Source organism: Mesoplodon bidens, assembly GCF_964165515.1.
Source record: "Mesoplodon bidens genome assembly, chromosome: 1".
Classification (NCBI taxonomy): domain Eukaryota; kingdom Metazoa; phylum Chordata; class Mammalia; order Artiodactyla; family Ziphiidae; genus Mesoplodon; species Mesoplodon bidens.
Genome location: NC_138176.1, coordinates 36,724,113 through 36,868,291, shown reverse-complemented (window position 1 = coordinate 36,868,291; position 144,179 = coordinate 36,724,113). Strand labels below are relative to the sequence as shown.

Below are 144,179 nucleotides of genomic sequence, written 5' to 3'. Positions count from 1 at the left end.
GCAGGCAGTAGATAACTATCAAAGGTAGTTTGAGTGGGGGAATTAAAGCTATGCTTTAAGAAGATTAATCTGTATTGGGGGAGTCATGGATAATCCCACTTTGAAAGCTATTAAAATAGTTCCTGGGAGAGAAGCAGTGAGAACCTAAATTAGAGTGGGGGCAGTTGGGTGGGTGAGACCCTGTAGAAATAGTAAATGCCGCAGGACTTGTTGGCTAACTGGATGAGGGAATTGAGGGAGAAGTCAGAGACTGAAGCTGAGTGACTTTGGATGGTGATGGCAGAAATCGAAATAGTTGGAAAGGCCACTAGTAAAGCACATGTAAGTAGTATGCAATCAGTAAATATTTGTTTAGTTAATGGAAGTTTGGATTTGGATATGTTCATTTCTTTGTGCCTATGAAGCTATCCAAATGGATGGCAGCCATTAAAAACAGAGATGGATTTGAGGGCATCCTTATGAGGGGGGATGGTGAAGCTGTGAGAAGGGTTCAGAGTATGGGTGAGAAGAGTAAAAGACCAGGGCGGAGTGGGAAAAACCATGTTTGTGGGCTTGGAGGGAGACAGAAAGAGGCTGACAGGATGGCGAGAGGAAAGAAGCTGGAAGAGAACAAGGAAAAGGTAGGGTGAAGAAAGGTGAGGAAAGAGAATTTAGACGGGACCAATAGCGTCGAGGCACTGAGACTGAAGACTGAGAAAACGTCATTAGATTTGTCAATGAGACCATTGTCAGTAGCCTTTGAGGATCAGGGGCAGTTGGGCAGTGGAGATGGAAGTCAGCCAGGTACCTGAGAGGTGCCTGAGCAGGAAGGAAGCGGAGAGAGTAAGTATAAATGAGGATTGGTCTGGGAAAATTGGAGAGGACTGTAACTTGAGGTGATGGGAGGGCCAGTGAGCCCGTCTTAAAACCAAACCGTGAGAAAGGCCCGAGAGTGTTGTGGGGCGAGTGGTTGTCAGTGGAGAGGAAGAGGCTGAGGATCGGGAGAGGGAGTGGGAGGGTGGTTAGTGCACCAGGTGAGTGCTCCTCAAGTAGGAGGGACGGGAGCTGGATAAGGTGGCCACACGTCCGATTGCCCAGGACAGTCTCCGTTCACACCTCTTACCCCAGTTCAGTTATAGGATAACAAATAGCGCCTGTTTTTATTCTAAAACAAAGTCCCTTTTCGAATACTAAATCATTTGATCATGACAAAGATAGTTATTCATGGAAAAACAGATGTGACATGGAGGGAAGAAGATTAAATGAAGGCAAAAAGAAACAGATTTAGAGAGGAAAGTTGGAAGCTGGGAGGGAGTGTGACTGCATTTTAAATGGGTTTGTTCCCCTTTTTAAAAAGGAAAGAAAAACGGAGGAGGCCAGTTCTCTTTGCTGAGAGTACGTTGAGAGTGAGAGGCAAAGCTGGGAGGTGGAGGAGAGGGGGAAAGGTTTGGAGTGGCTGTGGGTATGAGCGTGACGAGAGCCAAAGGTGATGAGGGCCTGACAGGTCGCAAAGATGCCTTAGCCTTGTGATAGAACGAGCCATGCCTGTATTTATGACTTTCTCCAGCAATACTGAGAAAATTGGAAGTGGAGATGGTGTGAGTATCGTTGAAACTGCCAACTCCATATGGGTCCCGGGTTGAGTAGGAAGGCAAGTGAAACTAGTGTTGATGGGCTGGGAGAATGAGCAGGGGATGTGAGATTAGACCGTGTAGTGGCTGGTTGGGCAAGAACGAAGGAAAGGGAGTAATGGGAGTGTGGAGGGGAGTCCTGGGGCTGGTGGCCAAGAGCCTGAGGGACTTCTTGAGCAGCTTATCATGATGGAGGGATCAGTAATGTGCAATGATGTGAATTCAAAGTCTGGCTGAACCTGGGAATGGTGAAATGACATCAGCACGAGGTAGAAGCTCATTGATCTTCAGGAACTATGAGGCCAGGGTGTCAAATGATTATATTATGTATATCAATGTCAGTAGCTGTTGTAAAAATTCTGGAATACATTTATTAAAGCCTTTCTGAGCTTTTAGTCCATAGAGTTGGAGAGTACCCTAAAAGAGGGAAGTTATTCCTTCATTTAAAAGATGAGGAAGCTAAAGTCTTTTAAAGGCTTTCTAGGAAAATTGAGACCTGCCCCAGACTGCAGATGTATGTGGCAGAGCTGTCTCTGGAAAGAACCACAGCCCCTGAATTTCAGTTCAGTATTGCCCTCCAGGACAGAAGAAGTAATTAAAGTATCCACTGAACAAAGTTTTACAATGCTTCCTCCCCACACGGCCTGCCTACTGCTTGTAGCGCACCAGTGTTTGCGGGCGCAGAAAGCCACTGTGGAGAGCTGTGGAGTCGTGTCCACGTGCTCTGACTTCTAACCGAAAGGCAGGTGATGGCGTCTTTGAGGAGGACACATGGAAAGCACCCCTTCTCCCCCACTGATTAAAAAATAGATAAGAAGCAGCAGGTTGTCAAAAAATTAACTTCGTTATCGATGCAGCCTAGGCTGGAAGACACAGCTTGGTGTGAAGCCCACATTGGTCTTGTGCACCTTCTATACCCTAGGCTAGACTTTGAAACAGCCTACTGGATGGAAAGTTTGAGGCTGCAGAGCAGAAATACCCAGGTTTCTGCCTTTCACTGTTCAGACAGAGAAAGAGAAAAGAGGCCAAATCTCTCGTGCCAAATATCTTTGATAGAAAAACTCCATCCATTTGTAAACTGAGAAACAGACCCACGGCTGTCACACACCAAGCAAATAAATTGCTCCTCCTCTGTGGGGAGAGTATGGTGCAGGGCAAGAAGACAGGCGTGGATAGGGAATATCCCCCCTTTGGCAACCCTGTGAGTGGCAGAGAGGCACTTGTTCCCCTTGAAACAGGTTATAGACCACTCATAACTTCTGTGTTTGAGTTAAACTGACTTCTGAGGCAGCAGGTGCATGTTTATGTTAACGTAGGAGTGAGTGAAGTGACTCAGAAGGTTTGAGCACTGTCCTTAGTTCATCGATTTCATAGAAATGCCTCGTTGTTTTCTCATTCCTCTCTGGGGAGTCTCAGGAAGCTCACAGATCTCATCGCAGAGACCACCAGCTTTGATATCCTGTTTCTGAATCCAGAACCTTAGAAAAGTGGAAAGTTCTTTCTCCTCATAAAATGTTTAAGGAGGCTTTCATTGGCCATACGGCACTTGGAATTTGTCCTGATTCTGTCACTGTTAGTGACCTTACTAATTAACTATTACATGCCTCAGTTTCCTCATCTGCAGCATGGGAGAACATAATGCCTTTTCTGTTTCGCAGGTATTTGATGTGAAAGCTCTTTGCAAATAAATAGTGTCATGCAAATGTAAGGTATCAATATTACCATATGGCATACAAGGTAAATTTTGAAGTTTAAGAACTTTTAAAAAATAGAATGTTTCAAATAAAACAACTAAGATGACTATTGAACTTTGATGGGACCCTGGTTTAGGCACTGAAGGTAAATCATGATACCTTTTCTCCCTTTATCCATGTCAGTGTGTATAACAATTCTGGCCAAGTGTGATTAAAGCACTGTGTTTCATGACAAATGAAAAATTTGCCTTTTTATCTGTTTCTCTTTTAACTGTTGAAAAGGTCTTTTTTTTTTTTACTGTAAAATATAACACATATATAACTTTTGAAATGTAAATGTATAGTTAAATGAATTATTAAAAAGTGAACATCCATGAAACTACCTCCCAGCTCAAGAAATAGGACAATTTCATCCCCCACCCCTACCCACCATAGGAGTCTTTTTTCTTTGTTAGATGCTTGCTTTTCTTTTCAGGGAAGTTTTGAGTAGTAGCAGGAGGCAATTATAAATATTGACAGGTCCAGAATATGTGCTTCTTTGAGTGGAATTAGATCAAAGGTGTAATATTAGTGTTTTACTCTGTAGTTATTTCTTAGAACTATGAATTTATTGTTTCGGACAAGTCCTGGGTTTTCAGCCTTAAAGATAAAAATCTTCAGGCTTAGAGCCTTCAGATTTGAATGGGAGTGAAAAAGTTGTGATCCTTTGAGAATGTGAGAAAACTTCTCATGCCTAATTATTTGTTCTGATCATCCCTCCTTTGCCTGTTTTTAGAAGCAAAATAACTAAGACTACAGTGTTGATGATGGCTTTGTACAGTAGTCAAAGGTCTTCTTGGAAATACTTGAACATTATCAAGGCAGATACCTTTCAGCTCAGGCCACCATAGGCTAGATTTGAAGTCGCAAGAAGGAGTCAATGAAAATGGCTTTATTGCATGAAAACAACCTGTATTTTCTTCAATTATAATCTAGTGTTCTAAATTCTACCATCTTTTAAGGCTTAATTAATGAGTCAATAAATCAGAAGTATTTTGTGGTATCCAGAAAAGGATTCTGTTTTGTTTTCTATGCTTTTATGATTAAGATAGAAAATGATGGTAAACATTAAAAGAATTGGGAAAGTATCTTAGCTAATCAGATGCATCTATAAAAACAGAAAAGGTGTAAGTGTTTCAAAAATTGATAAGGAAAAAAATTGATAAGGAAAGGATCATCTTTTGGGGGCAGTTTCTGTGGTTGTAAGATTGAGTTATTGGGATCCAGAAATTTGGTGGACTGAACCTGTGTTTACTGTCTGTCCCTCCTGAAGCACCACTATAGTGATGGTAAACAAGAGATGGGAGACACCAACACATTTTTGGAGGATGAAAAGCAGACAGACCTGTGGCAACTGACTTAGTGTAGTGGGAAAAGTTGATACCTAAGTGCCCTTAAAGGAGGTTGGGAATAGATACTGGGAAGAAACAGCCAATTTATCCCTCAGAATCCCAGAAGGGCTCTGGAATTAGAGGCTCTGGAATAGGGCATGGGGCTGAAAATAAGGGATTGATTAAGAGTTCATAAAAGGAACTAAACTCTAAGTTCACTTTCCCCATCCCATATAGCAAGAGGAAGTCCTGGACATTTTTTCTCTGGAGAAATGGAAATATATTAACAGTTCTGGATTTAGGGATAGCAGGCAAAAAAAAAAGCATAAGGGTGAAATGCTGAACTGAAAACAGAGGAATTTAATGAAATTATGCATATCAAACAGTGAGACCTGGTGTGTTCTTTTTAACCCACCCCCAATCCTAGGATAGCCAGGTAATCACCAACCCAGGCAGCATATTGAGGAACTCTTTTCTGGGCAAAGTGAACAGCCCTAGAGAAAAGACCTACAGATACTGATATATGAAGTCCCACAATGGGAAAACTGACTTACTACCCATTCTTCCTACGGTGAACCCTCAGCAACAACCCAACTCCCCCTATTCTGTGAACATGGAACTTGCAACCAGTTTTTTAGGACCTTACTCTGAAATACAAATAGTCAGTGAATATGAGACACTTGAAGAAAGCATTCAACAAGAAAAAAGGCAGAAACCAGAACAAATGAGAAAAAAATCATGGAGGAAACAGAAATGCAAAAAGAAGAAGAAAAATGGAAATAATCAAAATCAATCCTCCTAGGATTAATAAAATAAGAACTGGGCTGTAAAAAAGTAATAATAGAGAATTAGAAATAGGTCTTGGAAACTAAAAATAAGATGGCAAAAAAAGTCATTGGAAGGACAGAAGATAAAGTAGAAACAAAAGCAAAAAGAAAAAGAGGGAAAAAGTAGAATTAGAGGGTCAGTTGATCAGGTATTATATCATATTAATAAGAGTTCCAGGCAGAGACTACAAAAATAAAATAAAAATAAATAAATAAATCAAACAAAAATTTACAAAACAGAAAGAAAAAAAAGATTACAGGGAAAAGTAAAGGAGAGGAAATTACCACAGACATAATACAAGATATTTTCCCAGGACTGGAAGACAAACAATTGTAGATTAAAAGAGTTCACAAAATAGCCACATGAATGAATGAAAAAAGATCCACACAATCAGTGTATAAGACATATCATTGTAAAATTTTGAATACTAAGGAAAATGGGAATAAGCTAAATTCTGTGGAGGAAAAAACAGATCACATACAAAAAGATTGGGAATTGTAATGGCACCTAAAGAACAATGGATTAATTCTTTCAGAATTCTGAGGAAAATTATTCTTAATCTAGAATTTCAAACAAACTGTCAAGTGGGAGATACAATAAAGACATTTTGAAGGTGTGAAAGTTCTCAAAAGTTTACTCTCTGTGCATCTTTTTACAGGAAGCTACTGGATAACATCAAAATGTAGGCATAAATGTGCTGAAACATACAGACTATTAACCCTGACCATACATGACTGCAAAAGAGGCTGGGAAAAAATGTTGACATAACTATATCTTAGGAGTCTGGGAGAGGATAAGCTAGTACATAATAGGACATCACTAATTTTATTAATTACTAAATTAAAGTCAAAAGTAAATCAAGAAATATTAGTATATGCATATTGTTTAGGAAATAAAATTAAATATCAAGAGAGAAATAGCTAACTATTTTTAAAAGTAGATTGCCTTTGGGAAGTGGGTTTGGGGGTGAGTGGAGACATGAGAGGTTACTGCTGTGTTTTCATTTTAAGCCTGATAGTACTATTTGTCTAAGTAATTTGCATGAGTTGTATTGGTAAAAATAAAATTAGTAGGAAAAAAAAAGTAATGCAGTTCTAATAAGTGAATTAGAGAATGATTTACATGGATCCAGAACTTTAAAATATATACATTTAAAGTTAAGAAATATTGTTTCGAAGTTAGAATCCTCCCTCACAACTGATTCCAGCCCTCTGGAATCACCCTGTCTCAGAAGCATTTGAGGGAGCTTTAAAAAAATTCAAATTCTCCCTCCATCCCCCAATTCACTGGACTTATTTGGCTTTGGCTGGGCCCCAGGGAATCCTTAAGTTTTAGAAGAACCCCAGCTGCTTCTGAGGTATATCTAGGGCTGACTCCTAGCCAAGTAGTTTAAATACCCTTGCTTCTGCTGCTTAAATGTTTCCTGTATTCTTCCTATCCTCTCTCACTGCTTCTGCTTCAGGTCTGGTCTTCTCTGTCTCTCAGTTCTGAACCAATACGGGCTATTTGGGGTTGGAAGAGTAGGAGGAGAGAAAGAAGAGACATGGGAGAGGTCACTTGGATGACTAAATAGTGAGAATGGCTGTACAGAGAGCCGATATTTGTTTCCTTTTGTTTTGCAGAAACTACATAAATTTATGGCCTTATCTTGAATTTCTGATGGAGTAATTTTAGAGTTCAAGTTCAAGTAAATTTGAACTTTATGACATTATGTTATTTCTTTACCTTTAGTGTTGCCTTCTGGGGCTAAATCTGTTGCACCCTTAGGTTGCCCTCAAGCTTTTTTTAATCTCCCCTAGGTTTTGCTCCCAACTCTCCCAGCTGTGGTCTGTCAGATGTTTGCCAATAGCATTTCCATTTTGCACCTGGGATCACCAGCAGTTTTCATAGCTCTCTAGTTTTCTGTGAGGGAATTCTTAAAAAGGAGATTAACAAGCAAGAGATGAAGGAATATAAGAATTATGTAATTTCGCAAGGTTAGAGGGCTTGTTGAATTAGGCTTTGACTACAGAGATTTTGTATGCCTTTTTTTTTAATATAAATTTATTTATTTATTTTTGGCTGCACTGGGTCTTCGGTACGGTGCGCGGGCTTCTCATTGCGGTGGCTTCTTTTGTTGTGGGAGCACGGGCTCTAGGCGCGCGGGCTTCAGTAGTTGTGGCTCGCAGGCTCTAGAGCGCAGGCTCAGTAGTTGTGGCACACGGGCTTAGTTGCTGCGCAGCATGTGGGATCTTGCCGGACCAGGGCTCGAACCCGTGTCCCCTGCATTGGCAGGTGGATTCTTAACCACTGCGCCACCGGGGAAGTCCCGGATTTTGTATACCTTAAAGGAGAAATGTTTGTTGTGTGGATAAGAGAAACAATTGAGACCTAAGGGAAGAACTTCTCTTAAAAAAAAAAAAAAAACCTAACTTTAGATTTTTTTAAATATCAATAATTGTAGACATAGTTTCTCTTGTACCTTTTCCCAGTCCCATTTCTGCCTCCCTAGATTGAACTGCTCTTGTGAATCAGGCATCAGTGATCTGCTTGTAACTGTTTCACATCGGGCCGATGCCCTGCGCCATACAGTGAGAGGACTTAGCTTTAGCATTCTGTCCAGTATATAAAGAGCTGTCCTGGCTGGTTTCTGAGGGGTTACTTTACATTTAATACATTTATGCAGCGGGGCCAAAGTGTGATCTTTATCACACTTTGATAAATCCCATCAATAAGTCTTATTCAGAGCTTGCCCACTTAGTGCAAGTCTCTTCTAGGTCAGTGTGTCTCACACTTCAATGTGCACGCAAATCACTTGGGATGGCGTTACACTGCAGATTCTAGTTCAGTTGCTCTCAGGGGAGGCCTGAAATTCTGCATTTCGAGTAAGCTTCCAGGGGATGCTGCTGGTCCTCAGACCACACTTAGAGGAACAAGGTTCTGGCTAGTGGTTCTCAACTCTGGTTGCTCTGTAGAATTATCTGGGGGCTTCTAGGACCTATCCCTGGTGATTCCCATACAGTTGGTCTAGAGTGAGGCCAAGATGTGATATATGTGTGTACATATATGTGTGTACACATGTGTGTGCATATATGTATTGTGTGCACACGTGTGTGTACATGTGTGTGTACATATGTGTGTGTACACATATATATTATCTAACTCCCCAAGTAACACTGGTGTGCAAATAGGTTTGGGAACCACTCTTACAAGCTCTGCACACTTTAGCTGTGACTCACAGGTAAAGATCTTCATGTGTGGACTTTGTAGCAGTCTGGGAAGTATCCATAGCCTTTACCTATGGATACACCTGCTTTATGGATAGTCCATGGAGAAGGGATTCCTCTTGGATTGCTTGGTTCCTAGAGAGCAGATAGAGGTGGCTATCAGAGGGAGCATACCTAAGAAGAAAAAAAAGGCCTTTTCGTTAAAACCACATGTCACTTGATATAGGAAAGATATTTAAAGTGACAAATAAATACAAAGTTGGTATCTCTTTTTTCAGGGGATCCTTCTGTCTTCTACATCCTCTCAGTAAGAGATCATGGGAAAATCATGTTATAAACTTTGATGCTTTATGTTTTCTCCAGAGAAGGCTATACATTTACTTACTATGTATATGTTTACCTATAAGTATATGTACTTGCAAAGTTTCGGCATAGCTAGAATTCTAGTACTTTTCCTTTGCCAAATACTTAGAAAAATTTAGATTATCTCCTATACGTTTACTTTTAGGTCTTAACTTGTCCTAAAAATTGAGTGACTTACCATCCTGGTGAAGGAACAGTTGTTATTCTCAGGATCTTCCAATGCTGATGGCAATTGATGACTCGATTTGCTCAAAAATCATAGGCCTTAGCTCAGTTCAAATGTTAATTGTTTTGTTATTATTACAAAGATGAACCTAGAAGCAGATGATACAATTTTCTGTATATTAAAATTATGTTAACTACAATTTCTTGGAAACAATAAGCATTAAAACCAGTGGATTAAAATTAAATATAATTGTGCTGCTAAGAAATTGCAATCCTCTCCTCCACGTCCCCACCATTCAGTCATAAAATAGGACTTTGATTTTATTTCCTTAACATTAACTTGTCTACTTCATGGCCTCTGACTTCGGTCATATTCTCATTACTTCTCATTCATGTTAATTTTCTTACTGGACCTCCCTCCGTTCTTGTTCCTTACAGCCGTTCTGCCCGAGTCCTCTATTGTGGAGGTAAATCTATGGCTTTCCCTTGTCTGAGGATAAAGTCCGAATCTCCAGAGTATCATGTAGAGCTCTCTCACCTGGCCCTACCTTTTCTCTACCCTCATCACCTGTCACTTCCCTAGACAGCAGTTTATTCATTCCTTAGCTGAGATTGAAGGTAGGGGAGAAAATACTGGAGGCGTGAAAGAAGGTAACGGTATGGAAGAGTGGTTTAGGAGAGGCGGGGAGTAGAACGCACTAGGGACATGAACTGTGATTGCTGGGCAGCAGTGACGGTCTCCTGAGGTAGGTGATGACGGATGTAGAGTGAGACCGGCTGGCATTGGCTGCAGGGGCACAGGTGTGGGGAATGTGAAACCTTGCATCCTGCCAGTTGCCCGCCTACGCCATCCCACTTCTTGTCTCTACTCTTGCACATGTTGGGTCTCCATCTAAAACACTTGCCTTGTCTTTGCCTGGAAAAAAGTCTCTTAAGAAACCCCCTTGGTGGCCTTCCCTGGTGGCTCAGTGGTTGAGAGTCCACCTGCCGAGCAGGGGACACGGGTTCGTGCTCCGGTCCAGGAAGATCCCACATGCCGCGGAGCGGCTGGGCCTGTGAGCCACGGCCGCTGAGCCTGCACGTCCGGAGTCTGTGCTCCGCAACGGGAGAGGCCACAACAGTGAGAGGCCCGCGTACCGTAAAAAAAAAAAAAGAAAGAAACCCCCTTGGTAATTTCCTCCCCTTTCCAGACATTCTCCCTTGATCCCCATGATATCTGGTCATCTCCCTCCATCCTGTCCCCACTGTTCCATTAGCCAGCCGCTGTTACTGCACTACCACGCCATGGCAAGTATCTGTTCATACTTGTCTCTACTGGACTGTGGACTTAACAAGGGCAGGGGTGCGATCTTTTGATGTCCAGTTCATATCACAGTACCTGGCATGAAGTAGACATATATAATAAATGCTGGATGAATCAACACAAGATTTCTCTGTGAAGTGTTGAGAATCTGTTCTTGCTGGATTGGAGGTCACTTTAAAAGTGAATTCCACTTAGTAGTAAACAACACGAAAAATTGTGTTGCTTTAAGTTTTAGTCTGATCTACCCCTACCAAATATCCAGGTTAACAAGATCTTTCCAAATGTACACACATATGTGCATGTGTGTATACACACATAGTTATCTACATGAAAATGGAGGAAAATATAAATAAATATTAATTGTCCGGGATAATAGATGTCACAGAGGCCTGCGCACTGCACATGGTTTATCTGTTCTCTTTCAGATGGGCCTCCTTGGCTAGTAGGAAACAGGTTAAAACCTTAAGGAACATGTGAGCCAGTATTAAACACATGTGTTTTCAAGTTGTATTGAAGTTATGAGTATAAAAATTTAGTTTTGAAAAGGTTTTTCCCAATTGTGTAGAAACATATGGAGATCTTAACTGCCAAAACAGTTTCATGGCGTTTACAAATGAATAAATCCTGGAGAGAAATTAAGGGATACTTTTTTTTCGGAGGTAACAATTTCACATTTTTCCTTAGGAGTGAGGGGACTTGAGTTCTGTCGTGATGTATCATTAAAGGGCTGTGGTGTCAGACAGTCTCCCCACCTCCCTAAGCTTTAGTTTCCCCATGTATAAAATATGAGATTTGGTCTAAATTATTACCAAGGTCATTTTGAATCTTCTGTGATTCTGGAAACTTATGAAACATGTCCTGTAACCATGGAGAGGAAAGTTGATTGGTGACTCCAAAAATAGACTTATTTTCTCCTCCTGCAAATGTTGATGCACCCCCATTGAGGAAGTCACTCTGTGTATATTGCCTTAACCAATTTCTTGACTTTTTTTTTCTTATTGCCAAGAGCTCAAAAGTGAATGAAAGATTGTCTTTAAAAACACCAAACAAATAGCTCTTGTCTCTTGTTTTAAATATAGAACTGAATTATTGTGCTCTTTTGCATTCCTGTTGTAGGTATTCAGAAAGCAGAAGGTGGTGATTTGGTAAATTTAGAAACTATTTCGCGTCAGTTCCTGCTGTCTTTTGTGTTTGTGTGAGAACCCCATTCAAAATATGTCTTATTTATTCTTCCCTTAAAATATACTTTCCTTCATTTTTGCCTTTCTGCTGGCAACAAGTCCATGTCTATAAATACTTCCAGATTTTGTCAAGATCCTTAGGTAACAGTTACTTTCCTCTGTTAACATATAGGTAATCTAGTGAGGTATCGTTATGTTTTATCCCTAAGCCCTTTGATTTCTTAGTGTGTTGCAGCATCAGCCTGTCCTTAGTGCAGTGATGTCCTGAGGGGGTCTCCTCCAATCACTCTGAGGTTGCAAGGTCTGTGTCCATGCCAATACCTCAGGGACTGTCCCCTGTCTGGAGCACTCCATCTGGAATGAGACGTCTTGACCTAGTTGGGCCAAGTACAGTGCTGGTAGGCAGAGTCTTCCTGTCTGTCAGCATCTGTGATGGATCCAACCCTTTGAAGCAGAGAATCAGCTCATTAAATGAACATTTAAAATACCTAGAGAGGTTACAGAAACTTAATTTTCACTGTCTCTAGTCTGTAAGAATGTATATCCAAAGCATCACATCACTGACTAGCTGTGTGAGATTAGACAAGTCACTTACCCTCTCTGAGCCTCAGTTTCCTCCTCTGTGAAGTTTGGATTTGATCTCTAAAATGACTTCGGCTTCAAAAAAATTTTTTTCTTGCTTTCTTGCTTTGTCATACTCCCTCTGACCCTAAACTGACTGATGGCAACCAGTAGTCTTAAACTTCAGCAAGTATCAATTCTTTCTCTTGGTTCTTCCTCAAACCAGTATGGTTCATTTTCCCACCGCACAGGCATTTATGGAGATTTTTAAAAAGCATTTACGATGAATTTAGTCATTTATTTTTCTGTACATTTTGAGACCAGATGAACTCAACAACTCAACTTGTTTTGCCTGTGTGCCTGGATAATAGCATAAAACTAAAGCATTCTTATTTTTGTAGCAATAACAAACATTTTTTTCTAGCAAACATTGCTGTCTTTATAAATGAGAACTGAGCTAGTTAGATACTATTGACCTCAGCTATGGAGCAATGTTAAGAGAGCAGTCCTTTGATATTTATCCATATTCCTCATCACCAGTCAAGACCTTTGTTCTAATAAGTGGTTTCAAACTATTGAAATTAAAAACAATCTGGGGAAAAAAAATCTGTGGAAATAGGGTTAGAGAATGTTCTAGGACAGGACAAGTTTATTTATTCATTCAAGAAATAATCACTGAGTGCCTTTGAGCTCGTCTTTGGATTATCAGTGAACGAAACAAAGATTCTTGACCCAAAGGAGTTTATTTTCTAGCAGGGGAAGACATATGATAATCAGTAAGCATAATAAATATTTGTTATATGGTTTGTTATAAGGTGGTCAGAGCTATGGAGAAATGAAAAAATTGAGCAAGAAAGGGAGATGAAAGGTGATGGGGGGTGGAGAGCTGGGTTGCAGTATAAATGCCATGGTCAGGAAAGGAGGTGTGGTGGGCAGAAAGGCTCCCAGAATGTCCATGCTCTAATCCCTGGAACCTGTAAATAGGTTAAGTTCCGTGGCAAAGGGACTTTGCAGCTTTAATTAAAGTTACAGGCCTTAAAATATGGAGATCATCCTCGATAATCTGGGTGGCCCTTAAAAGTGGAGTAAGTGGTTTGAGTCAGAGAGATGTGGCTGAATTTGGAGCAGATCAAATGTAAGGGAGACTCAACCCGCCAGTGCTGGAGAGGGGCCACGTGGAAAGCGTGAGAAGAAAGGAGGGCAGCCTTGAGGAGCAAAGACCATCAAGGAAACGGGACCTCAGTCCTGCTGCTGCAAGAACCTGAGTCTGGCCAACAACCTGAATGAGCCTGGAAGCATACTAATCCCCAGAACCTCCAAAAAGGAATGCAGCCCTGCTGACACCTTGATTTTGGCCTTGTGAGACCCTGAGCAGTGGACCAGCAGAGCCTGGCTATACCCAGACTCCTGACCTACAAAACTAGGAGGTTATAAATGGATGTTGTTTTAAGCCACTGATTCTGTGGTAATTGCTCATGGCAGCAGTGGAAAACTAGTACAGTGGCCGAGGACACCTAGCCAAGGGAAAGAGTATTCCAGCAGAGAGCACAAGGAGAGCCAAGTTCTAGAGTGAAGTCCACCTGGAGGCTTAGAGGGATAGTGAGTGGCCAGCGTGGCTGGAGTGGAGGCAGCAAGGGACGAGTAGGAGAAGTAAGTGAGAAAGGCAACTGGGGAGGAGGGTGGGGACCCTGGGGGGCTTCGGCTTTTATTCCCAGTGACCCAGCGGGTCCTTGCAGCATTTCGATCAGAAAAACAATGTGATTCAACTTAATTTTTAAAAAGGTCATGCTGGCTGCTCTGAAAATGGACTGTAGGGGAGAAGCCAGAGACCAATTAGGAAGTGACAGCAGAAATCCTGATGCGAGATGGTGGTGGCTTCGACCAGTGGTAGTGGAGATGATGAGACGTGTGGCCGGATGATAGATATGTTTCTGAAGATAAAGCCTACTTGTTTGCGACGTAGATGTGGGGTATGAGAGAGAGAGAGAGAGGGGAGCCAAAGATGATTCTATAGTTTGGGGCCTGAACAACTGGAAAGATGCACTTGCCATCAACGAAGATGTGGAAAGCTGTGGGTGGAGGAGATCTGTGATGGGGGAGAATTGGAGTTCAGTTTGGACGTAGCGAGTATGATGTCTGTTAGATATCCATCTGGATCTCTGCGTGTGGTAGGCAGAATAATGGCCCCCAAAGATGTCCAGATCCTGTATATGCCACCTTAGGTACCAAGAGGGAGTTTGCAAATGTGATTAAGTTAAGGACCTTGAGGTGGAGCGATTATCCTGGTTTATCTGTGTGGGCTCAGCCTAATCACATGAGTCCTTAAAAGTGGAGAACCTTTCCTTTGGTGGTCAGAGGGAGATGCAACTCCAGAAGAATGGTCAGAGAGATGCCATGATGTTGGCTTTGAAGACAGAGGAAGGGGGCAATGGGCCAAGGAATGTAGGTGGCTTCTAGAAGCTGGAAGTGGCAAAGAAACTAATCTTCCCCAAGAGTCTTGAGAAAGGAACCCAGCCCTGCCAACATCTGATTCCAGTGAAACTCATATCTGACCTGCAGAACCATAAGGTAATAAATTTGTGTTGTTTTAAGGCACTACATTTGTGGTAATTTGATACAACAGCCGTAGAAAACTAATACACAGAGTAAGCAGTTGGACCTGAGTTTGGAGGGGAGGGAGAGAGGTCTGAAAGCATAGAGATGGTATTTAAAGTCCCCGGGGGCTGAAGAAGATCACCAGTAGAATGAGTAGAGAGAGAAGAGAAGAGGACGAAGCACTGAACCGTTGGCACTCAACATCAAGAGGTCAGGGGTAAAGAAGGAAATAGCAAAGCACACCGAGAATGATCAGCCAAGGGGATAGGGGGCAGACAAAGACAGGGTGCTGTCCTGGAAGGCAAGTGAAGGAAGCATAATCCATCTAATTTGAAAAGCTTCTATCATTTACTAATTTCTTATATCTGCACCTGAGTATGTCTGAGCGTTCTATTTTGTTCAACTGAGCTATTTTTGCTGCCAGTGGCATTTTTTAAATGATTATTATTGCTTCATAATATGTTTAAATAACTTGAAATTCAAATTGCCCTCATTATTTTAAACTCTTACTCTCGTATATTTTTTCTCCAAGAATTTTGGAATCATTTTGAAAATTTAGAAATGTTTTCATCTCATTGGGGTTTCAGTTAGAATTGTCTTACGTCTGTAAACCAATTGGGGAAGAATTGACAGCTTTATAGCATTGAGTTGCCCCATCCTAGAATATGGTATGTCTCCCTACATACTGAAATCTTATTTTCTGGAATTCTGAAGGTTTTTTTAATAAGAATAAAGATTGTGCACGTTTCTTATTAAAAAAAGAAGAAAGCATATCAAGGAAGAGGGAGTGATTGCTTGTGAGAGGTGCTGCTGATGGGTTCAGACGAAGAGTGAGGCAATGCTAATGAAAAGATTTGCTGTGAAGGGGAGCAAAGAAAAGGGGTGGCAACTGTCAGGAAGAGTGGTGTGAATAGAACTTTGTTTTTATTTGTTAAAGGTAGTGTTCAGGGCATGTTTGTATGCCGATGGAAGCTATTCACTAGAGAGCAAGAGTTGACGATAACAGAAGAAGGGAGAATTGCGGGGAAATGTCCTCAGGTAGGCAGTAAGGATGGTATGTTTGTAGGGCATGAGTTGGTATCTGCTTTTGGTAGGAGAATGGTGAGTTCATCTGATGCTTCCATCTTCTTAGTGGAATAGGAAGCAGATGAGAATGAGAATGGAGAAGGTGGTTTGGGGGATTAAACAAATTAGCGACATGTGGTAGGATCACCTGGCAGCATTAACAGCCCATTAGGAATCTGTGATCATGAATTTAAAGGACTAAATGCCACCACACACCTTAGAGAAAAGTGCCTCCTAATATTAGATATCGCCTCCCTCAAAAAAAAAAAAAAGCCAAATACTAAAGGAAAATGTGAAGTGCAGTTATGCAAGGAAAACCCAGTATTTCCTTATTTTCTTATCATTTCTATCACTGCCTACATTCCTTGAGGATAACTTGCCTTAAAGGGTAATTAATATTCCTAAATTGTTGAATATAAATCGTATTTTACTAAATCAAATTTAAATGCTGTCCTAGCCTGGGTTCCTCTGAGTAACAAAACCTGGACAAGGCTTTATGGACAGTTAGTTTATTTTGAGGAGTAATCCCAAAGAACAGGATTGGCCCCTGGGAAGAGTTAACAGGGAAGGAAGGAAACTCAATCCAAGGTTTGTTCAGCAACTTGGTCACCACTGTGGGTAGCTGGGACTTGATCCCAGAGGAGACCCTCCAGGAATGTGCCTGAGAATTGTCTGATGGAGAGACAGGCTGGGGGAGGGGGTAATTCATTTTTCATTCACTTGCTCCCATCCCTTGCTGGTCACGGGTTGTACCATGGGGTGTTAAGTCCATCACAGGACTGTGCATGTGTCAGAATACTCAGTGGTTCCTGCAGGTGACATGAGGGTGCAGCTAAAGTTCCATGAGGGTAGCTTGACGACAGGATCCCCAGCACCACGTGGAAGGAGCTAAGTCTATACTTGTTGAATACATGGTTTTCATAATTCATCTTCTTGTTCATTTTTTTCCATGCCGTGTGGCTCATCTCGCCCAGCAAAGCCACTTCCTAAGTGAGGAACTCTGAGGCCTTGGGGATTCACGGGTGGATAAGACACAGTCCCTCCCTCGAGTCTCCCAGTCTGCTGTGGAGCTTCCTGGTTCTTTTCATCCTCTGCATGACGTGGAGCTCCATTGGAGTCCTTTTTAAACAGAAGAATAACATGATATGGTTTCTAAATTAGAAGCAGACAGGGAGTCATTAATGGCAATGCATAGGGTGACAGACCCACCGCAAAACTTGTCTCTCATGGTTTCCGTGGGTCAGGAATTTAGAATCTGGTTGCCTATGTGGCCTGTCTCCATAGGCTCAAAGGCTGGGAGCAGCGGCGTCTTCGGGCTTGCTCACTTAGCTGATGCCTGGTCTGAGACAGTTGGGCTCCTCGGACATGTCCGTCTCTCTGTGTGACCTCTGCATGTGGTTTGTCCAGCATGGAGGCATCAATGGACCCAGACTTGTTACATGGCGCCTTGATGCTCCCAAGGAGCATGTCCCAAGAGAGAAAGATCCAGAGGAAAGCTATGTCGTCTTTTATGATCAACCTTGGAAGTCACATAGAGTTACTTCTGCCTGGTCACAGGCCTGCCCAGATTCAAGAGGAGGGCTCACAGACACAGCTCTTGAGGGAGGAGTGTCTGCACCACGCTGTAAGGAGCCACGTGGGATGGAAGGTACATGTTGGTGTGGCCATCTTTGGAAAATAAAATCTCACGGACAGTAATATCATCGCAGTGACTGCTGGCATTTACTGAGGGCTTACTGTGATCCAGGCATAGTGTTAAGTGCTGGATGTGTTAATATTATTTACCCCCCAGCAGGTGCGATTTGTAAGGTAGCTCCCTTTTTACAGTGAAACAGGGAGACCCAGCTAGGTTAAGTGACTGGTGTAAGCTCACAGAGGATTTCTGAATTCAGTGATGAAATGGCTAAAGTTGGTGAGGAGGAGGCGGGAGCTCACTTCCAGAGGGAAACGGAACCTCGGGTGCCTCTCTGACTCCTTCTTCAGGCAACTCCTGACAGGCTCCCCCGACCCCCATCCCTTCCCTCTTCTTCCCTCCAGTATGAATATATTTCCATTTTGTTCAACTAAATTTCAGTGATGTTTTCCTATACCATTTTCCCCTACTGTGCACATAGATCATTTCAGTTATGTTTTGAGTCTGTGAATTGATAGGGAAACATAAGTATTATGAAAAGACACCTAAACTGATTTTTAAAAACTTTCTACATCATAAACTGTTGGTATGTTTGAAACTTTATATACAAAAGGGACACACTTCCTTATACTGGTGCATCTCAAACTTTTTTTTTGCACCCAAAAGGCACCCCTGAGAATCACCTAGGTCAGTGATTTTCAAAGGGGATTCTCTATCCTGATAGGGAGGGAACTGGTGTCGTTTGTCAACACTCTTCCCCCTTCCCCTACTTGCCTCCAGCCCTGAGAACGGCCAGCCTGTTGCATCCAGAAAGCCAGTCACTCTGAATCCTGTTCATTTTAAACCTCATTATTGAGCATCTCACAGACACTGTCACTCAATATGTGTTTAATGAATGATTTCCATACATGTAAAACCTCCCAAACTGCTGATGCATCTGTGGTTTTCCCCGCATTTAAGCATCCAGTTTCTAGAAATTAGAAACATGTTTTTAATCGTGGGCACCTAGGTGCCTAAAAGAACAAGTAGATAATTTGTTGTTTTGGCCTCACAGCACTGATTTAAACAGCTTCAGAGGAAGTAGAAACGTTTTTCTCTTTGTCTGAATTCATCTTGCCATTTAGAAGACTTCTTCAGGTTCTTCTCAGGATGACCCATTCGTTCATTCATTCAATAAATGTTGATTATCTACTAAGTGCCAGACACTGGGGGAATCTACAGCAGTGAACAGAACAGACAAAAATCATCTGCCCTCATGGAGCTTACATTTTAATGAGTTGAGACAGTCAGATAAATATATAACCTGTATACTTTGTCAGATGGTGAGAAATGCTGCGGAGAAAAATCAATCCAGAGAAGGGAAATAGAAGGGTCAGATTATGTCACTCTACCCAGTTGTGTTCCCGGGCCTTCCCATCTTCTCCAAGTAGAAGCCACAGTCCTTACCATGGCCCAGAAGGCCCTGCATGACTTCGCCCCTCATCTCCCTGACCTCAGGCCCTCTCAGGTCTCGGCCACACTGGCCTCCCTTCTGTTCCTCGGGCATCAGCGTCGTTCCTGCTCATGGCACTTACATGTCTCTCTGCGTAGCCACTCTTCCTTCTGGTAATCATAAGACTAAGTCCTCATCTCTTTTTGGTCTTTGCTCAGATGTCATATTCTCAGTGGTGCCTTTGCAACTTAACATCTTATTTTAAATTTCAGTCTCCCTCCTTACCCACCCCTGGCATCCCTTCTTCTCCCAGAGGCCATAGCCCAGCAGAGGAGATGACTGGATGCCACCAGTTGGGCACAGCCATTGGCAGAGCAGCATCACTGGCTTTCTCTCCAGGGAGCAGCTCTGCCTGTGGTTGGAGAGCCAGCTGTGTCACTCAGTATTGTTGGGAAAGTCTCAGGAAAGGCCCTGCCACACGATGGGACTCTCCCCAGCCTGTTCAGGAGCATGATCTAACCCTGAGCTTCGTTAGTGGGAACTCCCGGAATGGCATTTGCCTTGGTCATACCGGGGGAGAGTACCTCTTATGCGTTGGATGTAGTCTCCTGAAGTTGAGGGCCCTCTTTCAGATGGATTATTTCTACCCCATGATTTTTTTTTTTTTTTTTTTTTTGCGGTACGCAGGCCTCTCACTGCCATGGCCTCTCCCGTTGTGGAGCGCAGGCCCTGGATGCGCAGGCTCAGTGGCCATGACTCATGGGCCCAGCCGCTCCACAGCACGTGGGATCTTCCTGGACCGGGGCACGAACCTGTGCCCCCTGCATCGGCAGGCGGACTCGCAACCACTGCGCCACCAGGGAAGCCCTACCCCATGATTTTTGACTTGGTGTGTATGGTATGTTTTAGTCTGTTTCTTCTCCTTGGCAAGGACATTCTTGTTTTCCTTCTCTGGGAGAGATTTCTCTCTTTCATCACCCTCTGTGACTGCTTCATCTGAGTTCTCAGCATTCAGTTTCACTGACTATGCTGACCTTTTATGTATTTCTTGTTTTTGTTCAGAAACCGAAACTGCATCTCATACCATACATAGCTTGTCTGTATCTGCCTCATTCCCATTTTATTAAAAACTTTGCTTTATTTCCCCCTTGTCTCTACCACTTCCTGGTCTTACAGCATTAAAAGGAACCTCCCTGCTTCCCCAGGCAGAGTTCCAGAGTCTGTGATTTTCATGACATCATAAATAAAATTTAAAATGAAATTGTCACAGGTGGGGTCCCCTGGGAAGCAGACTGTGAAGTGGAGTTGAGCGCTCAGGATGTTTGTCAGCCCTTCGAAGGGTGGGAAGGAAGCAAGGGGGCCAGCCCAGCGGCAACCTCGGCGGCCTCTTGGGGAGCTCTGGGGCTAGAGCGGCCTGTCAGAGTTGGCTTGACTTGGGCTGAGATGACCAGGCCTTTCCATGCGGGCATCCCTCAGTCAGTGCGTGATGGCGACCTTGGGAGTGTGTGACCTTGGGTGAGAGGATCTCTGCACTGGAGGCCATCCCCACAGCAGCCACCGCAGCCCTGCGAGCACGGCCAGAAGGACCTCGCTGACGGGCATTCGGGCTGTGCCGCCCGCTCCCTCCGCATTCACGGAGCTGTGGCTTCAAGGTGGGGTATAGTGTCTCGTTTAAGAAGTAACCTCCATCGTCAGTTTTAGTTCGATGTTGCAATGTGCTTTACTTCATTGAAAGCAAAAGATGTTAGAGCCTAAAGAGGCCCTAGAGATCCTCTGTCCAGTGCTGGTGTTTATCAGATGGAGAAATGGAGTCACAAAGGAGAGCAGATCTCAGTTTGGCTTCCCCAGAAAGAGACCCCAAGACAAGGATTTGAGAGTAAGCGGTTTATGTGAGAGGTTATCCCAGGACTGTCAGCAGGGAAGTGGGCAAGTGGGACAGGGCAGAGGAGGAAGCCTTAAATCAAGGTGCATTTTCAAGAGAATTACTGCTGTGGGTACCTGGAGCACAGTCCCTCGATGGAACTGGGGGAAACAGTCCACACACTTGAGAGTTATCCTCCCCAAAGGGCAAGGGAGTGAGGATATTTGCCCTTGACTGAGGGCTGTTTCCTGGAGGCATTAGCTGCCCTGCATTCCCAGCTCACTCTCTGAGCCGGCCCAGCCTGCGCCCAGAGCCACAGTCTAAGCACAGGGCTCACAGAAGGCTGCCTGCAGCATGGAGAGGGGAGGCTTGAAGACTAGGAGGGGTGGGGGACAACAACGGCATCTTCTACAGGGCATTGCCCCAGTTGGGACTAGAACTCAGGGGTCCCGACCACGGCCAGGACTCTTGACACTGAGGGTTGGACATCTTCCGACACTGTGCCCAAACCCATTCTAGGTGATCTAGTGAGGAGAGTGAGGATGTAGAAAGCACAGGGGAGATAGTCCCTTGTTTTGAGAAACAGCCTAATTGGAGGGCCAAACACACGTGCGTGTCTGAAAGAACACACAACGTGATTTCATGAGTGTGGGCATCAGCGTGTGTGGATGATATTGTACCGAGAGCTGAGCATTGAGTGTGTGAGGTGCTACTGTGAAGGGCTGCTCCAGAAGGAAAGGAGCTTTGGGTTCTGTTTTGTTTTGGTTTTGAGAGGTTGAGTCTGGAACAGTGTCTCAGGGAAATTTTGAACAGGGATCTCCTGACTGAGAGGCAGGATAGCGTACCGGTTAAGAGTTGGGGGCCCTTCGGGTGGGCCGTCTAGGTTTTCATCCTACTTCCATCACTCCGTGGCCATTGGACAGTGAGCTCCTCTATAAAGTAGGGCCGTAGTAGAACCTAATTCACGGGGGTGTTGAGCACAGTCAGTGAAGGAGTTATGTGAAAACATTTAACCGAGAACCTGCCGTGTAGAAGGAGTTTGGTAAACGTGAGCAGTGGTGGTGATGCTTGTTGGCAGAGGAGGACGGAAAGGTGAGGCCGTGTGGGAGAGTGCTTAGGGCACGAGGTTCGAGAGGGAAGAGGAGAAATGCTGCGAAGTATTAATACACCTTCTGGGATGCTGGGGAAGTGATGGGGAAAGCTTTCTGAAGTTGAGAAGGGCTGCCCACTCAGACTGAGTTCTCACGGGAGCCTAGGTCCCATCAAAGCAAAAGTTTATGGGGAAATCCAATATGTAAAAAATATAAACAGAACTGCTTGCTTGAAGGTGGAGTGGGGAACTGGGGTCCTATCTCTTCCCCTTCCCCATCTACCCACAGCCCCTGAGGGAATTCTGAGAAACCCCAAGCTACAAGAACAAAAACAATTTCTACAGAATGGTTTTAAAAAGCTACTGTAACACCTCATTTGTTCTGTATTGAGTTTGTTTTCCAGAAAAATGTTTTTTTAGAAATTCATCTTGGATGAAATTTTGCTTAAGTGTGTTACTTCTTTGCCTTCTTAGCAAGGCTGAATGAAAACCTTTTAACCTGTTCTTGATGACTTTTTTTTTTTTTTTTTTTTTTTTGCGGTACGCTGGCCTCTCACTGTTGTGGCCTCTCCCGTTGCGGAGCACAGGCTCCGGACGCACAGGCTCAGCGGCCATGGCTCACGGGCCCAGCCCCTCCGCGGCATGTGGGATCTTCCCGGACCGGGGCACGAACCCGTGTCCCCTGCATCGGCAGGTGGACTCTCAACCACTGCGCCACCAGGGAAGCCCTCGATGACTTTTGATTATAGTAATGAACATTTCGTTATGGGTCTGTGCTTTAATGTGGTTATTTCCAACCTCAGAGGTTCTAAAGAGTTACGACTGTTTACTTGTGTTATGCTTTTCAAATTGTTACAAGAAGCAGCATGGCATCAGGGGAAGGTCCTGGACTTGGAAGCCAGGCTGTCCAGGTTTGCGTCTCAGCCTTGCATCTTCTTAGCATTGTAACCTTGGGCAAGTATACTTAACCTCTCTTTGCCTCAATTTCTTCTTCTGTAAATTGGAAATAATAATCATACCCCAGAGCGTTATTGTGAGAAATAAATAAGTTCTGTATGTTCATTGCTTAGAATAGTGCCTACATATAAAAAGTGTCATACAAGTGTTATTGTTGTTATTGTTAATGTATCTGTTTTTATAATTCTGTCTTTTCCATTGATGTAGCATAGTGGTTTAACCGGAGGGCTCTGAAGCTGAATAACCTGGATATGAATCCCACCACCATTGTGATCTTGGGAAAGTTAATTTAATTCTCTGTGACTCAGTTTCTTCATCTGAAAAATGGGGCTGATAATATAAACTAGTTCACAGGATTGTTGTGAGGATTAAATAGGATGAAATTTGGAAAGCCCTTAGCACAGTATCTGGCACATTGTAGCATAGCCATCATTACTCTAAATTATTAAGGCTCTAAATGAGGGATACTGTAACTGTAATATAATATAGAGCCAGAACTTTTTACTATATTGACCCCTTAGGAAGAAGCCTTTAGAAAGTTCCTTCTTAATTCTTTTTCAGTTAGTAGAATTAAGTTATTGATCTAAAATAACAAATATTTCATTATGTTTTTTTAATATTAGTATAAGGGGTGGATGGGTAGAAGGATTAACCATTTATGCTATAGAATGTGATGCTTATTATCAAACTCTGACTCAAACTTTTAGATGTATTTATGTTGAAAGAGTTAGATTTTTTTTTTTTTTTGGTTAAAAGGTTGACATGATTAGTATTCATACAAAGGGATATTTTCAAAGGAAAATAAACAGTAAAGAAATGTGTTGGTGGAAATGACTAGAAGCAACACAAGGTAGGCAGCAAATTTTCTGAGATAGAAGAAGAGAGGCCAAGTGTGATAAAAGCAGGCAAGCAAATAAAGAGTGATTTTGCAGCCTTGGCGGGGGGCGGGGGGTGTTCATCTACCAGCCACCAGTGTATGCCTTGGTACTAGCATTTTAAGGGCTAATTTAGGTCTCTGGATCATGCCATTATCAAGACTAATCATACATGAGGGTTTTGTATAGTCAAGGTTTTACTGCATATTAAAGTGTTAAGAAAAATCATCCAACACTTGGGAATGAGGCACAAGGGTGATGGCATGTCCTTTCAGTGATACGCTGAAGCATTGACAGACATACCCAGTCACGGATCACATAATTTGCTAGGAAACTGTACGCCTGTTTAACTTAGTATTTACTATTGATAAGGACCCAGATTCTGTGAAGTTTGATGTTCATTGTAGATTGATAACTTGCAAATAATTTTTGTCTGATAGAGAAGATAACCCTCAAAGTTATAGTTTTATTGACCTATAGCATATTAACCAGTTTTATATATGTATTAGCAATCTTATTTCAGTATTCTGTCTTTCATTGACTATATATACTTCAGGCTTTCCTATACTCCACTGAGCCGGATGTATCATCCTGCTGGTTTCATCATTAATGAGTTAAATAAATTTTTGACACATGCTCAATTTATATTTGTATGAGACTTAACGTTTTTAACTCCTTGACAGTGTATCCTAACAAACTATCTATCTGTTAATGGGAATTTCCTTTCTTACTGTTTCCTGCTTTCTCTAACATTTTTCTTTATTTTACATTGTAATTTCAAAATTGAAATATATTTTATAGCTCTTTCATTCTTTTGATGTAGGCATTCTGTGAAGAGCAAAAGCAAGTGTAGGTACTCAAAAGCTTTAAACCTGATTTTTTTTAGGCTGTTTAGTTGTGAACCTAATGATTTCAGTAAGATCCACATTTCTAAAATGAGTGTTATGTTAATATAAGCTAGTGTGACACTTTTATAACAGTTTTCATAATGTGATTTTGCAACTAGTTACTGTTTATTGAAGGAGTTTCAGTTTATGGAGCATGACATAAAAAAATTGTAAAAGTGTTCCATTTAGTGTAACCAGAACTACAAATGAGGTAGTGATAAAATTTAAAGAACATGTTTTTAAACATGTCTAGTTATTAGCTTTTATAAAGAAATTTTTTGAAATTATGAATATAGTGTTTAATTTGTATACATTTCTATTCTTTACTCCTTATAAAATATTCTGACAAACCTTGCAATAGAGAAAAGGGCTATTTGTTAGGGATGTCTTAGGATCCCAGAATTGGATAATACAATACATTGAACTTACAACCTTTAAGGTCATTTGAATCATTGAAGTTATGTGATCCTGGGGTTTTCATGAAAAACTTTTTATATTAGTCCCTTCTGCTTTTGTTAGAAGTTTGCTCTCAGCTGTTTTAGATCCTCTTAACTAATATGTACTTAGTAGATATTCGTTTAATTAATATTCAGTTCCTCTGGAATGTAAGCTCCATGAAGACGGAGCCATGTCTACCTAATTCACCTGTGTATTCCAGGCACCTGGCCCAGTGCCTGGTACAGGGTAGGCCTGCAGCAAAGTGTTTGTGGGGTGACTGAATAACTACATACTCACTTTCACTCCATTACAAAATAAGGACCGTGTTTAGACCTTGATAATAGATGATTTCAAATGCTGCAAACGCTGACTGCATTTCATCCAGGTCCTTACCAAGCTAGGAGAACCATAGAGCCATATAGCATAATCCTTTACATTCTCTTCAGTCATCTGTATCAAACTCTGATTTTCTGCAGTGTTTTTGTTTTTGTTTGTTTTTAACTAGGCTGTTTGGAAATTACTAAAATGGAGAATAAATTGATATGAAATGGTGGAGCCATTTCTATCCAGGCAAACCTTTGCCTCTCAGGAGTTTTGGAAAGTGACACACATAAGAACCCAGAAAATGCTAAGAGGGATAGCTCAGAGAATAAAACTTTTTGTACATAGCAAAAGTCCCCCCACTCCCAATTCATTGTTCCTGTGTCCTTTTTCTCTCTCTTCCTTAAACCCCATTCCCCTTTGACTGCCTCAGTTTCTTTTTCTGAAAATGAGTACTTTTGGTATTGATTTGGTACTGACTAGATCACCAAGTTCAAGAAAGGTAATAAACTGCCTTTATCTGGGCACAATGTTGAAGGTTTGGTGTTCAGATTTTAGCTTCTTTTTCATAAAATGCAAAAAAAAGATTTTCTTAAAATTCAGAGTGTGTAGCTATATTTAAATTGAGTATATATCTAAATTATCTAGTAAGTTTGTAATTTTTATCTATATAAACAACTTTTTAAAATTTTATGGGTGTAAATCAAATCGTATGTAAAACCGGTTTAGGACCCTAGTCCTTCCAAGTCCAGTGAGATCAGATCTGTAAATATAACTGTTTTTAAAGCATCTAATATATTTCTGTCTCTCATTAGAGTTACTAAGTTGGGCAAAATCTTTATTTCTTTGATTCCCCATGTCATCCATCCTTGAGCACAGTTGCTCCCAAATAGTTTGAAAGGATACTACTATTAAATCAATCTCTTTTCTTTCTGAGTTTCCAAATTACTACAAAAATTTAATCTCTAGGGGCTTCCCTGGTGGTGCAGTGGTTGTGGGCCCACCTGCCAATGCAGGGGACACGGGTTTGTGCCCCGGTCCGGGAAGATCCCACATGCCGCGGAACAGCTGGGCCCGTGAGCCATGGCCGCTGAGCCCGCGCGTCCGGAGCCTGTGCTCCGCAGCAGGAGAGGCCGCGACGGTGAGAGGCCTGCGTACCACACACAAAAAAATTTAATCTCTGTACACTTGGCTTCATTCAGCTAACAGGGAGCAGATATCTGCCACTCCTCCCCAAATCAGTCATGGTACTCTAAATCCCTCATGAATAGTCTGCGAGTGAAAACATACCTGCCGTCCCAGATATCCATTTTACAAGTGACAAGGTGGTATTCTGAAGTTCATTTATGAACTAATGATTATGAACCAAGCTCAAGGTACATTTTTTCCTCTGGAAACAATGTTATAAATATTATAAATGATGGCTTTCACAGGTCAGCCCACACAGCTCCTATCTGATGTGTGGTCGGTTATCAAGTTGACCATCCCTCCATCGATTGAATACCTAGTAAGTTCCTACTGTGTGCCGAGCACCACGTCCTGCATCAGACTGCATCTGAATCAGTTACAATATATTTACAGTTAATAGAGATGAAAGGTACAATGTATTAACATTTCGGCAACCTCCATCAGCTTAATTAATAAGATGTTGGCTTTTTAATCTTTTTCCCATAAAATACCGTCCCACAAATATTTATTGATGAACTTACTATATGCCAGGTCCCTCGCTTGTCACTAGGAATAAAAGAGTGACCATGATGACCCCTGCTTTCAAGTTGCTTAACAGCAGAACTTGAAGAAAAGCAGGTTTGATTAAAGGAGAATGGAGAGGTAGGTGCCAGTGTTTTCTGAAGCACTTTCTGGGCATTTTCGAAGACTTTTTTTTATGCTAATGGCGCTAATGCTTTGTTGTGACTCAGCCCCCTTCAGAACTTAACATCTGGGAAGGGATAATGACTTCTGTGAGAACCAGCACTGGATGTTATAAATATGGCTCTTAGGTTGATCAGCTATGATGGGGCTCTTTTTTTTTTTTTTAAACCTCTCAACCCAAAGAGAACCTTTTGGAGACCTTTGCATGAGGATTAAATGGGAGTGGAAGGAGAAAGGAATTAGGCAGAGTGTTTTTGAGTAAGGAGCCTGAGGAAGAAACAACCTGAGATGTCTGGCAAAAAGGGGAAGCGTGCTTGAGCCTCATGCTGAGCAAGCACACTTGGCTGCTTCCCCACGGCAGTCCCTTCATTAGAGGGCTGGGTAGTTGGCTGTCCAGAGTAAGATGGACAGGTGGGAGGCACCAGTCAGCGTATCAGAGTAAACAAGAAAGTCTTGATGATGGTCTGGGAGGGACTCCATGACCTCACCACCTCCAGTCTCCCCCTTACTCTCTGCACCAGCTTGAGCACCATCCTGCCTTAGTGCCTTTGCACGTGCTGTGCCCTCTGCCTGGTATACACTCCCCCCAGCCACCCGTACAGTTTAATCCCTCACCTCATTCAGGTCTCTGCTCAATGTCACCTGGCTAGAGTCCTTCTCCAGCCATCTGTTTTGTTTTTTCTTTTTGCGGTATGCGAGCCTCTCACTGTTCCGGCCTCTCCCATTACGGAGCACAGGCTCCGGACGCGCAGGCTCAGCGGCCATGGCTCACGGGCCCAGCCGCTCCACGGCATGTGGGATCTTCCCGGACCGGGGCACGAACCCATGTCCCCTGCATTGGCAGGCGGACTCTCAACCACTGCGCCACCAGGGAAGCCCCAACCATCTGTTTTAAATAGCACTCCGTCTCTGTCCCTCTCAGCTTTATTTTGCTTCATAGCACTTAACCACTGCCTGACATTGTTTGTTTATTGTCTGTTTCCTTCTACCAGAATGTAAGCTCCATGAGAACAGGCCCTTTGCCTGCTTCACTGCTCTATTTCCTGTGTCAAGAACACCCCCTGCACATTGTAGAAGGAATTAGGAGCTGCACTTCCAAAGAAGAGGCTTATAGCCTAGAAAATGCTTTTTCCTAAAACTCTTATAAAGAGGAGTTTTATTCAGCCTGGCACTTGTATTCAATTTCAAGACCACTCTAGGTGGGGGAGGGTACAGTCGGTAGTGGCATTCTAACTCTTTTAGAGGTTGTAGGATGAGGGCCATTTTTAATTGCATTACTTTTTGATCTTTTGCACTTTTTTTTTCTATTTCCGACTTTTTATTTCTACAAATTCAAAATCTACAGAAATGTTGCCAGAATAGTTCAGTGAACACCCATGTACGTTTCACTTAGATGAGCCGTTTGTTAACATTTTGCCACATTTGCTTTATCTCTCACTATATATATATATATATATATACATATTATTACAGATCTCACTGAACTATTTAAGAATAAGTTGCAGATATGACCCTTCACCTCTAAATACTTCAGTTTGTATCACCTAAAAAGGAGATATAGTTACCTTATTCTGGAAATGTAACATTGATACAGTGTCATTAGCTAATGTGCAGACCTGTCTCAATGATGAACTCTTTAACAGTAATATCCATGTAACAACAAGAAGGAAGTCTCAATCCAGGAAGAAGCCTGGGATCACACATTCCATTTAGTTATCAAGCCTCTTTAATCTTTTTCAGTTTTTCTTTGTCTTTCATAACATTAACTTTTTTTTTTTTTTTTTTTTTTTTTTTTTTGCGTTACGCGGGCCTCTCACTGTTGTGGCCTCTCCCGTTGCGGAGCACAGGCTCCGGACGTGCACGGGCCCAGCCACTCCGTGCCATGTGGGATCCTCCCAGACCGGGGCACGAACCCGTGTCCCCTGCATCGGCAGGCAGACTCTCAACCACTGCGCCACCAGGGAAGCCCCACATAACATTAACATTTTTGAAAAGTACAGTTGCTTTGTAAAGTGTCCCTCGGTATGGGCTTATTTATGTTTCCTCATGATTAGAGTCAGGTTTTACATTTAGGGGCAGAAATACTACATAAGTGCTCTTGTATCCTCCTAAATGCATCAGCTCAGCAGGTACATATGTCAGGTGGTCCCGTTCCTAGTGATGTTAAATTTGATCACTTGGTTTAGGTAGTGTCCAATAGATTTCTCCACTGTAAAGTTGCCTTTATCCTTTTGTAATTCATAAATAGTATGTGGAGAGATACTGCAAAACTGTGTAAATATCCTAGTCCCCTAACAAACGTTCACCTAACGGCTTTAGGATCCCTGGAGATTCTTGCCTGAACCATTATAATGATGGTAGTTGCAAAATGGTGATTTTTCTAACTCTTTCATCACTTATATAGTTATAAGTTGGCCTTCCATTGTAAAGAAGAGCTTCCACTGACCCCATTCATTCATTTGTTATAAATATGGACTCATGGCTTCTTTTCTTTAAATTCAGTGTGTTATAATCCCTTACTATCATTCATTTTGATGCTCGGATCGTCCTAGACTTGGCCTAACTGCACTGACCCCTAGCATGTGGGGAGAAATACCTAATCCCAGGAGTAAGAAATATTTTTAGTGCATTCACAGTGCTTCTGAAATTTACTTTCATACGAATCACCTGGGGCCCCAGATTCTGCATTCCTAACAAGCTCCCTGATGGTGCTAATGCTGGCGGTCTGTGGACCGCAGTTGAAGGAGCAAAGGTGTAGGGGTTTGTAGGCTGATCTGGAAGACTTAAAACTGTCTTGCTCTCCCTGTATTACCATGAAAAATTCCCCTCATTAACATGGAAGACACTGATTTTTTTTTTTTTTACAATTTAGTGACTTTTTTTCTTTTTCAATTTTTATTGGAGTATAGTTGATTTACAATGTTGTGTTAGTTTCTGCTGTACAGCAAAGTGAATCAGTTATACATATACATATATCTACTATTTTTTAGATTCTTTTCCCATATAGGTCATTACAGAGTATTGAGTAGAGTTTCCTGTGCTGTACAGTAGCTTCTTATTAGTTATCTATTTTATATATAGTGGTGTGTATATGTCAATCATCAAAAAACCTACAAACAATAAATGCTGGAGAGGGTGTGGAGAAAAGGGAACCTTCTTGCACTGTTGGTGGGAATGTAAATTGATACAGCCACTATGGAGAGCAGTATGGAGTTTCCTTAAAAAACTAAAAATAGAACTACCATATGACCCAGCAATCCCATTCCTGGGCATATATCCAGAGAAACCCATAATTCGAAAAGACACATGCACCCCAATGTTCATTGCAGCACTCTTTACAATAGCCAGAACATGGAAGCAACCTAAATGTCCATCAACAGAGGAATGGATAAAGAAGATATGGTGCATACATACAATGGAATATTACTCAGCCATACAAAGAACGAAATAATGCCATTTGCAACAACATAGATGAACTTAGAGATTATCATACTGAGTGAAGTAAGTCAGAGAAAGGCAAGTATCGTTTGATATCACTTACATGTGGAATCTAAAAAAATGGTATAAATGAACCTCTTTATGAAACAGAAATAGGGTCACAGTTGTAAAGCCTGATCTTTTGAAGAGTGTATGAGCTCTGGTAGGCATTGGGGAGAGAAGAGCCATGCCCCTGCTACTTGATTCCCAGAAATCATGATGATGAGGAAAGCTGTATTCCTCTCACTCATCTTATTTTTGCATTTCTCTAGAAATCCTGACCTTCCAGGGAGCTGACTTCAGCTGATTCCTGGGATCAGGAGAAATAGTGACAACCTTAGTGGAGGGTGTCTCTACTGGTATTCTCCATTAGTCAGATGGAACTTTATTAATACCAAGGGGAGATAGTTTCAACTCTCCTCATCAAAAAATAAATGTTCATTCCCCCCCCTTTTTTTTTCTCTGTTGGAGTTATGAGCTTCTTGTCATTGGTAGATTTCAGTGGCCTTTAGTCAAATAATTTCCTTTTTCCCATTAAAAGCTATTTCTAGACAGATGGTTGTTGGCACCTTGGCCATCTGCAGTTTGTGACCAGTACATTCATAAAAATTCCAAATGTATGTGGTATTTTGTACTGCTTAGTCATCTTGTATAATCTATTTACATTTTTATCAGTAATCTTTTTTTTCTAACATCTGGCCTCTAACTTTCTTATTTCCCCCACTTTATCCTATTAAAAATTGATGGTGTCTTCCTTATAGAAGCAAACTTTACAAGTGTGGGAATCCCTCTATGGTGGTCTTAGGGGACGCATGACAAATCAGAGGACACCTAATCTTATCGGGTGAATGTTTGTGTCCTCCAACATTCCGGTGGTGAAATCATGTCTCCCCACCCCCAATATGATGGTGTTAAAAGGTGGGCCTTTGGGAGAGAATTAAGATTAGATTAAGTCCTAAGGGTGGATCCCTCATGAGTGGATTAGTGCCTTTATAAGAAGCATGAGAGATGGGACTTCCCTGGTGGTCCAGTGGTTAGGGCTCTGGGCTTCCACTGCAGGGGACATGGGTTCAAACCCTGATCGAGGAACCAAGATCCCACATGCCTTGCAGTGCAGCCAAAGAATCATGAGAGAGCTTGCTTCCTCTACTCTGCTCTTCGCATGTGTGAGGATACAACCGTGGTCGGCCACCTGCAAACCAGAAGAGGACTCTCACCAGCACCCAACCACGGTGCCACCCTGATCTCAGACTTCCAGCCTCCAGAACTGTGAGAAATGTTTCTGTTGTTTATAAGCCATTCCAGTTTATGGTACTTTGTTCTAGCAGCCTGAACTAAGACACCTGCTGTTATCAAGTTATAGTCATCCTCATTTAGCAGATACTGATCAGGCTTGGGGAGTGAGTGAGTGTGGAACCAGTGTGCACATGCCAACTCATTTAACAGAGTTCAGAAGATTTACAAACTGAGTGTTTGTTTTTGTTTGTTTGAATCTCTACCATTTGTATTTTCGGCGGTTTCTCACATTTAGGGAGACAGGTGATAATAGTAGTAGACTTCAGAAAAGCTTGGGCACTTTCTCACTTATGAATGGTTTACAACTTCGTACATCCCAGGGCTCTCCCTTAGCTTCCCCATCTTTCCAGGAGGCTGGCCCCCACCTCCCTGCTGAGGGGTGCTAGGCCCTCTTCCCCTTATTGCAAGGAATCTACTTGCTATCAGAGCCCCCTTCTCTGCCAGAAAGTGCCATTGCTCTTTTGGTTCCTCTCATGGTCACAGCACATATTTGTGCGCTCCTTGAACTGTGCGGAGTTAGTAGGGATTTTATTCTCCCTCTTTGGGTAATGTATGTATTACAGAAGGGTATTTAATATAGCCACACTATGAAAACATAACATCTAAAAGCTAACCTGGCAATCTCCTAGTAAGATATATCAACAAGTAGATACCCTTTAAGTGTTCTTTGTTAGAGTATGCCACCTGAAGGTTTCTAATATCAAGCTGTATAATTGGCTTAGCCCAGTGAGAGATGATTGTCCCACAGAGGTTCAGTGGTTGCCATAGAAGCATGGGGCCAGCAGAACCTGCAGTCTGTGCGGTCCACTGTTAGGGTGCTCAGGGGCTTGGCCGTGGCTGGGTGCCAAGGCCCTGTGGGAAGCAGAAAGGCTATGCTGGTGCCTTGTGCTAGACACCTGGTACCGATTAGACCACACCTGCTTTCTGCTGTTTGCTCCCACTCTTTCCCTCTCCTGTGAGTTACTCTTTAAAAAAATCACGGAAAATCAGAAATGCTTCAGATTCTGACCCATATCTCTGTGTATCTTTGTAACTTCTCAAAACTGTGTTTGAATTCTGATGATATTCAGAGTGCAAGTTTCACCTCGTTCAAATGTAAAAGCATAAATAGCTCATCCTGACACTGAAAAATTCTCAGGTGAGCTGCTTCACCACAACCTCTGTGGGACTGCGACAGCATCCTTCACAGTGGCCCAAACAGTGTTTAATGTGGAGGTACTGGGAAGAGTTTGTTAAATAAATGATCCAGAGCAAAAAAGAACGGCAACTGGGTGCGTTTTATTTTCATTTTCCGTCTTATCAGCCTTTTCAAAACATCATTTTGATTCCAACAAACTGGGATCCCTCATTCTCTTTCCAGTGCTGTGTTTGAACACAGCTCGAGTGTCAGACCCTGGCTGTTTACACTCTCACATATGCATACACTGGTGCTATCTAAACACAGAAATGCCTTCTTAGTTGGCATGATCAGCTGGGGAAATCGGTTGTTCAGTTGAACAATACTCTGGAAGTTATGTGCACCTTTACTTGGGCCCCAAAAGTCTTGAGATGATTTCCCAGGTGTTTCATGACAGTGTGCTGCATTCATTTTACTTAGTGTTTGCCGTGAGGTTGTTATAAAATCAGCAGCATGTATTGAGCATCTGCTCAGTTCACGAACCTATGCTGGGTCCTGTCTGTCCCTGCCTCCAGGGTGTTTTCCCACCTGACCTGGCAGACCACGTAAACACCAAACATCAGTACTCCTCCTAGACTCGTTAACCATCAGGTGCACGGGTCTCTAGCAGTTCTCAGAAAAGAGAGACTCAAATGAGGTGGGAAGGCTTGAAGAAGGAACAATTTGAGAAGATGTAGAATTGTAGTTGGCCTTCCTGGATGGTGAGGAGGAGAAACTAGAGCATCCCATTTGGTGGGGAGCGGTGTAAATAAGCCAAGGTTAGAGGCTGGTGTTCACGTTGTGTCTGCGGGACAGTGAGAAGCTCGCTCCAGCTGTGGAGAGGAGGTGCTGTGTTGGAGAGAGTGGAGCTAGGGTGATGAAGGTTGTCTGGTTCCAGGCTCCAGAGGTGCTGTGCTTATGCAGAGCAAAGTGGTCTGGAAGGTGGTCCAGCAGCACCAGAGCAGTCCTGGAACTGCCCTGCTGGGTTCCACGCCTCCTCCATCCATGGTGAGCTGTATGGTCCTAGTTGTCATGCAGACTCTCTGTGCCATGGTTTCATTTGTTAGGTGAGGACATTGCTGGGTACTTGGTAGAGCTCACTACATTATTTGTGGTTGACCAAGGGAGAGAAGCAGTGGCTTTAGAAAGCTGACTCTGACCTGCAGGATAGGTTGAGTGAAGCTTGAGGAGGGTTCGTGGGGCTGCCTTTTGCCTAGATGGCATCTGAGATAGGATTTTAAAGAATTCCAGCCTTTATGTACAAGAAGCAACAGGAAAGCATAGAGGATGACGTGTTGCGTGAGGCCATTCCGTTCCCACCACATCTCCATTTCACGGATCTTTAGGAATGATCATGCTTGACAGTCATTCAGGAACGATTTGGTCAGAGTAACTGGCAGTACCCCTTAACGGCCACAGGGAACTCTTACGCTGGTTGGTTAGAGGAAATGAATTATTGGGCCAGAAGTAACTGGAGGTTTGTTTGCTTTTTTTTTTTGTCCCCACTTGGTTAATATTTTGTACTGTGTACCTAGAGGCTGCTGTGCTGACAGGGATGAGATAGAGAACTGAATCTGAACAACTCAAAGTGGAAAATCACTGTGAATATCCTTACAGGGATTGTAGTGTCTAACTGCGGTTAACTCATGCATGCTACTTCTTTCTGTCTGTTGTCTTTACACTTTGGGTGGGTAAGAAAATGGGAGGCAGCTCCTTATATAAAAACAAGAATTCGGGCTTCCCTGGTGGCGCAGTGGTTGAGAGACCGCCTGCCGATGCAGGGGACATGGGTTCGTGCCCCGGTCCGGGAAGATCCCACATTCCGCGGAGTGGCTGGGCCCGTGAGCCATGGCTGCTGAGCCTGCGCGTCCGGATCCTGTGCTCCACAATGGGAGAGGCCACAACAGTGAGAGACCCGTGTACCACCAAAAAGAAAGGAAAAAAATAATGTCAACTTTTAACAGTTAGATTCTATTTATTCAGTTTTATTAATGACTAGTGTTTATTGTTGGATACTTCTAAAGTGAATTAACTTATATGACATAAAGGCTTCATACAAGCATTCATGCCAATGCTAATAAATTCAGTTTCTAACTACAGAAATTCTTTCCTTTTCCAGTAGAAATGAGTACTTCACCTAAAATTCAGGCTTCATTGGTAAAGAGGGTTAAAGAACAAATTGTTCAGGAAATACTGTAAAGGAAATGGTGGTCTACTAATTTATAATCATCAAATTCCAGTTATCTTCCCTGTCAGTATTTGTGATAAGTATCATCCTTCTTAAATTTTAAGAAGTGAAATATCATTGTAAGTTGTTCAAATCAAGAACAATTCTTTTTTTTAATATATATTATTTTTTTTATTAGTTTCTGCTTTATAACAAAGTGAATCAGTCATACATATACATCTGTTCCCACATCCCTTCCCTCATGCATCTCCCTCCCTCCCACCCTCCCCATCCCACCCCTCCAGGCGGTCACAAAGCACCGAGCTGATCTCCCTGTGCTCTGCGGCTGCTTCCCACTATCTATCTACCTTACGTTTGGTACTGTATATATGTCCATGCCTCTCTTTCGCTTTGTCACAGCTTACCCTTCCCCCTCCCCATATCCTCAAGTCCATTCTCAAGTAGGTCTGTGTCTTTATTCCCGTTTTACCCCTAGGTTCTTCATGACATTTTTTTTTTAATTCCGCATATATGTGTTAGCATACGGTATTTGTCTTTCTCTTTCTGAGTTACTTCACTCTGTATGACAGACTGAAGGTCTATCCACCTCATTACAAATAGCTCAGTTTCGTTTCTTTTTATGGCTGAGTAATATTCCATTGTATATATGTGCCACATCTTCTTTATCCATTCATCCGATGATGGACACTTAGGTTGTTTCCAGCTCCGGGCTATTGTGAATAGAGCTGCAATGAACATTTTGGTATATGTCTCTTTTTGAATTATGGTTTTCTCAGGGTATATGCCTAGTAGTGGGATTGCTGGGTCATATGGTAGTTCTATTTGTAGTTTTTTAAGGAACCTCCATACTGTTCTCCATAGTGGCTGTACCAGTTCACATTCCCACCAGCAGTGCAAGAGTGTTCCCTTTTCTCCACACCCTCTCCAGCATTTATTGTTTCTAGATTTCTTGATGATGGCCATTCTGACTGGTGTGAGATGATATCTCATTGTAGTTTTGATTTGCATTTCTCTAATGATTAATGATGTTGAGCATTCTTTCATGTGTTTGTTGGTAGTCTGTATATCTTCTTTGGAGAAATGCCTATTTAAGTCTTCTGCCCATTTTTGGATTGGGTTGTTTGTTTTTTTGCTATTGAGCTGCATGAGCTGCTTATAAATTTTGGAGATTAATCCTTTGTCAGTTGCTTCATTTGCAAATATTTTCTCCCATTCTGAGGGTTGTCTTTTGGTCTTGTTTATGGTTTCGTTTGCTGTGCAAAAGCTTTGAAGTTTCATTAGGTCCCATTTGTTTATCTTTGTTTTTATTTCCATTTCTCTAGGAGGTGGGTCCAAAAGGATCTTGCTGTGATTTATGTCATAGAGTGTTCTGCCTATGTTTTCCTCTAAGAGTTTGATAGTTTCTGGCCTTACATTTAGGTCTTTAATCCATTTTGATCTTATTTTTGTGTATGGTGTTAGGGAATGATCTAATCTCATACTTTTACATGTCCCTGTCCAGTTTTCCCAGCACCACTTATTGAAGAGGCTGTCCTTGATCCACTGTACATTCCTGCCTCCTTTATCAAAGATAAGGTGACCATATGTGCGTGGGTTTATCTCTGGGCTTTCTATCCTATCTTTCTGCTTTTGTGCCAGTACCACACTGTCTTGATTACTGTAGCTTTGTACTACAGTCTGAAGTCAGGGAGCCTGATTCCTCCAGCTCCGTTTTTCGTTCTCAAGATTGCTTTGGCTATGCGGGGTCTTTTGTTTCTCCAAACAAATTTTGAAATTTTTTGTCCTAGTTCTGTGAAAAATGCCAGTGGTAGTTTGATAGGGATTGCATTGAATCTGTAGATTGCTTTGGGTAGTAGAGTCATTTTCACAATATTGATTCTTCCAATCCAGGAGCATGGTATATCTCTCCATCTATTTGTATCATCTTTAATTTCTTTCATCAGTGTCTTATAATTTTCTGCATACAGGTCTTTTGTCTCCTTAGGTAGGTTTATTCCTAGATATTTTATTCTTTTTGTTGCGATGGTAAATGGGAGTGTTTTCTTGATTTCATTTTCAGATTTTTCATCATTAGTGTACAGGAATGCCAGAGATTTCTGTACATTAATTTTGTATCCTGCTACTTTACCAAATTCATTGATTAGCTCTAGTAGTTTTTCGGTAGCATCTTTAGGATTCTCTATGTATAGTATCATGTCATCTGCAAACAGTGACAGCTTTACTTCTTCTTTTCCAATTTGGATTCCTTTTATTTCCTTTTCTTCTCTGATTGCTGTGGCTAAAACTTCCAAAACTATGTTGAATAAGAGTGGTGAGAGTGGGCAGCCTTGTCTTGTTCCTGATCTTAGTGGAAATGGTTTCAGTTTTTCACCATTGAGGACAATGTTGGCTGTGGGTTTGTCATATATGGCCTTTATTATGTTGAGGAAAGTTCCCTCTATGCCTACTTTCTGCAGGGTTTTTATCATAAATGGGTGTTGAATTTTGTCGAAAGCTTTCTCTGCATCTATTGAGATGATCATATGGTTTTTCTCCTTCAACTTGTTAATATGGTGTATTACATTGATTGTTTTGCGTATATTGAAGAATCCTTGCATTTCTGGGATAAACCCCACTTGATCATGGTGTATGATCCTTTTAATGTGCTGTTGGATTCTGTTTGCTAGTATTTTGTTGAGGATTTTTGCATCTATGTTCATCAGTGATATTGGCCTGTAGTTTTCTTTCTTTGTGACATCCTTGCCTGGTTTTGGTATCAAGGTGATGGTGGCCTCGTAGAATGAGTTTGGGAGTGTTCCTCCTTCTGCTATATTTTGGAAGAGTTTGAGAAGGATAGGTGTTAGCTCTTCTCTAAATGTTTGATAGAATTCGCCTGTGAAGCCATCTGGTCCTGGACTTTTGTTTGTTGGAAGATTTTTAATCACAGTTTCAATTTCAGTGCTTGTGATTGGTCTATTCATATTTTCTATTTCTTCCTGATTCAGTCTTGGCAGGTTGTGCATTTCTAAGAATTTGTCCATTTCTTCCAGGTTGTCCATTTTATTGGCATAGAGTTTCTTGTAGTAATCTCTCATGATCTTTTGTATTTCTGCCGTGTCAGTTGTTACTTCTCCTTTTTCATTTCTAATTCTATTGATTGAGTCTTCTCCCTTTTTTTCTTGATGAGTCTGGCTAATGGTTTGTCAATTTTGTTTATCTTCGCAAAGAACCAGCTTTTAGTTTTATTGATCTTTGCTATCGTTTCCTTCATTTCTTTTTCATTTATTTCTGATCTGATCTTTATGATTTCTTTCCTTCTGCTAACTTTGGGGGTTTTTTGTTCTTCTTTCTCTAATTGCTTTAGGTGCAGGGTCAGGTTGTTTACTCGAGATGTTTCCTGTTTCTTAAGGTGGGATTGTATTGCTATAAACTTCCCCCTTAGAACTGCTTTTGCTGGGTCGTCGTGTCTCCATTGTCATTTGTTTCTAGGTATTTTTTAATTTCCTCTTTGATTTCTTCAGTGATCACTTCGTTATTGAGTGTATTGTTTAGCCTCCAAGTGTTTGTATTTTTCCCAGCTCTTTTCCTGTAATTGATGTCTAGTCTCATAGCATTGTGGTCGGAAAAGATACTTGATACAATTTCAATTTTGTTAAATTTACCAAGGCTTGATTTGTGACCCAAGATATGATCTATCCTGGAGAATGTTCCATGAGCACTTGAGAAAAATGTGTATTCTGTTGTGTTTGGATGGAATGTCCTATAAATACCAATTAAGTCCATGTTGTTTAATGTATCATTTAAAGCTTGTGTTTCCTTATTTATTTTCATTTTGGATGATTTGTCCATTGGTGAAAGTGGGGTGTTAAAGTCCCCTACTATGATTGTGTTACTGTCGACTTCCCCTTTTATGGCTGTTAGTATTTGCCTTATGTATTGAGGTGCTCCTATGTTGGGTGCATAAATATTTACAATTGTTATATCTTCTTGGATCGATCCCTTTATCATTATGTAGTGTCCTTCTTTGTCTCTTCTAATAGTCTTTATTTTAAAGTCTATTTTGTCTGATATAAGAATTGCTACTCCAGCTTTCTTTTGATTTCCATTTGCATGTAATATCTTTTTCCATCCCCTTACTTTCAATCTGTATGTGTCTCTAGGTCTGAAGTGGGTCTCTTGTAGACAGCATATATATGGGTCTTGTTTTTGTATCCATTCAGCCAATCTGTGTCTTTTGGTGGGAGTATTTAGTCCATTTACATTTAAGGTAATTATTGATATGTATGTTCCTATTCCCATTTCCTTAATTGCTTTGGGTTCGTTATTGTAGGTATATTCCTTCTGTTGTGTTTCTTGCCTAGAGAAGTTCCTTTAGCATTTGTTGTAAAGCTGGTTTGGTGGTGCTGAACTCTCTCAGCTTTTGCTTGTCTGTAAAGGTTTTAATTTCTCCATCCAATCTGAATGAGATCCTTGCTGGGTAGAGTCATCTTGGTTGCAGGTTTCTCTCCTTCATCACTTTAATTATGTCCTGCCACTCCCTTCTGGCTTGTAGAGTTTCTGCTGAGAGATCAGCTGTTAACCTGATGGGGATTCCCTTGTGTGTTATTTGTTGTTTTTCCCTTGCTGCTTTTAATATGATTTCTTTGTGTTTAATTTTTTGACAGTTTGATTATTATGTGTCTTGGCGTATTTCTCCTTGGATTTATTCTGTATGGGACTCTCTGTGCCTCCTGGACTTGATTAACTATTTCCTTTCCCATATTAGGGAAGTTTTCAACTATAATCTCTTCAAATATTTTCTCAGTCCCTTTCTTTTTCTCTTCTTCTTCTGGAACCCCTATAATTCGAATGTTGGTGCGTTTAGTGTTGTCCCAGAGGTCTCTGAGACTGTCCTCTGTTCTTTTCATTCTTTTTTCTTTATTTTGCTCTGCGTCAGTTATTTCCACTATTTTATCTTCCACCTCACTTATCCGTTCTTCTGCCTCAGTTATTCTGCTATTGATCCCATCTAGAGTATTTTTCATTTCATTTATTGTGTTTTTAATCGATGCTTGATTCATCTTTAGTTCTTCTAGGTCCTTGTTAACTGTTTCTTGCATTTTGTCTATTCTATTTCCAAGATTTTGGATCTTGGAAATAGAATCTTGGATCATCTTTACTATCATTATCCTGAATTCTTTTTCAGGTAGACTGCCTATTACCTCTTCATTTGTTAGGTCTGGTAGGTTTTTATCTTGCTCCTTCACCTGCTGTGTGTTTTTCTGTCTTCTCATTTTGCTTATCTTCCTGTGTTTGGGGTCTCCTTTTTGCAGGCTGCAGATTCGTAGTTCCCGTTGTTTTTGGTGTCTGTCCCAAGTGGCTAAGGTTGTTTCAGTAGGTTGTGTAGGCTTCCTGGTGGAGGGGACTAGTGCCTGTGTTCTGGTGGTTGAGGCTCGATCTTTCTGGTGGACAGGTCCACGTCTGGTGGTGTGTTTGGGGGTGCCTGTGGCCTTATTATGTTTTTAGGCAGCCTCTCTGCTAATGGGTGGGGTTGTGTTCCTGCCTTGCTAGTTGCTTGGCATAGGGTGACCAGCACTGTAGCTTGCTGGTCGTTGACTGAAGCTGGGTGCTGGTGTTGAGATGGAGATCTCTGGGAGATTTTCGCCACTTGATATTATGTGGAGCTGGGAGGTCTCTTGTGGACCAGTGTCCTGAAGTTGGCTCTCCCACTTCAGAGGCACAGCACTGACTCCTGGCTGCAGCACCAAGAGCCTTTCATCTACCCGGCTCAGAATAAAAGGGAGAAAAAGTAGAAAGAAAGAATTAGTAGAAAAAGGAAAGAGAGAGAGAAAGAAAGGAAGAAGGAAAGAGAGGAAGGAAGGAAGGAAGGAAGAAAGGAAGAAAGGAGGGAGGGAGGAAGGAAGGATGGAAAGAAAGAAAGAAAGGAGGGAGGGAGGAAGGAAAGAAAAAGGAAGAGTGAATGGAAGAAGGGAGGGAGGGAGGAAGGAAAGAAAGAAAGAAAGAAAGAGAGGAGGGAGGGAGGGAGGAAGGAAAGAAAAAAAGTGAAAGGAAGAAGGGAGGGAGGGAGGGAGGAAGGAAAGAAAGAGAGAAAGAAGGAAAGGAGGGGCGGAGGGAGGGAGGGAGGAAGGGAAGGTAGGAAAAAAAGAAAGAGCAGGTAAAGTATAATAGAATAAAGTATAAAATATAGTAGCGTTATTAAAAAGTAATTATTAAAAAAAAAACGGACAGATAGAACCCTGGGACATATATGGTGGAAGCAAAGCTATACAGAGAAAATCTCACACAGAAGCATACACATACACATTCACAAAAATAGAGCAGGGGGGAAAAATCGAAAATCTTGCTCTCCAAGTCCACCTCCTTAATTTGGGATAATTCGTTGTAAAAAGAGGAAAAGGGGGAAAAGTCTGAAATCTTGTCCTCAAAGTCCACTTCCTCAATTTGGGATGATTCGCTGTCCATTCATGCACTCCACAGACGCAGGGCACATCAAGTGGACCGTGGAGCTTTAATCCGCTGCCTCCGAGGCTGCATAGAGAGATTTCCCTGTCTCTTCTCTGCTCTCACAGCTCCCGGGTCTCAGCCTTGGACCTGGCCCCGCCTCTGCGCGTAGGTCGCCGGAGGGCGTCCGTTCTTCGCTCAGACAGGACGGGTTTAAAGGAGCCGCTGATTCGGGGGCTCTGGCTCACTCAGGCAGAGGGGAGGGAGGGGCGCGCAGTGTGGGAGGGTGGGGCGCGCAGTGTGGGGCGGGCCTGCGGCGGCAGAGGCCGGCGTGACGTTGCACCAGCCCGAGGCGCTCCGTGCGCTTTCCCGGGAAAGCCGTCCCTGGGTCCCGGGACCCCGGCAGTGGCGGGGTGCACAGGCTCCCCGGAAGGGAGACAGTGACCTGCGCTCACACACAGGCCTTGTGGCAGTGGCAGCAGCAGCCCCAGCGTCCCACGCCCGTCTCCGGGGTCCGTGCCTTTAGCCGCGGCTCGCGCCTGTCTCCGGCGCTTCCCCAAGCAGCCCTCTTAATGCCCTCTCCTCGCGCACCAGGAAACAAAAGGGAAGAAAAAGTCTCTTCCCTCTAGCCGTGGTGCACTAACCCCTTCAGGCTCTCTTCCTGCCAGCCCCAGTCCTGTCCCTGCGCTCCGACTGAAACCCGATACCCGAGCCTCAGCTCCCAGCCCCGCCCGCCCCGGCGGCCGAGCAGACAAGCCTCTCGGGCTGGTATGTGCCTGAGGGCACCGATCCTCTGTGCCGGAATCTCTCCGCTTTGCCCTCCACACCCCTGTTGCTGTGCTCTCCTCCACTACTCCGAAGCTTTCCCCCTCCGCCACCTGCAGTCTCCGCCCGCGAAGAGGCTTGTAGTGTGTGGAAACCTTTCCTCCTTCACGGCTCCCTCCCACTGGTGCAGGTCCCGTCCCTATCCTTTTGTCTCTGTTTATTCTTTTTTCTTTTGTCCTACCCAGGTATGTGGGGAGTTTCTTGCCTTTTGGGGGGTCTGAGGTCTTCTGTCACCGTTCAGTAGGTGTTCTGTAGGAGTTGTTCCACGTGTAGATGAATTTCTGATGTATCTGTGGGGAGGAAGGTGATCTCCGCGTCTTACTCTTCCGCCATCCAAGAACAATTCCTGACGAAACTTACCTTTTAAAAGCATAAATGAATACATGTATTACCTCTCTTCCTTGGACTTTTCTGCAGTGTTCTTAATATAGTAAATTAAAAATGCCAGCATTTACATGATCTAATGTCAAAGCCTCTCCTTTTGTAATTCAACAATATAGTAGTGAATGGTCCTCAGTCTTGATGACTTGAGTGAAAAGTACTTTGAAACTCTTTTCCTCTGTTCACAGATCCTTCTTGATTTACATGTAACAGTCATCCAAAAAGCTAGAAGGGGCAAATATCATTAGTACTTGGGCTGTGTAAATTTCTTTGTTTAGCATCTGTAGAAATGGAAGCATCCCTCCTTGTCCCTAGGCTATGAGGCCAGATCTAGTTCCCAGAGACTCAGTATTCTTATTTCAAATGTGCTCTCTCTTGTTGTAGCTGTTGTCCTTCAAAGGGCAAAGGAGATGGGAAGGTGAACGCTCACCTCCCTGTCCTTCAGGGCTTCTTCTGAGACCAGGGTCCAGGCCGCAGTGAGGCTGAAGATGACATGTACACGCACTCCAGCATGGCTTCCCCGGGTCAGGCCAGCTTGCAGCCCCACTGTCCATCAGTATGTAAGCAGAAAGCTTACCCCTCGAAGCCCTGTGTTTTCTCTCAGATCAGCACTCTAGAATCCCAGGTAGAATGGGGAAGTAGTTCTTTAAATGCCACTAGGACGATTTGGTGTTTTGAAGTCAGAGGTGGGAGACTAAGCCTGCTCTTTGGCAAACAGGAGAGAATGTTTTTGTTTAATATTCCTTTTCCTTTTGTTGGTAAACTTTCTGCATCCTGACTTAGGAGAAATATCAGATCATGCAAACCTTTACAAAGAGGAATAAAAGACTGTTTCTAACTCTCCTAGCTGTTTGATGATGATGATAGTGATGAGGATGACCCCCTTCTCATAGTTAAGCCACTATGTCCTACTCATTGTCTGGAAAATAGAAATCTTAAAGTTAGTTTAAAATGTTGCACTAAAAACATTTTGGTTTGAGACTGTCATCAGAAGCTTATTGCCACTATAGAAGTTTTCAACCCTGGGATACAGGGAAGTTTTTAATTGCTGTCATCTATGCATGTTCACAGAGATATTCTCTAGGTCAGGAGCTGGCAAAATACAGCCCAAGGGCCAAATCTTGCTCACTGCCTGTTTCTTAAATCAGGAGCTGGCAAAATACAGCCCAAGGGCCAAATCTTGCTCACTGCCTGTTTCTTAAATAAAGTTTTATTGGAAAATAGCTAGCTACATCCATTTGTTTACATACTGTCTTTGGCAGCCTTTGCCCTATATGGTCAGAGTTGCATGGTTGAGACAGATATCATATGGCCCACAAGGCCTAAAATGTTCCCACCTGACTCATTACAGATGCAGTTCGCTCTAGGTAATGCTCCCAAATTGTACAACCATATAATTGAAGATTTTCAAGGCCCATTAGAGATGACGTATCCCAAGTCTAAAGCGTTTTTATAGATGGGCAGATCAGGGCTCGTGAAGTGACTTGCCAGGGGTCTTACTGTTTGCTGGTGATTTCTTTTTCCTTTTTTAAAAAAGGAAGATCTTTTTTCCCAGAACTTTTTAAAAATTGTGATAAAATAAACATAACACAAAGTTTACCATTTAACCATTTTTAAGTGTACAGTTCTGTGGCATTAAGTACATTCATGTTGTTGTACTGCCATCACCACCATCGAGCTCCAGAACTTTTTCATCTTCCCAAACAGAAACTCTGTACCCATTAAACAATAACTTTTGGTTCCCATCGCTCCCCCCCGCCAGCCCCAAGCCCCTGGCAACTCCCATTCTATTTTCTGTCTCTATGAATTTGACTACTCTAAGTACCTCATATAAGTGGAAAAATATGATATTCATCCTTTGTGACTAGCTTATCCATAACTTTTTAATTGAAGGAACTATGCTTTACAGAAACAGGAAAATCCTAGCCTTCTCCCTGACTGACTCACCACTTGTCTTGGACCAGGGTAAGCTGATCAACTTTTCTTAATATCCAAGACTATACCCAGGTCACTCAGTTGAAGTTTTAAATGTTCATAAAACTCTACACTGCTGTGTACATCCTATTTCTTGATTTCATCTTGATGAGTAATTTAAGCCATGATATTCATATTTTACACACTTACCACTTAGTAATCTTTTAAAATTCTTAGAGGAGGAAGAAGGGCACCTGGCAGGAAAGTTAGGTGACTGTTACCTCCATGTACATCCTAAAAGCAGATAAATTGTATGAAGGCATTTGTTCTAAGTATTTGTTTCTCATCAGGCCTTAAGTTATGTCCTGTGTTTTCATTGTTTTGTCTAGATATGAAATTCTTAAAATTAACTCAGCAAGCATTTGTTAGCTTACTGTGTACTAAGTGCATTATTTATAGTATCTCATATAATCCTCATAAAAATTCCTCCGAGGTATGTACTTTTATTATATCCATTTAAGCAGTGAGAAAACTGAGGCAGAAAACAGTTCTTTGCCCTAGAACACAGAGTAGTACGAGATTGTACCAGGATTTGAACACGGGCAGTTGGCTGCGAAGTCAGAATTCGTTTATTTGCTTATACATTCCTTCATTCAACACATATTTAATGAGAGCCTATTATGTTTTAGACTTTTTTTGGCCGTGCCGTGTGGCCTGTGGGATCTTAACTCCGACCAGGGATCGAACCCATGCCCCCTGCAGTGGAAGTGCAGACCACCAGGGAGGTCCCATATTATGTTCTAGACTTGATTCAAGGGATACAGCAGTAATGATAAAGTCCTGGCCCTCATGGGGTTTATGCTCTGTTAACTGTTTTCTATACAGCCATCTTGTATTCTCATTCATCATCTAATCAAAGACGCTTTGATACTGGTGCTTTTTTCACCTTCTCTTCAAGAAGGTATCAAAAGAAGGTTTGATAACTGGCAGTTTTTCCAGTCATCCGGGAGAACCCCTTTCAACAGACAGAAATGAAGGAACCGTAGAGGACAAATACTGTTTCTCTCTTCTTGAACCATCAAGAAGCTTCTGAGACTATTATAGGGTTTGTCATCCTGCAGGTCAAGAATTAAGAATGCCTATCTAATACTATAGCTAATCCCTCCCTCCCTGCCACTGCTTTAATTTAAGCCAGTTTTCTCTTAGCTTTTCTGCAAACCTGGACAAAACTTGTTCAGTATCTTAGTCATTAAGTCTTTGAATAGTTGAAGACAGTGTGAAGACACTAACTCGCCTTTTGTTTTCAAAAGGTCCTTTTTTGTTTTTGTTTTTAGTCCAAGATAGAACTGTGAAGCACAAGAGAGAAGATTGTCTTTGGTGGTTTGGCATCCTCCTCTTTTCAGGTCTGCTTTCCTTCCTCCTGATGGCTCCCCAGCCTCCCAGCCAACAAAGTGTTACAGTTAATACCCTGCTAAGGTGTTAACTCATAACTAGAGCCTCATGTCCTTCCTGTCTGTTCTCCCTGCCTATGGACTAAGACTCCTACTAATTCTCATTAGCTGAGAACAGATAGCTGGAGATGGCTCATAAGGGCTTAATTATGACCCTGCCTGGAGAATTTGCATTTTAATGGAAAACATTTTTGCTACCCCTTCATTCAAGGGGAGTGAACAAAGATTTAACATACCACTTCTACAGTGTTGAACTAACCCAAATTATTAAGCATTTTTGTGGAACTAGTTTTCTTTGTACAACTCTGAATTGCTCAGTGAATTATTTAGGTTTCCCCATCTTTTTTGTAAAATCGAGTGTGATGAGCATTGAGCTCAGAGGAGGGAGTGCTTTCTGACCATTGCATGCCTTACTTTATGCTGTGTCCTGGTTCCACTGCCCTGCCAGGAGTGTCTCACTCATTCTACAAACATTCTTGGGTATATCTTACTATCAGGGCCTCTGTTGGGTGGGACAGGATTACTAGGTACTATTCAACTGCTGGTGGTCCACAGAATTCCTTCTTATACTTTATATTTTTGCAGTCCTTTATCATTTACAACTTAGAAAAAAATTTCTCACTTATCTCATGTGATCTTATATATGCTCATTATAACAATGCACAAGTATAAAAGAAAATCTTCCCTGTAGGCCAGTGATTAAGGTAATATTAGTCTCAATTTTCGTAGGAAGAAAATGAAGCCAAGGGAAGTTAAGGGACTTGCTCTTACTAAAAACAAGGTTCGGGCTTCCCTGGTGGCGCAGTGGTTGAGAGTCCGCCTGCCGATGCAGGGGACACGGGTTCGTGCCCCGGTCCGGGAAGATCCCACATGCCGCGGAGCGGCTGGGCCCGTGAACCATGGCCGCTGAGCCTGCGTGTCCAGAGCCTGTGCTCCACAACGGGAGAGGCCACAACAGTGAGAGGCCCGCGTACCACAAAAACAAAAACAAAACGAGGTTCTCTTGATTCTGGGTACAAACCACAGCTACCTGTAAAGTTAGGACTTGTTCAATTCGTGTGCCTGCTTTTCTCTGATATTTGAATGTCGATATCACTAAGTTTTATATTGCATTTGCCCCAATTGAATTTCATATCTTTTTTTTTTGATAGAACATTTTTTTTCCTAATTTTTCTATAGTCACTTCTAACTTAGAATCATCTACACTCAGATTTGATGGAATATTCTAAGTTTCTGCATTTAAGTCATTTGTGCATTTATGATCTTCAGGGATTTAATCTGACCTCTCAAAATAACAGTTGTGGTTCTGTACTGATGTTTTGAACTATGGTAGCCCTGATGGAGTAAATCCAGTTTTTCCTTATAGTCTGTGCCTATTTTAGTTCCATTCTCTGTTCTTCCAGTATAAGTGGAACTTGCCCCAGCCAACTGTTGACATCACAGTGAGGAAAATACAGCTAGTTTTTCCTGCCTCTCAAGGGAGAAAAGAAAATTTGGTTGGTTTGTCCCTTTAGCGTAATGTATCTAAAGCACTTTAAAATACTTATTAATAATAATACTTAATACTTAATACTTATTAAGTTGCACAGTCTTTAGCAGACTAATCTTGTCTCTATTCCTAATGCTATTTATCTGTTCTCACTTTTAGTATTTTGACTTCTCATTTTTTCTCTGGCTTTCTCATTTACTTTTCATATCCATAGCTTCTGGTATTTTGCCTTGCTGTCTTTGTAACTGGCAGAATCGTAAGCATGCAGGGCTAGTTTCTTGACCACCCATAGTACTTCTTTCAACTGGAGTTTTTGTCATTTGATTCTCTTTCATTTGACACTTTTTTAATAAATTTGGTGGACTGCTCCATAATTGTTTCTTGTGGATAAGTCTCTACTCCCTGGTGTGATTTTAATTAGTAGTCCTGGAGGGCAGGGATTAACGTATCCTTTGTAAGGATCCCTCCAAGAAGAAATCCCCCCCAAAATACACAGAATGTCTTAGAGTGTGTGCAGTTATTCAGGTTTTCAGTCAATATTTATTTGAATGATTACTGTTTGCCATCCACTCTGCTAGGCATGCACAGTCAAGTGATGGATTCACTGGGCTTATGTGCTAGCAGTTGGTTCAGACAAGTTAACCAGGTAATACAAGACAGTGTAATGTGGGACTTGAGAGAATAAGGATGAGTTGCTCTCTCTCTCTCTATACACACACACACACACACACACACACACACACACGGCACTATATGTGTGTGTGTGTGTGTGTGTATAGTGTATGTATATCAAGGAGGCGCCTCAGCTACTTTGAGGTTTCTGAGAATGTGGCCTTTGAGATCATTGGATACCCAAAGAATAAATAAGGGTTGGGCAGATTTAGCAAGGGTGGGGAGGGGATTGGGATGGGATTGGGACAGGATGCTCATTTGAAAGAACAGCCATCTCTAGCGCTAGAGGGTAAAAAGGTTCATTATGACTGCAGCATGGAGTTCAATGGAGAGGCTGTAGAAGTGACAGGGATATGGGGTGGGCTTATTAGATATTTGGGCTTTATCTTAAGAACAAGGGTTTTTTTAAGTCAGGGAGCAGCATGATCAAATTTTCAGTTAGAAAGGGTCCTCTCTCTGGCTGTGCTGTGGAGAGTGGTTTGGCAGAGAAGAGCTGTAGGGAGACAGTCTAAGAGTTCATTGAAGTAATGGGGGTGGGTGGGTAGAAATGATGGTGATCTGAACCAGGGTAGGTTAAGTTAAAGGATTCAAGAGACATTTAGCAGAGAGAGTCCTTGAGAATTATTGATTACAAGGGAGGGTTATGTTAAGAGAAAAAGACACATGGTCAAGGGTGATTGGAAGTCCTTCAGTTCTCTGTTCCCTCCCAATCCTCCATCACTGATTTTAGGCAGTCATAGATTTTGAGCTGTAATATCCATGGCTATAAAATAAATACATTTAGGCCCAGTAGGACACTTTAAATTTTAATATTTTCTAAAATCTCTGTAGGATGACTTTTAGATTACAGAGGGTAGTTTTATGTTAGAGATAGTCTATGTTAAAAGCTTAAATAGCATACTTAGGTATATAAAATAATTGACAATCATGGAAAAGTCATTTAATATTTCAGGGAAATGTAAAGACATAACTCTTTTAAAATGTTATGCTATTAAACATCTGTTCATCGATGATGTATTTATTAGGCAAGGAAGGAATGTGAACTTTTCAGTACAGAATTACCCATCCATGGCCCAGCCTTAACTGAAATAAAACTCTAGACATAAAGTATAAAGTAATGAAAACATTTGTTAGATACACAGATAGCTTCAAGTAGTTCCAAGGGTTGTCAAGAGCCAATTGTGGTTTCCTGGAAGAATCTGGATCAATGATCAAATGAAACAAGTTATCACTGTGGGATTTTGCTGCTTTGATGGGAAATCACCACTGGCCAGTTCACTGCTAAGTACTCTGTAGTCGCTATTTCCCTCCCTCCCTTCATTTATTCTTCCCTCCCTTTGTTCCTTTATTTCCTTGTAAGTTAATCTTTTTCTTACCTAACCCCTCTTAACTTTTTGGGTTTGAGAAGTTCTCTTAAGACATGTAAATAATATGGAACTGGTACCTTTGTTTTGGTCTTGGCTTTACCAAAATGAGCTCTGTGATTATGAATTTGCCACTTCTCAGGATCTTGGTTTCTACATCTGTAAAATGAGACAGCTCAAGTAGATTAGTGATAAGGGGACTCTCAGCTATGATCTTTTATCTGCCTTTTCTCTTTCCTGGTCCTGTATATCTAGTTGCTCCCAGGCCTTTGTTTTCTTGAGGGTCCCACTGGTTTTTGAGATTTGTCATCAAAGCCACCCCTTCATACAGAGGCTTCTATGGTTTGTTCCAGTCCCCACAGTCAGAACCAAGGGACTAAGGGGTGAGTTACTGGAAAGTGGAAAGCAGTCGCAAGGGAGGAGATGCTGCACAGCAGCTAAAAGTCCTATGTTTAAATCCTCAGAACTTACACATGAGTCAGGAAACTTGCCCCCCTTCTTAACATTCCCTCTTGCCATTTTTTTTTTTTGTTATTTTTTAAACCAGACACATGTTTGAGGTTTTGTTTTTCCTTTTTTGGGTGTGTGCATTTTTTTTCTTGGAATGAACAAGGTGGGATGGTAGCTGAAGAGGGGAAAGGAGAAACTACTGAACACTTTACTACAAACCATGCTACCTAGGGACACGAAGCAGATTTTCTTACAAAGGCTGTCATTCTCTCTCCGCTTCCGAGTCCACCATTTGCAGTTTCATTATGGCAACCCCACTTCCATGTCTATCTTCAGGTACTGCTCTGTAGCATATTTGTGACCCCTCCCTCCATTACTAATGTAAGTCCTCCTAATATCCATCTCAAGCTCATCTCCTCAGCGAATACTGATTAACCCCACTTAGTGTTGATCACCAATAACACTTAAGCTCCCTGGACTTCATTAAGTGTTATTCTTTAAAAATACATTTAAAATAGCTTCAGATGCAAATTAGGAAAATAAGTCAATGTATATGTTGTAGTTTATACAGTGAAATCTTCCATTACATATTTTATTTTTTTTAATATTTATTTTATTTATTTATTTGGTTGTGCCGGGTCTTAGATGCAACAGGTGGGTTTCTTGCATGCGGCATGCATGTGGGATCTAGTTCCCTGACCAGGGATCGAACCCAGACCCCCTGCATTGGGATTGCGGAGTCTTAACCACTGCGCCACCAGGGAAGTCCCCCATTACATATTTTAAATATACTAGAAATAGGGTGACTTTTCACATATTGATGTGTTTAGTTAGTTTCCAAGATGAAAGATCTGGAGAGGAATCCTGCAACTATAGTCATTTTATCGGACTTGTTTTCTTTGCTCATTGTGATTGCCGGGACTTGCTGAAGTTGATCCCAGCTTGGAAATTGGCATGTATACTTCTGCAAAATTGTTCTTATAAGGACTATGAAAATGTGGTCATTGAAAACTGTTTCAGAAAATGTATTGCTCCTGCTATGATGTTAAAAATGGTAATTTTTAAAGGCTATATCCGCTCTACCTAAGTTTAATTATAAATTGGATGATTTTTAAAGCTGTCTTGTCTACTTCTTGGCGTATTTTAAATTTGAAATGGATCTTTGAACACTTGCACCCTGCTAGACCAGTGGTCACTGGGTTCCTTGCTTTGCCACTAGAGCCATCTCCACTCTGGTAGTAAGTAAGGTGACTGATGTCGTTTGGAGGTAAGGCAAATACTTTGCACTAATTTCCCCCCATCCCTTCTCCATTACTGTCAGCTCCCTAGCCATCACTGCCCTCACTTCTCCAGAGGCAAAGATGATGTAATTGCAGCACCTTTTCCTCTTTCTAACACACAAGGTTGAAAGTTGCCCTTGGCAGATACCCTTTGGGATGTTCTTTTGAACTTTTGTTTACTGGTGGACACCATGCTGATTTGCCTGCTATTTTAGGATTACTGGATTGCAGTCTTCTAGGCTGCAAAAGAACCAAGTCTAATTTATGTTTAGCAAAATACTGGTTGTAGTAGAAATTTGTACGTTTGTGGAATGCAGTATATTAGGATTGAATGACTTTGAGGAATCCTTTAATGTATGCTTTTGAATAAATTTTTTGCTCTTGTAGTTCTTAAAGTCCACTAGAAAGAGAACTGGGGTTGGTTGGTTGGTTGGTTTTGAACCTTGCAAGCAGTAACAACTCTTCATCTTTCCACGAACACCCCCCACCCCCATCGTTCTCCCTTGCTTCCAGTTGTCGTTGATCCTGATCTCCAGACCCCCCGCCCAGTAACAAGTTCCTTAGTGGTTCTTAAATAGGGTGCAAATCAAGCGGTCTTCGTCCCCACCGCGGCCCACGTGGGGCTGGTTTGGGGAAGACGCAGCTGAGTAGACAGTTTCGCAGGGTGATTCATTCTCAGCACCGACCATCGCTTGTAAACCCGCCAGGGAAAATATGCCAGACATTGTTATGATGAAAACAACTGGGAGGGGTCGGTGGTGAGGAGAAGGACTGAGATAAAATTTGGTCAAATCTACCGTCGCCCTGGAACCCAGGAGGCGGGGCGGCTGGGGCGGCTGGGGTACCTGCGAGGAGCTCGGGCGGTTGGGCGTGGCCTGCGGGCGTGGCGGCGGGGGGCGTGGAGGGGGCGGGACCGCCCGGCGGCGCCGGCGGTTGGAAGGGGGTGGAGTTGCCCTTGGAGGCGGCACCGGCCCTGGGCCCGAGGCCCGCCGCGCCCTATCGGGCCCGAGTCGAGTGGCCCCGCGGAGCCGGCGCGCTCCCGCCTGCAGGGGGAGGGCGGACGGGGCGCGGGGACCGGCCAGGCCGCGGCAGGCGCTGTTTCTCTTTCACTTTCCTTCCCTCTGAGGCCGGCGCGCTGGCGGCGAGGAGCGGCGGTGGCGGCAGCCGCGGGGTAGGTACCCGGCTGGCTGGAGAGCGGCCGAAGGGCCGGAACTCGGCCGCCCCTGCGCTCCCCGCCCAAGTTTGCGCCGGGAGCCGGAGCGGCACCTCCAAGCACCTGCCGCGGCAGGCCCCGCCTGGAGCCGGGAGAGCTCTTTGGGGGCGGGGACGGGGGTGGCCTGCCGGTGTCTGGGGGCTTCGAGGTCGCGCCTGGCGCTCGGGGGCGGAGAGGGCGGCGGGCGCACGGCCCTGGGAGAGGCGGCGCGTCCTCCCAGGCGCAGCCCCGGCCCGGCCCGGCCCGAGCGGCGCGTCCGCCGGGCCCTGGCCCGCGCACCTGCCAGGCGGGCGGGGAGGCTTGTGCTGGGACCGCCTAGGGCAGTGCTACCGGGTCCTGCCGGAGGACGAGGAAAAGTTCCCTCCTGCCCCCGCCCCGTCACTGCAAGTACTTGCTTCCTTTAACCTTCTTGGTGACAGGGCTCTAAGGCTTAAGATCATAATCCCACCCTGGGTCGGGACTGTGCATGTCCGCTTTCAGAGGACTTTGTCTGACTTTGGAGCTTCGTAGCAAACCTGTGAGAAAGGCAGGGCCGTTAATCCCAGTATATAGAGGAGGAGGCCGAGATCCAGGCACGGATAATAAGTGCCTTGCTGCAGGTCGTACAGGGGGCTCAGGACCAGAACCTAGACCCACTGTCTGATAATTACGCTCTCTTTCTGTTACACCCTCGACACGATTTCCTGAGCGGATAGGATGATTACTTGCAGAACCTATTCCGTGCATATTCTCAGTGGCGATGTGTCTGTCGATGGAAGATGGAACGATGCCTTTTACCTCTCCGGTTGCTTTATATTTAACATATGAGTTAATAGCTGAGATAGAAAAGTTTTTGTTTATAGAATTAACTTGGGAAGTCCACACCTTTTTTTCATGTTGTGTCCTCTAAGAGGACACGTTTGTTGTAAGAAACCTTTAAAACTTTTTAAAGTAACCATATGGACAAGCCATGCTAGACGTTTCTGGAAAAAAAAAAGTTAAAAGTTAAAAAAAATTAATGACATTAAGTTTTTACAGTGTGCTAGCTATATGTATGTTGTCTTATTTAATCGTCACAACTGTAGGAGGCTGGCATTCTTGTTTTCATTTTACAGTTTAAAAAACATAAGATTTAGAGACGATAAATAACATTGCCCAGGTTATACATTTACTAAATGGGACTGGTGTCTGTTTAAGATTTTGCAGTCTTAATAGAGGAGATTAAGAATGAATGTAACTGTAAATAAAAATAGAAGGAAAACGTAAGAGGAGAGAAATACGGGTAAAAAAAAAAACGGGGAGATTACACTGAGGATAGCTTTGGAAGAGGGTTTGCAGAATAGGTAGGCTCTAGATAGGGGAGCAGAAGAGCTCTTTGGATGGCGGGCATAGGATCTGCAGAATGGACTATGGAAAGAGCCATCTTTTCAGCTTTCCTGAGCTTTGAATGGTATGTTAAGGTCAGCCTGTGGAGGGTCCTATATGACAAGCTGAGAAATTTAAAGGTTTCTCTGTTACAGAGTAAAGAGGAGACACTGACATTCTTTGAGAAGAGGATCCAAGTGTGATAGAATAAAATAAACTTGGTAGAACATAAGTTGGACTGCAGGTGGAGAGGTAATATTTGAGTAGGATGGCTGTGGATGGAATGGAAAAGGACATCCATTTGATTTGATTATCGACTAGGTGTGGAGTACAGAATGGAAATAGGGAGCATTTTGATAGGGAGGATAATGACTTCAATTTTGAATCTTTTAGCTTGTGTTGGCAGGAACTCCTAATAGAGCAGTCAAGCAGATAGTTAAAATGCATTACTCAAGAGCTAAAGATATCAAAACCGGAGTTAATAGCCTCAGGTGTCATTTGTATAGAGGTGATAGTTGAGGCCTCAGGATTGGATGAATTTGTCATTATTCTGACTTAATCATAGCAGGTTTACAAATTAATGTTACAGTGAGGGAAATGTTCTATTCACCTGTTCACCCAGTTTGGAACATGTAATACTTGCTGCTAATACATTGGTGTTAATACAGTACGGGGAATTTGACACCTTTTTCTCTCGTCTTTTTAAAATTACGGTGGAAGAAGATATGGGAAAGCAGAACCACCAAAAGGAGTGATGACCAGCGATCTCATGAGAAGTCTGGATGTTAGTTCTCATGCCTCAGGACCTCCAGTTGGGAACTCCACACCAGCTCCTGGGATCAGACTTTCATCCACTTAATACCCCTGTTTGCCTGAACTACTAGAGCCAGTCCTAGCTAACCACGAATGGCTACCCAGAGGAAACACTTGGTGAAAGATTTCAATCCTTACATCACTTGCTATATCTGTAAAGGGTATCTGATCAAGCCAACTACAGTGACGGAATGCCTCCATACCTGTAAGTATTCTTTATTTTGTCATCTACCTATCAGAAGTTTTGGGTTACACTTCTTCTTTTAAAACTACCACATTTTGGGTTTTTTTTTCCTCTAGATTTTAACTTTTAAAACAATGAGTATTCTAAGAATTAACTTTCAATTTATTTTCAGAATTGAATTTCTCACTGGGATACCAGTGGTATGAATTTTTTCTTGTTTCTTTTTTAAATTGTTATAGTTGACTTTTATCTGATTTTAAAATGTTCTGAAAATCATAAGCAGTTATTGGTTATAGTTTTTTTTTACGTGAACTATTTCAGGTTTTCGCTTTTTAAAAATTTTACTGAAAGAATTAATATGCTCAGAGATTTTTTTAGGACATGCATACTTTAATTCATTGTGGGTTTTTTAAAATCACTTTATTGAGGTATGGTTGACATAAAAAAGCTGTACGTGTTTAATGTGTATAACTTGATGAGTTTAGAGATAAGTATATACACATGAAACCATCACCACATCAATGCCATAAACCTTATCCATCACCTCCAAAAGTTTTCTCTCATCCTCTTGTTTATTATTATTATTATTGTGATAAGAACACAATGTAAAATCTACCCTCCTAGCAAATTTTTAAGTGTACAACACAGTATTGTTAACCGTGGGCACTATGCTGCACAGTAGGTCTCTAGGACTTATTCATCTTGTGTAACTGAAACTGTACCCTTTGACCAATAACCAACAGCCTCAGCATCCCCTGGGAACTTGTTAGGAGTGCAGATTATCAGGCCTCCCACCAGAATTACAGAAACGCTCTGGGAGTAGGCCCAGACATCTGTGTTTAACAATCCCTCCAGGTGATTCTGAAGCACGCACAAGTTTGAGAATCACTGTTCTAATGAATGATCATATCTGTGGAACTCCTGACAAGTTTCTTTTTCACCTGTCCTATCAATAGAGAGAGAGACATTTTTATAACCACTTAGGCCAGTATTTCACCTGTTTTTTGTGTTTTTGCCAATATGAATTTATTTTCCTATTTCAATGAAGGTAATTCCAGTAAGTTCTAGTTTAATGCTTGTTATGTGCACCAAAGTAGATACTTTATATACTTGATTTCATTTTAGCTTTACAGTAACCTTGAAGCAGTTTGCAGGGGAAGTGGGGAGACAGAGAGAGTATAGAGATTATCTTCACTTGTGGGTGTGGAAGCTTAAGAGCTAAGTCACTTGCCCAGTCTCGCAGCTTATGAGTAGTAGACCTGTATTCAGCTCCAAAGCCCATGCCCTTTCTAAGATAACCTGGGACATTTTTTTAATCCCCCCTTCAGCTATTCTGCCTCTGCTTAACTTACACACTATTATACCAGTAGTTTTAAACAGGGTTGCAAAAAGAGAATCACCTGTTGTTAAAATGGCAGATTTTATAAATATTTTACCACACAAAAAAAAGTCACCTAGGATGCTGTTTAAACATAAACTTTTTCACACCTCCACCTGGAGAGATTGGTGGGTGTTGTGATGAGGTCTGGACATGTGTATTTTGGAAAACCTCTCCAAGTGATGTTGTTGTATACTTTTTGGAGGTATTACTGGGCCCATGCTGTTCAATTACCAGTTAACTGTGAACTGTCTTGAAATGCTCATTTACTGTTGCACTGTATCATTATCTAACTTGAACAGTTATCAGTTAAACATCATCAAACAGATACTTATTGAATACCTACCGTGTGCCAGGCACCATTCTAGGCACAGAGGATAACAGCAGTGAACAAGGTAGTCAAAAATCTCTGCTCTCAAGAAAGGGGAAAACCAATAATAAACATATGCCACGTTAGATTGTGTTAAATGCTATGAAGAACAAAGAAGGATTGTAGATAGGAGAGTTGGGGTTATTTTATATAGTGTGTCAGGGTTGGCCTCTTTGATATGATGACATTTGGATAGAAACCTGAAGGGATTGAACTCTGGATATATGGGAAGAGCATTCCAGGCAGAGGGAAAAGCAAGTACACGGCCTTGAGGTGGGAATGCCCTTGGCAAGTTTAAGGAACAGCTAATCAGTGAGAAGGCTATTGCTGCAGGTCAGCTGAAAGATTATGGGGCCCTTCAGCCAGGGTAATGAGGTGTGAGATGGAGGCAGGGAAGAATGATTGACTATGGATGTATTTTGGAGGAAGAACCAGTAGGATGTGGCTACTCTAGAGGAGGGACTTTGTCGTATACTTTCCTGTTTCCTACTACACGAAGCATGGCACCTGGACATGGTCCACAGTCTGTTTTGTTTTGCTTCTTCTGACATTAGTGCATTGTTTTTATATTTGGATTTCTCCAGCAAAACCTGCCAGTTCTGTTTGGCAGATGAGAAGAAAGCACAAATTCTCCAGTTTTTATCTATATAATACAGATTTTATATCTGTTCTTCTGAAAGAAAATTTTCTTTGGGACATAATGAAGTCCCAGTTTAAATGTTATTTTTTAATATAAATTTATTTACTTTATTTATTTACTTATTTTGGCTGCGTTGGGTCTTCATTGCTGCGCGTGGGCTTTCTCTAGATGCGGAGAGCAGGGGCTACTCTTCATTGCGGTGCGCGGGCTTCTCATTGCGGTGGCTTCCTATGTTGCGGAGCACGGGCTCTAGGCACGTGGGCTTCAGTAGTTGTGGCACGCAGGCTCGGTAGTTGTGGCTCGCAGACTCCAGAGTGCAGGCTCAGCAGTTGGTGGCGCACGGGCTTAGTTGCTCCGCGGCATGTGGGATCTTCCCGGACCAGGGCTTGAACACGTGTCCCCTGCATTGGCAGGTGGATTCTCAACCACTGCGCCACCACGGAATTTCCTAAATGTTACTTTTTTGAAGGAAAAACAAAAGATTCTAGAAGTACAAACAATAAGTTTATAAGCAAGGGTTATGTTTATGTTTGCAACAGCAATTTAAGGTCTAAAGGGTTAGGTGACCGTTTAACAGCTCGTGTCATTCTGGCCTGAAAAGTCCCTTGGCAGTCAGCAAGCCCCTTTACTGAGAGAGAATGAACATGGCAGGATTCTGATTAAAAGACACAAATATGGCCTCTTTCATCCACAGAGAAAACAGAACATAATTCAAAAAGAGTCATGTACCAAAATGTTCATTGCAGCTCTATTTACAATAGCCCGGAGATAGAAACAACCTAAGTGTCCATCATCGGATGAATGGATAAAGAAGATGTGGCACATATATACAATGGACTATTACTCAGCCATAAAAAGAAACGAAATTGAGCTATTTGTAATGAGGTGGATAGACCTAGAGCCTGTCATACAGAGTGAAGTAAGTCAGAAAGAGAAAGACAAATACCGTATGCTAGCACATATATATGGAATTTAAGAATAAGAAAATGTCATGAAGAACCTAGGGGTAAGACAGGAATAAAGACACCGACCTACTAGAGAATGGACTTGAGGATATGGGGAGGGGGAAGGGTAAGCTGTGACAAAGCGAGAGAGAGGCATGGACATATATACACTACCAAACGTAAGGTAGATAGCTAGTGGGAAGCAGCCGCATAGCACAGGGAGATCAGCTCTGTGCTTTGTGACCGCCTGGAGGGGTGGGATAGGGAGGGTGGGAGGGAGGGAGACGCAAGAGGGAAGAGATATGGGAACATATGTGTATGTATAACTGATTCACTTTGTTATAAAGCAGAAACTAACACACCATTGTAAAGCAATTATACTCCAATAAAGATGTAAAAACAAAAAAATAAAAATAATAAATTAAAAAGAAAACAAAACAGTAGAGTAAATGAGTCAGGCACTCAACCCAGTGTCTTAGGAGACCTGAGGATTCTGTAGTGCTAAGCTTTATGCACTTTCTGGTCCTTGGATTTCTATATATTTCTTGGTTCGTATTCATACTGGGGCTTATAGGCAAAAACTATCCCACTTGCAAAATATCCCCCTATTTGTATGGATAAAATAAATAGTACTGTAAAGCATGTTCCTTAATCATTGGTTGGCTCTTTGATGCTACCTGGTTTTCTTAGGTATAAGGTGGGACAGATATATGTGGTACAATGATTTGGGATCAGTATACAATAGAGAAGATGGCCAAATGGGACAGGAGGAAAGTGAGAAGTGTTAAGTGACATTGAGGTACCCCCTAATAGTTTCCATCTTGACTTTGGCATATAAAAAATATCTTATTAAAATAACTTTGTACATAAACTATAATTTTATGATACTGTAAGTAAAGAATGGGTAAACAATAGTTCTTATTATGGAAACTCATAATAAAAGAGAAGGATTTTGTTCTTCCTATTCGAGTTTGAAATGTGTAAATGGAGCTTTATTATTGGTGAGCAAAATCAGACTTTAGGACCAGTCCCTTCAGAACTCTGGTCAAGTGAAGGAATGGTAATCAAGTTAGGGAATGTATAAAATATCAATAAATTTGGATGCTGGTAAGTGCAGTGAAAATGAGGAAACAGAATGATGTAATAGCAGATATATGTCAGGATGTTGCTGCAGAATGAACGCCAGAGAAGGAACCAAAAAGAGTGTTTTCTGAAATTCCTAAAGCCATGGGCCCAAGGCCTTCTCAGGCAGGGACATAAACGCTTGGGTCTGGCTGCAGTGGAGGTGCTTTGGGGTGGGAGGTGTAGGCATCATGAGTGGCTCTCCCTGCTTTGATATGGATAAACGGAGTTACTTTACTCTTTCAGATTACTCTGCACATGCATCTCGACTCTTTCTCTCTCCTCAAATCAGTTTGTTGATCCCCTGTTCTCCCATTAAGAAATTCTGGAGCTAACACTGCCTGGCTTCCCTGTAGATGTAGAAACAAGGGCCAAAATGACAGCAGACTGTCTGACTGCAGCAGCCCTTAGTGTTCTTAGCATTCAGCTCTGTGGAAGACAGAGAAAGGGGCAAGCCAGTTAGAAGGAAGGGGGAGGCAGAGATGGCAGTGCAGAATGTCCCACGCTTCTGACAAGGAATTGCAAAAAAAAAGGGGGGGGGGGCTTGTAAAAGCCCCATCTTAAAGTAGGCTCATACCTCAACTACTAATACCAGCTCCCTTCAGCAGACCAAGGACGTTTGATAAAAAGATAATAAAACTCTAAAATGAGGTAAACTTTTAAAATACAGATGAGTTTTCCCTTTAAATGATCACTTAATGCCAGAGGAACTAAATCCACATGTCTATGAGGTAATTTTAACAACCTAACAAACGTGTGGTTTGTTAGGTTACATGTGGTTACACGTCTATGAGGTAATTTTTACAACCTAACAAACCTAAGGAAATAAACTTGTTCACACAAATAATTATTGAATTCTCTAAAATAAAGAATTAGGTGTCAGGCACTTTGCTAGCCCGTGGAGTAGCGTGGTACATAAGATAAATTTGGAAGTTAAACTCTGCTAAGCAAAACTCATAAGCCAAGAAGAAATTTCTACAGGTGTATTTGGATCTATTTTTTTCTTTTCTATGTGAACTCACCTCCTCTGAGACTTCAACTACCTATGCTGATGTCTCCCAAATATTTATTCTGAGCGTCAGAATCCCACTGGATGTCCACTTAGATGTCCTGAAGCCTCCTGGAACTTAACATTACCTAAAAGTGAATGAACGGGATGCCAGCATTCAGTTACCCAAGCCAGAAGTATGCTCCATGCTTGACTCTCTCTACCCTCACTAACAAAACAGGGGCAACGTTCTCTCTGATCTCTCTGTACTCTCTCCTGAATCTGTCCCTTCACTCTCATCCCCTGTGGCCTTTCTCGCTCAGGCCCTCATTCCTTCTCACCGAAGTCCCTGCAGCCCACTCCTAAGCTGTGTCAGTGGTGATCATTTACAAGGGCTTACTGTCGTCATCGCTCATGCTTCAGCCAACCCAAAATTTCCTGTAGGTACTCTACTGCCCTCAGGATAAATTAAAGCTACACAGCTGTGACTGATTTCTGCCCTCTCCCCCCCACACACCTGACACATACTGCACACACATGGTTCAGCTGCTTGCTCTGCTTGGAGCGTCTCCTGTATGCCTGGCTAGCAGCTGCCCATCCCCATCTACTCCAACATATGCCACCTGTCTACTCCCATAGGCCGATTTAGCTTAAGTGTATCCTTAGTACCTGGTACTTGAGTGCTCAGTAAAAGCTTAAATGAATAAATAAATGGTCAATCAGTTGATTAGTTTATCGTGTGTTTTTCCTTTCCAAGATTCAAATGCAGTGAAAGGTAGCTTGAAAGGCATGTAGATAGTGTGGGTTAGGAATTACTGATTTTGAAAAACTGTCTTCTGAAATATAGGTGGGAGCTTTGTGGGTCATGGGTAGGGAGAGGGAGGGACGCAGGACTGGGGAGTAGAGATCGGTGGTTCTAAATTAAGGGATGCTCTATCTCTGGCACCAGGGTCCTGAGAAAATTTTGAGGTTGCTTCGAGTGTATTTGCTGGTGGTTGTATAGGTTGTTGACTTAAAATGAAAGACTTTTCACTTAAACTAAGAACAAAGGAGCTTTGTTCCAGCAGCTAAAATGTGCAGAACACAGTGCACTGGTTCTTAACTCTTTTGTGGCTAGAGGCCTCTTTAAGAATCTGATGATTCTTTCCTCAGAAAAAAAGAGAAGGTTATAGACATGGAATTCTGTGGTACAGGAAAAGAAAGCTTTCTTCTTTCTTCTTCTTTTCAGAAATTATGGTGGTAGTCCCTTACCTAAGATGAATTCTCTGGGAAAACGTTGTTGTATTTAGTTTTCAGTTTATGTAAAGAAGCAGGGTTAAGTGATAAGGAACTATCATGGATGGGACAGTTAAGGGACTTGGTAATTTACCGTGTGTAAGAACGAAGGGATAAGTGAATCGTAAGATGCTAGAATTCAAGTTCTCCCATCACTTATTGTTTTTTGAACAAGTATCATAAATACACAAGTATTTAACTAAGGTACAGAGAACTCTCGATATGTTGATACTCAGTGTTTAAAAATCTTAAGCCACATATCCTTGCTATTCAAAGTGCCGTCTCCAGACCAGCAGCATCATCACCTGGGAGCTTGTTAGAAGTGCCCATTCTCAGGCCTCACCATAGACCTCCTGAATCCGGATATCTGGGGAGAGGGCCTGAAACTGGTGTGATAGCAAGACCTGCAGGTGATTTTGTAATTCACTAAAGTCTGAGAAGCACGCTCTGGACCAGCACCTCTAGAAGTAGGCAGTTTGTACTTTTAATCATACAGTAATTGAAGTAAATGCTAATAAAATGAAGATAATGGCTGTTATTTATTGAATGTTATATTGGGGTCTTGGGCTTTACACGCATTGCCTTATTTAATCTTCCCAAGAACCCTTCTAGTTAGGTGGTGTTACTAAATCAGTGAGCAAATGTTTATTAGCACCTACCTTGTGCCAGTCATTACTCTAGGCAGTGGGAAGACAGCAATAAGCAATACAGATATAGTCTGTCCTCCTAAATTTATATTTCAATAGAACAGACAGACAAAAAGCAAGTGAATGATATAATTTTAGATTCTATGTATAACACATGCTATGAAGAAAAACAAGACAGAATAAAGTCTTGCTTGGAAGTTAACCATCTGAGCAGAGAGTGTAAATAATAGGAAGGAGCAAGCTATGAAAAGTTTGAGGGAAGAGTATTTCAGATTCTCATGCTGGTGTTTTTCACAGAGGCAAAACTCAGAAAGGTTAAGTAACACAGCTAGTAACTGCTATAAAGCTAGGTTCCTATTCCTGTCTGACTCAGGTACCTCTTCATAATAAATTGGGATGTTTGCTAATTTTATTTTTTCTTCTTTCTGCTAGTCTACATTTTCTAAAATTTCTGTAAGCAGCATGTGAATTTTCAAAATATATATAGTTAGCCTCTTCTAACTATGTTTTCATGACTGTATACCTGTCATTATGTACCCAATCACGATCTGAATTTATTAATAATTCTGAGTGATAGCCATTATAGTGAAGAAGAGATATAAATTGAACTTTCCAAGAATGTATTCTTTATAAAATTTGATTTTTAGAGTCAAGACTTACTTGTTTTTAGAGTAATAATCAAAGGCCTAAATAGGAACCATACTTAAACCATACTTAAAACTAAATAGAAACCATACTGGAAACCGTACTTTCAGTAGGTGCAAGTATAATGTTCTAGGGTTGTGGTAGAAATGGGGTCACTGGTATAACTGATGTTACATATTTCAAACAATATTTTGGCAGAAACTAGTCATTCATGAAGATGATTATAGTGTTCATTTTGATGATTCTTTTTAAATAGGAAAGAATAATTATAGGCCTTAAACAATCTTGGTGTCATCGATTATTGGTAATAATGTTAAGAAGAATTATATCAGATGTATGGTTCTTTTAGCTTTTGAAAGTATGCATTAGATAGTAAAGAATGTTTGAACAGCTGAGCAAAGATTCATAGTGGACACTAAAAGACAAAGCTAGGGGATAACAAATAAGTTGTCTTCTGTATTGCTTTCTGAGAATAAATTATATCTAGGTCAGGATGAGTTGGAACTGATACCAGTGATGGATTGAGAGAAAAATATGTAACCTAAAAACCAAGTGTATTCAGAGTTAGAAATCGTGGTCAGTGTACAGGTATGTTTAGGAGTCTAGCACAAAGGTTGAGTGTAAACATTATGAACAAGTAGAGTCCAACCAGTGTAGAGGAGGCAAAAGATAATTTCTACTTAGGTACTTTGAAGATGTATCATATCTACTGGTGTTTTATAACATACTGGCTTTTGCCAGACTTGTGTGTATATATATATCAGAAATTCAGAAACCAGTGAACAAAGCTATATTCTCTCAGAATGCTCCACCGCTGACATTACTCGGTTAATAGAAAATGATCATTTTGTTTTAGAAAATTATGTAGCTTATATTGAATTAACTCATTTTAATTGTCAAGAAAATTACTAGTGAATTCAGAATCTCTTCCCTTGCCTTAGTTGAAAATCTAGGCTGATTTCTGACTTGACTACAGTAGTACACCTGTAAGTCCTAAAATCGTGGCTCCCTCTGCTATTCCTAACCCCTGTGTCTTCATTCCACAAATATTTACTGAGCACCTCCTCCTCCAGGTACTATTCTGGGCACCTGGGACACATCAGGCAACATAGTAGGCGGTAAATCAGAGTGTATAAATGATGGTACGCTCTGGTGATAAATGCTGCAGAAAAAGGGAAGGTCAAGCTAGGTACAGGGAATTGGGCAGTCAGTGAGAGGGTATGACCACTTAAAGTAAGCCTGTGCTCAGGATAGGCCTCATCAGGAAGGTGGCAGTTGAACAGATTTAAGAAGGTAAAGGAGTTGGCTGATCAGAGATACCTGATCCCAGCCAGTTGGGAGTTGGACATATGAGTCTGGAGATGATCAGCATTTAGATCATATTTAATAAGTGAGAGCGCCAAGGGAGTGAGCATAGATGGAGAAGGGGTGATGGCCAAGGCTGAGCCCTGGGCGCTGAGGGGGAGGAGGCAGTGAGGTAGGAGGAAAACAGAGTGGATCCTGGGAGGCAAAGTGAACACATAGTGTCTAGGAGGAGGGACCGGCCGAGTCAGTTGTGTTGAGTAAGATGGGACTGAGGAAGGCCCAGGCTGAGCAGCGCAGGCACCATGGATAATCTCGCTGAGCACTTTCAGTGGAGTGGTAAGGAGTGGAAGTCTGGGTGGGTGTGAGAGGATGGAAATGTTTTAATTTCATTGTTTTGATAATTGTACAATGATTATGTAAGTCTTTCACCTTAATGAAGGTAAAGAAGGGGTGAAAAAAGAATGGGAAGAGAGGTATTAGAGAGTACAGGTAGCTCTGAAATGGAGTGCTAGCTGACAAGGGAAGTAGGGTCAACAGAAGTTTGATTCTTTTTTTTAAAGATGGGGAAATAATATGTTTGAATGTTGATGGGAATCTTCAGCAGATAGCAGAAGACTGACACAGGCGAGAGAGAGAGAGAAGCAATGGAGCAATGTTCTCGGGTCGTTGGAAGGGGGTCTAGTGAACAGAGCAGAGATTGACACATGAAAGTTCTAGAAACAGGCAAGACCACAAAGTTTAGATGTTAGTGAGTGAGTAGGTATGGTGGTATAAATTCTGTTTCCTTTTTTTTTTCTTCTTCTTTTGTTTTCAGTAGAACAGGAAGTGAGGTCATCAGTGGAGAGTGGAGATGGGGGAGGATAAGTGAGGGCTTGAGGAGAGAGGAGAAAAGGTATGAAGTATTGGTGAAGAGCATATGGAATGAGGGCATTGAGGGTGACTGCCTGGCAGATGAAGGACCCATTTTTGAGGGTCAAGGTCGTGAATTTAAGGTGAGAGACCAATCAGCATGATGCATGTTTTTCTCCCACAATGTTCAGCTGTAATCTTGCAGAGCAGAGTATGCAGAGAGTTAGATTTAGCCAGGGTTAATAGTTTAACTGAGTAAGTATGACAAAAGAAGAGAAGGGAAGAAGAGTTGATGTAGAGCAAAGCTATGTAGAGTGTGTGTGAGGAAGTGATTATTCTGATTGGTCATGGAATTTATGTTGATAAGGAGGGGAATGAGATCATTATTGCACTCACTGACCTACTGGAGTCTGCCCTCACCCTGGAGTCCCACTTGACTCCATAAGCCTGTCTGTGGAAGGCCCTCCTGGACTTTGTGCTCTCCTGACCTGCTTGGTCTTAGATTCCCCTACTGTGCTGAAGCCCCAAGACTGTGTCCTGACCCTGTCCAGCAGGCTCTGCCTTGCTGCCTGTCCCTCTGTCCTGGCAAAAACAAGAATAAAGCATTCTCCTCAGTAGAAAGTAATGCTGTCCTTAGTGTTCTCCATGAAATTGCAACTCATGTAGGCCTTTGAAAGAACTGTGCCATGTATAATATAACACAAGATGTTCATTAGTTCCTTATATGAGTAAAACCAGGAGATACTGTCTCATGGAAGCAAATTACAGCTATTCTGGAAAACTTTAAAAATAAATAATGTCAGTTTCACATGTAAATATGTATCAAAAGCAGCAAACTGATGCCTCTTCTCTTTGCAGATGACCACAGTTTACTTATAAACTGTTAGTAGATAACAGGCAAATTTTTCAAAGGCGAACTGTATCAAATGAGTGTTATTACGAAGGGCACATAAAGATAGTGATGTGCTTAAGGAAGGAGGAAAAAATATGCTTCTATGTTGACAGATAAAACCAACACACTCAGGTGATTTTAACGAAGTCCGCCTTTGATCACTTTTAATAAACAGAGCATTACTAATGAATGACATGACCAAGGACATGAGAGAAAAGACTGTTATTGTTTTATTATCAGTGATAGCAGAATTGGTGCTCAAGAAGAGAAATTTCCGTAGATCACTGTGTCATTAAAAGCTGGGAAGTTAGCTTTCTATGAGAGATGTCGGCGGACCATACATCCAAGATAGCAGCAACAGATGGGCTTTGTACCTGTTGTGAAGAGCCTGCTCCCCTCAAGAACTTGAAAATAAAAAAATAGGAGAGCCTTTTAATAGTTAAACTGTGGAATCAATATAAAATGGTGCTTCAGAGCAGGTTTTATGCACAGTGATCCAGAAGAGACACAACAGGGTTTCTCCTAGACCAGTGGGACCGTGCTAGAATTTTATTAAACATGTAAAGTTAAGGAAGGAGCGTATAATGTGAAGGTGTTGGTCAATCTTGGACCCTCAACCCCAGAAAAAGAAGTATCATACATGCAAAGATAGGCAGTTCCCATTCAGGTGAAGCAGTGTGCCATAAATATCATACTTGAGTTGCAAGAATATCTCTAGGGTGAACATGGCTGCAGAGGGTTAATACCAGTACATGATAGACATTTCAAGTTCCATTAGCAAGGTCATCTGTTATTTAAGATAGATGTGTCAAACTAATCATGGTCTGATGCCATTCAGTATTTGATTACTGGTTCTTTTTATTATGATTTTATGCTCATCCAGCAATCTAACTTACAGTGATAGCTCATTTATTAAATATAAGTTACCACTCATTTACACATTTTACGTATATTACCTCATTTAATCCTCCTAAGAACCCTGTGAGATAGATACCCTTGTTATCTCCCTGTACAGAGAAGCACAAAGTAATTTCCCTAATGGCAGAACCTGGGATTCATATCCAGCTGTCTGCCTCAAGATTATCTTTTATCTAGAACAACTGTGCCATACTGCCTGGGCTTCTCATGTAAGTCTGCATTATAGAGAGAGAACACATTAATTGCATATTCTTTTGATTATGTTTTGTCCTGTGTCGGTGATTTCCTAATGGTGAATGATAAAGCGGCTTCTGGTTAGGATTTGGCAGAGGGCCATATCCTGGAATGGGGCAGCCTCACTGAGGTACTAGCCAGTAAGGATTTTGTGGCTGGGTTTTCCCAGTTGTCTTCTGGCTGCTTCAGTGAGAGCTTTGCACAGTTAGAGTTCTGGTGCTAATCTCCCAGAGATTTTGATTTAATTGGTCTGGGATGGGGACCATGAATCCGTTCTTTTAAAAAATCTCATTGGTGATTGTGCCCATCTAAATTTGAAAACCACTGCTTTAGATGACACAATGACTCTTTCCCTGCTAATTTGTATAACAACCTAGTTCAAATCTAAGACATGGTAAAAGGAACAATTTCACTTAGTAAGCTTTGGGCAGGAGGTTAATGATGGTTGTGATGAGCTAAATGTAAAGATCAGTTAATATGAAATCCTGGTGCTCGGGACCAAATGGTATTGATTTTAAGATGTGTTGCGTGGTGGTTTGGATTTTAGGCCTTGAGCTGCACATCCAGCCTGGGGTTGGGTGCCATGTCTGCTACACAGCTGGGCAGATGTGGGCAGCCTGCTCAGCCTCTCCGGTATTGCATTCCTCCTTTGCCAGAGGAGGATGATAGCAGTCCGTACAGTAAGCCATACAAAGCCCTGAGCCTGATATTTGGTTAATGCTCAATACATGTTGGCACTTGTTACCATTTAAGTGTTTTTCCAACTGGGGATATCTTTGGTGAGCCTAACTCCCTTTCTGACCAGGTGTTTCTGCTGGCTCCAGCAATCTCTCTGTAGAGTGGCTGGTGAGGATGAAGTCTCTCCTTGGTCTCCATACACAGTCTTAACCACACACTGGGACCTTTTTAAACATCATTCTTGGACCAGTTGAGTTAACCAGTACAGCAGTTGAGCAGTTAGACAGCTTAGTGTTAAATCTTTAAGATATTTTTTTTTTTTTTTTTTTTTTTTTTTTTTTTTTGCGGTACGCGGGCCTCTCACTGCTGTGGCCTCCCCCGCTGCAGAGCACAGGCCCCGGACGCGCAGGCCCAGCGGCCATGGCTCACGGGCCCAGCAGCTCCGCGGCACGTGGGATCCTCCCAGACCGGGGCACGAACCCGTATCCCCTGCATCGGCAGGCGGACTCCCAACCACTGCGCCACCAGGGAGGCCCTAAGATATTTTTAAAATGTGTTTTTCAGCTCGTATAAACCAAATTATAAACTAAGAATCAAAGGTCAGTTTTGTAGTGATGAGTTTTTTTTTAAGCGTCTAAGGGAAAGCAAATTCTCATTTTACTTTTTTTTTTTCAGTTTCAGTGAACTTGTGGCCTGTATTTCCTCAGGTTCTAATTTATATAAGTTTGTGCTTTATTTAACAGCTTTTAAAAACATGGGGGAGATGTATTTTCTAGAATTTTTTTTAAGGACTATATAAGCTACCTAAAAGGGCTATTTTGTGCAAAATATTCAGTTTAAAAGGAGTTCTAATTCTACAAGTGGACATATTTAAGGCTCCCAAATTAAGGGATAAGGCATTCTTTTTCTGTATACCTTAGATGTATAGATATAAAATTAGAAGACAGTGTAGCATATAGGTATGCATTGGGTAAGAAAATGGGCTCTTGATTCAAATCATGGCTTTCGCCACTTACTGGCTCCATGATTTTTGGCAAACTGCTGAAGTTCTCTATTCAGTTTCTTCTCTGTAAGAGGCCTAATAATATTACCTAATTAATGGGGTTTTAATGAATATTAAATTATGAAATTGTGTCGAATTAAATATATTTTGAAGTGTTTGGGTGGTACCTGTTACATAAACCTTTTTTTTTCCCGGACCGGGGCACGAACCCGTGTCCCCTGCATCGGCAGGCGGACTCTCAACCACTGCGCCACCAGGGAAGCCCACGTAAACCTTTTAATTGTTAGTGATTATGATGAAAATGATGACATCCACCACCAAATCATCTGAACAAAAAAGAAAACTAGAGTAAAAATATTATATTTCAACATCTTAAATTTTTCTCTTAAACTATTTGAAAAAAATTTAAAGACAATTATGGGCCTTAGCCTCTGTAAAAAAATTTTTTTAATTCTTTTAATGTAATATTTTATGTAGTAAGGTTAATTCCTATGCCCTATGGGATGGCTTATCTGTCATGTTTACTTGGTGGTCAGATTTAGCAGAGGTGCTAAAGATGTTTTGGGGGGATGGTATTTCTACATTACATTCCTTTCCTTTGTAAAGTTAAAAACATTTTTTTAATCTGCAAAATTTGACTTCATATCAGAAAACCTGGATACAAGTCTCTGTGCTGCCATTCATCAGAGAAGGCAGGTTACCTAGCTTATAAAAACCTCTTCTCCTTCATCTGCAAAAGTAGAATAAGATACAGTGTCTCAAATGTTGATGTGAAAAATAAATCCACCTCCTGATGGGGCTTTCTATCTCCCTCTGTTCAGCACTGTTCAGTAGAAATAAAATGTGAGCCACCTGTGTAATTTAAAATTTTCTAGTAGCCACTTAAGAAAAACAAATGAAATTAGTTGTAATATATTTTATTTAATCCAGTGTCTAAAATATTATCAATTCCACATGTAATTAATATAACATTAATGAGATTTTTTTCATTCTAAAAATCTGGCATGTGTTTTACACTTACAGCACATCTCAACTTGAAGTAGCAACATTTCAAGTGCCTGGGAGCCACATGCCGCTAGTGGCTATCATGTTGGACAGTCCAGATCTAGAATATAGATTAATATTCCCCATCAGCATCCTTGAGCACTGGGGCTGCCTTGGCCTTAAGCAGCCTTATTCTTGAAACTTTGTGCACCTCTGGACAAATGAGCCTCACATTTCTTTCTTGAACAACCTAGATTAGTATCTTTGCCCCTGGGAGGATAGGCTCCTGCCCTTAGCCTTTTGGCTGACCCAGATGAAGACTTGCTCTGGGCATGTCATGTGCCTCTCTCTGTTTGGCCAAGGCCGGTAGACAACCAGGAATTCCTGAATACCTTGAGCATGATAAACCTTTTGAATGACGGAGCCCCAGGGCAGGGTCAGAGATTCAGGACAAGATCAGGCTTCATAATACCCCTTCATTCGTGCCTCTTATCTGTACTATTTGCCTTCTTTCCCAAATTTCAGAGATTTATCTAGTGTCCCTGGGAAAAGAGCAAATACCAGCAATCTGCAAAAGAATTCAGCTTTTTTTCCTTCTACCTCAGTATGGCTTAGCAAGGCAGCCCTCCCTCCCAAACATTAACTTTTTAAAAGACGTTTAGAATGTTTTGGAGGCCAAGAAATTTGGAGGACAGATATATTCATATCTAAGCTTTTTCTGTTTTAAGGTTTTCTAATACTGTCTTCATCCAAATTTTGTGAGAATTATAGTAAAGGGTTGTTACCCTAATAGCTGTATCGTCATGGTAAAAAGAGGTAGAGAATAGGGGACTCGGGTGTACTCTTACAACAAAAAAATCTGCTCAGATGTTACCTTCTTAGGAAGTCCTACCCTGATCACTCTTACCTAACAAAGCTACCAGCCGCAGGCAGGGCACGTGTGCGCTCTCTCCCTCTGCCTCCCTCTCTCTTCCCCTCCTCCCTCCCTCCCCCTCCTCCCTCCCTCCCCCTCTCTCTCTCCTCCTCCCTCTCTCTCCCCCTCCCTCCCTCTCTCTCTCCCCCCTCCCTCTCCTCCCTCCCTCTCTCTCTCTCTCTCTCTGCACACACACCCACTCTATCATTTTTCTCTTTGTTTTGTAAATATCACTTATTACTAACTAAAATTCTTTCACTTCCCAAATAGAACATAAGCTCCATAAGGGTGTGGACTTTGTTTTGTTTACCCCTGCACCCCCAACTTCTAGTATAATGCTTGGCTATTGAATCGATGAATAAATACGTGAAAGGAAATACCAAGATACTATTCTCTGTATGTACTGATAATTTTAAAATTAGTTACTGAGAATTCTTCCTCAACCATTGTTGCTCTGACCAGTATGTGTGATGTGTTTGAATTTTCAGACCTAATCTCAGTGGTAGGAATCCTAGTGTTTACTCTTGATCAATTGTTTACATAAACTTTTACTTGTTTTAGATAGTGTGGGGCTTAAGGAGGGGGGAAAGTAGTTTGTAATGGAGTTGTAAAAGGGGGAGCTGATCCAGTACCAGGTGAAAATTTAAGATTACACAGGGTAATAAAATGGAGAAGGGGGTATTGGAATAGGGAATTGGACTGAAAAATTCTTATAGTTCAGATGCTGTAAATATGTCAGAGGTTTTTGATCAAGACAGTTGATAGGTAAGAAGCTTAGGGAAAAGGGGGGAGAGATTCATAACCAGAAGCATTAGTATTATTTGGAGGAGTGGCAGGCTGTATAGGCCTGTGGCCAAAAAGCCACAAATCATATTTCTGTTGTCTTTGTTTATAATCTTTATTTAAAATCTTAATTATCCCTTTCAGTTTCTCAGTCATTCTTTCGGTTTACCTCTCGTGCTTTTGTACCAGCTTGATGTCACTACCCATACTTCGTGCCCCTTGGAATTATGGTATCTGTGAGCACAGACTCATCATACTCTGCACAGGCCAGAAGTTCCATTGTAACTCCTGGCTTGTCCCAGGAGCACCCTGCCAGTAAAAAGTAATCCAGACATACTGAAAACTCTCAAGTATTATTAAGAACTATTTATGTTGCATTCAAATAAACTTTTAGTAAAAGAAATAAATGCAGACTTACCAGCTTTTTTTTAATAATATGTATATTTTTATTTTGCCATCCATCAATTTTGCTAATTTATCCAAGATCCCCGTGGATACCAAAATCTTCTGAGGCTCAAGTCCCTTACAGTCGACCCTCCATATCCGCGAGTTCCACATCTGCAGATACCATCAGTCTTCTAACTAGAGCTACATAGAAAATCCATGGTTTCATAATGAATAATTTCACACACACATAAATATTTGAATTTGAGATTCTATATGTTCAAAGCCTACATTTATGAGTACTTTCTAGCCCTATTTAATTTTGAGATAATTTTAACAGAAGACTATTTTTTTCATATTTCCAGTTTGGGGGTAAATTTCTAAAATCTCTAAAGATAACATACTAGATTTTCAGGTTTTTACAACATTGCATAGAAAGTGAATCTTTAATTTACACAGATTTTGTGCTTCAGATTTGATTTTTATTTGGAGAAGAAAGGATGGGCCTGACTTACCAGCTTTTACCTTTCCTTGTTCTACTTCTTTAAATGAAAATGCTATCATTTTATGTAAACGCATCAGCTTTTTTTAGAGTGCTATGAATAAATTGTTTGGTTTGTGAATATATTTAAGAAAAACAATAAGCAAAATAGTCTATACTTTTTATATTGTGGCAGTAGGCTTTATTTCAGTTGGTTTTTTTATAGTGTTATAATTTTAAGGTTTTATTGATTAAAGAATGGTATTTTACATGTAATAGATAACTTTTAAGGACTATTTCTAATCACATTAAGTTCAAATGATGCATTTTAACCTAACATCTTTTTTCTTCTCAGTCTGTAAGACTTGTATTGTCCAGCACTTTGAAGACAGCAATGATTGTCCAAGGTGTGGCAACCAGGTTCACGAGACAAACCCGTTAGAAATGTTGAGGTACGTAAATGTATTTTTAGTTCAACTAACTTAAATAAATTATATAAACTCTTAATTTTTATTATGCATCATATTTGTTAGGACTTTGACTCAGTTAATGTAGGTTTTATGATTTTCATTTTAAAGCATTTTATTTCAATTCAAAGTATTTTATTAAGAGGACATGAAAAACAAGGCTGTGCATATTAAATATTTAAGAAACACATTTCCAAGAATTATAACTTTATCTCAGGCTCTAAGTTACTTTAGTTGTAGTTACTTTCAGTATTTTAAATTTATTTATTTTTGCTGTGTTGGGTCTTCGTTGCTGCATGCAGGCTTTCTCTAGTTGCAGCGAGCAGGGGCCACTCTTCGTTGTGGTGTGCGGGCTTCTCATTGCGGTGGCTTCTCTTGTTGCGGAGCACGGGCTCTAGGCACACGGGGTTCAGCAGTTGTGGCTCACAGCTCTAGAGCACAGGCTCGGTAGTTGTGGTGCACGGGCTTAGTTGCTCCGCGGCATGTGGGATCTTCCCAGACCAGGGCTTGAACCTGTGTCCCCTGCATTGGCAGAAGGATTCTTAACCACTGCGCCACCAAGGAAGTCCCCTATTTTCAGTATTTTAATATTCTACAAAATACTCTATATTTGCTGAGCTACACGGTAGTAGAAAGAGGGCAGACCTGATGGTCAGGGAGACTAATCTTGATACTATTAATTTTTTAAAATGTGTCATATATTCAAAAAGAGTGTACAAACATTTATGTAAAACTTAAAAGAATTTTAAAAATGACTACCTTTTTACCATTTACTTAGTGGTATAATCATTATACCAAATAAATAGTAATAATATAAAGAAGTATAATCATATATTTTTAAAGATAGAAGTGCTACATAAGATCCTAATCTAAATCCTTTTTCAAGATTAGAAATTGAAATTTATAGAAGTGACACAACATTGCCTAAGGTCCTAGCAAACTAAAATGTCACTTCCCAGCTACAAGCCAGGTGTCCTCACCACTAAGCCCGTTTTCTTCCCACTGTTCCTACCATAGCTCTACCATAGATCAACTGTGCAATCTCAGGAAAGTACCCATTGAAAAACAGAATTAGATATTCTCTAGAGAGCCCTTACTAACTTCATCTCTATGTGATGTTTGCCATCATTCTATAAGTCTGGATTTGTAAGTCTTACATTTTAGACTTCTTTTCTATGTTAGTGCCTATAGTTGGAATAATTTGTCTATAAGTAAATGTATGGCCCATTGGTTTTCAAAGTGTGGTCCCCAAACCATTAGTATCTTATTAGAAATGACAGTTCTTGGGCCCCGCCTCAGACCCTCTGAATCAGCAACTCTGAGAAGGTGCTGCAAGTGAGGGGCATCAGGGGTGTGAAGGGAGGGACAGATGCCAGTTTTAAATAAAATGCTGAGGATAGGCCTCATTGAGAAGGTGATATTTGAGCACAGAATTGCTGTCTCTGAGGGAATTAGCCATGCATAAATCTGAGGAAAGCATGCCTGTTGCAGGTCAGGGGAGCAGCCAGTGCACACGGCCTGAGTCAGGAGTTAGGAGGGCACCTGCAACTTGTCTGAGGAGCAGCAAGGGAGCCTGGGTAGTGGGCCAGGAGCTCAGAGATTGTGGACCTGATCTCTGACCTGAGCAACTAGAGAATGGGGTTGTCATGAACTGAGATAAGGAAGACTAAGGATAGAGCAGGTTTGGGGGACAGGTAGATGGGGTGTTTGGATTTGGACAAGTTGAGTCTGTTAATTATTTCAGAGAAGAGAGAAGTTGGCAGGTGAATATACAAGTCTGTGATTCAAGGGGAGAGGTCTGGCTGGGGTTAAATATCTGGTAGTCTTCAGCATGTAGACAGTATTTAAAACTGTGGGACTGGATGAGATCACGTACGGGTGTGAGTGCAGAGAGAAGAGTAGAGGACCAAGGATTGATCCCTGGAGCATTCCAACGTTGAGAGGTCAGGGAGAGGAGGAAGGACCAGCAAAGGAAACTGAAGAGGCACAGTCAGTATAGGAGAGGGCGGATCCAAGTGTGTGGCTTGGAAGCCAAGCAAAGAAGAGGGAGTGACGGACTGTGTCTGATGTTGTAAGGTGAAGACAGAGTTGACAGTTGGATTTAGCAACTTGGAGGTCATCAGCCTTGACAAGAGCACTTTCAGTAGAGCTGTGAGGCAAAGACTTAACTGGATTGTTACGAGAGAGCAAGGGAAGAAGAAGAATTAGAAACAGTGAATATAGACAACTTTTTCAGGTTTTGCCACAAATGGGAGTGGGAGCAAAGAAATGAGGTGGTAGCCGTTCAGAGAAGTACAGTCAAGAAGGTTTTCTGTTTTGTTGTGCTATGGGAGAAATGATGGCATGTGTGAAGGGACTAATCCAAGAAAGAGTAAAAAGGTAATAATAGGAGAGTTGGGGAGAGGGGGCATTGCTGAAGCAGTGTTCTTGGGTGGTTGAAAGGGAGTGAAATCTAATAGAAGAGACTGGCTTCATACAGGTCGTGTGTAGCAGCAGGTAGGAGGGCAGAGTAGACATGGGTGCAGATGCCACAGGAAGATGTGGTGGTCAGAGTCTGTGCAAGTTTGTGTCTCACTGAGGAGAAGATGTGTATCAGCCAAGAGTAAGGACGGAAAAGGCGGGTGTAGGGGTTGGCGAGAGAAGAAAGTGTGTTGTCCAGGAAAGTAAGAGAATAAATGGACTGGGAAGTGTAGTGTGAGTCCTGGCAACCTGAAAGGCGCACCTGGGTTATAGTTAGAATTTGAAAGGGTGTGGTTGGGCTTTCCAGCCCATGGGTAGAAGGTGATGGAGAGCTGGATTGGACTGGTGGTGTGGTTACACCAAATGATTTTGAGCAAGTGAGGGAGGGACAGGGGAGTCAAAGGTGCATGCAAGCTGTGGCTGTAATGACTGCTGTGGGGTAGTCCTGAATGGACGGTGAGGGCAGCAAGAACATGACGTTGGTGAGGGGTGATGTCCCACGGGGACAGGAATGGAACTAGTTGATTCCTGAACCATTTGTGCATAGTAAGAAGAAATTCTTCCAGAGAATTTGGGAATAGGTATGTAGCAGATGAAGAAAAGAAAGCAATTACTAACTCCAGGGAAAGAAAAAAGTTGAAGGAGGGGATATCTTTAATCAGAGTACACTGTGAATATTTAGATGATCCTAACCATGTAAACACTCATTATTGTAAAAATGGCAGTAAGACTATTAGGAAGATGAGAGTTGGGAAAACATATGTTGGGAGGAAAGGGGCATGGCAGGATGATATCAGAGAGCTAAACCTTTATCTCCCACAGAAGGAGGTCAGAAAAACCTAGACAGCAGAGAAAGAATGGCTTTGTTTTTTAATTTGTCATCCATCTATCTATCATATGTATAGAAATATGAAAGTAAATACTAGACAGAACAGCTTGGATTTGAAAGCGGTTGCCCCTGGGGTTGTAGGAATCAGGAACAGAGAGAGCGGGGCATAAAAATGTTGTATTTTCATATAAGGTTACGGGGAAGTTTGACTTGTAAATTATACATGTGTATTACATTGATAAAACAAATATTAAGAAGAAGAGAAATAATACTTCTCTTAAACACTGTTACTATTAAATAGTCTGGGAAAACTTTGTGAAGGAGTTAGTGGGTAAGTCCTGAAGAATCAGGTAACATCGGTTTGGTTGGAGAGTAGGAACTGGAAAAGAGTATTTGAGCCAGGATGAAGAGCATGAGGGAGGAAAACAGATTGGAAAAGGCAGGGCATTCTTGGGGATAATTGAGCAAGTCAGTTGGCTAGAGAAGAGTGACAAGAGAGCAGCACCAGTTACAGTTTGTAGGTTGGACTCAAGTTATATAAACACTTGAAGCCAGGTGATAGGAAGAAATTAGTTCTTGAGCAGGCAAATAATGATCAAATTCGTGCCTAAGGAAAACTCATTATGAGCATGTCAAGGTAAAGGGAAATATCTCTATGCTGTCCTCTAAATAGGGTGGTAATTGAGGGACTGGAAGGATGGGAAATGTGCAAAGACTAGGTGGGAGAAACATTGAGAAGCAGCTGTCTGGGGCTTGGTGAGTAAATATGTGAAGCAGGAGAGACAGGTAGGTTAAAATAATGCTTGCATTTTGAGCCTATTTGGGAATGATATGGTATCATTTCTAAATTTAATCTTTAAAAAGTAAGACAGAGGTATTCAGTATTTTGTTGAAGGAGAATAGATAAGATAGTCGACATATATGAACAAAAGGAGGTGCTTGGGATATTCAACATCTGTTGGAAGTATGGAACTTGAGCTCAGCAGAGAGATGCAATGTGTGTGTGTGTGTGTATATATATATGTTATCTGCCTATATGTTAGTTTTGAAGTCACAAAAGTGGATGAGATCTTCAATGAAGGCAGCCTGTAGAAAAGGTCAGAGGGTGCAGAGAGCAGATCAAAGGAGAATACTCAGATGTAGAGGTAGTTGGAAAAAGAAAAATATCTTGGGGACAAAGGGAGTTGATAGAAAAAAAGAAAAACCAGGAAGAAATTTTCAGGGAGGCAGCGTCAGGCAGCACTGATAAACTGCTGCAGAGCAATGAGGAGAAAAATGACTTTCAGAGGAATTAAGATCTTTTAAATTTTAGCTCTCAAAAAAATTTTGAATCTATTCATTATGGAAGTTATGGATGATTTGAGGAGTTCAGCCGAGTAAAAGAAGCAAAGATATGTGACAGAAATAATGTCAACTGTGATTTCATAGTTTTTCCAGTTGGAAGAAGAGGTTGTGTATCTGCTAACAGCTTGAAAAGACAATAGGTTAAGCCAAGCAAGGTTTGGGGGCTTTTTAGATGTGAGAAACGTAGCCGTGTTTTCAGTTGGAGAAGAGCACTGCCGCTGAGCAGGGCGAAGGAGATGAGCGGAGAGGGTGTCTCCGGAGCAGGAGGACAAGATGAAGAAATGAAAGCCGTGGAAAGGAAGAGTTATGCTCAGATACAGCAGGAAAAGGAGATGAGAAAAATGTCGAGAGAAATATTTACGTTTTTTATCTAGGAAAAATGGTCTAAATTTCTCAGAAGAGAAGACTGGAGATTATTTCTTTCATAGGAAAGAGCCACAGTTGTGGTAGAGGTTTTGAAAGCAATAGCTGGCTGCATCAGCTATTGCTGTATAACAAACCACCCCTAAATTTCATGCTGAACACAACAGTAAAAGCATTTATTATTCCTCACAGTTCTGTGTGGTTCACAGATCCAGGTGGGTCTGCTGGTCTTGGCTGGGCTCGCTCAGGTGACTGCAGTCAGAGGCTGGTCAGTTGCTGCCCTGCTGATCCTGGCCTGGGTTCTGTCCTGTTGGGTTGGGCTGTCCATGACCTAGTGTGAGATGGCCTCAGCAGGGCAGCTTGGCTCCTTGGACATAGTGTCACGTCCTCCAGACTTGTTCTAATGGTGGCAGGATTCCAAGAAAGCACACCAAAGCACGTGATATGCCTCATAAGGCTTGCGCTCAGAGCTAAGCAGTGTCACTTGTGCCACATCCTTTTGGCCCGACCACGTTTCAGGGCTGGCCCATATTCTCAGAGTGGAGAAATAGACTCCATCCCTTTATCAAAGTCCTGTTCAGAGGGGCAAGATTGTAGAGAGAGCTGGGGACGGGACCATTTTTGTAATCTGTGTTCCACTGGGACAGCCTAGAAATAGATGTGCTCCCCTCGCAGAGCAGTTGGGTGTGATACTTGTGCCAAAACTGTGTATGTTCTATATTTTGTAGTGTATGTGAGATGCAGATCTTAAATGGTTTACCTATTGGATTTTGATGTCTTTATTGTTTGTATATTCTCTTTTTTCCTCTTTGGAAGGTTGGATAACACATTAGAGGAAATTATATTTAAGTTGGTCCCTGGACTACGAGAACGTAAGTTGCTCTTTGGGTTCTTGCAGAGTTTTGTGAAATCACCATTTCTGTTAAAGACTTCATGATTGTGTTTCTATTACTTTTATAATTTTTTCTTTTAAATTAGAAGAACTTGAGCGTGAGTCTGAATTTTGGAAGAAAAACAAGCCTCAAGAAAATGGACAAGGTGATTTTTTTTTTTACTTCTATATCTGATGGAATCTCTCAAATTGGTCAGCTTTTTGTAGCTGTGGTGAACTAATCTCTCTTTTCAAGCTCAAGTTTCTCCTGTACAAGGGGTACAATTCATGTACCCCTTTATATTCTGAACCTTTCTCTGATTATGAACTTTTTATATAGAATCATGAGATTTTATATAAATGCATGGAAATCTGGAGTCAGTCCAGTTGAAGGTAATTGGAAATAGAGGAAATTGGGAAGAGAAAAAGGAGATAAAACAGAAAAGTGACCGCTGATTATAGCAATATTAGCTGGAGAGCTAAAGGAGACTGAAGTAAGAAATAGCCATAGCCTGCAACTAAACAGTGAGGCATTTGCTGTTTTATTTTATTTTGTATGTTTAATAGGAGACGGAACTGGGATGTAGCTGAGAGCCAGATCAGAGGATCTTGCTATGCTCTGATAATCTGGAACGAACTTTTCATAGGTAGAGCTCAGATGATACAAATTTATATATCCTAAAATTTGAAAGATATTTCTAGACACTTATGGGAATTTTCCCCATCATCTATGCTAAGTGACCAAATTTCCCTTTTGGGTCCCAGGAGACTGAGAAATCAGCAATTTTTAATAATTAAGGAAAGTGGGAAACATTACCGGGCAGAGTAATGTTTTTAGTATATATATATTCACACAAAAGAAAAAAAAAGTACAACATATCTGAAATTATAAGGAAGTAGTATCCTTTCCTATTGACATAAATATGAGGTTTGTTTCAAGATGGCCTAAAAATACCATTGAAATCTTTCAAGGATATATGTCTGTTTTTATAGGCTCACTTGTGAGCTCAGTCTTCTATCCCTGGTTTTTCCATACGATTCACAGGATTGTCAGTTACATATCATTAAAGTGGCTTTCTCACTTCATATGTAAAATGGGGATCAGAGTTTTTTTAGTTCAGCTTAACTGTGCAGGGCTGGCTTCCTATAGCAGGGGAGGTTTGAGAATAGTTTTGAATGATTGGAATAAGGTAGCAAGAGATTATTTTTAATCTATAATCAAAACACTGAAATGGGCAAAGAAGCCAAGCCTGGCAAAAAATGACTTAACTAAAGGCTTGTTTTACCCAAGTGTAAATTGCAATTTAGACAGTAGTGCTATACTAAAAATATAGGTAAAATTGACTGAATGTTCCAGTTTTTGACTACTTTTTCAAGAGGACAGGAGCCAGGGCTTGTCATCAGAAGCTATGTGGTCAGGTTAGTCCATGACTGTGTGTCTTACAGATTGCATAGCGAAGGACTGTAGCCTACTTTGCGTTTATCTCCCTTTTCCCATATTTCTGCCTTTTTAAAGTATTTTATCATACTTGGTCTTTAGTTTGGGTGAAGAATTTGGACCTTTTCTTGGAGCTGGATCTTGGTTCATAGAAGGCAGCTCCTGTCTATGTGGGTTCCATATAAAAAGGCAGAAGAGAGAACCCACCTGCCCTGTATGATAACATCTGTAATGCTTTTACTACAGTCATTAAAGAGGAGCTAAGTGGTCTTTTTTTCCCCTGGGATTTTCTATACTGTAATGCTTGGCTGACTAATTCTTTCAAGTTTCAGCTTACAGACATTTTATCTGGAAATGTCCCCTGAATCTCTGCTTCCCCAGAGTTTGGGTTTATTAACTGTTATATGTACCCACCTGGTCTATCTTACCTCTTATATCAAAGGCCTTATCGACTTCTCCATCTGTTTTCTTTACTTGCCTGTACCTCCTTCTAAATACTCTGACACGATGAGGGTGAGGATGATAACACTACAGTTTCAATATTGTTTCCCCAGGCTTAGTCTTAACAGAGTTAAAGGCACTCAGTAAATGAATGAATCAACAAATATAGTTGCACTATATGTAGCCTTCTGGTATTTCATAGGTTAAATACATTTGTTTATAGTATGCTACTCAGATTTCTTTGATGATGTTTTAATGTTACATAGTTACATACAAGTTAAAAAAGCTAATTCATTTCACTTATTTCACTAGCTAATTTTATGAATATCTAATAAGTTGAAATTTTGAGAACTTAGAGAATATTTTAGTTTGAAAAGAGTACTTGGTTTTAAGTTTTGAATATATATAGAATTTGGAAGTATTTTTATATCTTATCAATTTCTAAGTGGTCTCATCACTAACAGCAGTCATTTTTGTGACCAAATATAGCTAGTCCTGAGTCTTTCATTTGGATGTCCCAGTGAGCCTAGAAGTCGTAAGCTATGTTCATAAGTCACTGATGGTTTTTTAAAAATATTTCCATTGTTGAGTGGTTGGGACATTTAAAGGTACTAAAAGTTTCCGTTATTCTTCATCAAAAACTGTTAAGAAATGTTTTTTAAAGTTTATTTTTGTTTTCGTGGTTAGTATATTATTGCTTAGCTATAAAATCAACTGAGTTAACTTAGCTTTATTTAAATTACACAGATGATACTTCAAAAGTTGACAAACCTAAAGTAGATGAAGAAGGTGATGAAAATCAAGATGATAAAGACTATCACAGAAGTGACCCACAAATTGCTATATGTCTAGATTGTTTACGAAATAATGGACAATCAGGGGACAATGTAGTAAAGGTGAGTGGACAAGTACAGTTGTTTTTTTAATAATCATTTTATAGTAGACCTTTCATAACTTGTTGATGAATTTTCCTACTGTTTCAGAATGTTTGCTTTCAAATTTTTTATTAACATAAACAAATAGAATGTCATTCTCTGACAGTCTCTTACCTGCAAATAGCCAAGCAGTTGCTTACTTCAGGCTCCTGATTTCTAAACCTCACAACTGAACCGTCCTGGGTCACTGCCACCACCTAGTGGCCAATGAGGAGAATCACGCCTGTATTTCTCCTCTTTCAACCTCCTTTTATACCTTTGTTGGGAGTTCATATACACTGTTTTTCTCTTTTTAAGTGTAGTCACCAACTCAGATTCAGATCATTTCATGTTGGGAAGCATCTTCAACCTTTATTCATCCTCTTCTGATTTTCTCTTTTGTTTCTCTGTTTTTATTTGCAATTCAAAAAAGCTATCCATGTCGTGGCTAATACATTTTATGAACAACATAATTGGTTTTGATGGATGTCATAAAGTACCCGTGAACTTTTCCTTTACTTCCTCTGTGTGATCTGGAGGCCAGTGAGTTGAATTTTTTTTTTTTTTTTTTTTTTTTTTTGGCGGTACATGGGCCTCTCACTGTTGTGGCCTCTGCCGTTGCGGAGCACAGGCTCAGCGGCCATGGCTCATGAGCCTAGCCGTTCCGCGGCATATGAGATCTTCCCAAACCGGGGCATGAACCCATGTCCCCTGCATCGGCAGGCAGACTCTCAACCACTGCGCCACCAGGGAAGCCCAAGTTGAATTTTTTACTAATACATTTAATGAAATTTTCCTGTCAGGAAGTTAAAAACAAAATTTTTCAACTCTGATTAAGTTTTCACAGCATTTTTCAAAAAGAAATATGTATTAGCATAGTGACTCAATGAATATTTATCCACTATGTGGATATTAGTCAGTGAAGATGTAAATAATAAGTTTTTTCCCTCAAGAACTTTTGGTTGGGTCTTACACATACAAACAGTTATAATACAATATGATAATTGATTTAGTTAAGAGAGGTTGGTTGGACAAGGCATGTAATAGAGTACAGCAGTATTTAGAGAAGTGGCCACTGTACCTATTTATCCTTCCAGGCTTCTCTATTGGCTTTTATGCTCTGGTGCAGCACCCTTTCCTTTTTGTCAGTCTTTTCATCAATTTTTAATAACTTTACATTTCTCTCTTATTCCCAGTCATTTCTGTAGTCCTCTTTTGGGGATTTTTTTTTTTTTTTTTTTTTTTTTGCATTACGTGGGCCTCTCACTGTTGTGGCCTCTCCCGTTGCGGAGCACAGGCTCCGAACGCGCACGGGCCCAGCCACTCCGTGGCATGTGGGATCCTCCCAGACCGGGGCACGAACCCGTGTCCCCTGCATCGGCAGGCAGACTCTCAACCACTGTGCCACCAGGGAAGCCCGGGGATGTTTTTCTTAACAGAGATTATGATCATCCTTTAGCTCTCTAGTACATGAGTTATTATCTTGTAGTGAAAATTAAGTCAATAGAAAGGTGGAATATCTCTTCATAAATAAATGTGAAGTCTACTTCTCTGCAGGATTTCTAGTATGAAAGTTATAAAACATTGCATTTTAGATATTCATCTGAAAAATTAACTACCCCCTGCCTTGATATTCTTTTTGGCATCTTGGACGCTTTGCCATTCCAGTTGACTTTTTATCTTTTCACTCTTTTCTTTATAGACTTTTCTCCATCCTTGTGCCTTCATTCTTAAAACCACTTTTACAGCCTACATGACATATACTGTGCTACCCCAATTCTCACCTTTTCTCTCGGCCACTCCTATACAGTTTCCACTGACTCTACTTCTTCCTGTCTTCTGCTTTATATATGTGAGTATAGCTAATACCTAGTCCTCCACTCAATTATTCTTTCTCTACAGTCATCCTAGGAGGTCACTTCTATTTTTTGTGTTTTCAGCTATTGAAAGAACTTATAAATCCCTCTTTCCAAACCTGCCATCTCTCCCAAGTTGAAGTATTATATCTCTAACTATTTTCAGTATCCTAGTTGGGAGTTTCACTAATACATAAAACTTAACATGTTTAAAGACAAATTCGTTACACTGTACTTCCACCTAACTTTACTCCAAACATGCTGTTTCAGTTATCGCTACCATCTTTTTTTTCTTTTTTAAGTTTTATTTCTTTTTATTTAACACCTTTCTTGGAGTATAATTGCTTTACAATGGTGTGTTGGTTTCTGCTGTATAACAAAGTGAATCAACTATGCATATACGTATATCCCCTCCCTATCCCATCCCTCTAGGTGGTCACAAAGCACCAAGCTGATCTCCCTGTGCTGTGCAGCTGCTTCCCACTAGCTAGCTATTTTACATTTGGTTCACTACTATCTTTCAACCAATCATAGAAATTCAAAATCTTGGGCGTTTTTGACCTTCTACCCTTCCCCTTCAACCAGTCATAAGTCCTGCAAAATTCCCCTCAGTCCACTGCTGCTCACCTTATATCTAGATTTTTGAAAGTAGTCTGAACTGTTTCCCGTATCCTTAATTTCTTTTATTATCCAGGGCTGAGGCTTCAGCCTAAGTGTGTGCAAGCATTCATGGCCACTATCAGGGTCAAGTAGTAAGTACTTTGTGCGCTGTGGGCCATATGGGCTTTGTTGCAGCTATTCAGCTTGCTTATTTTAGCACTAAAGCAGCCATAGACGATAGTGAACAAACTGGCTTGGCTGTGTTCCAATTAAACTTTACTTATGAAAATAGATAGCCAGATTTGGCTTGAGGGCTATGGCCATAGTTTGCCACATTCTAGAATCAAGTATTAACTCCTTGTGTTAGCATTCAAGCTCTTTCACTAACCCCTATCTTGATGAGTTTATCTCCCATTATTCCCATCAGTGAATCTGTCTCTCAAGACACATGATTATTGTCATTTATTTGTGAATACCAACATAAAAGTTGGCACCCATATTTGACAGAGGATTTGCATCCAGAATATATAAAGGCTTGTATTAAGAATATTTAAGACCCTCTAAAACTTTGAATAATCCTTCCTTTTTGGCATGTTCTTCCCTCTTCTCACCACTGTCCTAGACTTCTGTCAAGACCCAAGAGACCTCTATTTTTTGTGGCTTTTTTCCACCTTAGTGAATCCCTTCTGAAATTCTGTAAGACTTGCATTTATTTATTAAATCAGCATTTATTGTGTTCCTAAAGGTACCAGGCACTGATACTGTCTTTTATCTTCTTTGGTTTGTGTTTTGTCCTTGAAACTGGATTATATATTGCTTAAAGACAGAGAAATTATGCCTGCATTCCTTTACAGCCTTCTCAGTCATCTCATTACTCTGTAGTAGGATGAGATTCTCAAATGTGGTGGTGTAGTAGTTGCATGTATGGTTTATACAGTATACCTACTTCAGTTCAAAAGTCAAGAGCAAAAAGGTAATGAAAATAGTAGAGTAAGGACCGCCAAAAGTTTGCTCCTCCATAAAAGCAGTGAAAAAGCTGGCAAAAACTTTCAGAGTCAACTGTAGGCCCTAAACTGTCACCTTTGGCCGACCTTGAGGCTCTGCACAAGCGGGAAGTGAAGACTTAGGCAGAGTTGTCAACAACCTGGTTGAGTGTTGGAGGTGTGCCCCAAAACTCATACAGAGTCCCTCAGCAAAGACCAGGAGATTTAACTGGGTCCAGGTGTATAAGGAAATCTTCTGTTGTTAGCTGACCACTATGTAGAAACTTCAGTGGCCACATACTGTAAAGAATACAGGCTTTACAGAATTAGTTTAGGAAAGTTGTTAAACAATGAGAAACAAGAAAAAGGCACAACAGCAGTCCCTGAGGAGCAGGCAGGAATTTGATTTCCAGTGTTTTACCACATTATTTTAAATGTTCAGTTTTCAACAAAATATTATGAGACAGATAGAAACAAAAAAGTATAGCCCATATATAGGAAAAGAAGCAGTCAATAGAAAATGTCCCTGAAGATGCCCAGACACTAAACTTGGCTAAATATACATTTTAAAATCATCCATTTAAAATATGTGCAAAGACTACAGTAATCAAAACAGTATGGTACTGGCACAAAAACAGAAATATAAATCAATGGAACAGGATAGAAGTCCAGAGATAAACCCACATACCTAGGGTCGACTAATCTGTGACAAAGGAGGCAAGATATACAATGGAGAAAAGACAGTCTCTTCAATAGGTGGTGCTGGGAAAACTGGAAAGCCTACATGTTAAAAAATGAAATTAGAACACTCCCTAACACCATACACAAAAATAAACTCAAAATGGATTAAAGACCTAAATGTAAGGCCGAATACTGTAAAACTCTTAGAGGAAAACATAGGCAGAACACTCTGACATAAATTACAGCAATATCTTTTTTGATTCACCTCCTAGAGTAATGAAAATAAAAATAAACAAATGGGACCTAATTAAACGTAAAAGCTTTTGCACAGCAAAGGAAACCATAAACAGAATGAAAAGACAACCCACAGAATGAGAGAAAATATTTGTAACTGAAGCAGCTGACAACGGATTAATCTCCAAGTTACACAAATGGCTCATGCAGCTCAATATCAAAAAAAAAAAAAATTGACCCAATCAGAAAATGGGTGGAAGATCTAAATAGACATTTCTCCAAAAAAGACATACAGATGGCCCAAAAGCACCTGAAAAGATGCTCAACATCACTAATTATTAGAGAAATGCAAATCCAAACTACAATGAGGTATCACCTCACACCAGTCAGAATGGCCATCATCAAAAAATCTACAAACAATAAATGCTAGAGAGGGTGTGGAGAAAAGGGAACTCTCTTGCACTGTTGGTGGGGATGTAAATTGGTACATATATCTGGAGAGTACTGTAATTTGAAAAGATACATGCACCCTATTGTTCATCGCAGCCCTATTTACAATAGCCAAGACATCAAAGCAAATTAAATGTCCATCAGCAGAGGAATGGATAAAGAAGATGTGGTACGTATATACAATGGAATATTACTCAGCCATAAAAAAGCACAAAATAATGCCATTTGCAGCAACATGGATGGACCTAGAGATTATCATGCTAAGTGAAGTAAGCCAGAGAAAGACAAATATCATATGATATCACTTATATGTGGGATCTAAAAAAATGGTACAAATGAACTTATTTACAAAACAGAAATAGAGTCACAGATGTGAAAAACAAACTTATGGTTACCAAAGGTGAAGGGAGGGGGAGCAGATAAATTAGGAAATTAGGTTTAACAAATACACACTGATATATATAAAACAGATAGCTAATAAGAACCTACTGTACAGCTAAAAGAATGGATATATGTATATGTATAACTGATTCACTTTGCTGTACAGCTGAAACTAACAACACTGTAAATCAACAATACTCCAATAAAAAAATTTTTTAATGTGCAAAGAACTAAAAGAAATTATACCTAAACATCTACATGAAAGTACAAGAACCATCTCACCAACTAGAGAATATTAATTAAAAGATAGAAATTGTTTTTTTTAATGTTCTGGAGTTGAAAAGTGCAATAAATGAAATGAAAAATTAACTGGAGAGGTTCAGTGACAGATTTGAGTCATAGGAAATGAACCCCAAAACTTGATGATAGATTGAGATTACTCAGTTTGAGGAACAGAAAGAAAAGTAATGAAGAAAAATGAGCGGATATTCGGAGACCTGTAGGATAGCATCAGACTTACCAACATACACATAATGGAAGTCCCCAAAGAAGAAGAAAAAAGGACAGAAAGTATATTTGAAGTTTTTGGCCAAAAACTTCCCAAATTTCATGAAAAAATTAAACATCCCAGAAGCTCAACAAACTCCAGATGTGATAAACTGAAAGAAACTCATAGCTAGACTCATCATAATCAAACTGTTAAAAGACAGAAAATCTTGAAAGCAACAATAAAGAAGTGACTCATCAGTTACAAGGGATGTTCAATAAGGTTAGTAGCTGATTTCTCATCAGAAGCTATAAAGGCCAGAAGGCAGTAGGATGACATATGCAAAGTGCTGAAAGAAAAAAACCTGTCAACCAAGAATTCTATGTCCATCAAAAATTTATATCCTTCAAAAAGGAAGGAGAATTTAAAATACTGCCAGGTAAACAAAAACTAAGAGACTGTGTCACTACCAGACCTTCTCTGCAAATAATGAAGGGTGTCCTTCAGGCTTAAATAAAAGGACACTTAGTACTCAAATCCACATTAATAAATAGAGACCACTAGTAAAGGTAACTGTACAGGTAAATATAAAAGGCAAAAGTAAAGTATGTTTTGTGTGTAAACTTTTTTTCTCCTATATGATTTAAAAGATGACTGCATAAAGCAGTAACTCTAAATTTATGTTAATGGGCACACTAAGTATGAAGATGTAATTTGAGACAGTAACAGTGGGGTGGGGGCGGAAAGCAGCTACACAGGAGCAAATTTTTCTATGCTATTGGAATTAAGATAGTATTATTCCAAAGTAGACTGTTATAAATTTAGATGTCAGTTGTAATCTTCAGGGAAATCACAAAGAACGTCACTTGAAAATACATAGTAAAAGGAATGACACGGCAGTTAAAGAGGCATTTTGTAGTATATCATTTCAACACAAAATAAAACAGTAATTGAGAAACAGAGGAACAAAAAGGCCTAAGATGCAACAGAAAACAAATTTTTTAAATGGCAGATATAAATCCTACCCTAACAGTAATTATCTGGAAATGGATTAAACTCTCCAGTTAAAGGCAAGTATTGGCAGACTGCATTAAAAATACATGATACAACTCTATGTTGTCTGCAAGAGACATAGCTTCGATTCAAAGACACAAATGGGTTGAAAGTAGGGGAATGGAAAAAGAAATACCATGCAAACAGTAACCAAAAGATCAGGAGTGGCAATAGATTTTCAGACAAAAATGATCAGAAACAAAGAAGGACATTTTATAATGATAAAAGTGTTAATCCATCAAAGAAATATAGCAGTTATAAATATAAATGCACCTAACAACAGAGCCCCAAAATATATGAAGCAAAAACTGACGGAATTGAAGGGAAAAATAGACAATTCAACAATAATACCACTTTCAGTAATGGACTTCAATACCACACTTTTAATAATGGATAGAACAACTAGAAAAAAAGGTCAATAAGGAGATAGAAGATTTGAACAGCACCAAAACTAGCTAGACCTAATAGACATCTCTAGACTGCTGTACCCAACAACAGCAGGATACACATTCTTTTCAAGCTCATATAGAACATTCTTCAGGATAGACCTTATGTTAGGCTACAGAAGTTTCAATAAACTTAAAAGGATTGAAATCATACAAAGTCTATTGTCCAACCACAATGGAATGAAATTAGAAATCAATAACAGGAGGAAATTTGTCAAAATTCACAAGTGTGTGGAAATTAAGCAACAGACTCCTAAATAAACAGTGTGTGAAAGAAGAAATCACAAAGGAAATTAGAAAATCCTTTGAGATGAATGAAAATGAAAGCACAACATGCCAAAACTAGTGGGATGTGGCGAAAGCAGTGTTTAGAGGGAAATTTATACTTATGAACACCTACATTAAAACAGAAGGAAGATCTCAGATTAATAACCTAGTCTTCTATCTTAAGAAACTAGAAAAAGGAAAAACTAAAAGGAAGCAGAAGAAAGCAATTAATAAAAAGATTTGATTGGGGAAAAATGAAAGAGAATAGAAAAGCAGCAAAGAAAGTTAATGAAACCAAATATTTGTTCTTTGAGATGAAAATCGGCAAATCTTTTACTAGACAAAGAAAGAAAGAGGACTCAACTTACTAAGATCAGGAATGAAAGAAGGGATATTACTAGCAACCTTACAGAAATAGAAAGGATTATAAGGGAATGCTATGAAAAATAGTATGCCAACAAATTAGATAACCTAGATGAAATGGAAAATTCCTAGAAAAACACAAACTACCAAAACTGACTCAAGAAGAAGTATTAAAATCTGAAGACCTATAACAAGCAAAGAGATGAAATTAGTAATTTAAAAGAAAAATGTTCCCACAAAGCAAATCCCAAATGTTTAAGTAAGAATTAACACCAGTCTTTCATAAACTCTTCCAAAAGATAGAAGAGGAATACTTCCCAACTCATTGTGTAGGCCAATTATTACCCTGATACCAAAACCAAAGACATCACAACTTCTGTGCATCAAAAGACACAATCAAGAGAGTGAAAAGGCAACCTACAAAATGGGAGAAAATATTTGCAAATCATAACTTTAGGGGGTTTTTTGTTTTGTTTTCTTTAGACTTCCTTTTTTTAAAATTTTATTTTTCTTATACAGCAGGTTCTTATTAGTTATCTAGTTTATACATATTAGCCTATGCATGTCAATCCCAGTCTCCCAATTCATCCCACCAACAACAACAACCCCCCTGCCACTTTCCCCCCTTGGTGTCCATATGTTTGTTCTCTACATCTGTGTCTCTATTTCTGCCTTGCAAACCAGTTCATCTGTACCATTTTCTAGATTCCACATATATGTGGTAATATACGATATTTGTTTTTCTCTTTCTCTACAAATGACCCAATTTCGTTCCTTTTTATGGCTGAGTAATATTCCATTGCATATATGTACCACATCTTCTTTATCTATTCATCTGTCAGTGGGTATTTAGGTTGCTTCCATGACCTGGCTATTGTAAATAGTGCTGCAATGAACATTGGGGTGCATGTGTCTTTTTTTTTTTTTTTTTTTGCGGTACGCAGGCCTCTCACTCTTGCGGCCTCTCCCATTGCGGAGCACAGGCTCCGGACGCGCAGGCCCAGCAGCCATGGCTCACGGGCCCAGCCGCTCCACGGCATGTGGGATCCTCCCGGACCGGGGCATGAACCCGCGTCTGCTGCATCGGCAGGCGGACTCCCAACCACTGCGCCACCAGGGAAGCCCCATGTGTCTTTTTGAATTATGGTTTTCTCTGGGTGTATGCCCAGTAGTGGGATTGAGGGTCACATGGTAATTCTATTTTTAGTTTTTTAAGGAACCTCCATAATGTTCTCCATAGTGGCTGTATCAATTTACATTCCCCCCCAACAATGCAAGAGGGTTGCCTTTTCTCCACACCCTCTCCAGCATTTGTATAACTTTAGGGGTTAATATCCAGAATATATAAAGAACTGTGAAACTCAACAACAAAAATAAATAATCCAATTAAGAATTGGGCAAAGGGGTTAAATAGACATTTCTCCAAAGGTGATATACAAATGGCCAACAGGCATATGAAAAGATGCTCAGTCAACATCACTGGTTATCAGAGAAATGAAAACCAAAACCACAATAACATATCACCCTTTAGGATGGCTACTATGAAAAACAAAACAGAAAATAGGAAGGGTCAGTAAGGACATAGAGACATGGGAACCTTTGTGCACTACTGGTGAAATTGTAAATTGTGCAACCCCTATGGAAAACAATGTGGCGATTCCTTCGAAAATTAAACAGAATTACCTTATGATCCAGCAGTCTCACTTCTGGGTATATATGCAAAAGAATTGAAAGCAGAGTCTGGACACCCATGTTCATAGATGCACTATTCACAATAGCCAAGGAGGTGGAAGCATTCCACATATCCATCAACAGATAACAAAACGTGGTGTATACGGTGGCTACAGCTTTTAATCATTCAGCCTTTAAAAGGAAGGAAATCCTGTCATGTCCTACAACATGGATGAACTTGAGGACATTATGCCATGTGAAATAAGCCAATCACAAGAAGATACTATGTGATTCCACTTGAGGTATCTATTCAAGTACATAAAAACAGACAGTATTATGGTGGTTACTGGGGCTGGGAGGAGGGGGGAAAAAGGAGTTGTTAGTGTAAGGTTTTCAGTTTGTCCCAGTGAAAAAATTCTGAAGATCTGTTTCACAACAGTGTCAATATACACAACACTGCCAAGTATACACTTAAAAACAGTTAAGACGGTAAGTTTTGTGTTCTGTGTTTTTTACCACAATTAAAATTGCAAAAAAAACTTTAGAAGAAGGGAAAATTATGACCAGTTTTCTTCATGAATACAGATGCAAAAATCAACAAAATACTAGCCAGCTGAATCCAGCAACATGTGGAAAGGATTGTACATCATGACCAAGGTTGGTTCAATGGTGACATACCATATTACTAGAATAAAGGTGTGAAAACTACATAATCATTTCAGTAGATGAAGAGAAAGCATTTGACAAAATCCAGTACTCTTTCTTGGTAAAAACACTCAACAGATTATGACTAGAAGGGAACTGCCTCAACCTGAAAAAGGTATCTACAAAAAACCCACAGCTATCATCATAGTTAATGTTGAAAGCTTTTCCCCTTCAATCAGGAATAAGACAAGGATGTCTGCTTTCACCACTTCTATTCAATATTGTGCTAGAGTTTCTAGCTAGAGTTATTAGACAAGAAAAAGAAACTAAAATCACCCAGACAAAAAAGAAGTAAAACTATTTCTGTTGGCACATGGTATGGTCTTGTATATAGAAAATCCTTAGGAGTCCACAGAAAAAGTATGTTAGCTAAAAAACAAGCTTAGCAAGGTTACAGGATACAAGAACTAGGAATAAATGGGGAATGTACAATCCAAAAATGAAAGTTAAAAATGATTTCATTTTACAGTAGCATCAGAAAGAATAAAATACTTAGGAGGAATACGTTTAACCAAAAAAGGTGTAAGATTTGTGTACTGAAAACTACAATACAGCAAAAGAATTTAAGAAGGCCTCAATAGATGGGAGGGCATCCCATGTTTCTGAATTAGAAGACTTACTTAATATTACTAAGATGGCAGTCCTACCCAAATTGCTCTTCATATTCAATGAAAATTCTAACCAAAATTCTAACTGCCTTTTATGGGACTTGGAATAGTCAAAAACACTCTAAAGAACAAAAACATTGAAGGACAATTTCAAAACCTGCTTCAAAGCTCTAGTAATCAAGACAGTGTGATACTGGCATAAGCATAGACATATAAATGAGTGAAACAGAATTGAGAGTCAGAAATAAATCCATATATCTATGATGAGTTTATTTTTGACACGGGGCAAAGTTAATTCAAGGAAAAAGAATAATCTTTCAAACAGTGATGCTAGAAGAACTGAATATACACATGTAAAAAATGAACTCGAATCCCTACCTCATGCTATGTACAAAAGTTAATTCACAACGGATCAAATACCTAAATGTAACAGCTGAAACTATAAAACTCTTAGAAGAAAACATAGGGATACATTTTCATGACCTTGGATGTTGCAGTGGATTCTTAGAAGTGACACCATCAGGACAAGCATCAAAAGAAAGATAAATTAGACTATCAAAATTTAAAACTTTTGTACATCAAAGAACACTATCAAGAAAGTGAAAGGACAACCTGCAGAATGGGAGAAAGTATTTGCAAATCACATGCATGATAAGCCTTTGTATCCAGAATGTGTAAACTGCTTTTACAAGTCAACAACAAAAAGATAATTTTTTTTAAGTGGGCAAGAGATTTGAATTGTATATTTTCCCTGGAGAAATGTCTGATAGCCAATAAGCACATTAAAAGATGCTACACATCATTAGTCATTAGGGCTATGTTAATAAAAATCACCATGAGGTACCACTTCACATCCACTAGGATGGCTATAATTTTTAAAAAAGGAATAGGTAGAATGTGGAGTAATTGGAAGGAACCCTTATACATTACTGATGGGAAGGTGAAGTGCTGCAGCTGCTGTTGAAAAGGTTGGCAGTTTCTCAAAAAGTTTAACAGAGTTACCATATGACCCAACATTTCCACTCCTGAATACATGCTCAAGAGAATTGAAAACATATGTTCACACAAAATCTTGTACATGAATGTTCATAACAACATTATTCGTAATAGCCAAACAGTGAAAACAGCCCAGATGTCCATCAACTTACGAATAGATAAAATGTGATAAATCTACCCATTGGAATATTAGTCAGCTATAAACTGGAATTAAATACTGATACATGCTACAACATGTACAACATGAATGAACCTTGAAAACATTATGCTAAGTGAAAGAAGCCAAACACATATTGTATGATTCCATTTATATGAGATGTCCAGAATAGGCAGTTCCATACACACAGAAGGTTAGATGAGCAGTTGACAGGGAAGAATGAGTAGTGACTGCTAGTGGGTGTGGAGTTTCTTTGGGGGGTGATGAAAATGTCCCGGAACCAAATAGTGGTAGTGGGTGCATAGCCTCACGAGTATACTAAAAACTACTGAATTGTATGCTTTAAATGGTGACTTCTTTAGTGTTTGAATTATATTTCAATTTTTTTAGAAGTCAAAAAAAGTCAAGCTCGACAATTGCGTTAGCTGGTGGAGATACTAACCATACTATTCTGAAAACAAGAGAAAAAACATTGTAAGGTGTTTGGGCTTAAAAACAAAAACAAAAACTTCAATAATCATTATCACAAGAACTAGAATTTGTTGAAGTGTATCCTAGAACTGGAAGCCCATCTAACTTGTGACATGGATCACTATCTTACTTCAGATCTAGTCTTTATAACTCTTCTAAAAACAAAGGGATAAAGAGTAAAAAAGCCTCTAGGGTAACCACCTTAGAAGCAGAAAGGAGCCTTTTTGGAACCGTTCCTCTTCTGGCCTGAGTCAGAAGGGACCAGTTAAAAGGCAAGGGGATTGTACCGTGAAAGGGAAAGTTAACATTCTTGAAACACAAACCAAATCTTTTCCATATATTACTTCTTCAAATATACAGGTGCACTGAAATGTTGATCCCCTCAGGACAGCAGAGCAGGGTCTGGGCTACACATCCACTGCCCCAGGGGTCTCCCTTTTAACCCCCCTGGGTGTAGTACGAATGTTTCTATTTCCTATGTGTGTCATGAAATGAAATAGGGAAGAAGCACTGCTCTTAGGGTCATCTCTTTAAGGTTCTCCCCACCTGCCTTATCATCGTCTACTGATTGCCCTTAATTGTCATTGCCCCTCTTAAAATATGTCAACTACTTTTCAGAGAGCTATACAGCAGTTCCCAAGTGCACCTAGCTAGGAAACAACAAGGTTAATTTGGTGTACTTATATTTTTATAGAGAGAGAATGCATAATTGTTATATTTTTATTTCCAAAGTACTTACAAATCAATTATTAAATAATCCAAGATGGAATTTTGTTAGCGATCGATGTCAAACTTTATTGGATTATAAATTCCAGAAATAAGCTTTTGCCTACTTTTTAAAATCTTTGCTCTTCTGACATCTCTATACTTACTAATAATTTTGAGAAGGTTATAAGTAATGACGCCAGGTCATTTCTGCAGGTTCTTTCAACATTAGATTTCCTTGCAGATAAGAATACACTTAAAGGGTCTTCCAGTACCCTCACATTATCCTCTGACTTAACTGGGACCTATGAAACATGCTAACAATTATTTATAAGCTGTTTAGAGCAAGAAAACAGATAGGAAACCCTGATGAGGTTGAGATGATGTGAGCAGATAACAGAGAACGTCTGTGTGTGTATCTATCACTTTGTTTTCATGCTGACTAGAATGTCAGTCTTCCCATTTGAAATGGGTAGAATACGTCTTGTTTTAGATGTGACTTTTAACTTCTGTTTTCTTTTAATGGATACTTTACCATCTGAATTGTGATCAGGTGTCATTTGTAGGTTAGTTTCTGTTGCTCTTGGCTGGGAAATATATTTTGCTAGGAATATATTTTGACTGGATAGTTCTACTTTTTGACTTAGTGAATTAAAGAATATCTCCAAATTGTTGACCTAATTTCCTAAACATAAGTAGAAGTAACGCTTTATACCTTTAAAAAATTCAATTGCTGGGTTTTATTTTTATTTTAGTATTGATAACTTTTAAGGTTTGGGAATATAGTTTTGTTTCACAAATTGGTTCATGTTTATCATGTCTACAACCTCATTTTGACTCATTTTGGGTGGCCATTCTAGATTGGTTCTTATATTTTAGTAGTGTTCAGGCTTAATGAATGAATTAGTACTGCTAACGAAATGCGAAAAATCAAGGCATATACAACATTGTTTTTCCAGTAAAGTACTGCCACAGCCCATCAGACACTGACTGGGCATATTTCTCCCCAACCAAGAGTTCATACTATACGACTTCTAGTTGGTGGGGATCTTGTGGCCTAACTGGCTTCTCTCTGTTGAACCCAAAGTCTCCTCAAAGCCCCATTTGAAATCACTGCTTTAAAAAAAAAAAAAATTATGTTTGACAGTTTTTTTTAATGTGCCTAATTCTTTCAAAAGTGACAAAATGTTTGACAGTTTTTTTTAATGTGCCTAATTCTTTCAAAAGTGACAGAATATTTTATATGCTTTTTGTGACTTTATTTTCAATTAAACTCATGATGTATTCTTTACCAAAAGGTTTAGAGGAATGCAGATTGCATGTTTGCAAGGATTTTCCTAGTACACATGATGGTACGTGATATTCTTGAAGAATATCATCTAAGTACCCAAGAATTAGGAGCATTCTTACAAGTACTAAAGAGCTCTAAATTGAAACATTTTCAGAATACATCTTAAATACTCAAAATAATAGTGGAAATGACACCTGTAGTGTTATTAAAAGCGAGGTAAAATATTTTCATTAGTAATCTTTATTTCCTTTAGGGTTTAATGAAGAAATTCATTCGGTGTTCTACACGTGTAACTGTGGGAACTATTAAAAAATTTCTAAGTTTAAAACTAAAACTTCCAAGTTCTTATGAGGTAAGTTAATAATCTAATCTTGATCATTTTGATAATTCTAATCTGAAGTAAAATTCTAACAAATTAATTTTGTGGAAACTTTGGTTACTTTCATGTTAAAAATTTTTGGAATGTAATATTCTATTTGTGTAATTTGTGTTTTTGAATTTAACATCCTGACTAAAACATGATACTAATAAACCTAACGTTTTATAATTAGAGGAGATATTTAAATAACATTAAGTATTCTTGAAATAAATATCCCAGCTAAATGGATATATATTTTTTAATGCCAGCATGCTTTATGGTATGTCTTTTTTTTTCACTCTGAGACCTTTCAATCCATTTTAATGAATTCTTTATAGACTTCTTTTTCAGAATGTAAAACATTGTCTTTTTATCAAAGGGATTTTGTAGTGTTCATTTAGTTCTGTAACATGCAAAAATGATATTTGCTTAGACCTAAGTAAAACCAACATACTGCATCTGCATACATGTAGTCTACTAGTTTCTTACAGAAGTCAGTGGCCCTGATGTTGATCACAGTACAGCTTGTAATGTGTGCAGTGTTAGAGAATGTTTATGACCCTATAGCTCTGGCTACCCCTTACAAGGAGATGCAGCTACCATTTCTCACCTGCCCAAACGGCAGTCTTGCAACTTGTATGAATTTCCTTTCCTCCCCTTTGAGTTCCTCTAGTCACCATCTAAAACAACTAAAGATCGAGGCTAGCTTCCTGTATAAACAGAGACATCAAAGGAAAAATAGTTTTTCAGGCTTATGTACAATAGTATTCATATGAACAGTCATAGCAGAAATTAAACAGGATTTGAACATAGGCATTGACAAGTATTAAGTCTGTATTTTGAGGAAACCTCTGAACCTGACCTTATTTTAAAATGTCTTGCAGATGACTAATTAATCTGTGGATTAAGAATTCTTATGTGTTTGGTCCTATAAAAAAATTTTCAGATACAGTAACTTTTACATAAGGAAAAAAATTGTGAATGTTAAAGCCATATGTACTTGATAAAAGTAAAAAAAAAAAGATTTATAGATATAAACACAGTGAAATAGAAAATGAAATTGTTTTTATAATTTGGTTTTGCTCTTTATTCTCTTCTTGCAAAATACCACTTGCAGTTTTATTTCCTTACTTTCAAGTGTGACTCATTGAGTTATTTTCTAGTTTTCAGGAAGTTGTTAGAGCTGAGAGAACTGTTACTCTCATACAGTCTTACCACTGGCACTTACTATATACATTTCTCTATAGACTTTTCTATAGAAAGTATGGAAGGGGGAGAAACTGAATTCACTGACATCTCCTTATCTATCCCAATGCAAAGAACTTTCCCTATGATTTTTAGTAATATTTACTGTTCCGCCCCTTATTTTGCTGCCCCACATATAAGGGGATGATTTAATGAAATACCTAACAGCTGAAGTGTCTACAACAGTACTGGTAACTGGGACAGGATGGTTTGGTTTTCAAATGACAATAACAGAAGCTGCGTACCTAGTTGGGAATTGCATCCTAAGTAAGTCCCTTTACCTCTTTGCTTATGAATTTATTTTACAGGCAAGATAAAGAAAATAAAACTATCTACTTTGTTCTTTTAAAAATAAAATGGTGTCTGAAAAACATTCTGAGGTTCATTTAAGTCACCATAAATCATCCAAAAATCAATATAATTTAGCTAATAATTTATCTAGTACAATTGGAACTATACTCATTTTAGACTTCAAGTTCAAAACTCCAGTCTCTGTCTAGCCAGACAAGAATTATTTAAAAGCCATTCTTCTTCCTCCTTTCCACACTTTAAATTAAATCCTATCAGTTTGCTTTTAATCTCTAGAGAACCAAAATGTTTTATTTATAGGGATCTATAATAAATGCTTGTTTAATGATGCTTTGTTGAATTCGTAAATCATAGCCACAGCTCCTGTGGCCTTGCTAAGGACTGGGGGCAGCAGGGGTTGTTTGGTTGCTGCAGCTCTAGAGCAAAAGTGAGCACTGATAAGTATGACCCTTTTTTGAAGTTCCATACAAGGAGGGAAGACGGCCTGGTAAATATTATGCAGGTTACCAGCTAAGCGGAGCAGAGAGGTGGAGAGCCCTGGGAGACGCAGGCCTGTGGCCTGGTCCTAATTGTTCTGTCAGCTTGAATGCCTTGAAGCCCCCCAAAATCATGTATCCATATCCATTCATTTATATATATGGATATATCCATATCCACCCATATTCTGCTGCAAATATAAACTAATGAAGAGGAGGAAAGCAGCTCCTTCAGATGAGAGATGAATTCATAAGCCAAATGTGCCATGAGGAATTATGATGTTTCCACAATTTCTTCTCATTCAGTAAGAAATCACAGAAGCATGTCTAAATCTCAAAGGCTGCACAGAGACATAGACTAAGAAAGTTCACATTGCGTTTCAAAATTAGGTGATGAACTTGAGATAGAGGTATGTGGGACAAGACAGTGATTCATGTTAATTATATCTGAATTGTTAATACCTATGAGATGAGGCAGTGCTTTTAATAGATCCAGTGTTCTTCTCAAATAATGGACACTACTTCTATATTGATATAAGTATTTGAACCTTTTTTGAAATTTGGGCAAAAAAGTGTAAAACACTTATGAATTGAGAATTATTTATGTTAATGGATCTGTAACTGTTCTTTTTAAAGTTGGATGTGCTGTGCAATGGTGAAATTATGGGGAAGGATCATACTATGGAGTTCATCTACATGACAAGATGGCGACTAAGAGGCGAAAACGTAAATTGCTTTTATATACCTACGTGTATATTTAGTTCTTTACCATTATGTTATTCAAATTTAACAGTTACTTAGACACTTAAAAAAAAAAAAAAAAAACTAGCTTGGGAAAGAAGAAACTGGTTCCTCTTGTTTCTCAGCTACTCCATGATAGTTGGTCCCAAGTACAAGGCCGAGATCTGTGTTAGATGTGGTTTTGTTATATTTAAGGTAAGTTTAAAACATCAGTTTGAATATGTTCAGAACTCAGCTAACCTAGAGACGGAGGAGATAGCACTTACATTTTTTTAAACCCCAGTAAATTATGGGGACTTTTAAGTTCTGCCCTGACTAGTATGTTTAATGGTTAAGATATTTTTTGTTTGTGGTAGAGGAAACAGATAGGGTAGAATCTAGATAATCTTTTTTTCAGGTACCGCCTTTACATTGAAAGTATAAAATCGGACCGAAGGGTAAGTGAGTTTGCAGTGGTTTCTGGTGCCAGAATTAGATTGCCGTGCCTTAGGCCCCAGGCAATATTGGAGAAATGATTAAAAGGAGGAAACTAGGAAAATTTTTTTAAAAACCCAAAAGGAGTTTGTATTTTGAACTATATCTTTGGTTAGGGTTAATTAGAAGGTTCAAGTGTATCTTATCTGAGTTATATGTAACATTGATATTAGGGAAATTGGAGGGGCTAGGGATTATAAGGCTGATATGTAGCAGTAAGGAATACAGTAGTAATTTAAAAAATCACAAAATTAAGAAATGCAGCCTCACATAATTACAGTGGCTCAAAAACATACTTATGTTGAGTGTAAACATCTATGGAGCTTTTTTTTTTTCTTCAGAAGAACTGTCTTGTTCAGAAGAACTCACGTAACTTCTTAATTCAGAATTTTTTTCTATTCACATCCCACTTGGATGACGCCTTCCTTGCGAGGCTGAGTTCTCGTGACCAGGAGGAATAAGTTATGTTCTAGTCCCAGCCACCAGGTTGTGTGCCTTGAGGAACTTATGAAACCTCTCTAAGGCTCCTTTTTTTTTAATTCTAATTGTCTTTGTATTTGGTAAATTACTACTTGCCTATGACATTTTATATATTTTTAATGGTTCTACATACATCACTCTCATTTAATCCATCTAACCAGAATGTTTCAGGTACCAAGTGCAGATTACAGAGGTAGTCAGTTCTCTTGCCTGGCCCTGCTGGGGCCTAAATATTGTGGTATTACACATAATAGTAATACCACACTATTCGTATAATTTTAGCTTTCTTTGATAGTCCATTGGACACTTCAGTATGTGTTAGTGCTTGATATCATCATTATGAATAGGTTTGCCTTAAGGTTGAAGAGCTGTAACTCATCATCCACTGCAAGACATCTACTGATACTCACTTGTCCTTCACCAGATCCCTTCCCAAAGGTCTCCCACACTGCCAGTTATTTTAATGTCAAAGCATGAAAGAGCTAATTCATAGAAATTGTTATTAATAAAGAGAAACCAGTCTTTACTACAGTTATGCTTCTGATTACACATTTCCGAATAGTTTAAATTCCCTGGTTAAGGCATATTTTAATAAAAATTGGTTCAAAAAAAAGGTTAAGTACCTTACTTTTATTCAGGTAAAAACAACCAATAAATAGAAAAAATACCACATTTTATACTTAGTACAACAGTAAAGTAATAGCCCATTTCATTTTTTTGGCATGACAACCCTGTTTTTTGTTTGTTCTCCTCCTCTAAACCTGTTTCTCCCTTAGCCTTCACATTCTCAGCAGTTCCAAGATTAATAGTTCCATTTTTCCAGTTTCTCAGACCCAAATCCCTAAAGTCACTCCTGATTAGTTTCATCCATCCTTAGCAAATTCTTTGACCTCTACCATCAAAATACAGTAATGAGAATCCAGTTACATCTTATCACCTCCTCTTCTGTCACTCTGGTCCAAGCTACTGTCACTCTTCTCCAGAATTTCTATAAAAGTCTCTTAATTGGGCTCCATGCTTCTACTCTCTTTTTTTTTTTTTTTTCGTCTTTAATTTCTCACAGCTATGTGTTTTAGTTTTTTTTTTTTACATCTTTATTGGAGTATAATTGCTTTACAGTGGTGTGTTAGTTTCTGCTGTATAACAAAGTGAATCAGCTATACCTATACATATATCCCCATATCCCTCCCTATCCCATGCTTCTACTCTTGCTGCCACCTGTGCCCCCTCCCATCTTCACCCAACACAGCAGCCAGAGTGACCCTCGTAACACAAGTTAGAACATGTTGCTTCTGTGCTCTAAATTCTCCTGTACCATCTAATGGCATTTAGATAAAAGCCAAAGTCCTTCCAGGGACCTATAGATGGTGGACCCCACACAGTTTTCCCCAAAGACATCTTTGCTCTTACCCTTTGCTCCCTCCCTCTCGCTTCACTGGCCTCTGTGTTTGTTTCCTCTAACATGCCAGGCTTGCCCTTGCCTTCCCAAATATCCACCTAATTGTTCCCTTTACCCCCTTCACTCAGAGAATTTTGCTTCTACATCCCCTCCTCAGTGAGGCCTCTGACTTCCATTAATAGTCCAACCCCTCTCCTGATCTGGCACTCTTAACCCCTTGTCATGCCTTGCCATTCTCCACAGTATTTCATACCGTCACTATGCGTCTTCTGTATGTTTATTGTTTGTCCCCAACTAAAATGTAGCCTGAGGGTAGGGATGATTATTTGTTTACTGCTCAGTCTCCAGCACCTAAAGCAGTGCCTAGTACAGATACTCAGTAAGTATTTGTTTGAAGAGTAAATTGAATGAAAGTTTTGTCCTTTATAAGGTAGTAGTTAGGCAAAATATAACCTAAAGGTCATTTTGTTTATTTCAGTCGGTTTCCCATTTGTTTTCTGTTAAACAAATTTTAAATTTTTGCTCATGTTCCAGTTAATTATGAGTTATTATAATTGATGAATTCTGACAGTTGGAGTGAATGGACAAACTAACAATAAAACAGTTCTTTCTTGATTAAGCCCCTTCCAGCATATTTATTTCAGTCACATCCTTTCCCATCTCTACCCTTCATTGCCAGCAAGATGCCAGATTGTCTGAAAAGCTCTCGTTACTGTCTCTACTGGCATTGCTAACTGACTGTGTCTTGGGCTAGGGTCGGCATATTTCCTAAACTAATGACCGCCTTATGGTTCTTTCACTTACTTCTGGTACTTTTTTATATTAAACATTTTAATCTACCTGGGATTTGTTCATTTACACACACACACCTACAACAAGGCTAAGGCTCTAAAACTTATTCTAAGAAATTTTTTGCCAGAAATACAGTTTATTGAATAAGTCGTACTTTGCCTCATTGTTTTGAGATGTCACCGTTATCTGTGCATATGAATCTAGACATATGTGTACACATGCAGATGTGTATATCTGTGTTCCTGGACATTGTTTTGTTCTTCTGAGTAGGACTTAATCCTACACCAGCATTTCACATTATAGCTTTTATAAAAATCTGATCACATAACACCCCTATCTGAAACTCCTCAATTGTCCATTTTCTTTGGGATATATTTAAATAAAGTCCAGACTAACTTATAAGGAAAATAGTTGGGCCTTCTAGGTTACTTTATGATGTCTATCAGCATCTGTTAGGAAAAAGCTCATTATTATTATTTTTTTTAATTGTGTTGGCTAGTTTTCCCCCTTTATTGTTTAAGTGAGCTTGAGAATGGGATTGTGATTGGCATTGGATTAAATTTCTTGATTGACTTGGCTAGCATTTGCAGTCTTTTATTCTGTTTGTTGCTGTGGGGTGCCCTCTGAAGTTCTGGACACTTCTCTGTGTCTCTGAGTAAAGTTTGTGGTTTTCTTCCCTCTTCATGTTGGATGCCACCTCTGCCTTTCTGGGTCTTTTGCCTCAGGCAGGATCCCCCATATTCAGATCACCTCTTGGCCCTGTCCTCTTGCTAGACTCCTAGGGGGAACCTCGGGGAGTCAGTTTTGCCTCCACTCCTCAGGAGCAGGACATTTCTGCCTGTGCCACACAGCATCTGGGCCACTCCTCCCCTTTATCATGGGATGGTTTCACTTCAGGCTTAGCCTGCTTTCTGTCCTCTGTGCTCTTTCTGGATCCTTGTCTTCATTGTGATGCATTTTTGAAAGACTTTTATCTTTAGGAATCAAATATCCAGTCAAACTTAGCTAAGTCCCAGAAATTTTTCAGTTCATAACAGTATTTGCACCTCAAGATTGGTGTTCATCTTTTGCTTATTAGTGGGAGAAAATGTACCTTTTTTTAAACCACTGCTTCTCAAACTTTAATGCAAATCACAAAACACCTGGGGAATCTTGGTAAAACACAGATTCTGATTCAGTAGTTCTGGGGTGAGGACAGAAATTCTGCGTTTCTGACAAGCTCCCAGGTGTTGTCTGTGCACCTGATATTTGGGGCCACCCTTTGAGTAAGATGATTTTCGGGGACATGATCCATGACCACTGGCCTGCCCTGTAGTTTCCACATCCATAAATTGAGGGTGCAGAATGGAAGAATTAGACCTCAGTTTGGAAGGGACTTAATCACCAGTCTAATTACATGGATTCTGTTTATAATATCCATGCAGTGTTCATCACATTTTTTGAAACATAAATGGGATCATATGTATTGTTTTGCAGCTTCTTTTTCTCATTTGTTAATATGTCTTGTGGAGAATCAGTAAATTTTAAAATAATTATTTGTAACAAGTTGATAGTATTCCACTTGTGTGGCTGTAGCATAATTTGATTAATATATTCATTTGATTTGACTCATTTAGATTTTTTTCAAATATCTTGACATTATAAACAATGCTGTATTCCAGTGTGCATATCTTTTTGCACATGTGGAAACATATTTATTGGCTAAATTCCAGATGTGGATTTACAGCAGAGTATGCATGTTTTAAATTTTGATAGAAACTGATAAATTGTCCTCTAAAAAGTTTTTAGCAATTTGTAGTCATACCAATAATGTATGAGTGCCCATTTTCTGATACCCTCACTAACACTTCATATTTTCAATTTTGTATTTCTTTTGTGAAGTTTCTTTCCATATCCATTGCCCCTTTTTTCCATTGTGAAGTTTATCTTTTTCTTACCGACTCCTAGGAGCTCTTTATGTATTCTGGATATTCATCTTTATTATGTATTTTGCAACTATTTCCTCCCAGTTGTATCCCGCTGCATAGTTTTGCCTCAGTTTTTTGGTCCTTAAAATTGGGGTAATAATACCTATCTTGAAAAATTTTAGTAAGAATTAATGAAATATTATATAGTAAAGTACTTAGCAGAGTGCCGGACATAATAAATGTGTTATTTTATTAATAACTTATGTATGTTTGCTTTCATTATTATTATAATTCTCTCCTCCTACACTTAGTCTCATGTCCGCAAGCTAACTGTTAGTATCTCTGTCTCTTCAGCCTCAGCTTTCACCATGAACTCATGTTCTTCCTGCTTACCTTTCCTTGGGTAGGTTGAGTACCTACTCTCAGGACTCCCCCTTTTTCCAGATAATCCTGGTTGGTTTTATCTCTTGCAACAACCCCTGCCAGTCCCTACCTAAAGTTACCGCACCACGTTTGCCTTGCTTTGCTTTCTTTGCATTACCAAGCAATTTTAGGAAAAGCAAACATCTACCTTGACTAATACCAAAGAGATTAATAGGAAAAAAAACAAAAACAAAACAAACAGTGAAATTTGCCTCTTTCTACCCTCTTTACTTGTTAAATGCTATTTGGGACTTGCATAGTTAGGCAAAGTCTGGTAGGCCACAGTGTGGGGAGTCTTGGGAGAGAAGGGGGAAGGTTGTCAATGATAGCAGTGCTGGGTGTGTCTTACAGCATGCTGAGCCCAGTACAGAAATTCAAGGACTAACTTCTAGGGAAAAAATTGCTAAAGTCTTTCAGGAAATGGAAAATATCTAAAATTTTATTTTAAAAGCTACCAGTATATTTGTTTTAATAATTGCTTACTTAAATATTCTTCCAAAGTATATTTTAAAAACGTGCTCTGGGATGTTCGATTTATCCTGGTTAATTTGTATCTCACATATTTTTAATCTTTTTTATTTCTGTTTTGAAGAAGCACATGATGTTGAATTCATATATGCATAATTTTAAAGTGTGTTATGTTTCATAATTCCATTACTGTTAAAATGTTTATGCTTAATAAGGGTTCAGGATAATATTGAAAAATCAAGATTTGGGAATGATTTTTTAATATGAATGGTTAACCATTAAAAGATGGTAGATTTAGAAATGAATCTACTCACTAGTTTAAAAATATGTTCATTCATTGATTTACTCATAAAACATTTGAGTGGCTGCTGTGTGCCAGTTCTGTGCCTTAGCTCTTAAGATTGCAAATATGAATAAGATTCAGACTCAGAGAGCTCACAATCTAATGCTATTAAAACAGTTATGGAGACTAAGAGTCTAATCGGAGGAATATAAAGAACCTAACCTAAAACAGAACATGGATCGCTTACAGGCTGAGGCAAGTTCCCTGCCCCTCTCAGAGCTCTGAGATCCTCAAACAGTGTTTGTTCCCTCTCAGGGTGGTTGAAGAGGAGATCTAGGAGATTACTCACAGGAAAAGTTGGAAGAAAGAGGGCGCCCCTCCTGGACTGAGAAGGCGAGGGTTTTCTCAGGAATTTAGTATTTGAAGAGGAGATGGAAAGGATAGGTCACCGTTTTGGTAAATATTTGCAGAATATTAACAAAACTCATATCTAGAGACTAAAATAATTTCAAGCTAAAATTTACCAGTCACTAAGTTATTAAAGACTTTTTCCAAAAACAACTACCGTATTTTGGAAAGTGTTTACTTAATCATGTTGACTCATGTTTGACGTTAAAATATTTTAAATATGTATCCAGTTGTGGATGCCTCTTATCTGATGAGTTCATCTCCTCCGCAGTTTCGGTGTCTGAACTGCTCAGCTTCGCAAGTCTGCCCTCAGGATGGCCCTTTGTATCAGGTAAGAGGCACTCACGACTGTACATATGACCCTATGATGCCTGCCTGCCACAAAGGTGACTGCTTTCACCCCAAACTCAAGTTCCTAAGACATGTAACTTTGCAAAACTAAGACTTACTTGAGCTACAAAACTTCATCTTTTCAACTTACATCCCCAAAGTTTCCCATTATTTTAGTTCTCTTGAATTACCTATTTAATTTTGCCAAACTAAAAATGAAGTTATAAATGTTAAGGCCATTATTTATGCATCAGGAATTTTTAATAATTACCGGTTTCAGCCCATGAGAAATCTCTGCTCCATATTGAATCTCTGCTCTATACTTAACACTTCTTTGTGTGTGTGTTTTTTTAATTAATCATTCACCCACAAGTGAAAGATAAAATGCCAGATTAGGTGAAGCTAAATAACAGCAACAGCTAAATGCAGTTGTGAGCTTGCTTACTAGGCCCTGTCCTAAGGACTGTACTTGAGTTATACCTCTTCTAGTGCAGAAATGATAGTGAACTGAGAAAACATGAACATACCTCTGAGAAAAGTTTATCTAATATAAGTACATTTTAAAAATTTGGAAAACAGAAGAGACTAAGTGTAGAATAGTAAGGATTACTGTTGAGTATAGAGATGATCTGTGATCAACCTTAATCCGTGGATTAACCATGGCATTTCTTAAAAATCTCCATTGTTCTTTTATCCCAGAAATTAAAGTAGTCTTCATAATTATTTCCTTGGAGCCAAGAAAGGAGAATTGTAATTATATAACAAACTTAACTAGCAAACTTACCTCTGATGTTGCAATTTTAGGGTTGGGACAAATAAATATATGTTAAGTATGAGAAGAACCACTTCAAATCAAAAATGTTAAATTTGCACTTTATCTAGAATTTCCCTCAGTCTTATTGTCAGCGCTGTGATTGTGGAAATCCCCACACTGTCATTAAAATGTGTGTTTCTTAATAAACACTTTTTAAGTCCTGTTGTTTTTAGTAATGGAGTAAGCACATTTAACAACTATAAAGGCCAATAGAAAATCATTTAGAGAAAAAAAAAATCATCCTTCTCCTTATATTATGCAGTTGAGGGTGAGGGGTGAGTAAATAATTTAACTGAATTGGTGAGATATGCGTAGATGTTTCAGCTGACTTTAGCTTCACGGCTGATTTTGGGATGAATTGTAGTGATGCTCCTGCCTTTAGTTATAACTCATACATACATGGCTTTCTGCTTTTACTCTTGGCACTGATGTCTATTTATTTCCTGAGAAATAAAGATATTCTTAAACTCTGATCTAAAGTTTTAGAAAATAGAATAAGACCAAATTTTCAAAAATCCACACACACTTCCTTTTCTAACTTCAACACTTCATTGTAGAGTATAGTCCTGTCAGAACATCTTTAGCCAAAAATCACCTAGAAAATTTCAAGGAAAAAAATTATCACTGTTATAAGAAAGTATTACTATATGTGTAGCTTTATACTATTAAATTTTTTAATTTTGTGAAAATTTCATGAAATAGACAGTTTTCTAAGAAAATAAGTGGACCAACATTCACCCAAGAAGAAAATGTATATCACTAAATTATGGAAGACATAAAAAAATATAAATTACAGATACCTAAATATATAACTACTTTTTTTTTTTTTGTGGTACTCGGGCCTCTCACTGCTGTGGCCTCTCCCGTTGCGGAGCACAGGCCGGACGCACAGGCTCAGCGGCCATGGCTCACGGGCCCAGCCGTTCCACGGCATGTGGGATCTTCCCGGACCAGGGCACAAACCCGTGTCCACTGCATCGGCAGGCAGACTCTCAACCACTGCGCCACCAGGGAAGCCCTATAAAACTACTTTTAATGGTCACATTCTCTCATATTTTCAAGGAATAGATCATTCTCATTCTAAATTGATTTAAGTCATTGAAAAAGATGGAATTTTTCCAAATTCATTTTACAAAGGTAACATAATCGTGAAAGCAAAAACTGACAGAGAACCTGCAATTAGAAAATGAGTATCAAATCTTATTTTGAACATAAAAACAAGATGATAAATAACATACTAAATATACTAAAATAATATGCTAGAAGAATAATGAACCAAGACCAAGTAGTATTTTTATCAGAAATGCAAGAATGGCTTCATGCTGGGGAGAGGGAAATTATATATATATTATATCCTAAAAACACTAAGTCAAATAAATACTAGTAGATGCTGAAAAGGCATTTGATAAAATTTGATGTTAAGTCCTGATTTTTCCTGCAAGCTTCTTCTTTTGAAAATTTTCAAAACAATAACAAAGTTGATGTAATACAAAGGAATATCATTTACTTTTACTTAGATTTACCAATTAACATTTTGCTACATTTTTTGCCCCCCTTTCCCTTTCTTCCTCTTCTCCTTATCTCATTAATCTCTTTATAAATATATCTATTGTTTCTTTACGGAGCCGCTTGAAATTAAATTGCACGTATCATGACAGTTGACCTCTAAATACTTCAGCATATGTTTCCTAAGATCAAAGACCTTCTCATATGTAACCACAATCCCACTTTGCTCACAAGAAATTCAGTACATTAAATATTATAGTGATGTCAGTTCTTCCCATAATTAAATTATGAAGTTTAATATAGTTACAAACACATTTTTACCAGATTCGTGTTTAACTTGACAAAGTCAGTCATTCTAAAGTTCATCAGGAAATATAACTTGGTGCCTCTGGCCAGTCCCATTTTTAAATGAGTAATCACGGGGCACATGCATGGCCACCTACTGAAATGTATTTTAAAGCTGAAGTAATTAAAATCCAGTACTGTCTTAAACACAGACACATGAATAAAAAGAATAGCTCAGGAACATGAATCTATCAAGAGTATTTCAAATTAGTGGAGGGTAAAAAGATTAACAGATATCTATTGAGCCCTTAATTATGCACTGGGCAATCTTCTAGGCCCTGGGAACACAGAAGTAAAAATGAAAAAAATTCATTTCCTTCATGGAGCCTATACTCTAATGATAACAGATGAAAGATAAATGAGTAAAATTTACAGTGTTAGAAGAAAAATTAAAGTAGATAAATAGAATATTTTAGATAAGATAGCCAAGGGAAGACCTCTTTGAGTTGGGGATTTTTGATCAAAAAGAAGTGAGAGTAAGAGCTGTGTGTCTATCTGGGGTAGGGCCCTGTAGGCCGGGGGCACACAGTGCAAAGATCCAGAGATGTGGTCGTGTCTGGTGGTTTGAGGGCTGCAAGGCGGCCAAGGGCCTGGAGCAGAGACAGTAGTTGACCGGGTATCAGGGAACTTGGAGCACATATGTTGGGGTGGGATGTGATCCAGTAGGGTTTGTTTTCAGTTAATTGTACTGAGACTTTTGGTGGTGGTGATGGGGTGGGGGGATTCAATCCATACCTCCCATTATAGGTGTTTTTCATGGCTAAAATGGTACACATTAAAAATGATACCATCAAAGATCAGGAAGAGAACATAGCTAACTAACCTCAGAGTGAGGATGGCCTTTCTCATTGTACTTGTAAAAGGAAAGAAAGCAAACCAAGTTGACTACTAATACTGAAAAGTACATGGCAAAAATACCATAAATAAGGAATATTTGCAATATATGACAGAAAGATTTGCTGCCCTAATACGTAAAGAATCCATACAAATCTGTAGGACAGAGTTCACCTTTCCATAGAAAAATGAACAAAAGACATGATAAGACAAATCACAAAAGAAGGAAACACAACTGGCTAGTAAACATATAAAGATGGTTAATTTATTTAGAAGTCAAAATGGAAGAAGAAATAAAATATTATTTTATGCTTATTAAATTTCCAAATTAAGAGAGAGGAAAGGAATAGTACTCATTATTGATGAGGCTACTGAAGAATGAGCACTCATATTTCTTTCAGAAATGTAAAAATAGAACAACTTCTTAAAGTCCAGTGTGATAGCATTTACCAAAAAACCCTTTAAAATGCTTATGCTGTCTGAATCAGCAGTTCTACTTCTAGGAACCAACCCTAAGGGTGCAGGGGAGATAGGGTGGGGAGTGGGGAATAGACCATTGGGTCACAATAAATTTATAATAGCAAAAAAAAAAAAAGAAAGAAACTAAAATATGCAGTAAAAGATTTGTTGATAATTTATTGTATATTTCTATAAAGGTATCATATGTAGCCTTTAAAAATGATCACATATGACCATATTAAATACTGTAGAAATGAGTTTATGGAATTTTTTTAATAGACAAAATTCTTTTATGGACAAGATTATTTACCAAACAATATGTGTAGTGTGATTCCAGTTTTAAAAAGAAAAATAATGTAGACAAAAAGACTAGATGGATGTACATTAAAATGACTATGGTGGTTATCTTTGGGTGTGGGATGTAAATGATTCTCCTTTTTTTCTTGGTGGTTTTCTATATTTTCTAAATCTAAAACCAAGTTACTTTTATGGTAAATAATTTATTTTTTAAGAAAAATAGTACGTCAACCAGTCAATTTTTATCATTTTCTAAAATTATCACATTTGAAATATATATACTTTGGAAGTATGGATTCTTTTAGTAAATGATGAGACCGAGGACTGGCAGTCTCTACTCAGTGTAGTCCCATAACACTAAGAGGAGTGATAGGCCACATTTCATTACAGTGCGTGCAGTGCCAGTTTACTTCAGAAGGCAAACTGAAACACAAATAGGACTTAAAGTATACCTTAACCATTTCCAGTTTTGTAACACCAATAATTCTTAAACTTCACGTTGTCATAGGACACACACACATACAAATGGTTACTTGGAGGAGAAGACAAAACCATTTTCAGCCAAAAACTGAGAAAATCCCAGCCACTGACAACCAAGCCATTTTACTTCCCTCTCTTCCTACATCCTAGTAGAATTGGTGATGGATTCTTCTATGCATGATGAATGGATTTTTGAACGAGTGACTTAATTATTTGCAGAAAGTATGCAGATCCAACAGGAATGGAAAGCAAAGCTAGAAAGATTATTATAATGAGAGGCAAGCTCTGGGTTGGGTCAGGTAGGATGGGAAGTAGTCAAGTTAGGTTAATACGATGTCTAGGTAGCAATCTCCAACTCTGCCTGGACTTCAGAAAACCCAGGGAGTTTTGTAAAATACAGATTTCTGTGTCCCACTCACAGATATTCTGATTCAGAGGGAACCGAATAAAGTTTAAATAAAAACAAGGAAGCAAAATTTAACCACAATAGATTTAGACCATGGAAACCCTGAGAGACTGTGACTTTTACTCCAGTCCTTAGAAAACTGTAGGGCATCACCTTACTTCTTCAGCTGGTAACAGCAAGATCTAGGAATTTTCATTCCTACCCTCCAGTCCAACCCTGAGCTGAATGGTGAGAGAGACTTCCCAGGATGTAGCATAGCGATGATACCTACAGAAACAGTCATTTTCAGGGTTCTGGAATCTCAGTCTACCACTTTTGTCTATAGGAAAGAAAGACAGGATTTTTGCATTCACCTACACAGAGACAAGGGGGGAAACAAGTCAGTTGCCAGCTCAGCCCTTTCTTGTTTTCATAAAAGTAGCTCCTGGAAATTTCATTTTAAAAAGGGGAATCTGCACCTTTAAGAAAAGGAAAACCATTGTTTCTTCAGACCCTTTCTGACTTTGATGTTTGAGTTCTATGTGATATGACAAAACAGAGGGTAAAAAAGACACAGAAGTAGCAGTGTGGCTTTTACCACAGGAAGCTGTTTCCTCTCTAGTGCTGTATGTTGTTGTATGATACCTTCCCTACGTAGAGCAAAACAGAAGGACAGTCTGAACCATTCAGTTATATAATAGTCAAGTCCAAATATTTAGTAGCCTCAACTATTGAAAGTAGGCGGTTTCGTCTAACAATTAGTTACTTGTTTTTCAGCATTTTTTAAATGACAGTTAAGTTTTAAATCCTAAAAAGAAGTGTCAAAGTTAAGATGTGTGATTTGTAAACACTATCCCAGTTTTCCTAGATTCATAGCAGGAGGTCTCTGTTAATTCGTGACTCAATGGGCTCTCACAAACAGCAGCCCTGATGGAGTCCAGCCTGCGGGCTTGTCTTGTTCAGCCCCACAGGTGAATGCAGGTGAGAGCTTTCCATCCTCCACACAGGCCCTGCCTTGCCCTAAGTATTAACATTAGTACTATTCACATATGCAAGCAGTATGACATCTGCAGGCCTTCCAGCTTGACCTGTGTTGCCAGTTATGGAAAACTTGACTGATTCTAGAAAATAGTAGCTGTTTAAAAATATAGTCTTAATGATAATTACAACCTTAATTGTCATAATCACCAGTACCAGGAAATACTGTAAGCTATAACTGCACATTCTTAAAGTCTTTTATGTATAATCTATATTGTTTTTATATCAACAGTCTTACTCATCATCTGTTTTTATTTTATAGTCATACCCCATGGTATTGCAGTATCGACCAAGAATTGATTTTGGTTAGACCGCGGGGCCTAGATCCCACTGAATGAATCCTGCACTACGTGTTTACTCATCGACAGACTGCACAGTGAACGGTGTGTGGACTGGAGGGACACAACCAGATTTTCAGCATGCGAATAAGGCCATTGTCTGTCTCTAAATTGTCAGTTGCATTTTTGTTGTTTCTATTAAGAGCAAACCAAGTGCCATTCTGCTACTGAACCATCTGCATAAGGTATCTGTGCTGTCTCACAGTGTACAATACAAGTCATGGTTGAAATCAGTTAGGTGTGCAGCCACGATCCAGCCTTCTGAATATTTTGCTTGCCTGTTCCAAGTTTGTTCTAATGTTTGATTACACTAGTAATATGGCTCAATCTTCGTGGTGTTGCAGTTTTCACATACTTACTATTTGATTAATTCTTGTTTAAATAGAGTACTGTACAAGGAACTAATAATTATTATATCTTGAAATTATTTTGTATGGGAAATATATTTAGAAAAGTGGTCCTTGAGCCACTGTCCTGTTCTCAGTAAGCTTTTTGTGTGCAAAATAGTTCACTCTTGAGTGTGCAAGTCCTTTGGGGAAGAATTCCAATTGTTCTTTACATTAGAGCACATTATAATTGTAGGCATTTTGAGTCATCTGTCTGTGTAGTCTACCAGTCGCACAGGGAGGGCCTGTTCACCCTCCAGAAAATGTATGTGACTTCTTGGAGAGCTGAAGTGAGATTCACAACCAGTTGAAATGCTGGCAGCTGATCACATTACTTCTAACAAAATTAATGTGTAAGTGAGGTTAATCTTTCATAATGCCTTATGACGAGCGGGTGCTGCTTCATGAAATGTCATCGCCGTCATGTAGCCCACTTTATGTGTGCATTGTTATACTGTGGCTCTTATCTAATGAAGTACATTGCTTCCCTGTTTCAGTTGGCCTTAGGTGTGTGTCATTGTGGCATGCAGAAGGTTATGATGATTTAAGTATTAGGATTTTTAGAGCAGGTAACATTAGCTATTTTATGGATTTCAAAAATCTCAAAGCAACTGTAGATTAAAACTGTTAGTAACCTGTCACATTTCCAAACCATACGTATAAAATAGAAAAAAATGCAGTGTAATAGATAAATATGCTAACCAGAATTAATGGTTTGAGGACATTTCATTTTAGATCCTGTAGTAATCAGGGGGAAATGGGATTATTGTTTTATACATAAGTTCTTTAAGGTCAGAGCTATGATAATGTCCTTGATTTTGCTTTTTTTTTAAGTCTTCCACTCATTTTGAGATGAGTCTGCAAGTCAAAAAAGTCTTGTCACCTTAAATTATATGAAGAACTTCATTTTAAACCTCTTAACATTTACATTATTTTTCATAAACTTCTGTTTTACTAATTGCTTTGAAACTTAGGCCTATTTCCTCAGTTTCAAATTTAACCTCTGAAATACTTAGGAAATAATCTTGAAAGTTAGGAAAAAATATTTGTTCTAGAAATCTGACATGAGCACAATCTGTGTGTTACACACATAGTTTTTATACTGTATACATAGTAGATGTGCTACATTTTCCAGTAAAATGTATCACAAGGTAATGCCTTCTGAATCTCAAAATGCTTCTTAGAAATAAAACAGTGTACGACCAAGAAACACATACAAAATACAGCTAAATCTTGATGCATTTCACAATATAAAAGGCTGAAACTTCATAATTATCTTTTCCTTATATCTTTGTTTTAAGTCAAAAAGTCTAAAGTTTTCTGTTGTTTTTGGCCTGACTTTTGTGAAAAAGGTTATGGCAATACTTTTAAAATATCACTTTGTTAGACTGTGTTTGTGCTTGGAGGGGCTCACAAAGAGAATTTAAAAGGCAGATTTTAAATAACTCTTTAAAAATGGTTGGCACAGACCATTACCCTAAACCAGAAACTGAATTTACTCCCCAGCTACAGAAATTATTTTGCTGCGCTGTCAAATGCAGTTCCCTGACATCCCTAAGAAATTTTTAGATTTCTTGTAAACTTGTCACATCTAGGTCAGTGATTACTTACGGAAGCTGATTTTAATTAACTCAAAATAAATTGAGAGTGCATTTTAAAAACCACAAATGAGACCTGGATGTTTTTGGGTCCCCAGACAAAACTTGCAGCCTTAAATGAGTTTTATATACGTGATCTCATTAAATTTGGCTTGTTGCCTCATCTTATGTAGTGTCGCTATTTTCCAAGGAAATATATAGGAAGCAATTATGGAATTGAGTATACTTTTATATAAAATTCCTTTATCTAATGTTAATATATTAACACTTTTATTGAAATGCAATGGAATATGTGCCAAAACATGTGAAAACCTTGCATAAAGAAGGGCATCAGTTATACGGGGAAAGGTACACGTTTTATGATGGTCCTGAGTAATGTGGTATTACTATTAGAACCACAGACTTCTTCATATATATTCAACTATGGTTTTCTAAGTATGGGACTACTTTCATGTCTAGTAATACACTAATCCCTAGTTAATTATCCCCTGAGTCCGGTTGTGGAATTTGTAAGAAACGAGGTATAGAAAAATTAACAGGCAAAAATATACAGGTGGTTAGTTTTACAAACTTGGGGTGCTAATAAGATAAACTCCTTATACAAATAGCCTATAGGAATAATCATCTGAATCTGCAAAGTTGGAGAATAAAACTAAATTAAGTTTTTCTTTAATCTCTTGTTTCTTAAGCGACAAACTGAAAGAACTTTACTTCCATAAAAGATTTTGTAATCTGTTTTCTCCGCTTTAGATACCATAGATGTACAAGGGTCAAGGAACCTTGGATCTAAAGAAGGCCTGTGCTTTATTTATAGATATCACTTTAACGGAAGTAATCACATTAGTTCATAGAAAAATCCAAATATGGCCCTTTCTCCAGATTAACAGAATACTTTTAAGTGTAAAAACAAATAAACTAAAAGATTCACTGATGAGGTAGTATTAGGTCATTCAGTCTGAGGTCCAGATACCTTGGGGTGATGTCTTTTAACTACTTTTAGAAAAGTATTTTTCTTTATTCATTAAAAATCTGTCCCATATTAATATGCCACATTTTATAAATGTAATGAGTTTGCTCAACTATGTGTAACTTAAAATGATTCTTTAAGGGAAAAAAAGTATGTTATATAATATTGTGAACTGTTTAGCTTTATTGAACTATTTAAGAGAAAGTGCCTCATTGCTAAAGTGCATTTCTGTTTTAGATTTACTGCATAAATTTTGAGTTTTCTGTCCCTGTCTCTTATCAATGGTTTTGTATCTAAATAGGCTCTTGTAAGTTAGAATAATCTCTTTTTGAAAGATTTTCATAAGAAAATAGTTATCACCAAAGACATTTTACTGTTAATAACCATGTTAGAGAGACAGTTTAACTGTTTGGAGGTTGGAAATTTTTAGACTGCAAGTTACTTTTATATAATTAGGCAATAACCTTGAGTAATTGCTAAAATATCACCAAAGAAAGGCTTTAAACTTAATTTTCATGGTAAGATCAATCAAATGCAGGTTTTTCTTGCAATAATGAGACCATACTTCCTTTCAGCTATGTTTCTTGTTTTTCCAGCACCATCTGACAGATCTTAGGAAATCCTCAAAGGTGAAAAAGAGATTAACACAACAAATAGCCTCCCTCTGGATGAAAAGTGGGAGAAATACATACTTTGAAAAGAAAATTGAAATTGAGATTTTAAATTCTAATTTGAGAAGCTTTTTATTCCATGGAGGTGATACAGACTAAAATTATGCTTATTTAGTTCCTGGGTTCTTAGTAATGTGAGAAATTTTATTAAAGACAGACTTTGGTAAAAGTGCAGACATGCTTACTTGTAATAGAAAATAGTGCATTCTGTTGGATTCACATAAGTAAATGCTTTTTCTGTATTCAAAAGCAAAATTTTCCTAAAGGCCTGTGGGTTTTTTTTTTAAGTACCTCTTTGTCTTGTTTCTCAGCAATGACTTTGTTTTTAGAATCTAGCCATACAGCCAAATTCGGCAAGATAAGCCCCAGATGAAGAGCATATACACCAGGTTAAGCCCTGTCCTCACACCGATCTTTTGGGGGAGCCCGTGCTGTGGGCCACCTCAAGTAAAACTCACATTATTAAGTCTTCCTGACAGGCCACCTGGTAAACCGCATTAGATCGGATAAAGATGGATGCACTCCATTATATACTCTGGTTTACCATAAGGAATTTTCCAGCAGGCTATGCTTTATACCAGAGAGATATAGATACTGGTTGTGGGAATTACAAAAATGAGTGAGTTTGCCGTAACTTTAATTTTCTGGGTTAGAAACATAAAAACATGAAATGCTATTATTTTAAGATATATACCTATCCCTACAATAAGGAATATAACATGTCTGCCAGATCTGGTTTATAAAAATTGAAAAATATTAAATATACTAGAAACTCAAACCCTTTGAAAGCACAAAATAACCAGCTAATTCTGGATTTACTTGATATACCTAGTTCAATAGTATTTTGTTGAAAAAAGTTCAAATTGAAAGTTCATTAAAATGTACTCAAATATACATTACAGGGTTTTCATAGTTTTTTCTTAAAACGGTGGCATTTTCCCAAATAATTTAAGTGATTCTCTTCCTAATGTAATGAAGTTTTCACAAGTAGTGTGTTTATTTGCTATCCTTACTATATTTTCAAATAGAATTAAAATGCTTGAGCACTTCTTTTTCAGAAAGTTATGAAATTAAACAAAAATAAATTATTTTAAATGCTCATTAGAATGTGTCCGAATACTTGTTATGCCCCTTTCTCTGGGATTCAAAACTTGAGTCATTATTCAGAAATGCTTTTTAATTTTAATTACCTTTAAATCTAGAATCAAGTGAAACATTAAATACTGGGTCCAGTTTTCTTCCATCTTTCAGAGCTTCATGGAATAAGAAACTAATCTAGTACAAACTGAAGATTAAATATTTCCGGGCAGTGCAGAGATAGATAATGAATAGATTATGTATCCGTGGACTTCACATCAGTCCAGCAGAGCAGGAGTTCTGCACATTAGAAATGGAATAGGATCAGCCTAACCTTGTTTGGGGTTGGTTTTCTTTCGCTGTATTTTTTTGAATGGGGATGGGGGCCCAAGTGTCCTTATGAAGCTGTGGTCGACAAGAGCTTGTGGGGGGAGCACCAGTGTTCTGCTGCGTTCCTGCATCTGGCAACACAACAGCAAGCACCAGTTTTTAATAGAGTAGCCCTCACTTTAAATAAAACCATCATAGACTATATTGTACAGTTATGTTGCTAATTTTCCTTTGAAATATAAAATATTTTAAGCTTTGTTTTTTGTTTTGTTTTTTTGGTCAAAAGTGGTAACATCTTAATACAAATAAAAACCTTTTTGTGGTTGTAAGATTTAGCTTATAAATCATTCAAATTGAAGTGAAAGATTACCAGGTCATTGTTAATGACTTAGTCTATTAAGAATATATGTATTTTTGTAAAGGAAAAGCACTTGTAGATATTTAATCAGTACTATATGTCTGTTTTGCAGAAATAAAATGCTGCTTAGAGATTCTCTTTAAATATTTTTTATTTTTGTGCTCAACTGTATTTTCTGTTGATCTATGGAATGTTCTGTACAAAGCTGTATGGTTGTACTGTTGGGCTAGACACTTTTGTTTTTTAAGATCTGGACTTAGCCAAGTATATTTGACCATGTTAAAAATAGTATCTTTGTTATTAAAATTTTGATTGCATAATTTATTGCTGTCATTCTTCATTATCAGTAGTTGCAGATCATAACCTTCATTTAAAAGTTTCCATTAAGTATTACTGTAGCTAATTTTATGAATGTTTGTTGAATATTTGAGACGATAAACATTTTCTAAAGATTTCTGAACTGTTTACTTTTAAGATGGCAGACTGGCCCTCAAATAATACTTGAGGTGTGTGTCCACATACACTTTAGAACAATTTCTTTTTTTGTTAATCTAATCCAAATCATCTTCTGAAAGTAACTGAGTACCAAAGAAAGGACCAAGTGATTTGAAAGACAGACTGCTTTCTTCAGCTACTTAGATAACAGCTTTGTTTTATTAATAACTTGCCTGGGGAATTCTAGTTGGGCTGAAGACAGACATTCAAGTCAGAAGGTTGCGATGATTCATCTCTCTGCCCCATTGTTACAGTGCCTGAAGCTTTGTCTTAGGTTAGTGATACCATGGAAGGTGGCTAGAGACCCCAGGCGTTCAGCGAGGTAGGAAAGCAGTATCCTCTGAGCAAAACTCCCTTCACCTTTTAGCATCACGCTTCGCAAAGCTGTTGCAGAGTGGGAAAGAACTTGGGAGGACTGTACATGGAAAGTGCTCAAAATGTAGCCCATTTTACTTTTACCCCATGTCAGGGGCCAGAACAGGAGAAGGCCTCAGGGAAGGCTGGAGGACACAACCAAGGAAAAAAGGAAACCGTTTTCTGACTTGCTAATCAGTCTCTGCCACGCCTGCACTTGAGAACAGAGCCAGTTTACCCAGTTCTTAGTGTTTTGTCAACACAGGCTCAGCTCTGATCTTTTCAGCAGTTTAGAAAGTTATGGAGGAGTCCGCACCCCAGGTGAGTTTAAGAGCCAGCCTCTGCTTGTTGTGTGGCCAAGGAATTTGCTGACAGTATTTTGCTGGAAGCCATGTAGAGCCCTGCTTGACACCCAAACCCCTGCTGTGGGATTTGGGGTTCCAGGATTACCATCAAATGGGGAATCATGCCCAGAAAGAAGAAATAGCAAATGATCGCCCCCCACCTCCCAAAGCCCTGCTCCTACCGAGCCCAGTTCAGATTCCATCAACTCCTGTAGGCTGAGCCAAACTTTCTTCTTCTGTACCAGTTAGCACTTTTATCACAACCACAGTAATTGATGTTTGTCCTCCCATTAGATTATGAGCTTTGAGAGGGATGTTGACAGTCATTGTGGTATATCCTCACCCTCACAACACAATTTGCATATTAACTGGCACCAATAAGACCAATGTAGTGAAAGAATCCAGATTTCAGGAAGCAGAGGCAATGCTAACAAGTCTCTAGCCATTTCCCCAATAGTCTCCTGATCGTTCCTCTTATATGACATCAGTCATATTGGATTAGGGCCCCACCCTTATGACCTCATCAACTTCAATCAAAGGCCCTATCTCAAAGACAGTCACATTCTAAGATCCTAGGGTTAGGCCTTCACTATTCAGTTCATAACAGCCATGTGGTGCCTCATAGACCTGGGTTCAAATACAGGCTCCTGTGGTGTGACTTTGGGCAATTAACTGGTTGAGTCTCAGTTTCCAAAAGCAGGAATAAGATCCCTATATCCCGTAGGTTTGTGGAGGAATGAGAGGCCGCAGGAAGTGCTCAGAGCAATGCCAGTGGAAACAGAACAGCACAGCCGTTTTCCATCTCCATCTGATCATCCACAGATTGCAACCCAGTGTTACCCAATGTTCTCTCTGATTTGCCAGGAGCTAAAATGCCAACAAGTAACTCAAATTTTGTTTACCTAGAGCTATTCCAATCACATGGTCATTCATAAAATGTATTCCCACTGAATGTACTAATACGTAAAAGGATGCAGCACAGGGTCTAGCACATACTTTACAAATGTCTTCCCTTACTCTCACCCATTTAATCATAAGAACAGACCAGTGAGATAAGAGCAAAAATAAATGGGAGCTAATCAAACTTAGAAGCTTTTGCACAGCAAAACGAAAAGACAACCTACAGGATAGGACAAAATATTTGCAAATGATTCGACTGATGAGGGCTTAATTTCCAAAATATACAAACAGCTCATACAATTCAATAACAAAAAAACAACCCAATGGAAAAACGGACAGAAGACCTAAATAGACATTTCTCCAAAGAAGACATAGAGATGGACAATAGGCACATGAAAAGATGCTCAACATCACTAATTATTAGAGAAATGCAAGTCAAAACTACAATGAGGTATCACCTCACACCGGTCAGAATTGGCCATCATTAAAAAGTCTACAAATAATAAATGCTGGAGAGGGTGTGGAGAAAAGGGAACCCTTTTACACTGTTGGTGGGAATGCAAATTGGTGCAGCCACTATGGAAAACAATATGGAGGTTCCTCAGAAAACTAAAAATAGAGTTGCCATATGATCCAGCAATCCCACTCCTGGGCATATACCCAGACAAAACTATAATTTGAAAAGATACAGGCACTCCTACGTTCATAGCAGCACTATTTACAATAACCAAGACATGGAAACAACCTAAATGTCCATTGACAGATGAATGGATAAAGATGTGAGATATATATAAAATATATTCCACTATATATATATATATATATATATATAGAGAGAGAGAGAGAGAGAGAGAGAGAGGAATATTACTCAGCCATAAAAAAGAACGAAATAATGCCATTTGCAGCAACATGGATGGACCTAGAGATTAGCATACTAAGCAAAGTAAGTCAGAAAGGGGAAGACAAATACCATGATATTACATGTATATGGAATCTAAAATATGAAACAAATGAACAAGACAGAAACAGGCTCACAGATATAGAGAACAGACTTCTGATTGCCAAGGGGGTGGGGGTGGGTGGGAGAGAGAAGGATTGGAAGTTTGAGATGAGCAGATGCAAACTGTTATATATAGGACGAATAAACAAGGCCCTACTGTATAGCACAGGGAACTATATTCAATATCCTGTGATAAACCATAATGGAAAAGAATACGAAAAAGTATATATGTATAAATGAGTCACTTTGCAGTACAGCAGAAACTAAGGCAACATTGTAAATCAAGTATACATCAATAAAATTAAAAAAAAAAACAGACCTGTGAGGTAGGCACTCTTAGCTCAATTTTAATGATGAGAAAGTGATCTAAATAACTTGCAATCACCAGACATGTATTTGGACCTTCACTGTGGGCCTGTCTATTCCCTAGGGTGAGTCTGTTCTCAGAGGCCCTGGCTCTTTGCATCTGAGAGCTGAGAGCTCTAGAGAAGCTTATGCTCAGGCCTTCTGGCCACTCCAGGATGGATCGCATAGAGGATAAACGTTCGGCAGCCAGTATGTGCCTAAGATGACTGTGGTCAAGATGTTGTTTTGAGCACCCACTGTATACCAGGAGCTGTGTGAGACTCTGGGGATCCAAGTGGTGAGCCGAACAGATTTCACCCTTATGCTAACTGAGCTTCCAGTATGGGAAAGAGCTACACGTTAAACAAAGACCAGAAATACATAATAAAAAGAGGGGTAAGTTGTCTGAAGGAAATAAATTCTATGAGAAAGAATGGGAGGTCCAGACCTTTCTGAGAAAATGGCATTAAGTGGAGATGAGAGAGAAGCTGGAGCTGGCCAGGAGAGAGTATTCCTGAGAACGAGTAAGAGCCGGGAGAACTCCATGCTGCCCGGCCACCTGCGGGAGGTGGAGAGGGGAGGGGTGACACGGAGGAGAACAATGGGAGAGAATTCTGGAGAAGAAGGCAAGGGGCTGGGTCATTTAGACACTCTTAGGTCCCCTTGAAAACCTTCTGTTTTATTCTGAGCACAGTGGGAGGGTTTTACACAGGAGCTTGACAGCATCCTGTTTACATGTTTAAATGATCACACTGGGAGCTTTGTGGAGAATAGATGGTAAAGCATAGAAGCTAGAATAGACATGGGAACAGGCTAAAAGCCTAGAACAGTAGCCCAGGTAAGAAAAAGCACCAGGGTCCCAGACCAGAGCCATGGACCTCAAGATGAACCTAACTGGCGTTGGAGAGAAGAGGGTTTCTTTGCACATATCACCCCCACCCCGGCTGCAATGTGCCTAAATTTAATGAAACCTAAGTTTTTAGGTCATAGGTGAAGCTCTGGATAGGGGTGGGGAATTCAGACCAAGAGGGTGGGAAGAAGCCACGAAACTGAGAGGAACAGCCGCACCCAAACTCCCAGCACTTCCTTAGGAAACCCGGAGTGGGGAGGGTGGCCGGAGCAGCGAGAGGATGTTTGGACGAGAGAAAAGGATCCTGAAAAGCCTGGTAACCAGGGCTCCCACGGACCCTGCTGCTCTGCTAAGCACCCAACTTTTCCCCGCCTGGCACCTCCTCCCCACTAGAGGCCCGGCCCCACCCCCTGCTCAGGATGCAGGATGCTGTCCTCAGGAGCTGCTGCTCTCCTCCCACCCAGAGGTGGTCCTTGCCCACTCCTTCCCTGTAACCCTTTACACAGCCCTGTCCTGTCACGGGCATGGGAGCAATGCAGCCCCAGACTCCAGTAAGGGCTCTAGTAAGGGGTCTCCCGCTGATTAACTGAAGGATGGGTGAATTACATATTATCTCCTCAATGGTGACTGAGACCCTAATGTAAATGTGACACTAAACCAGCAGAACTCACGAGATGTAATTAACACACCTACTTCTTGAATCTGTGCCTCTCACAGCCCCCTTCCACTGGATGAAAACATCAGTAGCCCCAGAACTTTCTCAGCACACTTTAAATCACAAAATATGGTCTCAACTGAGAAATCAGAAAGTCCAGTTCAGTATATTGATCAATTACTCACTATTTTATTGCAAGGTTATGCTTCTTCCCTGCTCCTAACTAGGGCCCAGTAAAGGGTTACCTGCTTTCCAAAACTAGAGGGTGGTGGTCCCTCTTTCCCTGATTTGTTCTCCCTGGTTTGGGTATATACTTGGTGGGGAAGGAGGGGAATCCGAGAACAGCAGAGCAGCTTATAAGCCGGCTCCAAGCAATCTGGACCTGACTGATGCTCACAGCCCCGTCTCTCGCAGTACTCTTTCTGGGTTCTTTGGAGGGTCCCCTCCAGAACCTTCAACCATCACTCTCCTTGCCAGGAGCCGTGCCTGTGGCAGTGGGCTGTTCCTGATGCCCCTGACCTTGTATGCCAGCACTACAGCCCACAGCCTCTTACTGCAGGGATTTTCCCTTCCACAGGCTGCCATCTTGTACAGGGTCCGGTTAAGTGGCTCCCTGCTGATGCTCCTGCTGCAGGCCCCTTACAGGACCCACTATGGGCCATGTAGCACTGACCCACAGTCAAGGACGAGTCTGTGGGGTTTTTTTTGTTGTTGTTGTTTTTGTTTGTTTTTTGTTTGTTTACATCTTTATTGGAGTATAATTGTTTTACAATGGTGTGTTAGTTTCTGCTTTATAACAAAGTGAATCAGTTATACATATGTTCCCATATCTCTTCCCTCTTGCATCTCCCTCCCTCCCACCCTCCCTATCCCACCCCTCCAGGTGGTCACAAAGCACCAAGCTGATCTCCCTGTGTTATGCAGCTGCTTCCCACTAGCTATCTACCTTATGTTTGGTAGTGTACATATGTCCATGCCTCTCTCTCGCTTTGTCACAGAACCTAGGGGTAAGACAGGAATAAAGACACAGACCTACTAGAGAATGGACTTGAGGATATGGGGAGGGGTAAGAGTCTGTGTTTTTCACAGCCCAGCAGGCCCTCTCGCCCTCTACCCTCCCCAATGGCTCCAGGTTGAGAGGCATAGCCTCTGGCCTCTAAATTCTTGCGGGTGTATTGACTCCAGGCCAGTGTCCCCACAGCTGCAGTATCGCATACCAAGCCTTCCTGGGGTGCTGTTGAAGCCCCGCCCCCACCAGAAGTGGGTGGAGGGGTCAGCACCCTTCACCTCTCCGCCTTGAGGAGGGGTGTGCGCAGCCCAGCTCACTCTGCATAAACGCTCCCTCCTTATCTCCTGCACTATTTCTTGGAAACAGTGAAGGAGAGCGCACCAGGTGACCAGAAGCCTGATTGGTCTGTGATCACTGGGTCTGAGCGGACTCCTCTCTCTGCCTTCCCTCCACCATGGCTCTCTCCCTGGTCACCTTGTCCAGAGGCAAGATGGTACTCAGCCTGTCGGCCACAACACAGCTCCTGATGATGCCAGCAGATTGAAAAGAGATCCGCCTGCACCCCACCTGGCAGCATCCAACGCACACTGAGAGACTGAGGCCCCGGCACCAGCCCAGGCCAGACTCTTCCAAAACAGCTGCCCGCTGAGAGATGAGGGCTGGGCTGAAGGGAGGGAGAGTGACGTCCTGTCTGAACCACCGGAGTCCAATTCAGCCGCTGACTCTCTGAGCGAGGACACAGTGACCAAGCCAGGGCCTGAGAAGGAGTAAGCGAAACCAGCACTGGATGCTGTAGATCCTACAATGCTGGAGGCTCCACCGCCTGCCTGTGAAGTTGGTACCAGCTGTTCTGGGCTGATCAGCACAACCTACCAGCATCCAGCTGCCTTGATTTCTCAAGCTCCCCACCGGGAAGCAGTTGGGTGATGAGCAGCTAGAGGGGTGGAGGGAGTGCTCTGGGAAGTTCTCCCATTTGAGCTGACCAAGAAGGGAGATGGAATCAGCCCAAGGACAGTGTCTCTCTCTGGCTGTTAGAAATGTGCTCACTGAAGAGCGTCTTGGAGCTGCCACTGGGGGTTTCCATCCGAGGCAGACCCAGAGCTCCAGGTTATATGGAGTGGTGATGGAAAAATGAGCAGAAATCAAGGAGTGGAGCCAAGGAGGGCTTCACTCCCAGTTCAGCCACTCCCCAGCTGTGTGATCTTGGGCAAGTCACTTCCTCTCTCTGGTCCTGCCTTGGGTACTTCACCCTGTACGTCCCCATTCTTGTGACACTCATCTCAACTGAAGTTGTGGGTGTAGCATCTGTCTTCCCAGCCACACTGCAAGCTCCCTGAGCACACAAACCAGTCTGTGTGATTCAGCTCTACATGGGCCTGGCCCATGGCAGTGCTCAAGGAGAAAAGAGAAACCTCAATGAACAATATGGGCAGCAACCCTTCTATACTATAAACTCACAGATACTGTCCTTAGTGGAAGAACGTCTGCAGTACCACCATCATCCCTAGACTGGGGCAAGAGGGGCCCCTGCCCTGGGCCTGACTTTTAAAAGACCCTGCATGCACAAGCTCTAAAATACGAGACTTTTTTTTTTCCTTTTTGGTCTTTTAAGAAACTTTTTGAAAAATTCAATAACCAATCGAGTGAAAAAGAATTAGGGAAGAGGAACATGCCATCTAACTGGGGCTCTCAGGCCACAGGATGCTGGAGGGAGGGGCTGTGGAGGATCATGGTCTCTGCCCTGGGAAACTAGAGAAGGGGGTGCTGCTTGGTTGAAGTCACATACCCCAGATCACCCCAAGTGAGTGTCCAGACAGACAGACCGTTGTACCCCTTCCCTTGCTTCTGCTTGGGTGGGGTAGTTTTGGGAGGCCCTGGCTCCCTAAGGATTCTGACCAGTCAGTCTCCATCCTAGGCTCAGGTGGGTTCCAGTGGGTCCAGATAACCTGGGCTCCTGGGTCTCACTTATCTCATTAATCCTCATAATGAGTTATCTCCCTTAATCCTCATAATAAACTTATGAGGTCTGGTTATGGTTCTCATTTTGTAGATGAGGAAATTAGCTCAGAGAGGTTAAGTAATTTGCCTGAAGTCACATAGCTAGTGGGATTTGAACCCAAGTCTGTCAGATTCCAGAACTTATGCCTTTAACCACCATCACTTCTAATAAGCAACAACTGTGCATCTTCTATGTGCCCGGCACTCTTCTGGGTCATGCATGCCAAAGGATCTTCCTGGCATTCATTATTCTGAAAAGGAGAGCCCTACACGTACCACAGACTTCTCAGCTACTAAGAAATGTCAAACAATTTCAACAGCAGTAGGGGTATATTTGTGATAAATTAAGTGAAGAGCCCCTCTCAGAAAAGGAAATATAAAATCTCAAGGTGCAGGACTGGTTGGAGGCTGCTCTAGGAGGAGGGATGTAGGCCATCAGGTCTGCTCAGTGTGGAATAGTGAAGAAAGGGCAGGGCACAGGGAGAGGGGAGTGGAATCTATAAAACAGTGCAAAGCCAAGATGAGGTGATCTTCAGCAGAACCGTCTCTCCATCTCCCACAGGACACAGATAAATCCAAACAGTATTTTCCATGCCCAACTTATCTCTCCCCTTAGCAGAATCCAACAATGGTGACCATTGCTTCTTTCTCAAAAAAATTCTTCTGGCTTTCATGATTCGACTCTCTCCTGATTCACGTTATTCCTCTCTGGCCAGGAGGGAAGGGACTAAGTGGAGGCAAGTGAAACGTCTAGGGTACAAAATTTAAGGAGGCATTTACTCTCAAGATCATGAAATGCTTTCCTCTTCTGCTGCATCTTTAATTGTAGACATTCCTCCAGACTTGGCCCTGTGCTCTCTTCCCTGGGAGATCTCACCCAGGCACAAAGCTTCAATGACCACGTCTATTTGGAGGACCTACAGATTGATCTCTCCAAACACTATCACTCCTCTGAACTCCCGAGCCAAATAGCCCACAGCTCACTGGGAAACCCTTCTTGGCTGTTTCAAAGACATCTCAAACTAAACATTCTCAAAGCAGAATTTAAGATACCCACTCCCCAAATAGTCCTTCCCAGTGCCCCCAGCCTCAGTGAATGGTTCACCATCCATGCAGTTGCCCATACCTAAAACCCTGGTATCATTCTTGATACAATCCTCTTCCTAGTCCTCATCCAATCCACCAAGCACTGTCTCTTTACCTCCTTAATATCTCTTCATGAAGCTTACATCTTGTCTACCACCACCTTAGTCTAATCTACCATATTCTCTTAACTGGATGCCTGTAAAAGCCTTTTATCTGGTTCCCAACATGGGCTTTCACCACACGCCCACCCTCATGCCCATTCTCTATGCTGTTTCCAGAAAAATATTTTCAAGTTGCCAATCTGAACATGTCACCACATCCTCTAGCCTCCCACAGCTCCCCTCCCTTGCTCAGAGCCTTTTAAAGGCTCCCCATTGTTCACTGGATAGATAAAAATCCTTAACATGATCTATGAGGATCTTCACGTTCTGGGCTCTGCCCGTCTCTCCAGCCTCATCTTGCCTCATGCTTGGTCATTAATAATTCGGCACCCAATTCCAATGTGGGTGGGTTCCCACAACAACACATTCTCTGTGGCACCAGCTTGGTGTCCTACCATTCAACTAAACTCTGACACTATTTATCTGGAGATAGTTGTCACCTGTGCTTCTGACTGACTGCCTACAGATTGGAGGTTCCAAAGTCCACCTTTTGGGGTTTGATTAATTTGCTAGAGTGACTCACAGGACTCAGAGAAACATCTTACTTACTAGATTACTAGATTATTATGAAAGGATATAACTCAGGGACAGCCGTATGGAAGAGATGCATAGGGCAAGGTAGAGGAAAAGGGTATGGAGTTTCCATGCCTTCTCTGAGCAGGCCAGAGTCTTCTTAGTCTCCCTAAGTCTTCAGGTGTTCACCAACCTGGAAGCTTTCTGAACCTCATACTTTTGAGTTTTTATGGAGGTTTCATCACATAGGCATTATTGATTAAATCATTGGCCATTGGTGATCAATTCAACCTCTAGCCCTTCTCTTCTCCCTGGAGGTCAGAGAGGACTGAAATTTCCAACCCTCTAATCACACAGTTTGTTTCCCTGGCAACCAGCTCCCATCCTTAGATGCTTTCCAAAAGTTACTTCATTAATATAAACTCAGGTGTGGTTAAAAGGGGTTTGTTATAAACATTAAGACACCCTTATCACATTTATCACTTAGGAAATTCCAAGGGTTTTAGGGGCTCTTGGGGGTGAAAACCAAATATATATTTCTTATTATAAATCACAATATCAGTCATGATATAGAAGTTCCACCCAGACCCACCTGGCTTTCTTCTACCCCTTATCCTTGCTAGTTTCTCCCCATTACTGAGCCTTTGCTTATGCCTTTCCTTTACTTAAGTAACTTCAGACAACCTTTCACTCAACTTAGCCATCATTACCTAATTTATCTCCCCAGCTAAATTTGGGAGACCCTTCAGAGAAATCTTTCCCAACTTCCATGACCTGGTTAGCCCTCCCTTAAGAGGCCCAGCACAGTGCCTGACATTGCAGGCACTCCAGGAACATTTACTGAATGATTGAATTAAATGAATTCAATGTAATGTATGGAAGAATTCAATATATGTTTGGTGGTTTGAATTTGACAATGCCTACAGGGCTTCCATAAAACAGAGTCTGACTGAGGACAAATAGCACCGAATGAGAACCATCTGACACTCATTTCATGGTATTCATTTCATGGTGCTCAGATCAGATAACTTGGCCAACTGTGGAATTTATGGGGAATTCACGAGAGGGCTGACAAAGAGATTGGCCAGTTACATTCTGTGGTCAATTATACTCTCATCTTGTTCTGTTTGCACTCTTCACTAAGAGCTACTTTTCCTGGTACTTTGTTTTTATGACTCTTCACCCATCCTTCCCTTTTTCACTCCTATGTGACTTTCAAATGACTTCACTGTCAGAAAAATCAATCAATATGCCTGCCCTTTGCTCTAGACATCCCAGCTGAAGGATTCTAGCTTATAGAAATATTATCATTGCAAATGATATCATACAAAAGAATATTCGCTACAACATTTTTATAATGATGAGAAAAGAGAAACAATATAAATGTCCACAAATAGAGAAATGGATTAATAAACCCATACTATGGCACTGTAAAGAATGCAGTAGATCTGCATGCTCTGATGAGAAGAGTTGCACATCTTAATTTAAAAGGGAAAAAGTTGAAGCACAGTATGTACATTACGATCCCTCTTCCACAACTAATATATGAGTATATGTTTGTAAAAGCATGGTGAAAAATCTGGAAGGATACACGTTAAATTGTAATAGTGGTAACCTGTGAGGAAAGAGTTGGAGGGACCTTGGGAAGGTCAACTCTTTTCTTGCTTTATACTCCTCTGCATTATCTGAACTTGTGACAAAGGCACGTGATATTTCTAACTTTAAAACTCCAACAGTATAGGTAATTCATTTACTTGTTTGTTTACTATCTGTCCCCCTCACTAGGATGTAAATTACACGTGGTCAGGGACTTTGTCCATCTTTTCTTGTTGCCAGTCTCCCTTGTCAGAACAGTGCCTGACACACAGTAAGTGCTCAGTGTATATTTTTAATAAATGATGGATCTTTTTTTGTTGTTATTTTAGGCCATGCCACGCAGCTTGCAGTTCCCTGACCAGGGATCGAATCCCCGGCAGTGAAAGCATGTAGTCCTAACCACTGGACTGCCAGGGAATTCTCATGATGGATCTATTTTTAAAAGAAAATGCCATTTAAAAAAAATTAACAAAAGATGTCTTCCACATCCCCTCCTGTTGTGTGTCCTTATCTGGGAAATTGGTTGGGTGCTGAGGAATCTGAAATTTTCTGTATCCACATCATAGGCACTGAATCAAGGTTGGCCTCTTATCCACATCATTGATTCTCACAGCAGATGAGTTGAAAACCCACAAGGTCTTCCACTAATGAGTGTAGAAAAGCCCAGCAGTTTCAATGTTTTCAAGTGATAAAGCTTCAAATGACAAAAACCTGGTGGTTTTAAGAGAAACCTTGAAAATGAAATAAAGTTCATCCATTCAAAAAACAGGAGCTAGAGAAGAACACAATGAATAAACAAGGAAGAACATGCTGGCACGTCACATGTTCAGTAATGGAAAGGCCACGACTGTTTAACCACCAAATAGTTTAAGCAGGTTAGAAGAACTGCACAAGACCACAAAAGTATAATAGATTATAGCCTAGGAAAAGATCTGCAAAAATACGTACTGAACTGTATTTTGTGGTACTGTTTCTTTTTAACTTCTCTTTTGCTTTACTGCAGAACACATAGCAGTGCAAAGGAGAAACATGCTCTCAAGGACACATGGGCTGTCTCTCCTTTTCTTCATTGCAGTGCTCCTAAAGTTAAGAAGCTACAGTGCAGAGAGGGAAATTGGTCAAGCCAAAGCCAAAGAATCCCAAAACTTAGGGGTTTCCACCTTTGGGCAACGTGGGAAGGGGAGGAGGGAATATGTTTGTCCATATCACCTAAACTTAATGGTTCTGGGTTTGGGAATCCTCACTTCTGGCACGTCACAGTTATATAATCTATAACTTCTGTGGTTTTGGTTTTTTCCTTCCTACATCAACAGGCTATTTGAGAGGTCAGTGCATAGTCTGGCCATTGCCAACCAGAAAGATACTCAATGAATTCTTAATGGAAGAATGCAGACACACTTGGTCCCTATTGAGGGGTGGAGGAAAACGTAATTCGTTAACTTAACTGCTAGAAGCCAATGGAAATAAAATGCTAACAGCCTAAAGAACTTCCAGCTCAGTATCTGATTATTTTATACCTGTGATCTTTATTCATAAAAGAGAAATCTACTGTCAGTCCAGTGTCTTTTCCCGTGACAGCAGTTTAATGTGATCACATCCAGTGTGGGTGAAAGTTAAATATTCTTTAAAAAATAAGTTTACAAGAATACATCTTAGGGGACTTCCCTGGTGGCACAGTGGTTAAGAATCCACCTGCCAATGCAGGGGACACAGGTTTGAGCCCTGGTGCAGGAAGATCCCACATGCTGCGGAGCAACTAAGCCCGTGCACCACAATTACTGAGCCTGTGCTCTAGAGCCCGCAAACCACAACTACTGAGCCTGCACGCCACAGCTACTGAATCCCGCACACCTAGAGCCCATGCTCTACAACAAAAGAAGCCACCACAATGAGAAGCCCGCACACTGCAACGAAGAGTAGCCCCCGCTCACTGCAACTAGAGAAAGCCTGCCCGCAGTGACGAAGACCTAACACAGCCAAAAATAAATAAATAAAATAAAGTATATAAAAAAATACATCTTAGAAGTATTGAATAAGAAGGATGTGATTAAATTTTATTTTAAGGGGAATATTTACAGAATAATAAAATAAGGCATGTGGTTTGAAGTGGGGAGGAAGCAAGAGAGAAATTTTCACTTTTAGCTTCATTCTGTTCTATATTGTTTGAATTTATTTCAAGTATCAGGAAATATATAAACATAAAGGGATAAAAAGTAAATTCAGAAAGGAAACAATCTATAGTTTTCTCCAAGTGCTGTAGCTAACATTGTCCCATAGGTCCCTTGGAATCTTTCTCAGGAAATCATTTCTCTCCCCATGAGGGTCAGCCAGCACTTGGGGTTTCTCTCCAATGGTCCTCGATAAAAATCAGCTCAAGTTGTAATGCCAGATCAAATCTGATCTCTCCTGGCAGACTTGGAAATTTACAGGGAATATTTGAACTTTATCAGAGAACAAAATTTGAAGTCACAGGAAAGAAATTGGAGGGGGAGGATTTGTAAACTGTGAAAATATTACTGAAATGGAAATGGGGGGAGATGCTTATAAAATTTTAAACAATGTGTTTTGATAAGGTAAGAGCTCATATACAAAACAAACCCAATATTTGTGGTTAAGAGCACAGGCTTTGTGGTCACAGAGATCTGGTGCTAATCTTTCTCTGCCAGTTGCCATTTGGGCAACTTATCTGCCTCTCTAAGGCTCACTTTCCTTTTTTCTTTTCTTTTTTTTTTTTTTTTGATCAGTTGGGAATAATGAAAAGACAGTGTTGCTCAGAGGAGTACATAAAAGTGCTCAGTAAAATTAGTCATTAACCAAATCTACAGACTCAGTGCCATTCCTATCAAAATTCCAATGACATGTTTTACACAAATAGAACAAACAATGCTAAAATTTGCATGGAATGACAAAAGATCTCAAATAGTCAAAACAATCTTGAGAAAGAAGAACAAAGTTAGAGGCATAACACTTTCTGACTTCAAACTATATTACAAAGATACAGTAATCAAAACAGATACATAGATTAATGAAACAGAATAGAAAGCCCAGAAATAAACCCACACTTATATGTCAATTAACTTACAACAAAGAACATACAATGAACATACAATGTGGATTGTGTATTCAAGAATACACAATTATAGGGGCTTCCCTAGTGGCGGAGTGGTTGAGAGTCCGCCTGCTGATGCAGGGGACACGGGTTCGTGCCCCAGTCTGGGAAGATCCCATGTGCCGCGGAGCGGCTCGGCCCGTGAGCCATGGCCGCTGAGCCTGCGCGTCCAGAGCCTGTGCTCCACAACGGGAGAGGCCACAACAGTGAGAGGCCCGCGTACCGCAAAAAAAAAAAAAAAAAAAAAAGAATACACAATTATAAGCCAGGGATGGGGAAAGGACAGTCTTTTCAATAAATGGTGGTGAGAAAATTAGACAGCCACATGAAAAAGAATGAAAGTGGACCACTATCTTACACCATACATGAAAATTAGCTCAAAATGGATGGAACTCTTGAAATGGATAAAAGACTTGAATGTAAGACCTGAAACCATCAAATTCCTAGAAGAAACACAGGCAGTAAGCAGTTTGACATCAGTCTTGGTGATGATTGTTTGGATTTGACATCAAGAACAAAGGCAACAAAAGGAAAAATAAACAAGTGGGACTACAGCAAACTAAAAAGCTTCTGCACAGCAAAGGAAACCATCAATAAAATGAAAAGACAGCCTACCAAACGGGAGAAAACACTTGCAAATCAATACCTGATAAGGGGTTAATATCCAAAATATACAAAGAACTCTTCTGATTCAAGCGCAAAAAAAAAAGTAGTAATAATAATGCAAATAAAAAGGTAGAGGGTCTGAATAGTTGTTTTCCAAAGCAGACATACAGATGGCAAACAGGTACATGAAAATGTGCTCAACATCACTGATCATCAGGGGAATGCAAATCAAAACCACAATGAGATATCACCTCACACCTATCAGAATGGCTATTCTCAGAAAGACAAGAAATAACAAGTGTTGGCTAGGAAGTGAAGAAAAAGGGACCCATGTAAACTGTTGGTGGGAATGCAAATTGGTATAGCCACTATGGAAAACAATATGGAGGTTCCTCAAAAAATTAAAAATAGAGCTACCACATGACTCAGAAGAATATAACCTTCCAAACCTGAATCAGGAACAGACAATCTGAAAAGACTGAGCATTTGTAGTGAAATTGAAATTTTAAAAAAAGGTCCAGCAAACAAAAGTCCAAGACCAGACAGCTTCACAGAGTAATTCACCAAACATATAAAGAAGAGCTAATACCTATCCTTCTCAAACTATTCCAAACAATTGAAGGGGTTGGAACACTCCCAAATTCATTCTACAAGGCGACCATAATTCTGATAACAAAACCAGACAAAGACAGTACAAAAAAAGAAAATAAGCCAATATCTCTGATGAATATAGATGCAAAAATTCTTAAAAAAATAATAGCAAAGCAAATCAGTAATATATAAAAAGGATCATACACTATGATCAACTGGGATTTATTCCAGGGATGTAAGGATGTTTCAATTTTTGAAAATCAATGTGATACACCACATTAACAAGAGGAAGGATAAAAATTACACCATCATCTCAATAGATGCAGAAAAAGCATTTGGCAAAATTCAACATTCCTTCCTGATAAAAACCCTCATCAAAGTGGGTAGAGAGGGAACATATCTCAACATAACAAAAGACATTTATGACAAACCCACAGCTAACATCATAGTCAAAAGTGAAAAGCTGAGGGCTTTTCCTCTAAGATCAGGAACACGACAAGGATGCCCACTTTTGCCACTTCTGTTTAAAATAGTATTGGAAGTCCTAGCCACAAACAATCAGAAAAGAAATAAAAGGCATCCAAATTGGAGGGGAAGAAGTAAAACTGTCACTATTTGCAAATGACATGATACTACATATAGAAAATCCTAAAGCCCCACCAAAAAAAAAAAAGTATTAGAATAAATGAATTCAGTAAATTTGCAAGATACAGGATTAATATAAAGAAATCTGTTGCTTTTCTATACACTAACAATGAACTATCAGAAAGAGAAATTAGGGAAACAATCCCATTTACAATCGCACCAAAAAGAATAAAATACCTAGGAATAAACTTAATCAAGGAGGTGAAAGACCTATCCTCTGAAATCTATAAAACACTGATGAAGGAATTTGAAAGTGATACAAAGAAATGGGAAGATATTCTATGTTCTTGGATTGGAAGAATCACTATTGTTAAAATGTCCACAGTGCCCAAAGCAATCTACAGATTCAATGTAATCCCCATAACAATACCCCAGAGAGGAAACTTGTACAAGCCTCTTAGATAGCCTCATCCACCAGAGGGCAGACAGCAGAAGCAAGAGGAACTACAGTGCTGCAGCTTGTGGAACAAAAACCAAATTCACAGAAAGATAGACAAGATGAAAAGGCAGAAGGCTAGGTACTAGATGAGGGAACAAGATAAAGCCCCAGAAAAACAACTAAATGAAGTGGAGATAGGTAACCTTCCAGAAAAAGAATTCAGAATAATGATAGCAAAGGTGATCCAGGACCTCGGAAAAACAATGGAGGCAAAGATCGAGAAGATGCAAGAAATGTTTAACAAAGACATAGAAGAATTAAAGAACAAACAAACAGAGACGAACAATATAATAACTGAAATGAAAACTACACTAGAAAGAATCAATAGCAGAATAACTGAGGCAGAAGAACGGATAAGTGACCTGGAGGACAGATGGTTGAATTCACTGCTGCAGAACAGAATAAAGAAAAAAGAATGAAAGGAAATGAAGACAGCCTAAGAGACTTCTGGGACAACATAAACACAACAACATTCACATTATAGGGGTCCCAGAAGGAGAAGAGAGAGAGAAAAGGCCAGAGAAAATATTTGAAGAGATTATAGTCTAAAACTTCCCTAACTTGGGAAAGGAAATAGCCACCCAATTCCAGGAAGCACAGCGAGTCCCATACAGCATAAAGCCAAGGATAAATATGCCAAGACACACAGTAAGCAAATTGACAAAAATTAAAGACAAAGAAAAATTATCGAAAGCACCAGGGAAAAATGACAAGTAACATACAAGGAATTCCCATAAGGTTAACAGCTGACTTCCCAGCAGAAATTCTACAAGCCAGAAGGGAGTGGCATGGTTTACTTAAAGTGATGAAAGGGAAGAACTTACAAACAAGATTACTCTACCTTGCAAGGATCTCATTCAGATTTGATGGAGAAGTCAAAAGCTTTACAGACAAGCAAAAGCTAACGGAATTCAGCACCACCAAACCAGCTCTACAATAAATGCTAAAGGAATTTCTCTAAGTGGGAAACACAAGAGAAGAAAAGGACCTACAAAAACAAACCCAAAACAATTAAGAAAATGATCATAGAATATACATATCAATAATTACCTTAATCATGAATGGATTAAAAGCTCCAACCAAAAGACACAGGCTTGCTGAATGGATACAAAATCAAGACCCATGTATTTGCTGTCTACAAGAGACCCACTTCAGACCTAGGGACACATTCAGACTGAAAGTGAGGGGATGGAAAAAGATATTCCATGCAAATGGAAATCAAAAGAAAGCTGGAGTAGCAATACTCATATCAGATAAAATAGATTTTAAAATAAAGAATGTTACAAGAGACAAGGAAGGACACTACATAATGATCAAGGGATCAATCCAAGAAGATATAACAATTATAAACATATATGCACCCAACATAGGAGCACCTCAATACATAAGGCAACTGCTAACAGCTCTAATGAGGAAATCGACAGTAACACAATAATAGTAGGGGACTTTAACACCTCACTTACACCAATGGACAGATAATTCAAAGTGAAAATAAATAAGGAAACAGGCTTTAAATGATACAATAGACTAGATAGATTTAACTGATATTTATAGGACATCCACCCCAAAACAGCAGATTACACTTTCTTCTCAAGTGTGCATGGAACATTCTCCAAGATAGATGAAATCTTGGGTCACAAATCAAGCCTCAGTAAATATAAGAAAATTGAAATCATATCAAGCATCTTTTCTGACCACAACACTATGAGGTTAGAAATGAATTACAGGGAAAAAAACGTAAAAAACACAAATAAATGGAGGCTAAACAATACGTTACAAAATAACCAAGAGATCACTGAAGAAATCAAAGAGGAAATCAAAAAATACCTAGAGAAAAATGACAATGAAAACACAATGATCCAAAACCTATGGGATGTAGCAAAAGCAGTTCTAAGAGGGAAGTTTATAGCTATACAAACCTACCTCAAGAAACAAGAAAACTCTCAAATAAAGAATCTAACCTTACACCTAAAGGAACTAGAGAAGAAGAACAAACAAAACCCAAAGGAAGCAGAAGGAAACAAATCATAAATATCAGAGCAGAAATAAATGAAATAGAAACAAAGAAAACAATAACAAAGATCAATAAAACTAAAAGCTGATTCTTTGAAGAGATAAACAAAATTGATAAACCATTAGCCAGACTCAACAACAAAAAGAGGGAGAGGACTCAAATCAATAAAATTAGAAATGAAAAAGGAGAAGTTACAAAAGACACCGCAGAAATACAAAGCATCCTAAGAGACTACTACAAGCAACTCTATGCCAATAAAATGGACAACCTGGAAGAAATGGACAAATTCTAAGAAAGGTATAACTTTCCAAGACTGAACCAGGAAGAAATAGAAAAAATGAACAGACCAATCAGAAGTAATGAATTTGAAACTGTGTTTAAAAACCTTCCAACAACCAAGAGTCCAGGACCAGACGGCTTCACAGGTGAATTCTATCAAACATTTAGAGAAGGGATAACACCCATCCTTCTCAAACTCTTCCAAAAAATTGTGGAGGACGGAACACTCCCAAACTCATTCTATGAGGCTACCATCACCCTCTTACCAAAACCAGACAAAGATACTGCAAAAAGGGCTTCCCTGGTGGCACAGTGGTTGAGAGTCCGCCTGCCGATGCAGGGGACACGGGTTCGTGCCCCGGTCCGGGAAGATCCCACATGCTGCAGAGCGGCTGGGCCCGTGAGGCATGGCCGCTGAGCCTGTGCGTCCGGAGCCTGTTCTCTGCAACGGGAGAGGCCACAACAATGAGAGGCCTGTGTACCGCAAAAAAAAAAAAAAGGTACTGCAAAAAAAGAAAATTACAGACCAATATCACTGATGAATACAGAAGCAGAAATCCTCAACATAATACTAGCAAACAGAATCCAACAACACATTAAAAGGATCATACACCATGATCAAGTGGGATTTATCCCAGGGATGCAAGGATTCTTCAATATACGCAAATCAATCAATGTGATACACCATATTAACAAACTGAAGAATAAAAACCATATGATCATCTCAATAGATGCAGAAAAAGCTTTTGACAAAATTCAACACCTATTTATGATTAAAAAAACTCTCCAGAAAGTGGTCATAGAGGGAACCTACCTCAACATAATAAAGGCCATGTATGACAAACCCACAGCCAACATCATTCTCAATGGTGAAAAACTGAAACCACTTCCTCTAAGATCAGGAACAAGACAAGGATGTTCACTCTCACCACTATTATTCAACATAGTTTTGGAAGTCCTAGCCATGGCTATCAGAGAAGAAAAAGAAATAAAAGCAATACAAATGGGAAAAAAAGAGGTAAAACTGTCACTGTTTGCAGATGACATGATATTATACATAGAGAATCCTAAAGATGCCACCAGAAAACTACTAGGGCTAACCAAGAAATTTGGTAAAGTTGCAGGATACAAAATTAATGCACAGAAATCTCTTGCATTCCTATACACTAATGATGAAAAATCTGAAAGAGGAATGAAGGAAACACTCCCATTTACCATTGCAACAAAAGGAATAAAATATCTAGGAATAAACCTACCTAGGGAGACAAAAGACCTGTATGCAGAAATCTATAAGACACTGATGAAAGAAATCAAAGATGACACAAACAGATGGAGAGATATACCATGTTCTTGTATTGGAAGAATCAACAATGTGAAAATGACTATACTACCCAAAGCAATCTACAGATTCAATGCAATCCCTATCAAATTACCAATGGCAGTTTTTACAGAACTAAAACAAAAAATCTTAAAATTTGTATGGAGACACAAAAGACCTCGAATAGCCAAAGCAGTTTTGAGGGAAAAAGTGGAGCTGGAGGAATCAGACTACATGACTTAGAACTATACTACAAAGCTACAGTAATCAAGACAATATGGTAATGTCACAAAAACAGAAACATAGATTAATGGAACAAGACAGAAAGCCCAGGGGCTTCCCTGGTGGCGCAGTGGTTGAGAGTCCGCCTGCTGATGCAGGAGACACGGGTTCGTGCCCCGGTCTGTGAAGATCCCACATGCCTCTGAGTGGCTGGGCCTGTGAGCCATGGCCGCTGAGCCTGCACGTCCGGAGCCTGTGCTCCGCAACGGGAGAGGCCACAACAGTGAGAGGCCCACGTACCACAAAAAAAAAAAAAAAAGACAGAAAGCCCAGAGATATACCCACGCACCTATGGTCTACAAATCTATGACAAAGGAGGCAAGGATATACAATGGAGAAAAGACAGTCTCTTCAATAAATGGTGCTGGGAAAACTGGACAGCTACATGTAAAAGAATGAAATTAGAACACTCCCTAACACCATACACAAAAATAAACTCAAAATGGATTAAAGACCTAAATGTAAGACCAGACACTATAAAACTCTTAGAGGAAAACATAGGCAGAACACTCTTTGACATAAATCACAGCAAGGCCTTTTTTGATCCACCTCCTAGAGTAATGGAAATAAAAACAAAAATAAACAAATGGGTTGATTCCCAAAAAAAAAAAAAAATACCCCAGACATTTTTTCACAGAACTAGAACTAGAATCCTAAAATTTATATAGAACCACAAAAGATCTAGAATTGCCAAAGCAATCTTGAGCACAAAGAACAAAGTTGGAAGTATCATCCTCCCTGACTTCAGACTGTACTACAAAGTTACAGTAATGAAAAGAGCATGGTACTGACACAAAAAACAGACACATAGATCAGTAGAACAGAATAGACAGCCCCAAAATAAACCCACACATTTATGGTTAATTAATCTGCAACAAAGGAGGCAAGAACGTACAATGCAGAAAAGTCAGTCTCTTCAGTAAGTGGTGATGGGAAAACTGAACAGCTACATGTAAAATGATGAGATTAGAACATTTCCTCACACCATATACAAAAGTAAACTCAAAATAGATTAAAGACCTAATGTGAGAACTGAAACCATAAAACTCCCAGAAGAGAATATAGGCAGAAAACTCTGACATAAATCGTAGCAACATTTTTTTTTACATCTCTATTAGAGTATAATTGCTTTACAATGCTGTGTTAATTTCTGCTGTATAACAAAGTGAATCAGCTATATGTATACATATATCCCCATATCCCCTCCCTCTTGAGCCTCCCCCTCCCACCCTCCCTATCCCACCCCTCTAGGTGGTCACAAAGCACCGAGCTGATCTCCCTGTGTGATGCAGCTGCTTCTCTCTAGCTATCTATTTTACATTTTACATTTGGTAGTGTATATATGTCTGTGCTACTCTCTCACTTCATCCCAGCTTACACTTCCCTCTCCCCGTGTCCTCAAGTCCATTCTCTATGTCTGTGTCTTTATTCCTCTCCTATCCCTAGGTTCATCGGAACCATTTTTTTTTTAAGATTCCATATATATGCATAGCAACATTTTTTTGGAGCTATTTCCTAAGGCAAAAAAAAATAAAAGCAAAAATAAACCAATGGGACCTATTAACCTTAAAAGCTTTTGCACAGCAAAGGAAACCATAAGTAAAATGAAAAGACAACATACTGAATGGGGGAAAATATTTGCAAATGATATGACAGATAAGGGGTTAATAACCAAAGTATGTTAACAGTTTGTACAACTCAACATCAAAAAACAAACAACCCAATTTAAAAAGATGGGCAGAAGACCTGAACAGACATTTTTCCAAAGAAGATATACAGATGGCCCATAGGCACATGAAAAATTTGCAACATTGCTAGTCAGAGAAATGCAAATCAAAACCACAATAAGATATCGCTTCCCACCTGTCAAATGGCTATCATCAAAAGATCAGTAAATATCAAATGTTGTTGAGCAAGTAAAAAAATGGGTCCCTAGTACACCATTGGAGGGACTGTAAATTAGTGCAACTGTTATGGAAAACAGTATGGAGGTCCCTCAAAAAACTAAAAATTGAACTAGCCTATGAGCCAGCAATTTCACTGCTGGGTATACATCTGAAGAAAATGAAAACACTAATTCAAAAAGATACATGCACCCCAATGTTCACAGCAACATTATTTACAATAGCCAATATATGGAAGCAACCTAAGTGCCCATCAACAGATGAATGGATAAAGAAGATGTGGTGTATATATACAATGAATATTAGCCATAAAAAGAATGAAATTCTGCCATTTGCAACAATGTGGAAAGACCTAGAGGATATTATGCTAGTGAAGTAAGTCAGACAAAGAAAGACAAATACTCTGTTATCAGTTATATGTAGAATCTAAAAAATAAAACAAACAAATGTATATAAAAAAACAGAAACAGACTCAGATATAGAGAGCAAACTAGTGGTTACCAGTGGGGAGAGGGAAAAGGGAATGGGACAATAGGTGTGTGGGATTAAGAGACACAAACTACTATGTATAAAATAAATAAGCAGCAAGGATACATTGTACAGCAGAGGGAATTATAGTCATTATTTTATAATAACTTTAAATGATGTATAATCTATAAAATATTGAATCACTACGTTGTACCCCTGAATACTGAAAATTAATTATATTTCAATTATAAAAAGAAAATGCGGTATATATATATACAATGAAATATTATTCATCCATAAAAAGAAGGAAAGCTTGCTATTTGCAACAGCATGTACTGACCTTGAGGACATTATGCTAGTGAAATATACCAGACAGAGAAAGACAAACACCATATGATCTCATTTATATGTGGAAACTATAGAAACAAAACCAATAAAACCTGGAACTCATAGATACAGAGAAGAGATTGGTGGCTGCCAGACGTGGGGAGTTGGGGATGGGCAAAATGTGTGAAAGTGGTCAGAATGTACAAACTTCCAGTTATAAAATTTAAAACTTCTGGGGATGTAATGTTCAGCATGGTGACTATTGTAAATAATACTGTATTGTATATTTGAAAATTGCTAAGCGAGTAGATCTTAAAAGTTCTCAATACAAGAAAAAAATTTGTAACTATGTGTGGTGATGGGTGTTAATCAGATTTATTGTAGTGATCATTTCACAATATATATAGATATGTAGTCATTATGTTGTGTACCTGAAACTATTATCATATTCTATGTCAACTATATCATTTTTTATAAAAAAGGTAGCCATTACTTTTTAGCTTTAAAGAGATGCATAAGCTGTTTTGAGTAATAAGAAACTACAGAAAACGTACATAAATGAAAATTAATGTTTCTTTGGCAAAAATTCTGGATTGCTGTTATGTTATTTAAGGAATTTTACTATGAGTGAAAAGTGGAACCAATGCTAGGCCAGCATGAAATCTAACTCAGTATACTGTATACACCTTCCTAAATGTCTGTGAGAGCATGAGTGTCCCCCAAATGTCAGTAACTTGTAAGAGCTGCTTGTTTTCTCTTTTCTCTCCTCTCAGAGCTCTTGCAATCCTCCTGATTGCATGGAGGAGAAAGTCCCCAGGAGAGCAACAGCCCTGGGCCACCCCCAGGTGCTGGGAGTACAGTGATCAATTGTCCTGGTTTTCCCCATACTGTCTCAATTCTAGCCCTTCAAGTCCCATGGCCAAGGAAACCCCTCAGTCCTATGTACTGAGATGGTTATTCAGGCACCCAGACCAGGCCCTGCATGTCTGCACTCAATTTTACTTCAAAGCCAGTGGCATTTCTTTCCCTTAGTAATTTCACTAACACCACTGTGAGTCTTGTCAGATGTGATTAGAGTTAAATTTGGGCAATACAAATGGAATGAATAGAGGGAAATGGAATTGTGTTTTCCCCTGAGATAACTGGTTAAAAGTTGAGATGATTCAAGGGATTAAGAAGGGGTATGCATGCCTCTGGGTGCTTTGTTATTGTTGTGTGTCCATATATGAAAGTGTGTGTGTGTGTGTGTGCGTGTGTGCATGTGTGTGTGTAATATACTCAGGAAGAGACAGACCAGGCAAGGGATCTGACCTGGGCACTAGTCCCTGAAGATGGTGGTCAAGACCACAGTTGCCCACACTGGCCTCCAGGGGGTGCCATCAGCCTGCAATAGTCTTGTTGCCTTTGTGGGGGGCAAGTCAGGAGGAAGTAGACAGACATTGAGAGTGAAAACAAGAGGATGCAACCCACCACCTTTAGTGGTGGGGCCTGCAAGAATGTGGTTTTACAACTCAGAAGAGTGCTCTAAGATCCTTCTCATTAACCCCAGCTGAGATAAGCACCTCCCTCTCCTAAGACTGAGGCTCTCTCCTTCCTGGTTTAACTTTGCCAGCCTCCTTACTTTGGAAAAAATGAGAAACCTCATCCCAGCAATCTCTCAGGGGTCTGTACCCTCAAAGGAAAGAACTCTGACAGGCTGTTTACAGCAGGTAATGATGAGGCCAGGCCTCCCACTTGGTGTCCCTGTCCCCTGGCTGCTTTCACATGGCACCAGGCACCTCTGGGTCACCAGCTGGAATGAATAGGGAGCTGATTGCTGATTGCCACTCCATGCTGATTGCTGTATATTTATTCCATTTGAAATGTTCTGAGAAAAAAAACGGTTGCTTTGAAGGAGAGCTTTGTGTGAGCACAATGAACATTAGGGGGAGATTCCAAAACCACCAGGGGGTCAGCTTCAATGTGAGAATGTGCCACAGAAACCAGAAGCAGGGTGCCCAGCATCCTCTGGGAATCTGGGAACACCTCTGAGAAAGGATTGCCATAGTCTCCTTGTGTCAAGCCCATCGGTGGGCACTGTTCAAAACAAGACCACAGGCCCCCAAATGGAGTCACTTACGCTAAGCTCCACATCATCAAACTGAGACTTAACTTATAGTTTTGGCTCTCCCAGAAATGGAATCTTAAACCAGTCAAACAGGACTCACCAGATCAGCACTAGTTAGGTAGTCTGTCTGATAGACCCCTGAACCACCCCCCAAAAGAAAGTAACCTTGTGATACCAACCTGCTTTTTTGCCTACTATAATTTCCTTGGTCGGTCCTGCTCCCTTCTGCATATAAAATTCATTTTCTTCCAGCTCCTTGGAGCTCCTTTCTATCTGCTAGGTTGGATGCTGCCTGATTCGAACTGTTGTTTGCTCAAATAAACTCTTAATTTTTAATATGCCTCAGTTTCTCTTTTAACAGAATCAAAAAGTATAGAAGCTGGTGCAGTGCTAGTTCTGGTGTTGTGTGACCTCTTGGCAAGCCACATGAAACCTGGACTTCGGTCTCCTCATCTGGAAAGTGATTGAGCTGGGCTGGGTGATACCCAAAGCCCCTCCAGGTTGGCACTTCATGAGTTCAATATCATTCACCACAGAGGTAGTACCAGTTCTCAAACTTCTTGCCCTTAGGACCCCACTACAACTCTTAAAAGTATTGAGAACTCCAAGGAGCTTTTGT

General features: G+C 40.0%; 1 protein-coding gene across 3 annotated transcripts; it reads left to right on the top strand.

Moving 5' to 3' along the window:
• The first annotated feature begins 52,653 nt into the window (after window positions 1-52,653).
• PCGF5 (polycomb group ring finger 5) lies at window positions 52,654-118,485 on the top strand. 3 transcript variants are annotated; one of them, XM_081251815.1, is made up of 10 exons: window positions 52,654-52,841; window positions 54,951-55,245; window positions 73,013-73,109; window positions 78,937-78,992; window positions 79,102-79,158; window positions 81,618-81,766; window positions 96,443-96,541; window positions 99,214-99,303; window positions 106,224-106,283; window positions 112,703-118,485. In XM_081251815.1, the coding sequence occupies exons 2-10, from the start codon at window positions 55,134-55,136 to the stop codon at window positions 112,748-112,750; spliced, it is 768 nt and encodes a 255-aa protein (XP_081107941.1). In that variant the 5' UTR covers window positions 52,654-52,841; window positions 54,951-55,133; the 3' UTR covers window positions 112,751-118,485. The 3 variants fall into 3 exon arrangements, with proteins under 3 accessions (XP_081107941.1, XP_081107940.1, XP_081107942.1); XM_081251814.1 differs by having other exon boundaries at window positions 52,655-52,841; window positions 79,099-79,158; XM_081251816.1 differs by lacking the exon at window positions 106,224-106,283 and having other exon boundaries at window positions 52,655-52,841; window positions 79,099-79,158.
• Window positions 118,486-144,179: the final 25,694 nt, after the last annotated feature.

Coding starts and splice junctions, on each gene's coding strand:
- PCGF5 (XM_081251814.1), top strand. CDS start 55,134: ATGGCTACCCAGAGGAAACACTTGGTGAAAGATTTCAATCCTTACATC. Junction 73,110..78,936: donor AACCCGTTAGAAATGTTGAG/GTACGTAAATGT, acceptor CCTCTTTGGAAG/GTTGGATAACACATTAGAGG. Junction 78,993..79,098: donor GGTCCCTGGACTACGAGAAC/GTAAGTTGCTCT, acceptor CTTTTAAATTAG/AAGAACTTGAGCGTGAGTCT.